Below are 118,359 nucleotides of genomic sequence, written 5' to 3'. Positions count from 1 at the left end.
CCCACCACCCACCATTTCTTTGATACTTCTCAATCCTGAGGGGAATACATGGGTGGAACAAGAAAGGGAACAAAGTTTTGGATAAAGTGATTAGTCATAGACTCAGCAGGGGGAGTCAGTCTCACCCTCATAGCAGCTGCCTAATACCGCCTCACTGAAATAAACTTCTGCATCAGCAGTTCCACGGACACTCTCAGGGACAGAGCCTGCAGTGAGCTATAAAACAGGAAGAGCTGTTTTTCTATCCACTGGAAAATATTTCTAAGACAAAGCCTGGTCCTTTGAAGCATTTTAGCCTGTGCTCCACAACAAGAGAGGCCACGATAGTGAGAGACCCATGCACCACAATGAAGAGTGGCCCCCACTTGCCGCAACTAGAGAAAGCCCTCACACAGAAACGAAGACCCAACACAGCCATAAATAAATAAATAAATAAATTTTTTAAAAAAAAGGTTAAGTCAGATAACAAATTCCAGATCCTGTATGAAGATGGGGAAGGAATTCCTAATATTCCATTATGATTGTTTCAGAGTTTCCAGGCCTGGACTGCGTCAAATTTCCCAACCATTTTATTTGTCTTAAACATGTTCTTTGGGACTTCCCTGGTGGTTCAGTGGTTAAGAATCCGCCTTCCAGTGCAGGGGATGCGGGTTCAATCCCTGGTCAGGGAACTAAGATCCCACCTGCCTTGGGACAACTAAGCCTGTAGACGGCAACTGCTGAGCCCACTCACGGCAATGAAGATCTTGCATACCACAACTAAAGACCAGATGCAGCCAAAAAAATAAATAAATAATATATTTTAAAATGTTCTTTGTTTCTTGTTTTTTTAATTAATTAATTTTTTGGCCACACCACATGGCATGCAAGATACAGGATCTTAGTTCCCCAACCAGGGATCAAACCCATGCCCCCTGCAGAGTCCTAACCACTGGACCTCCAGGGAATTCCCTTAAACATGTTCTTTGAATGCTTACCAAGTCCTCTATACACTTCCTAAAGTTTGGAGTGTCTCATCCTGCTTCCTGTGACAAGATATGTAAAAACCTTCTCTGTAAACACAGAAAAAATGTGTTTGTCTAACACATCCCACATTTGTCCTTTCCATGTTGAGTCATGTGTATGTAAACCATATACAGTGAGTCAAGAGATAGACATAGGAGCAACCAAACAACCATCTTGGTGTTTCCAAAGTCCATCTAAGTGGATCAAACATCCAGCTATCTCCCATCCAATTCTTTCTGAGTCTGAAGTTGCTATTTGAGCCATGTAGATCTCTTTTTTGATTTCCTTAGGAGTCATCCTAAAGAAGTACTCTTCCTCATGTGGTACATATATACAATGGAATACCACTCAGCCATAAAAAAGGATGAAATAATGCCATTTGCAGCAACATGGATGCAACTAGAGATTATCGTACTAAGTGAAGTAAGTCAGAAAGAGACAAATACCATATATCACTTATATGTGGAATCTAAAATATGACACAAATGAACCTATCTACAAAACAGAAATAGACTCACAGACATAGAGAACAAACTTGTGGTTGCCAAGGGGGACAGGGTTGGGGGAGGGACGGAGTGGGAAGTTGGGGTTAGCAGATGTAAGCTATTATATATGGAATTGATAAACAAAAATGTCCTATTGTATAGCACAAAGCACTATATCAGTATCCTATGATAAACCATAATGGAAAAAAGTATTTTAAAAAAGAATGTATATATATGTATAACTGAATCACTTTGCTGTATAGCAGAGATTAACACAACATTGTTAGTCAACCATACTTCAATTAAAAAAAAATGTGAAAGAAGTTTTCTTCCTCAGGGGAGGGCGAAAATCCCACCAAAGGTCTAGAGCCTCAAAATGAAACCTAGGGGCATATTCCAGAAGCTTGGCAACTACTTAAATTTTGGGGGTGGTTGAGAAAGAGGCTGGTAATTTAGCAGATATATCAGGCATGCTGCGGGGAGTTCTCCTAAACTGACTTAGCAGGATTCTTGCTAAAACTAGATTTTGCAAGAAAGAATCCTTGGTGAAGAGAGGGTTCAGGGGAGATGGAGTAAAGTTTGGTCAAGCAAAGAATCTCTGTCAATATATACGTATACATACACACATGTAGATACATACATACACATACACCCTATCTTACTGTATGGTCAGACCACTCAAGATGGCTATTCCCTTGCTCTCTGTACATCCTCTGCCCTACCAGTGTCTGCTTCATCTATACCTTACTCACATGACTGACATTCCTGTGCACTTGCCCCAGGCCCCAGCTAGAGATTATTGTTGTTGTTTTTTTAATTGGGGTATAGTTGTTTTACATAGAGATTGTTCTTACCAAAGGGACAGTGAGGGGCATGCCCCTCTGCTGGTTTCCCTGGTAACTAATGAACCAACCTAATGTCAATTCCCCCCATAACTGGCAATCTTCCCTTCCCCTGGGTGTGAAGACCGCCCACAGGCTGCAGCACACAGTGGGATGTCGCTCCAGGACCTTGCTTCAGAGGTGTAGGATCCCCCATCCATTAAACCATTGATGTCTCTGTTGCTGACTCCAGGCTCTTTCTTTGGTCTTGAAGCTGAGCAAGTGCAGGCCTTGTAGGCCTTCAGAGTATAGCCCAACACTTACTCAAAAAGTAGCATACTGTAATATAGTTCTGGACCCATCTTTTTTTTTTTTTTTTTTTTTTACTGAAATTATCTTGCTGAACACTCTACATCAGTATGTAGAGATATTCCTTTTTTTTAAAAAAATACATTTATTTATTTATTTTTGGCTGCACTGGGTCTTCGTTGCTGCACGCGGGCTTTCTCTAGTTACGGCAAGCGGGAGCTACGCTTCGTTGCAGTGCACGGGCTTCTCATCGTGGTGGCTTTTCTTGTTGAGGAGCACGGGCTCTAGGTGCGCGGGCTTCAGTAGTTGTGGCACCCGGTCTTCAGTAGTTGTGGCTTGTGGGCTCTAGAGCACAGGCTCAGTAGTTATGGCACACGGGCCTAGTTGCTTCCACAGCATGTGGGATCTTCCCAGGGCTCGAATCTGTGTCCCCTGCATTGGCAGGCAGATTCTTAACCACTGTGCCACCAGCGAAGCCCTAGAGATATTCTTTATTCCTTTGTCACCTGCAGAAGACTCCATTGTATGGAGGTGGCATAATCTCTTTGATTTAGGTGGGTCTCCTATATATACCATAGAATTGAGTTAGCTTGTTTTTTAATGTCATAAAACAATTTATAACATTAGAATGTGATTACCAATTCTACACTATCTATGTATGAACTATCTATGAATGGCTGCCATAGAAAATGTTTCCTTCCACTTAAATTAGGCCATTGTTTGGATAAGCAGGACAAAATGCTGGGAAAGCAGTAGTCTTATGTGCTTTGCACGTCATCTTGGACACTGTGGCTTCACAAAAGACGTCTCATGACATGGCCAACAATTTTCAGAGAGGCCCGTTTCCTAAGTCCAGTGAGAATAAACTTAAGATGAGATAAATATACATCGACTGGGCGCTGTCTCTGACATTTTATTTCTCTTTTATAGCTTAACTGAAAAGAGTATGATGCTGAAACAGACTGAGCCAATTAAAAAAGTTCTCCTCAGCATGTGAATTGTGACTTCACTGAGGGTTTTTGGCAATGACCATCTGTCTGAAAGTTTCAAAGTCACCCATTAATCACACTGACCACCACAGGTTAGGGAGACAATCTTTGTAGATGTTTCCACTGTTCAGAAACACACAGAGCCACTGAGTTCATTCCTGTTCTGTGTTGTGATATGCTGGTTGTATGACCAGCAAATAGGAGTAAAGCATCAGGCAGTGATGAGCCAAGCTCTCTGGACCAGGCACAGCTGTGCTTTTCTGAATACACATCCTACCTAGACATTATGACATAATCAGTTCAGAGCTTAGATACAGGGTACAAGGATACGTTTTCCCTCATAGCCCAGAAACACAACATCAGGAGATTACAAATTGTGGCCTGGCATCATCTTTGACTAGAAAGTCACTCCTTTTCTGCTTCCAGACTCAGGAAGTCTATTGACCCTTCTTTATGGCTTATCTTCTCAATCACTCTTGAACTGAAATCCTCTTGAATAATGAATTTATCAGACAAAAAAGATAATGATACATACTGTCAACTGATGAGCTATTAACATAATTGTCCCTGCTTTCTACTCCAAGGACAAGGCAAAGTTTTCTCAAGCTTGATTCCCTTTGGGATAGCCCTATAATGTTAGCCACTACAAACCAAATAATCACTACATGCCAGGGACTGTATCAGGCAAGTCAATTCATGTGCTTTCTTTCTTTTTATTCCATCTTTACAACAACACTGTGAGGTATATTCCCAAAGTTTTTTGTTTGTTTCAAGACAAACTTACCCGGGTTACCTCACACAATGAGACTTTAATATAATTATAATGATTCCTTTTTTTTTTTTTTTTTGGCTGCGCCACATGGCTTGTGGGATTATAGTACCCCCACCAGAGATCGAACCCAGGCCCTTGGCAATGAGAGCGTGGAGTCCTAACCACCGGACCGCCAAGGAATTCCCTATAATGATACCTCGAATGATGAAGTTATTATTATTTTTTTTTTTTTTGCAGTACGCGGGCCTCTCACTGCTGTGGCCTCTCCCGTTGCGGAGCACAGGCTCCAGACGCACAGGGGCAGCGGCCATGGCTCACGGGCCCAGCCGCTTCGCGGCATGTGGGATCTTCCCGGACCGGGGCACGAACCCGTATCCCCTGCATCGGCAGGCGGACTCGCAACCACTGCGCCACCAGGGAAGCCCTATTATTATTTTTTAAGGATTTTAGCATGGTGTTGTGTATGTGAGTTACAATTTGGTTTGGCAAAATATAATAAAATACAATAACAACAAACTCAAAGTAGTAGTGACCCAAACACATAAAGGCTTATATTTTTAATGAACAATAAGTTTGGAGGTGGGAGATTGTAATACAGCCTCAAGAATTTCCAGGCTGAGGTCTCGAGGAGTCTAGGCTTTTTGTAACATCTCTCCTGCACTTTTCCTTCCCTTGTAGTTCCTAAAGAGCTGCTGAATCTTCAGTCATCTGGTCGACCTTCCAAAGCATACCTCCAAAGCAGAGCCAGCTTTTCTTCAAGCCCTAGCCCATGTTTTCTACATAAATCCTAGTGGTCATTCTCAGCATCCGTGGAAGCTGGGAAATGTAGCGTTTTATCTGGATACAACAACAATATTTATTTCCTAAATAAAATTGTGGTTCTGAAGGTAAGAAAGAAGAAAGCAATGGATTTTGAGGAGGCAGTTATGGTCCCTGCCACAAAGTGGATAGGTAATAATAGCACTTCATCAACAGATTGTATAAGTGAAAAGCACTTTGGGCAATTCATAGCAAGTAATAATAATATAAACGTTTATTGAGACCTTACTCTTTATGTGCTTTACTATACTGTCTTATAGAAATCTCACAACACTCTGATGTAGATAATATCATGATCCCCATTCTCCAGATAAGCCTGTGGCACACGGGCTTAGTTGCTGCCACAGCATGTGGGGTCCTCCTGGACCAGAGCTTGAACCTGTGTCCCCTGCACTGGCAGGTGGATTCTTAACCACTGCGCCATCAGGGAAGTCCCAAAAAATAAAATTTACTTAATTATGTATATGTAATTAAAAGTCAGAATAATCGTTGCAGGAAAGGGGGCCAATTCCAGGGCCTGAGATTGGGCTCTTGTCTAACACTTGGAAATAAGTTGTACAAGGAGACACACTTGGTGACAAAGCAAGAGACTTTATTGGGAAGGGGCACCTGGGCGGAGAGCAGGAGGGTAAGGGAGCCCAGGAAAACCGCTCTGCCATGTGGCCTGCAGTCTCAAGTTGTACGGTAATGGGCTTAGTTTCCAGCTAGTCTCTGGCCAGTCATTCTGACTCAGGGTCCATCCTGATGGCACATGCATTGCTCAGCCAAGATGGATTCCAGCGAGAAGGATTCTAGGAGGTCGGTAGGACATATGGACTGACATTTCCTCTGTCCTTTTGACCTTTCCCGAATTCTTCTGGTGGGTGGTAGCTTGTTAGTTCCTCGTTCCTTACCAGGAACTCCTGTCCTAAGATAACTCATGCAAGTGGTTACTATCACGCCTGGCCACGGCAGGCAGTTTCAGTCAGTGGTTCCCTTGACATAATCACAGCAATATTTTTTAGAACTTAAAGATTTTTTTTCAGTTGTTTAGAATTGTTGGCACACAGTGATCACAAAAAGCAGAAGGGCTTTAGTTGGTTTTATTACTGGTTTAAAATTCACTAAAGACAGAGCTCTCTATTATTGTCTGCACGGGGCAGATCTCTTCCATTGCTCTTCCTTTTCACCCACCAGTGTTCCATAGTTAAGCTAGTTGAAGCCGGTTTTGTTGATTTAATCATACTTTATAATGCAGTCAGGTTTTAGAAGGGAAGCACTGGGAATTCATATTTTTTAAGTGACCAAACCTAAAATTCCTTATGCAATAAAAATGATTGCCCAATGACTTACCTTTCTGTGTACGCAATTGTCCTAAACTGAAGAAACTCAAGAGGAAAAGAATCAGAAAGGGACATGAGGGCTGCAAGTGCAGACTCCCAGAAGATCCAGATGAATGTGGTCCATGAGTGAGTGAGTGAGGCAGGGGAGAAAAGTGTCGACATGGAAAGAAACGCCCTGCCGGAAGTGGCCAGGTGGCATGAGGCGCGGCCCCTACTCAGCCTCATCCAAATGTATCCTTGTGGGATGCAGGCCCATGGTTACCCTGATCCGGGAATTTTTTCATGAGGAGCCAACAATCTGATGTCTGTGTAAGATCTTTTGATTTTTAAATGATGGAAATTAATTCAAACTCTAGAAAACACTGTGCACTGCAAACAAAACACATCTGCAGCTGCAGTACGCTCGCAGGCTACCAATTTCCTAATGAAAAACGCAAGCAGTGATTGAACCAGTTACAGAAGCCAAGAAAATACGCTTTATTCTTCGATCCTTTTCCTTTCCCCAAATGTGACATTTTAGAAAAATCCGGATACACTTACATCATATCCATAATCTGCAGCTTAACAAGAAAAGCAGCATAATTAGAGTAAAGAGTCTGAACGTCCAGAGCCCTCCTTTCTCTCGCGTCAGAGCCAAGGATGGTGTCACCCAGATGCCTGTTAACTAAGAGACATACACCAGATTTATTTAACCACTGGCAAACCGCATTTTTTTTCCCCCTAGGGCAATAAGTTAAAAGATTATTTACCTCCCTTGGTTACAAAAAGAGGAAATATTTCTTCCAAGACTCGAGGTAGCTGCGGCCAGTTCTCCCGGAGAAATTATTTTACCACAAAGATTCAGAGCACAGAGCCCGGAAGCCTTTGCCCACCAGCCTCCCTGCCGCTGCACTGCATGGGCACCTTCTGAGAGGTGAGTGTTTTATTAGCCTCCAAAAGTTTCAGGCCCTGAGCATCTGAGATTGATAGTTAAGAACATCATTCTAAATCCCTGTATGTAGATTTCATTTGATTTGGCATTTGGCATATTAAAAGAGAAGGTTTTTTTCAAATGAAAAACAATAGAAGCTGTTACCCGCCCCCCCCTTTTCCACAGGGAATTAAAGCTTTGTGTATCTTAATTAAAAAGCTATTTGCTAAATCCTTTAACAGAATTTCTAAGTATTCTCAAGGTTGGGTTCCTGCAGGGGCCAAACAGAATTTAAAGCAAGAATTTGATGAAGCCTTTGTCCTCTGTGCCCATTAAGAATTCTCTGGTTTAAGTTGCATGGAAGCTGCCCCGTATGGCCAGGTGGGCATGGCTTCTCTATGTGACCTCCCAGAAACACCAGAGTCTGCAACTGTGAGTCCCGAGGAAAAGCTTTGCATGGTCCCAAGCCTTACTGTTAACCCAGTAAAGACCCCAAAGTCTAACCTCTGACTCTGTCTACCACAAAGAAACAGGCCTAAGAAGGGCATTTACACATGAAGGCAGTCATCTCCCTGTATAAGAGGAAAAAAACTCAAAAGAAGTGAAGTCTTTCCCTTTTTCACAAATTAGTTTCTTTTAAAAGAAAATGTCCATCTGTATCATATTATCTCTTTTCTAGTGTTATGTTCTGGGTCAATTTCTTCTTCTTTTTTTCTTTTTGCAAACAACAACAAAAAGGCTACAAATGACCATTAACAAAAACCAATATGACCTGATTATATTCTCCCAAGTGTCTATTTCTGAAATTTCTATCATCAGAGTATTCAGGTGTTTGGGGCAAGTGTGCTATTTTAACATCAAACAAGAAAAGAAAAGAATAAAGATATTCTTGATCATATCGTAAGATGGGAGGCCAAGTTGCTGACCCCAATTTTTTCTGGAGGGGTTGGAGTAGGGAGAGGGGATGATCATCTTAAAATTACCCAGTCCATTCTAACTACTAGAGCTTCACTTGATTAATAGAAAGCCTGTCTTTTAAAATGGAACCTCGGGACTTCCCTGGTGGTGCAGTGGTTAAGAACCCGCCTGCCAATGCAGGGGACATGGGTTTGATCCCTGGTCCGGGAAGATCCCACATGCTGCGGAGCAACTAAGCCCGTGTGCCACAACTACTGAGCCTGCGCTCTAGAGCCCGCAAGCCACAACTACTGAAGCCTGCGCACCTGGAGCCTGTGCTCTGCAACAAGAGAAACCACCGCCATGAGAATCCCATGCACCGCAGCAAAGAGTAGCCCCTGCTTGCCACAACTAGAGAAAGCCTACATGCAGCAACGAAGACCCAATGCAGCCAAAAATTAAATCAATAATAAAATAAAATGGAATTTCTTCAAAAGAACAATTTTCTAACAGTGAAATTTCTAGCATCAGTGGAGAAAAGCTATTTTTAGAGAAAGATCCCATTCCCCAAAACAATATGATAGAGGCACTGTGTATCTTCCCCTCTGAGCCCAGCTGGCCCTATAGACCTGCTTATACACATGTGCCCCTCTGGAAAAACCCCTTGAAACCCTGACCACACGAGGCTTCAGAGAACTTGCAGTGATTTAGAACGTGCTGGAATGGTCCTGAAAGCCTTTCATTTGGCAGAAGTCATTCCTGCCCCTTCCTCCTAGTCTCTCAATTCCGGAAACATCTCCTCTCACAGAGAGCTGCACAGTCTAAGAGTTACGTGTCTTAAGAGCATGGTGTTTGGAGTCAGAATGCTCAGGACTGAACTCCACCTCTGCAATTTACAGGAGAGGTTCCCTTAACAGACCTCGAATGAACAGACTCACCAGCTTAACCAACGCAAGTATGTTATGTCTAGCACACCTGAGCACTTCAGCTTTAACTACTTTTGAATAAAGGATCGACTATAAGGCAAACCTTAGGATGTCAGAGGGAGCTCCTCAGACACATAGCAGACTATAGACTATAGGGCTGATTAGGAGAGAGATTTTATTTAATGTCCTTGATTTGGGGGGACCAATTTCAAAGCTAAATAAACTTCTGTTACAACTCGGTTGTTTTAGGTGGTAGGTAAAACGTAAAAATAAAAAGGCTGACATATTTTCCTGGGTTTCAGGGTGGGCTGTGTTTAAACTATGCTTGGCACACAGTAAATGCTTGTGAAATGTCATTTCTTTTGTCTTCTTTCTCTGTCCTTTGCTGCTCAATGCTTCTCACTCCACTACCGGAAAATAAACCCAAAACCATATAAAGTAACCAAAACTTCCTGAAATTCTCCTCAAAAATGTCTTTTATAGATGAAATTGTGCTTTTGTGTGATTACAGAAGACAGCATATAACTCGGTAAATACTAATATAGCTGATGCCAAGGGGTGGGAACTGGTGACTGGATATCACCTCCAGCAGATGGTTTACTATGACCTCCTTCACCAACTCAGATAACACTGACAAAAGATACGCCCTGTTTATTAATAGTGATTATTTCTGTGGAATCAAGGGACTAGGGGCAAACGTGGGAGAGTATACATCCTTATGGTGCTGAGGGATGTTTGTAATTTGAAAAAGCGTACCCACTCCCTCCCCCAGGGTTATTCCGATCTGCTCCCACCCCACCCTCAGTGGAGATTGCTGCTTTCGATTTTCTAGACTTTGTCTTTTAGAGGAGGAAAAATAATTTTCCTTCTACCTTTCATTGTTCCTGGCTAAGTACCCCACTCCCACCCCGTAAAAAAGACAGAATAATAGAGGGAAAAAAATTTTTTTTAATTAATTAATTTATTTCTGGCTGTGTTGGGTCTTCGTTGCTGCGCGGGGGCTTTCTCTAGTTGTGGCAAGCAAGGGCTACTCTTCGTTTTGTTGCACGGGCTTCTCATTGCAGTGGCTTCTCTTGTTGCGGAGCACGTGCTCTAGGCATGCGGGCTTCAGTAGCTGTGGCACGCAGCCCAGTAGTTGTGGCTTATGGGCTCTAGAGCGCAGGCTCAGTAGTTGTGGTGCACGGGCTCAGTTGCTCTGCGGCATGTGGTATCTTCCCGAACCAGGGCTCGAACCCGTGTCCCCTGCATTGGCAGGCGGATTCTTAACCACTGCACCACCAGGGAAGCCCTAGAGGAAAAATTTTTTAAATTATATACATACAGGAGCCCCACTTAACAGGTGGCCAGAAGATTGAGGATTATATTCCATCCTGAGCTAAGGAAAGGGATGGGGTCTGGGGCTTAAAGGTCCAGGAAGGCAATTCACCAGAAGGTGAAAAGAGGAATGTTCCGTAAACAAAGGCGGCTGGGTCAAGCAGATAAGTCTCTCAGATGAAGAAGTATAATAGCTGTCTTCCTGATACAGACCCCTTTTCTCATGTAAATTTTCTTTACAAATGTAAAATTTCCCTTACAAATGGGTAACTTCTATTCTGTTTTCAGAGCTTCTTCTATGCCTGCAGTTCATTAAAATAAACAGCTCAAAATAATTCTTACTCTCCGAAGAGGCATATTTCGCAGTGGCACATTCTGCTAAGCCCTCAGCATTCACAGCAGACAAATGCAAATTGTGTGTTCTGGCTGCTCAGCTAACAGTGTTCAGTTAGCTTGCTTAACAACGTTTTATGACTCAATAATGTTCAGTTTCTCAAGCTGATGTTAGACGTTATGAAAATCACATTAGCTTTGCAGACGGACAAGTCAGCCGCATCAAGGCTGGCTTCCTGTCAGCCTCCACACATCTCACCCCGTGAGTTTCTGAATTCTGAGTCCTGCTTCAGGTACACAGACATGCCCTCATCTGCCAGGGCCACAGATAAGATGAGAGATAAGAATCAGACCTTTAATTTCCTCAAAGCCTGGAAAAATCTCAACCCACCTAAGTAAAGAAATAAAAATTAAAATACATATTTAACTGGGATGAATTGGGTGATTGGGATTAACATATATACACTAATATGTATAAAATAGATAACTAATAAGAACCTGCTGTCTAAAAAAATTAAATTAAATTAAAAAAAAAAAACATACCTAACTAAGGTGTGATTTTGATTCTTCCCTATCAGAAATACACTGAAACCCAGGAAATAAAATCTCTCTCCTAATGAGCCCTGGCGCATTTGAAGAGCTCTCCTTTGACATTCTAAGGTTCTTTTCATCCCATTGTTGGAATGAAATTTTTTTAAATAAATTTATTTTTTTTATTTATTTTTGGCTGCATTGGGTCTTCGTTGCTGCGCATGGGCTTTCTCTAGTTGCGGCGAGCCGGGGCTACCCTTCTTTGCGGTGCGAGGGCTTCTCATTGCGGTGGTTTCTCTTGTTGTGGAGCACGGGCTCTAGGCACACGGGCTTCAGTAGTTGTGGTACGTGGGCTCAGTAGTTGTGGCTCGTGGGCTCTAGAGCACAGGCTCAGTAGTTGCGGTGCACAGGCTTAGTTGCTCTGCGGCATGTGGGATCTTCCCAGACCAGGGCTCGAACCTGTGTCCTCTGCATTGGCAGGCAGATTCTTAACCACTCTGCCACCAGGGAAGTCTGGAATGAAATTTAAATTGACTTTTCATAAGCAAAAGTCCACCCAAACAAAGGAGGGATTGGTGCCTCCCCCATCACTGGTTTTCAGCCTGCGGCACTGCAGCCAACAGTAATGATTTCTATTCAAAAAACAAACCTCAGTTACACACGTGTACACGCTGAGTAAAAGAATTTGTGCAATGTGTTCATTGCTTACTTTTCTCCTGGAATACATGATGAATTTTTATGGAGGGTAGGATAGGAAGGGAAGAACCACGTTCAAGTGAAACCCAACATCATTCTTCTCTACAGTGTCATGATAAAAGCCAAACGAGGAGGCTGGGAGAAGTGTCCAACGTAGCTGTTCTGAAAACCACCCTCCATTTCATTCTGGAGCAGGGAGGTTACACCACACATCAGAAAAGCTTCTCTCCTCGCAGAAAGTTAACCGGTAAGTGCTTTCTTGTTTTCTTTGAACTGCCGCGTTTGGAACTGACCTGATGAGGATGCCTGCAGATGATTTATTTATAAAGCGGTATTTGGACTAACTACCAGCTGGCAAAAAAGGAAAAGGACTCCTGATAGTTTATGAAAAGCTCTCTGTGCAGATTCATATTTTTGGTCCTGTCAAAAGTGTTTAGGAAGAGTGTAACAGGGTTTACAACGGCTGTGATTAAATCTAAAACACTGAGAGAACAGGAGGAGGTTGGTAGGGTAGGGGTTGGGAGGGCACAATGAACTTTCAGTCATTTCCTCAGCTTTTACCTAGCAAATTACAACTCATAAATGTAGTCTTGACTTGGAAATGTCAAACATCATTAGTGGAAAGCCCACTGTAGTGAAATCCAGTAGGAGGAAATGGTGCTCAAGATGAAAACTGACTTTGCCCTCCTTCAATTACAAGGCAGGAAAAAAGTTCTAAATTGAGTTGTAATGTGGCTTGGTTTTCTCCTGTCTTTTTAAAATGAATAGCTTGTGGCTCTTCAAAACAAACATTTCTTTGTTGTTGCTGCGTTTTTTGAAATCTCCTAATCAACTGCCTGTTAGAATAATTGGTATCTGGGCTCATCTAATGAAGGACAAATGGCTAATTGAAGGCAAGTACTTGGAAGAAAAGGTTCAGCTAACTTGACTGTTCTTTTGGTAGTCAGATAACTGGGAGTACCAATTATTTTTTGTCTGATAGTTTACCCTTCCCTCCAAATGAAAGCTAGTGAAAACCAAATGAAAATTTGATAACGGAACTTTCACCAGCAATTATTCTCTTAAATTGGCCCTTCTCACTTAAAAAAAAAACTCATTCACCCAAGCTTCCACAGACTTGTTGCTAAATTAATCCACTAGTATGTTTTGTTTTGTTTCGTGAAAAATTCAAGGGACTGCTCTTGAATCTCAAATTACCTAGTTCAAATAATTCCTCTTTCTAAATAATTCTCATCATGTTTGCACTTCTTCCGAACACTAAATGATTTTTAAGTTTTTTCACGGCCTTTATTTATGATTTTACCCAAGACTTAAGTCCTTTAGTTTATAAAAGAATGTCATACATTTTCTGTGTTACTTTACCACTGTCATCTCCCCGAGAGATAGCTATTTAACCCAACATTCCCCTTTCAAAGGCTACAGCAGTTGAAGCTAACTCATGGAAGTAATTTTAAAAGAAGAAAAAGTTTTATGCTAAAAGATTTCTTCCAAATTGCTTATAATTTTAAAAAGTCAGAAGCTATCTAAATATCCAACAAATATGCAACAAATAGCTTTCTAGTGCAACCCAAATCTATGGTTGCACCAGAAAGCTAGTTAAGAAACATCTTGTATATTATCTTAATGGAAATATTTAGTAGTCATTAAGTTATAATTTGGAGGGATATGTAGCATCATGGATGAGTACTCATAATACTAACAATAATTATAATTATGTGAAAAAGTAAATGGAGTTGAAAAAAATTGAAGAAAAATATGCAAAATTGAAAATGGTTGTGTTAAGCTGATAGTGAACTGATGGTATATCAGGGAGGAAAAACTTTTACTCTGTCCTCTTAAGTTCCGTTTCTGAAGGCCTGTGAATTAAACTAACGAATGACAGATTAGCAAGAGATAACACAAAATTTAATCATGTATTTTTATGAACATACATAGGGGAGTTCACAGAAAAATGTGACTCAAAGGGAAGGCTAGAATTTGGAGCTTATATACCATCTTAAGGGGGAGGGAAGAGAGAGAAGGATACTTAGAGGAAAACAAGTGACTTCTTAATAAGGGAAGGGGAGGGGGAGAAAGGGGACTTATGGGAAAACAAATGACTTTTTAGAAATATAAATGGGCTTTAGGAGAATAGATAGGCGATGTGATAGTTTTTGTGACATTGTCTGTTTAGATATGATGCGGAGACTTCTCATCTACGGTGATGAGTCAACCTTTTCTTGTTGCTCCTGGGGAGGGGATTTATGACAATTGAGTTCTTTTGGGACCTCAAATGCCTTCTGCTCAAAATAATTTTTATGCCACAGTAGCATGTGCTGGACCCCTTCAGATGATATAGCTCTTCTTTTTTCCCCAAATTTTCTCTAATAGTCCATTACTTGTATAATTTTAAAACTTTAAAATCTTGAAAAGTCCCATCTATTTTTTTCTTCAGGTCTCAATTTTCATATAAACCACAAAAAGTTAAACCCTCAATCTGGTTGGGGGTCTTCAGTTCTAATTCACCTGGTTTCTTTGGTGGTATTTAACTTAGTAAAGGTTCCTGCCTCATAAAACTTCTTTTTTAAAAAGAAAATTTATTGAAGTATAGCTGTCTTACAATGTTGTGTCTAATTTCTTTTTTTTTTCTTTTAAGTTCATTTATTTATTTATTTTTGGCTGCGTTGCTGCACGTGGGCTTTCTCTAGTTGTGGCGAGCAGGGGCTACTCTTCGTTGTGGTGCGTGGGCTTCTTATTGCAGTGGCTTCTCTTGTTGTGGAGCACGTGCTCTAGGTGCGCAGGCTTCAGTAGTTGCGGCATGCGGGCTCAGTAGTTGTGCCTTGCGGGCTCTAGAGCGCACGCTCAGTAGTCGGTGGTTCACAGGCTTAGCTGCTCCGTGGCATGTGGGATCTTCCCAGACCAGGGATCGAACCCATGTCCCCTGCATTGGCAGGCGGATTCTCAACCACTGTACCACCAAGGAAGTCCCCTTGTTTTTAATTTCTACTGTACAGCAAAGTGACTCAGTTATACATGTATATATTCTTTTTCATATTCTTTTCCATTACGGTTTATCACAAGCTATTGAATATAGTTCCCTGTGCTCTACAGTAGGACCTTGTTGTTTATCCATCCTACATATAAAAGTTTGCATCTGCTAATTCCAAACTCCCAATCCATCCCTCCCCCACCCCCACTGCCTCATTAAACTTCTAATGAAAGTAGTAAAAGCCAAGACCACAATAAAAACTGATAGTATAAAAATTTTAAAGATAGAAAAAGCATAAGTAGCTAAATGAAGGTTAGTAACGCATTATCTTAAATTGGACAATTTCCAAACATGCCCCCAATCTGTGGTTCCACAATATCTTTATATTTGCTATTTTGCTTCTGTCTGTCACCCCAGAGTTTAATCCCAACTATGCCTCTATCTTGTTTCATGGCTTGAGGCAGAGAAAACTTCATGGGCCTCAGTTTCCTTTCCTCTTAAATAAACCTGACGGGCAAGGTTCCTTCCAGTACTCCAATCTCACCCCCTTCCCCTTTTTTCAACCTCTGCTTACTAAGTCATTGCTCAGTGTGATATATATAATGGGTTCCTAGCACATACAGTGGGTGCCTAATAATTATTTGGTGAGACAAATCTTTTATTCAGATTCTATGTTTTCATATTCTTCAGTTATCATAGTATGTTCTGATTATTCCAAGATACTCAAATAAGATGAAAAATGCTCTTCATTGTTAAAGAAACTGGTGTCAGTTGGAACAAAGTAAATATAAGTCAGGCACAAACTTTTTGCTAGAAATTATTTGCAAGTCCAACCTTCAGCCTAATGGATATAATGGGCAAGATGATTCATTAGAAGGTAGAAGGGCAGGGGTTAAATAGACGCCGGCTTTGCCTCTGGAAGAGTTTCTCTCTGTGTGAAGCACACTGACCCAGGCAAGAGCCAACCATCCAACCTTAGTCTCATTGGCCCCTTGTTCAGCAAACACAATCAACCAGCCCATGTGAACTCGAGTGTGTGAAACACTGCACACAGCAAGTCTTTGCAGGATGAGCACAAATAAAGAATTTGCTTGTGATAAAGGAATTTATCACAGCAAATAAAGAAGGTATGTTAGGGCTTTCTGAATGATTTAAATTTTGTTTTGTTTTGTTTTGGAAGTTTGTTTTGTTTTGTTTTGGAGGTTTGCTATTTTCCATTTTGGGGGTGGTGAAGGAAGTTGTTTGTTTATCCTTAACTAAGAGAAACCATCTTACATATCACATTCAGTCAAGCAAATATTGAACCATCAGCTGATTTGCTAGGAGAGGACACAAGGATTTTAATGGAAAGTTCTTGCCCTCAGTAAGCTTAGAGTTGGGCTGCCTGGGAGACATAATTAAGTTATTAAACTAAAAAGTTTTAAAACTGGGCTCCCCTGGTGGCACAGTGGTTGAGAGTCCGCCTGCCGATGCAGGGGACGCGGGTTCGTGCCCCGGCCTGGGAAGATCCCACATGCTGTGGAGCGGGTGGGCCCGTGAGCCATGGCCGCTGAGCCTGCGCGTCCAGAGCCTGTGCTCCACAACGGGAGAGGCCACAGCAGTGAGAGGCCCGCGTACCGCAAAAAAAAAAAAAGAAAAATGCAGAGTTGTTTCCACTAAAACATCAGGGCACAAGCAGGCCTATTTTGGGTCTCCTCTAACAAAAAAAAAATCTATATAATGGAAGCGAATTGAGCCCACTGCCCTCACTTCATCCCCAGTCTCTAGCCAGCTTTGACAAGGCGAGTAGCCAGCACTCTGGCAGCACACCTGATGGAGTCGTGGTACCCAAGAGGAGCAAACGTGTCTACAGACACATGTAATGCATCTTCTGGAGGCCCTGGAAATACTTTTCAGTGAACTCTTCTCAAGTATGATCTCTTTATTGGGCAAACATAGTGGATATCACATCAGCCAATGGGGACACCTTAATGAATCCTGAATTAAAATTCTAAATACTACCCCATTTGTGCCCACTGTCAACAGGGGAGATTTTCAGGTTACAATAAAAATATACTTACATAGCACTTTACAGTTTTCACTGTGTTATTTCTGTTCTCTAGGAAATCCATGCCTAATTAAATTCTGCATTGAAGGTTCTCATTGTGTCCTGAAAACCTGTAATACCAGTGTTGCTGATATACATACAGTATTTCAGAATTTAACCAAGCCAGATAATATAGGTGCAACTCAAAGCCAGGCTAACCCAACTAGGACCAAGAAATTCTCAAGTGGACTTTGCTTGGGGTGTAGTTTTTATTTTTTTAATTGTATTTTTTAATTTAAAAAATTATTTATTTATTTGGCTGTGCCGGGTCTTTAGTTGCAGCACATGGGATCTTTATTGAGGCATGCGGGATCTAGTTCCCTGACCAGGGATTGAACCTGGGCCCCCCTCACTGGGGGCCCCTGCATTGGGAGCTCGGAGTCTTTATTTATTTATTTTTATTTATTTTTGGTTGCATTGGGTCTTCGTTGCTGCGCGCAGGCTTTCTCTAGTTGCGGCAAGCCGGGGCTACTCTTCGTTGTGGTGTGCAGGCTTCTCATTGCAGTGGCTTCTCTTGTTGCGGAGCACGGGCTCTAGGTGCGCAGGCTTCAGTAGTTGTGGCACATGGGCTCAGTAGTTGTGGCTCGCAGGCTCTAGAGCCCAGGCTCCGTAGTTGTGGCGCACAGGCTTAGTTGCTCCGCGGCATGTGGGATCTTCCCAGACCAGGGCTTGAACCAGTATCCCCTGCATTGGCAGGTGGATTCTTAACCACTGCGCCGCCAGGGAAGTCCCAGGGTGTAGCTTTTAAACTGAAGACTGAAGTAGAGTAGAAAAAGAATTCAGGCCCACCAGGGGGTTAGATGGACTAAGTTAGAACACCAAAAACATGACACCTTGTTGGTACTGCTGACAAAAATGCAATCACTAGATGCAAAGTTCAAAGCATGGTGAAACCAAGAAAGTAATTTATTTCATAAAATTTAGCATATGAAGAATTCAGTAAGGAGAGGTCATAGTCTTCACTCAGGAATCATGCAGAAGCAAAGGTTCGCTGTGTGCTTTGAAAGCCCTCAAGGGTTACTCTCTGAAGTTCTAATTTTGTGTTTCTTTTTATGCAAGAAACAAAAAAGTTATTTAAGAACAGTCCATGGTCAACCAGCCAGTCACTTAGTATAATAACCAAATCAGTTGGGTATTGTAGGGGTGGAAAACTTTTCCCTTCTTCCCTTCTAATTTCTTTGGCTGGTGTAATAATTAAATTAGCATCAAACTGGTTAACAGGAGAAAAATTTAATGTCATGTGTACGGGAGTCCATATAATAAGAGATTCAAAGAAGTAACCAAGGCAGGCAGATTTCATACCTTTTAGACAAAGAAACAACAAATTTGTGAAGAATTGACAGTACAAAGAAGTTTGGGTTTGGGGTAGTAAATTAGTGAAGAAGTAACATTTGTTTATACTGCCTTCTTGGCCCTAAATTCCCTATTTCTGGTGATAAGGATATCTTCTACCCTCCTGATACTGGGAGGGTACCTTTCACATAGGAACTTTATTTTCTGCTTTCAGGAGGACAAAGGAGGGTCAGAATGTCCTTCTTGTACCAACTGTTTCTCAAGTAATTTTAATTCAAAATATTAATATGCCAAAGTGGCATATTTGGGGGTGGCATATTCTGCTCCCTTTCAGTATAGTTCCTCCATTATAAATGCTTTACACAATCGCGTATAACAGACCCCAGCATTCAACAAAAAGTGATCATTATAAACAGATACAATAATTATAGAAGTGTTTGAGGAACACTAGGGGGTGCATCAGGGCTTGGGATAAAGGCAGAGTTAATACTAAAAAGGGAGAACTTCATGAAGAAGGACTTCTGCAAGGAGGTATGCAACCTGGCAGCTTAGAAAAGAGAGAATCAAAGCCAAGTGTAATATGTGCTGGGTTAATTTTCATTAGGACCTAAGGGCATGAAAAATAATTTGTATATGAAATTAGATCATTAGACCTAGAAGAAAGTGCTTATAGATATGACACCCTTAATTTTTCATAAAACTTTCTCTTTGGCAGTTTATAATGATAAACCTCTGTTTCAGTGGAAAACATCTGGTAATGGAGCATTCTGCTTAATTATGTAGCTAAGAGTTGACATAGGTTTTTTTTTTTATGAAGTTATACCATATAAAAATGCTGTTTTTTGACCTTGACAATGTCGTATGCTTCAACATAAAATATGGATTACTAATTTAACAAAAACAGTAAGATATATTCATATATTATTTGTTTTATTACATAAGTATTTGTTTGATTTGTGTATTTTATTTATTCACATTATATAGTTAACTATGTTTGACACTAAAACTATACTAAACATACTATAGTTTTGAGGATGAGAAAGTACTTCCTGGGGCTTCCCTGGTGGCGCAGTGGTTGAGAGTCCGCCTGCTGATGCAGGGGACACGGGTTTGTGACCCGGTCCGGGAGGATTCCACATGCCTCGGAGCAGCTGGGCCCGTGAGCCATGACCACTGAGCCTGCGTGTCTGGAGCCTGTGCTCCGCAACGGGAGAGGCCACAACAGTGAGAGGCCCGAGTACCGCAAAAAAAAAAACAAAAAAAGAAAGTACTTCCTCTTTCATTCACTAAACTTTTATTGAGCACCTATTATGTTTCCTGCACTCTATTCTGTACTTGAGATACAAGGATGAGTAAAACTTAGACCTTGCCCTTGAGGCTGTCACGTTAAGCAAGGGAGATGAACACATTAACAGATGATTACTACAGAGACGTTGTGTACAAGGATTAAGAAGGAAGTCCCTGAAGTCAGACAGACCCAGAAGTCTTGCCTGGGCTTCACCACTTTTGCTAACTGCCCAACCTCTCTTCGCCTTATAGAAATAATAATAGTACCTCACAGGGTTGTTGTGAAAATGAAATGTGAAAATACATGTAAAGTTGCTTAGCACTGTAGCGTACTTAACAAGTACTCAGGAGATGTTACCGTATTACTGTAATGTGTTAAAAGGTATTATATACTTAGGTGTGCTTGGTATTTGCTTCCTCATGTATTAGGTAAACTGGCCTTAATTATAAGTAATACATTATTAGACAACTGGTTTATAGTGAAGTAATTTGCTCCTGATAATAGTTTAGAGAAAAACTTCATCATCTTTCCCTGTAAGTGGGACCTGTTGTCATTTAAAAGTCCTGGTCTGGGGCTTCCCTGGTGGCGCAGTGGTTGAGAGTCTGCCTGCCGATGCAAGGGACACAGGTTCATGCCCCGGTCTGGGAAGATCCCACATGCCGCGGAGCCACTAAGCCCGTGAGCCATGGCCGCTGAGCCTGTGCGTCCGGAGCCTGTGCTCCGCAATGGGAGAGGCCACAAGAGTGAGAGGCCTGTGTACCGCAAAAAAAAAAAAAAAAAAGTCCTGGTCTAATTAATTGGCCAGACAGATTTAATACATCTCTAAGGAGTGGGATTCAACATTCTTTTAACACCTTTAATAAGACAAGGAACTGAGAACAAGACCTAATGGATTTGATGGTAATTAAGAGCTTAAATTTCCTTCTCAAACTCACCTTGGCCTTCTCAGACAAATATAAATAAATGATAGTTGCTGCGATGCCCGTGAGCATGAATGCCTTTTATCAAAACCCACTGAATAGCTGTTCTTCTAGTCAATAAATATTATTGAGCTCTATTCTCTGCCTGGCACTGTGCTAGGTTCTGGGAGTATAAGGTAAGCAAAACTACATTCTGGTGGAGGAGAGACATTCATCAAATAAGCATTCAAATATATAACTAAAAATTCTGTGTGAAGAGTGTAGAGCAGGGACCCTGAAATAAGTTGGGGGATAGGCTTGTAGAGATCAGGCAAGAATTCATTAGGAAAGTAATATCTAAAAACACAGCTTACCCTTTAGAAGAAATGGTGGTTTTCTCCTTAATACCAAACCATCAGCAAGTTCAGGAAATAAGAGCTTATTCAAATCAATTGTTTGGTTACTTTATGGGAAATACTAAGTGTAAACAAATTGTTTATTCTATTACCCAACTGTATAGATAATACTAAACATGACCCTTCTGTTTGATTGTCATTCTGCCCCATATGGGCTTTCATTTCATTAACTCTATTCAAAATAAAACCATTCACCTCTGGGGTGATTTTATCATTATCAACACACTCACACACACAATGTACTTAATTCAGTTCTTTACATGCACCAACCAAGAAGATGGAAAAACTTAGAAGATAGTAAAATGACTAAATTCTTCCTTCCTTGTCTGGGAGAGATGCCTTGCTCTGGAATGATATTTCATGTATAAGCATAGCGTTTCTCCTTGGTTTGCTTTTTGGTTTTTGAGAGATTGAATAAGGAAGGGGGAACTTCAGCACACACCTAAAACTTTTTATCTCTTAAGAGGAATTATAATATACCAAACACAGTATAAAAGTGGTATTCTCAGATTTCCTCAGAAATGTATTCTATCCCCCAGAACACGGGCAGGCATGGAGATGACTGTGGAGAGTGTCTCTTCATTTTAACGTTTTATTAGATTATTTACAAGAATATTCACTCATTTTATTTCAGTCTTAATTAAACAAAAGCTTGATTTGTTAAAAACTACGTCTATTTTCAAGCCACGTCAAATGCAATCTGCTCAAATTCACTGAGTGCACTTCAATAATTTTCTTGAAAATGACCATTTCAGGACTTCCCTGGTGGCGCAGTATTTAAGAATCCACCTGCCAATGCAGGGGACATAGGTTCGAGCCCTAGTCCAGGAAGATCCCACATACCGCAGAGCAACTAAGCCCATGCGCCACAACTACTGAGCCTGCGCTCTAGAGCCCGCGAGCCACAACTACTGAAGCCCGCGAGCCACAACTACTGAAGCCCGCGTGCCTAGAGCCCGTGCTCCACAACAAGAGAAGCCACCGCAATGAGAAGCCTGTGCACCTCAACGAAGAGTAGCCCCCACTCGCTGCAACTAGAGAAAGCCCGTGCACAGCAGTGAATACCCAAAGCAGCCAAAAACAAATAAGTAAATTTTTTTTTAAAAGGCCATTTCTTCCTTTTTACACTTTCTCAAGCTCAGTAAACAACTCATTCATCAAACTGAAGAGAATGCCCAAACAGAATTTCTTTGGGAAAGCTCGTTTTTTGTGTTTTTTTTTTTCTGAGCCAGACAATTGTTGTATTTTCTAGCTGGATTACAGCAAGTCAGTGAGATTACAGCAAGAAGCTCAGCTACTTCGTTTCCATCTTCATCACAAGAAATGAACTCATCTACATGAATCATTTGATGTAAAATAAAATAAACTCCTTTAAGTAAAACATTATCACAGGGTCAAAATGTCCCCCTTTGGAAAGGAAGGAATGAGCATAATGTAGCTTTACTGTAAGAGTAGGAAACCATTATTTTGTTGCTCAGAGTGGTATCTTTCAGCTAATGTTTTCTTTTAGGATGAAACATAAGTCCAAAATGATATCTAAACTAATTACAAATAATATCATCAAACGAGCTCTCTGATTAGAGCCAGTGATCATTAAACTAGCTGCAAGCCCAAGAATTCCCTACTTTTCAACAAAGCATTATGTTAGTTATGTGAATTATTTCATAATACACCCTAATGAAAGGATTAATAAAGTAAGATATAACACAGTTCCTGAGCTCTTACTAGGAGCCAGGCACTGCGCTAGGCACTTATATACATTATCTTGTTTAATTCTTACAACAGCCTTACAATGGTTTACTGATGGTGTTTCTCCGCAGATCACAGATGAAGAAACTGAAATTGCTTGTAATAAAAAAATACGGTACATGTGACCACTGTCATTGATTTGCTAATGTAGGGGAGGAAAAAAATATCATTTCTTCCTCTTCTAAAGTCTCAGCTGGGGCACTTATAACAAAAGACAGGTTAACAGGGGCAAGGCATACACATTTTTAAATAAAAGTTTTACATGACATGGGAGCTTTCATAAGAAAATAAAGACCCGAGGAAATAGTTAAACCTGAGATTTTTTGGGTTTTTTTGTTTTGTTTTTTGTGGTACGCGGGCCTCTCACTGCCGTGGCCTCTCCCGTCGCGGAGCACAGACTCCAGACGCACAGGCCCAGTGGCCATGGCCCACGGGCCCAGCCGCTCCGCAGCATGTGGGATCCTCCCGGACTGCGGCACGAACCCGTGTCCCCTGCATCGGCAGGCAGACTCTCAACCACTGCACCACCTGAGTATTTTTATGTGTACTAGGTTTCATGAAAAGTGGAGAGTCATCAAGAAATGTGATAGGACAAAAGGGGTATGTGCTAAGGGTGGTAAATTGGGGGAAACTTAGCAAGGCCTGTTCATTCAGATTCCTCTCAGCATCCCTCCTTCTTTGGAGATAAAGATGCTCCTTTCCTAAGGGTATGGAGAGGGCACGTCTCACATGAGGATCTCATGTCCTGACTCAGGGGAAGGTCAGAAATCCTTCCTGTACCTTTTGTTTCTCATATTTCTTCAGTTTAAACTATTCCAGGGCTTCCCTGGTGGCGCAGTGGTTAAGAATCCGCCTGCCAATACAGGGGACACGGGTTCAAGCCCTGGTCCTGGAAGATCCCACATGCCTCGGTGCAACTAAGCCCGTGAGCCACAACTACTGAGGCCATGAGCCACAACTACTGAAGCCCACACACCTAGAGCCCGTGCTCCGCAACAAGAAAAGTCACCACAATGAGAGGCCCGCGCACGCAAAGAAGAGTAGCCCCCGCTCGCCGCAACTAGAGAAAAACCCGCGCACAGCAATGAAAGCCCAGTGCAGCCAAAAATAAATTAAATAAAATAAAAAATGAAAAAAAAAAACTGTTCCATATGCCAAGGTGTCATATTTGGGGATAGCATGTCTTGAACCTCATCAGTATCTATGTTGGACTGAGGGGAAAAATGTGAAGTACTACCTACAAATAAGAAAATAGGAAATTGGGCTTCCCTGGTTGGGAGTCTGCCTGCCGATGCAGGGGGCACGGGTTCGTGCCCCGGTCCGGGGGGATCCCACATGCCGCGGAGCGGCTGGGCCCTGTGCATCCGGAGCTGAGGCCCGCGTACCGCAAAAAAAAAAAAAAAAAGTAAAGAAAATAGGAAATAGAAGTACACTAGAAACAGAGGGAAAATAGGAAATAGGAGACTGGAAACTGAGAAGAAGGTTACAGTCATAACAGATGACTGTGTCCAACACTGAGCTTCACTCCATTGCCTCATTTCCTCTTCACAGCTGCCCGATAAAGTAGATATTATTGTCCCTGTATCATTTTTACAGATGGAAAAACTGATGGTTAGAGCTTTTGACTGACTTCCCAAGGCCACACAGGTAGGTGCTAAGTGGCACTGCAGTTAGAAACCGAGGCCTGTCTGACCCCAGGGCTCTCATTCTTAACCACCATAAAATACTGCCCAGAAAGGTTGGTAATTGTTTCTGGATTACATCGAAGCATGTGGTGAGGAGGGACTGGTAGGGAAGAGGGAAGTTTAACCAAGGGGACAGAAGAGAAAGAAGACAGACCGGGAGGACTGGAGAAGGGAATGTAGAAATAAAAGTCCACTCTGCATAAACACCCTGATGGGTTTTGTTATCCCAAGGGAGAGCTGAGGCAAGGGCAGGAGCCGATCAGATAGTACTGGGACTTCTCTTCATCCCTCTTCGGTGAGGCAGACAGTGTATCCATCCTCAGGCCAAGGAAGGCATTCTGTGTTCTCCAGCTGCAGCGCTGATCAGGCAAAGTGCCATATCTAACCAATTATTTTGGAGTTTGGTGTGGCTAGAACACTGGCTTGACTCCCTTCCTCTGAGTAGCAGCTGAAGGGATTAAGAGGCCTCAGTCTGACTGCAAAAAAAATAAAAGAGAGAGAGAGATAAAAGGAAAGCTGCACATATTTGAATGCTGTGCTAATATCCTGGCTGTGTCAAACAATTGTATTAATCTTCCAGCAGTCATATCAAGGGCCTGGCTTTAACATATGGCCTTAAAGAGAGCAGATAGGAATGAAGGATGCAGGGAAAAGAGGCTGGGATCCCTAAAGAAGGAATTTGCCTCAGCAATACAAATGTGGGGGGGGTATCTGAATTCTCTCTCCTTCAGCCCTTCCCTGCTTGCCTGGTATTGCACTTAAACCAAGCCCCCAGCCCTACCCCACCCCTTTCTCCTAAATGAGTGCTTCCCCCTGTCCCGATGCTCAGTTCCATCACCATCCTAGGAGTGGAAGGTAAATTTAGGTTTTGGAAATTGAGTGGGCCAGAAAAAAACTTCATGTACACTTTTTAAAAAACCTTCACATCCCTACCCACCTCTCCCTACTCATTTGTCCTCCTAAGGTCAGACTAATACTTTTAGACTAAAGGCCTCTTAAAAGACCATTTTTTTCAAAACAGGTAAATCATGACTCACAAATATAAAGTTAACCTGTTTCAAAGGTTTTATTTAACTCTATTAATGATAGAATCAGTTAAGATGTTACAATGGGGGGCTTCCCCGGTGGCGCAGTGGTTGAGAGTCCGCCTGCCGATGCAGGGGACGCGGGTTCGTGCCCCGGTCCGGGAGGATCCCGCGTGCCGCGGAGCGGCTGGGCCCGTGAGCCATGGCCGCTGAGCCTGCGCGTCCTGTGCTCCGCCACGGGAGAGGCCACAGCAGTGAGAGGCCTGTGTAACCGCAAAAAAAAAAAAAAAAAAAAAAAAGAAGATGTTACAATGGGTAAAAAGAATTCACAGTCTCACAAATGTGTAGACCATCAGGAATGTTGAAATGGATTTATAAACAGTTACAAAACTGGCAGAACTGGTCGATATTTACAGGGCAATAACTGATTGCATTCCATTAGACACAATTCCTTTGTATTTCTCTGGATGAGGCTATTGCACGATTGCAAAATAGACGAAGACAATGACAAGCAGAGAGAACCTGAAATAAAACCCAACCATAAACCATATTTTTCGGGATGCCTAAGTATCATAAGTCATGTCTGACAGCGTACCTCTGTATTAAGACCACTGTACTGATTTTACTTCCAATATTCCACCTCAGTGTGTCAAGAAATGGAGGAGTGTGGTCCTTTTTAAGCAGTATGATAAGACGTCACTTTGAAAACATTTCCGATAATTTGCTGATCTGTTAGTTTAAAAGATAATTTTAAATTATTCAATGCAAAATAATTGTAACTTTAAACAAATTATTTTGAATAAAAGTTGCCTAGGGAGAAAACAGCTTTCTAGATTTGCAGATGAGAAGGTGGGCTCTGGATGGGAGGATAAAGATGAAAAATTGCAGGCTCTTGGTGATACTTTGCTCTACTTTCTCTGATTCTGAGCTGGAAGTAGAAACAGTAAGGATAGTAAAGCAGAATATAAAGGGTGCCCTAAAACAACAGCAGTGTGTGCCTCAGAGGGACACTTTAGCCCCAGTTAGCCACAAGCACCGTCAGCCCCAGTGGTTTGTCAGGAGGTCATGATCATGGGAAGGCTCTTGTTGCATGGTTAACACTTCTGCCCAGGCCCATGTGGGGAAACATCCAAACAGGACAAAACTGATGCCTCCAGCTGCTGTGCCCTATTTCCACATCGGTTTAGTTTCCTCTTGGTTCCTGCTCCAGTGCTAATTTCTGCATTCTGATTCCTGGCTACTCTGTCTCCTGCAGCTTTATTCATTTCCAGTCTCACTGAGTGAGTACTGACAATTTGCTAATAAATGGGCTATATTCTCTGACGTGCGGCTTCATAGAGCCTCCTGACTTCAATCCTCCACATGTAGTGGAGCATTGGTTCTCCTGTTTCAAGTCAGCTCAATCCTGTGTGGTGGGTCCTCCCCTCCTAAGCCCTTAGCTACCATTGCACCTCTTTCCTCAAGGTCACCCTGCACCTGAGCACCCTAATGGGTTTGCATTCAAAAGGCTCTCTGCTGCTTCCCCCAGGAACCCACCCAGAAGCACTACTTCAAACTACTTCCCGGCTCAGCTTCACCCTGATTAACTACTTGTTTGCTGAAATAATTACAAAATTCTGATTCTCCCAACTTGTAGTAAGAAAGAGAAAGTAAGCAAAAACAGTAAAACCAAATTTAATTTTGGCCATAATGATAGGAGTTGATTTGGTAGGTAAAAGAGTTGATTTGATAGTTTGGTAGGTAAAATTATTCATCCATACCAAAATCATAGTTATTTTAGATCTTCCTCACTTGTTCCTTTAACAGGTATTTACAGAACATATTCCATGTTCTAGGACTTTATCTAGCAACTAAGGACATAGTAGAGAATAAAAGAAGACAAAGTTTTGGTACTCAGAGTTTATACTGTATATCTAACAGGGTTTCTTAGAGTGAGGAGGTAAATAGTTAATGATTTACAGAGTTCTACTTTATAGAGGGGGAAATTTTAAGAGTCTAATTGGTATGCTAATCTGTGTTCTCTAAGTTAATCACAAATAGAGTGACCAAAAACTCGTGGCAGCAACCTGAAATAAAGGCATAATCTTTATTTTTTTTTTAATTTTTATTTATTTTCTTTATTTTATTTTTGGCTGTGTTGGTTCTTCGTTGTTGCCCACGGGCTTTCTCTAGTTGCGGCGAGCGGGGGCTACTCTTTGTTGAGGTGCACGGACTTCTCATTATGGTGGCTTCTCTTGTTGCAGAGCACGGGCTCTAGGCACTTGGGCTTCAGTAGTTGCAGAGCGCAGGCTCAGTAGTTGTGGTGCACAGGCTTAGTTGCTCCGCGGCATGTGGAATCTTCCCGGACAAGGGCTTGAACCCGTGTCCCCTGCATTGGCAGGCGGATTCTTAACCATGCCACCAGGGAAGCCCTAAAGGTATAATCTTGCAAGCCTTAAAGAGGTAAGCCACAGCAAACATCCTGGCCTGTATTTTCTTTCCAAATTTTCATTATGAAAAATTTTTAACATTCAGAGAAGTCCAAAGAATAGGTCAGAGAACAACTATATACTTATAACATAAATCAATTGTTAACATTTTGCTACAGCTGGTTGATCTATTATTATTTATATTTATATGTACATATATACGTACATATATTTAATTTTTTATTTGAAAATAATTTCAGGCCTACAGAAAAGTTGCAAGAAAAATAAGAAGAATCCTCTCACACCCCCTTTACCTAGATTCACCAATTTTTAAACTCTTGCCCCATTTGCTTTTTTTTTTGGCCAACCTGTGATTGAACCTGGGCCCTGGGCAGTGAGAGTGCGGAGTCCTAACCACTGGACCACCAGGGAATTCCCTGCCCCATTTTCTTTTACTATATTCTATGTATGTGTGTATCTACGTTTTCTGAACCGTTCAAGAGGAAGTTGCATACAATGTGCCCCCTTTCCCCTATATTTTTCAGTGTCTGTTTCCTAAGAACAAGGACATTTTCCTACATAACCACTGTATATTTACCAACTACAGGAAATTTAAAATTGATGCTGTACTTTTTCTTAATTGAAGTATAGTTGAGTTACAAGGTTGTGTTCATTTCTGCTGTAGAGCAAAGTGATTCAGTTATACATATATACACATTTAAAAAAAAATATTTATTTGGTTGTGCTGGGTCTTAGTTGAGGCAAGCAGGCTCCTTAGTTGTGGCATGTGAACTCTTAGTTGCGGCATATACGTGGGATCTAGTTCCCTGGCCAGGGATCAAACCCAGGCCCCCTGCATTGGGAGCATGGAGTCTTAACCACTGTGCCACCAGGGAAGTCCCTATACATTCTTTTTTTAAATATTCTTTTCCATTATAGTTTATCACAGGATATTGAATATAGTTCCCTGTGCTATACACAGGGAAGGAACTTGCTGTTTATCCATTCTATATGTAATAGTTTTGATGCAATACTTTTTTAAATCTCATCTGTAATCCACATTCTAGTTTGTCAATTGATCCAGCAGTGTTCTTTTTGGTCTTTTATTTTCCTCTAGTACAGGATGCAGTCCAACATCACATATCTCATTTAGTTGTCATGCGTTTCTCTAGTCTCTTTTATTTTATTTTATAAATTTATTTATTTTACTTATTTATTTTTGGCTGCATTGGGTCTTCATTGCTGCGCGCGGGCTTTCTCTAGTTGGCGCGAGCGGGGGGCTGCTTCTTCGATGTGGTGTGCGGGCTTCTCGTTGCGGTGGCTTCTCGTCGCAGAGCACGGGCTCTAGGCTCATGGGCTTCAGTAGTTGTGGTTCGAGGGCTCTAGAGCACAGGCTCAGTAGTTTTTGTGCACGGACTTAGTTGCTCCGCAGCATGTGGGATGCTCCCGGACTAGGGATCGCACCCCTGTCCCCCCGACCGGGGACAGGCGGATTCCTAACCACTGTGCCACCAGGGAAGCCCTCTAGCCTCTTTTAATTCAGAACATTTCCACAGCTTTTCTTTGTTTTTGATGACACTGCTATTTTTTAAGAAAACAGAACTTTAAAAAAAAATGTTCATCATTTAGAGGTTGTCTGATATCCATCTTGTGTCGCAGATTCAGTTCTCCTAGAAGAAGACTTTGAGACAGAATTTAAGGGTCAGATATTTACTAGGTTGTGCCCTTAGGATCGATACCTGCATGTGGAATGGGGCGGGGCATTGGGGGAACAACACAACTGGGCAGAGGGAGAAGTTGAGCTGTAAGGTAGGACTGACAGACAGAGCCGACTCCAAATGGACCTCTGAAGCTAAAATGGACCCATCAGGATTATCCCCCATTGGTCCAAAGTGACCAGGCCTTTCTACTTCCACCTCAATCATCACTGACAGTTGGCTATCCTAGAAAGGCATGACCTTGGGCAAAGGGGCTCTGTGTAGTAGCAGCAGTCTCTGAAGGGCTATTAGTTGGATGTGGCCTCTTGACAGCTCTCCCAGGAGTTAGTTTGTCCTTGTAGGGGGATCTGGACAATGCATTTCCATTTACCACATTTCATGATTGAAATCAGATTTTACATTCCCAGCTGGACAACTACTATGTGTGTGTACATATATATATATATTGCTTTTCTTGTCTTTTGATTTACAATGTTGATTTACAATGCTGTGTTAATTTCTGCTGTACAGCAAAGTGACTCAATTATACATATATATACATTCTTTTTTTTACATTATTTTCCATTATGGTTTATCCCAGGACTATATATATATATATTTCTGAATCTTTTGAAAGTTAAGTTGTAGACTTCAGCCCTAAAAACTTCAGCATGCACCTATAATAAAGAAGATTCTCGTACAAAACAATATCATTAACATACCTAAGAAAATGAAAAGATATCTTAATGATATTCAATTCATATTCAAATTATCCCTATTATCCTCAAAATATGTTTTATAGTGTTTTAAAATCAGTATCTACTCAATAGTCATGTTAAATTCCTTTTTTTTTTTTTTTGGTCTTTTCTCTTTTAAACTTGAACAATCCCTCTGTTTTTCCATATCAAAGACTTTCTAAGGAGACTGGGTGTGATGTCTTGAAGAACCTTCCTATTTTTCAGAGTGTTTTTGTTTGTTTTTTTTTCAAATTTGAAAGGCATAAGACATAATGTCACAAGAACTGAGGAAAATACCATTTGCTTTTTCTTAGATGATTTTAAGTATTAATACAGATGAAAGAATTTTTAAAGATGTGGACTATCTTTGTTAGAATAATAATTAAAGGTCTGCTTTTATATCCATTATTAATTAAGGAGAGTCAAAGAGAAGAGACACAACGTTTTGTTTTTTTTATATAAAATGGTTTTCATACCGTTTTCATTACATTTTTATAAAATTGAGTTGTCATTATTTGTGCACGTATGTGTTTGTGTGTGAAAACATAGCCAGATTCTACTTAACGTTCACATCTTCTCTAACAAAATAAAGCAAAATAAAAAGCCACGTAGTTGTTTTTGTAATGTGTTAGTGAGAACAGGAAATGAAAGAATCATATTATCTTATCCCATCATATTATGTTATATCATAATCATATTATATTATATTGTTAGTCCTTTAACTGTAGCGCTCTTATTATAAGCAGCTCTAATCCTCTTAATATATTATGACTCGTTCATTATAACAAATTAAGAAAGACATGAGACACAAGAATCTTTTCAGATTATTTCCAAACAGGCTTCTTTACCTAATATCCTTCAATTGAGTTAGTTATGAGTTTTCTGAAGGAAAATAAGCCTATTTCTGCTAGGTGTTTGTCAAAATACTTGCAAAATTTGTCAGTGGCCACCACCTTGACAACTGACAAGAATATCTTCCTGTCTCCTCCCTCCTTTCTCCTTTCTTCTTTTTTTTAATGGAAAGAATTTACTGTTAAAACTATATTATAGGTTCTTGGTCGCGTTGACTGGCTGTGTGTAACCGCGGGTCACGGGCACTCGCCTCCCGCCACAGCCCAGCCCAACGCTGCCGAGGCCGTCGGCCCCGAGCCTCCGCCATGGACTTCGAGGACGATTACACACACTTTGCTTGCAGAAATACTTATCAGAGCTTTAATGGAATGGATCGTGATTATGGCCCCGGATCTTATGGAGGGATGGATCGTGACCATGGCCATGGATCCTGTGGGGGTCAAAGATCCATAGACTCCTACCTAAACCAGTCATATGGCATGGACAGTCACAGTGGTGGTGGTGGGGGTAGCAGGTAAATTGCTTCATCACTTGGCCAAATACTTAGATGACTGTAAGATTCTGGATATTCTAATTTCCTATTCCTTAGGCATGTGACGCTACTTGAACTTTGCTATTTAGAATCACCTTAAATGTTGAAAGGTGTTAATGGTTCTAAAAATTATCTCAGCATCACTGGCAGACATTAGGAAAATCTCAGGAAAACCTTTATCATTTCATTATAATAGAGTAAGATTTTCTGTCTTTAGCAGTGAGCATTTTTTTTCCTTCTTTTACCTTTAACTGCTTATCAATCAGAATGTCCTGAACAAATGATATAAAAATGTTATTGGAAATATTATTTGTGAAGCTTTTTGTTATGAATCTCCAAAAATCTTTACTACTGTGGGATACTCTATAAAGCAGCAAAGCAGTCTTTGACTAGAATGGGTTTAACTGAACCAGTCTAGCAACATTCAATTTCTAAGAAACATTTAAAATAGTTATTCTTTTAATTTTAGAGTAAGTTACAAGAGCATATTGTAATAATAAAAGTGTTCTTTAAATCATGTCTAGATTATTTATTGGCAGGTACTGCTTATACCAGAAACACTTGTGCTCTAGACTAGGAACATTATATTAAAGCCATGAGTATGATACCTTTGCTTATTTTAATGCAATAGAATTTAGATTGTACTTATGTTTCACTGTCAATGCTGTATAAAGCTTAAACCTAGTTGAACTCCTACAGGCTTTAGGGTTGACATTTCAGGTCAAGGGGGGTCTACTGTTTGAGGCACAAAGATTCCTACTAGATATAAGTAAAACTAGTTAGGAAACATTTGAAAGTATTGTCCTTCTTCATAAATTGAAGGATCTGGATTCCTTAAGGATGGACCGAATGATGCTTACTTTTCTTTTTCCTGCTTCAAGTGTGCCATTATGGTTTATAGTAGAGAAAAATCAAGAAGATAGATACAACAATTTTGTTTACGTGATAGATGTTTTGAAAAATGTAGTTGAAAAGAGGAATCATTTTTATATGGTTACTAGGATTCAGAAGTAAATAGTACCTTCTATTTAGTGATCTGTAAATAATTGAAGTAATGTAACACATTTAAATGTTTTACCATATCTCTTCCTGCCCTATTACATTGTAAATGTAACGTGCATAAACTATGTAGATGTTATCATTTATCTCATGTAATTGTGGGCCTTTATAAAACTATGTTGTAAGTTTAAAAAAAAAAACCAAAAATCTATATTATAGGACTTATTTTTTACCCGAACTAAGATATATATATCCCATAAAAACTAAAGGAAGTGGGAAATCTTCAATATAAAAAGTGTACAATTTTATGTGGGATAAATATAAATCCAAATATTTAATGTTATGAATAGGATAAGATATAATAGAGAACAGGTCAATTTTGCCTATTTTGAGCCAATCCATTTTGCCTCAGCACTATTCCTTGAGTGTCCGTTATGTTTAAGTCCCTGTCCTGGACCCTTTGATGAGTCATGAATTTAACTGATTAATTCATTTATTTATTCATTCACTTTTATAGTCTCTAGGGCTAAATCAAGCTTAAGAAGGAGAAGGAAATGGTGGGAAAATACACATTTTTCCATAGGAATTTAACTATTAAGTAGTCTACATTCCTCCTAGATTTCATAAGCCTAATTTTTTTTTTTTTTTTTTGTGGTATGCGGGCCTCTCACTGTTGTGGCCCCTCCCCGTTGCGGAGCGCAGGCTCAGCGGCCATGACTCATGGGCCTAGCCGCTCCGCGGCATGTGGGATCTTCCCGGACCGGGGCACGAACCCGTGTCCCCTGCATCGGCAGGCGGACTCTCAACCACTGCGCCACCAGGGAAGCCCCATAAGCCTAATTTTTAAAAGAACACCATGCTATTTGGGCCAAGTGGTTTCCAGACACACAGAGTATGCCAGTTCAAACTCCCTATCGAGGTGACATCAGCAAAAATAGTGGAGTAAGGACCTCAGAAAATTCTCTCTTCCACAGAAGTAACAAGAAACTGGCTAATGGTCAGAATCAAATGTTTCAGAACTCTGGAAATTTCCCAAAGGCTTGCAACAATCCAGGGAGTGTTTAAAAAGAAGGAGGAGGAGGAGAAGGAGGGGAAAAAACTGTTCAATCTCAGTAAAAGCAATGAGCTCTGTGGCATTTTTCACTTGCCCTAGTCCCATCTCGGACTCTCCTGCTTTGTGATATCCTTGAAAACCAACAGCCTGCATTCATGGTGAAGACCAGCAGCCCGACAGCCACTGGAAGGAACAGAAAGGGGCTGGAGCTCCTTCAAAGCTTCATCCCCAGAGACTTATTACATGACCTGTTTGTTCCCTGGAAAATCCCACTTGCAAGACTGATTTAACTCAGAACTCATTAAGTGTGAAAAACTTTTTCCCCATAAACATTTGTCGAAAACAATTACAGGCAATTACTTAACCTTGCAGCTGTCTGAGGTGATGGATACCAGTTGGGGGAAAACATTAGACTAACAAAAAATTAAAAACAGAATGAGACATACAGAGGGGCTTTGGGAAGCTTCTGAATCAAGAAGGCCACGTGCATGTATAGGGTGGTGCACATGCCCAGGGCTCTGTGCATTGACAAGAAAGACCCGAAAAGGCCCTAAGCTCTCACCTCTGGATGACCTTGAGATTCCGTGCAAGGAAAGTGGAAGCTAAGGCAGAGTTGAAAATGCACCCCCAATATGCACACAGAGCCTCTCACCAAAAACTGGGTTGCTTATTGGTTCTAGGCATTTAAGGAAATTTCCAGGTCCTACCTTATACCTTCTGAGCTTTGCATGGAGGTAAGAACAAAGGAAAGATCACATGGGTGATAAGACAGCCAAAAACTTTAATGTCTCTCTAGATTCCTGTTCCCATTTCAGTTCAGGCCACTAAGGATTTTCCTTACTTTCTTGCTAGCTCAGCCATACATTTAAAAAGACGATTTTTACATTTAGTATAGTGGCTTTTAGAGATTTTGTAGTGAAAAGATTTAAAAGAATATCTATAATACCATATTGCCAGAAACACAACTCCACCTAGCTTTTGAGATATTATTGTTGTCCTTAGGAAGGTTCTACCTACACTGTCATTTCTTATCTGACTATAGTAAGGAGGAAAAACTTATTATGTTGACTGCTGTGATACATTGTTGGGGAATCCTGCTTGTGTTTTTCTACTGTTCAACCTCAGAGCCAGGCTTGAACCAGCTGCCGGTTTTCTCTTCTTATCCTTGAGGAGCCCCAGAAACTCAGCACTTTCCTCTCTCTCAGTAGCTGACTCTACCTACTTCTCTTGTTACAAATCTCTCCAACTTCCATATTCTTTGCTCCGCAAAAATTTATATTTGTCTTAAGGACTTTACTATTACTCACTAGAGGAGAATAATTAGATAGCAAAAACATGATCAATATGAGAAATTTACAGGCATTTCGTAAGTTTACAAATCATGGTTCTCATTTCCTTTTAGGATGATCTTTGTCTTCCAATTTTATTCTCTTAAAGAGTTGTTCTATAGTTAGATGAAGACCACAGGAACCCTTCCTCCTAAACCACAGATGTAAGGGTTTGTGGATGCTCTCAAGACAATGGGGGACCCTCTCCTCTCCAGAGAATATCTGGCACCTCTGAGAACCACCAGATTGAGTGGTACCCAAATCAGTCATCCTCTGTCCTGATTAGGACTATTATGGACATTATTTTATAATCCTTTATTATTGAATGATCAAAACATCTGAATATAAACTAGATTCTGATTGTGGATACACTTTTTCTTTTGTCTTTATTTTTTTAATTTTTTTTAAAGATCCTTGGCTTTTACTTTCTTTCTTTTTTGTTTATTTATTTAGGTTGTGCCATGCCTTAGTTGCAGCACGTGAGATCTTCCTTGCGGATGCAGACTCTTAGTTGTGGCATGCATATGGGATCTGGTTCCCTGACCAGGGATTGAACCCAGGACCCCTCCGTGGGGAGCACGGAGTCTTACCCACTGGCCCACCAGGGAAGTCCCTGTGCATCCACTTTTAACCACCTGGTTAACACAAGGCTTTATCCCCTTCTGAAACTCTGAGTTGATATATGTTAGATCTTCTTACTCTTTGCTTCTCATTTTCTAGCCTTCCTTTCATACCTTTCATATCATTGTCTCTCTGTGTTACATTTTGGATAACGTCTTCAGATATGTCTTCTAGTTTACATTCTCCCTTCAGCTGGGTCTAAGCTACATCTTATGCATCCATTAAATTAAATTTCAAGATTAACTTTGTAATTTCTGGAAGTTCTATTTGATTCTTTTTTGGCCGTGCCATGCGGTATGTGGGATCTTAGTTCACCAGCCAGGGACTGAACCCGTGCCCCCTCCACTGGGAGGGCAGAATCTTAACCACTGGACCACCAGGGAAGTCCCTCTGTTTGATTCTTCATAAAACTTTCTTTGCCCAAAGTCGATATTCTGCCTAAAATTCTAGTGGTTTTTGGTGCTTCTGTCTTTGTATTCAGGTCTTTTAAAGTGTTCTGCTAAATTTCTGTTTTCTTGTGTATAAAATGAAAGGACTAGAGTAGATTATCTCTACTATCTCATCTTACTTTAAGGACTATGATTCTGTGGTTTTTAGCCACCTGACTCCTTCCTCCTTCAAAGAGATTAAAGAATTGAAACTGGTCTGTAAAGGAAGAGCTCCCATTCCCCAAGCAATAATGGCAAGTTGAAAAAGAATAAAAGTAATAGAAATGACAACCAGATCTTTGGGGGTGAATATGGGACATAAGAAAATTGTTTCCCTTCACTGTACGTCACATATGAAAGAACTTTTATAGTGTTTTCTCTCCATGCCACCCCATCCCTCTTAGCACAAAATAAAATAAAACAAAATAAAATAAAATGAAGCTACACTCAGCAGAGGCAGCACTGCATATATGCATTGACTGATAGAAGACCATGGCTAAGCCACAGAATCAGAACCGTACATCCTGACCCATGGCCAGGAGAGCCATCAAACTGCATCAAGTGTAACATTAGAGTAAACAAAACATAGAGTTTCAGGGTTGGCAGAACTTTAGACATTAAGTCCAGTCACATTCGATGCCAGAAAAACCTTCAATTTATGGTTGTCTCATTAAACATCTCTAAGTATGAGAAATGTGCCATCATCTGACAAAGCTTTGTGCTAGGCTGAAAGCTCCATGGCTTCAGTTCATTGCTATTCATTTCTGTTTCACTGGGGCCTAGAACACATAGGAGATGCTCAGGAAATATGTATTAAATGAATAAATGCCAATTTTTAACAACTATAATCTCTAGAAAGTTTTGCTTTATACTGAGCTAAAATTTCTCTTTCCCTCATATTCTTAGCTTTACTCTCTGGCCAGATAAAACAATTCCCTTCTCTGCATGAAAAACGACATCCTGCTCTTTCTTTTCCAGGATAAATAGCTTCCACCAGTTCATTCAGCACTCCTCCCATGGTGTCATTTTAAGCTTTCTCTTCAACCTGTTCCTTCTCTTCTGGACATGCTCCAGTTTATCCTTGTTCTTCATAAATTTAATTCCAAGGAAAGAACACAGCACCCCCGGGTGCATTCTGACCAGCTTAAGCAGAGTTGGACAAATACTCCCCCAATTCTATGAAAACAGCCAAGGGCAAATTCACTCCCCCTCTTTTTATTTTAGGCTGCCACATCGCTTTCTTGGCTTACTTGAGCTCACGGTCAAGGAGAGAGCTTGTGCTGAGCAGAAATTTAGCATGCCCAAAGGTCAGAAGAGGTCACCAAAGGGCACCAATCTCAGTACCTGGGTGAACGGTGCCCATCTCGTGGAAATGCAGGTGAAAGTGGTTGATTGGGATACCTTCTGGGTACATTACATCGACTCCCTTCTCATGGTTGTTGAAAAGGCACTGAATAAGCCATTAGTTCATATTATCTATCTCTTCAGTGTAGGCTTACCAAATGCATTTTAGGGTAATAATTCAGGGCCTGTAACTGCTGCCTAAGCACGTTACAGCTGGGAAAACCTGTTTGAGAAGATGATTTGCTTTGCACTGTAACTGGCATAAAGTTCAACGCAGGTGTTGCTTAACAAGCTAGTTCCGAAGTGAAAGACAGGTAAATTCTAAAGAACATTCTGGACACTGCCTTTCAGTCAATTTTCCAGGTCGGTATGGTGGAATTAGACTTTTTGGGTTTTTTTGTTTGTGTGTTTGTTTGTTTGTTTTGTGGTACATGGGCCTCGCACTGTTGTGGCCTCTCCCGTTGCGGAGCACAGGCTCCGGATGCGCAGGCTCAGCGGCCCTGGCTCACGGGCCCAGCTGCTCCGCGGCATGTGGGATCTTCCCGGACCGGGTCACGAACCCATGTCCCCTGCATCGGCAAGCGGACGCTCAACCACTGCACCACCAGGGAAGCCCGGAATTAGACTTTTTTAGAAGTAACAGAATGACCATTCTGAATATCTCTTTCCGGAACCTTCAAAACTTTATCTTAAATGCAAGCAAAACTAAAGTGTTTTTGACTCAAGATATCTATGGTTACTATTAACATGACTATTCTTAGGTGGCTTTAAAGTTGAGCTTAGAATTGCCAAGATTTTTCTTTTAATAACTAGTCACATGAGCTATTAAACATAGTTTCAGGGAATCAGACTTTAGGCTTGAAGTGGTTTGTCTGACTTTGTCTTATTAGAGAAAATCTGTGATGGACAGAAAAGATAGAGGAAAGTGTTCTAAAAGTAGAATTTTTAAAAAGAAATTTTATTGTGTCAAGTGATTTGCTACTCAGTGTCTTCCAAGCTCCTTGTCAGGAAATAAACTGCTTGCATTATGTTCCAGTGATGATACATTGTGTTACTTGTATAGGTGCCAGGACATTTCCTGACTGCTTTCTTAGGCTTGAGTGCTTGGAGAAATACTTGGCTTTTGAATTATCCAAAGTACAGACCGTCCCCGACTTACGATGACTCAACTTATTTTTTGACTTTATGATTGTGCGAAAGCAAAGCACATTCAGTAGAAACTGTACTTGGAATTTTGGATTTTGACCTTTTCCCAGCTAGCAATATGCAGTATATGATACACCCTCTGCTGGGGAGCAGCGGCAGACACAGCTCCCAGGCAGCCATGTGATCACGAGGGCAAACAACCAGTCCACTTACAACCATTCAACTGTAGCCCCCTGCAGTGGAAGCGGGGGCTTTTGCTTCCACTGACGTCAATGGGCTCAGGTGTCATGGCAGGGCTGGAACTAGGGTGAGGTAATTAAGGCAAAATTTAACAGGCACCAAAAATCTCAGTAAACAAAATGTATGTAAAAGATCCTTGCTGAACAAACTATCAGAATTTTAAGTGAAGTCAGGATCTGGCTCTGTACTTGCATGACCCAACCTCACTTGCCTCACCCTAATCTTGACCCTATGTCATGCAATCTGAATTTGTGGGTGGACCAATGGGGAAAACCAACAAGAAACTATTCTGGAACTGGGACACCGGGGATAATTGTGAAGGAATCCTGGAATGGATAGAGTAAGATGTCCAGATGTTCAGAGATGGGTCACAAGTATCCACAGTAGTGTACTGAGATAAAATAGCTCTCATTTGTTTTAATAAGGAACATAGATAAGAGGAAAATCTCGAAATGTGACGATGGGTCATGCTAACCTCTAGGGGGCACTGCTCCCATGAAGAACCTGGTTCCTGTTGAGGGCTCTGCTAGGTGAGGACAAAATGGAGTCCTCAGAGCCTCACAGTGGGGTTTGGTTGGAGGGCTTTGATCAGAAATAGAAACTGGGGGGCTTCCCTAGTGGCGCAGGGGTTAAGAATCCGCCTGCCAATGCAGGGACACGGGTTCGAGCTCTGGTCCGGGAAGATCCCACATGCCACGGAGCAACTAAGTCCGTGCACCGCAACTACTGAGCCTGCGCTCTAGAGCCTGCGAGCCACAACTACTGAAGCCCACGTGCCACAACTACTGAAGCCTGCGTGCCTAGAGCCTGTGCTCCGCAGCAAGAGAAGCCACTGCAATGAGAAGCCCGCGCACCACAACGAAGAGTAGCCCCTGCTTGCTGCAACTAGAGAAAGCCCACGCGCAGCAACGAAGACCCAATGCAGCCACAAATAAAAAAATAAAGAAAGAATAAATTAATTAAAAAAAAAAGAACTAGAAACTGGATTAAATTTTTCTCCCTCTTTCTGATTTTCTTCTCTCTCACCTATGTCCTGTGCCTGAAGTGTTAAGCCAAGATGTGGATATGCACCATTGAAAGTACCCTTGCCCATTGTAGGACAAGAAGAAATCACAGTGGGGTCCCGGCAGAAAGAAGAGGCTCTTGGGCAAATGCAGTCCATATATGGCCCAGGTCACCATAAGAGACCACGAGGGGACTTGAGACTTAACCTGCTATGGAGCAGTAAAGAATATGTGTTTGCCTAATGTCCTCAGAATCCAGCTGCCATGGCTGGATAGGAGTCCAGCCATGGTCTGGTAATTTGGTTCCTGGTCTGGTAATTTGGTTCTTCACTTTTCCACATTTGCAGTAACTTTAACAGCAGAGTTAGAACCAGGCCCAGGAATAGAATAGATTCTGGGTAAATATGGGCCTCTGGCACAGCACTACTGTGTAGCCACAACACAAGCTCAAAGATAAAAACCGTTCTCACAAGCTGGGTCCCCTGGGCCTTGGGGGGGGGGGGGGCGGTGAGGAGTGGTGAGAAAGGGTCTAAATAAAAAACAAAGAGGATTTCTTTATCTTATATCATTCTGAGCTTCCTCCTACGTAGTCTTCCTCATTTGCAGGGGAGAGTGGTTTATTTTTGTTTTGCTTTTTTATTCAGCCACAGGTATAGTTCTAGAAAAGGAAAGTAGAATTATTCTCTAAATTCAGTGTCATTCTCAAAAACTATTTCCTTAAACACTCTTGAGAAAGGATTCTTGTACCTTGGGTGCCCAGAGGGTAAGAACTTGGGCACTTACACATTTCGATAAGAATCCAACCATGGCAACTTGCCAACTGAATGGTTTTTGCACTCTCCTCACCTTCAGTTTCCTAAGCAGTAAATAGAGAATAAGGGCTCAAAAGTAATGTCTATTATCATAGACTCTTGTCCTTAATGGATGATGTTAAAGACCCCCTGAGTGCAGATGTCAGTGCCATCTACAGTGTCCCCACCAGCAGCCATTCAAGTGCAATGTATAAATATCTCTTTGGTTTGTTGGTTGGTTTTCTCTTTTTTTTTTTTTGGCCTCGTCTCACAGCATGCGGGATCTTAGTTCCCTGATCAGAGATCAAACCCAGGCCCCCTGCAGTGGAAGCATGGAGCCCTAACCATTGGGCATCCAGGGAATTCCAGTTGGTAGGTTTTGAACAGCTATAAGTTCTTGGTTCCACTAAGCCAAATGTTTTTTTAAATATTTATTTGATTTATTTCTTTTCTTTTTTTTTTTTGGTGTGTTTGTAAATATTTATTTGATTTATTTCTTTTCTTTTTTTTTTTGGCTGCGTTGGGTCTTAGGTGTAGCACTTGGGATCTTCGTTGAGGTATGCGGGATCTTTTGCTTCCGCGCAGGCTCTTTTGCGGCATGCAGGTTTCTCTCTAGTTGTGGCATGAGGGTTTTCTCTCTCTAGTTGTGGTACGCAGGCTCCAGGGTGCACGGGCTCCGTAGTTGTGGCGCACAGGCTCCAGAGTGTGTGGGTTCTGTAGTTTGTGGCACGCAGGCTTTCCCGTTGAGGCGCGCGAGCTCAGTAGTTGTGGCGCGTGGGCTTAGTTGCCCCGCGGCACGTGGGATCTTAGTTCCCTGACCAGGGATCGAACCTGTGTCCCCTGCGTTGGAAGGCGGATTCTTTACCACTGGACCACCAGGGAAATCCCATCCACTAAGTCACAGTTTTCCTAGCTATTATGCCAACTAATTTTTTGCCCTAGCTCCAACTTTGGAATCAACATAAATATCTTACTATTCATGACCTTAAGACAGCATAACTGTCTTACTTTTTCCTCATCTTCAAGTATCTGAAAACAGCTCTCAGACTCCTTTATTTTCTAATTAATTAGTTTATTTATTTTTATTTTATATTGGAACATAGTTGATTAACAGTGTTGTGTTTCAGGTGTACAATAAAGTGATTCAGTTATGCATATACATGTATCTATTCTTTTTCAAATTCTTTTCCCATTTAGGTTATTGCAGAATATTGAGCAGTATTGCCTGTACTATACAGTAGGTCCTTGCTGGTTGTCCATTTTAAATATAGCAGTGTGTACATGTCAATCCCAAACTCCCAATCTATCCCTCCTCCCCTACCCTTCCCCGTCCATAACCATAATTTCATCCTCTAAGTCTGTGAGTCCGTTTCTGTTTTGTAAATAAGTTCATTTTATCATTTTATTTAAAGATTCAGCATATAAGTGATATCATATGATATTTGTCTTTCTCTGTCTGACGTACTTCACTTAGTACGATAATCTCCAGGTCCATCCATGTTGCTGCAAATGGCATTATCTCATTCTTTTTAATGGTTGAGTTGTATTCCATTGCATATATGTACCACATCTTTTTTTAAATCCATTCATGTGTCAATGGACATTTAAGTTGCTTCCATATCTTGGCCACTATAAACAGCGCTGCAATGTCAGACTCCTTTAGTCTTCTTTTCTCACTGATTCCTTCAACCATTCCAACAGATATAATTCAGTCTCTGGAGTCCTTTCTTCTGCACTGCTTCTTTTTCCAGTGGTCTCCTCAACATCTGTTTTTGCAGACCTCTACAAACTACACCTAATATAGACTGACCATGATAAAATGGAATGCTGAGCCTGCTAGCTTTACTTTCACTACTGTCAAATAATTAAAAGTGTACATGAAGGATGTCTCTAAACCATTGCAATAATGATTGTGGAACTCAACTGTTTGTTTACTGTCAATGGGCAAATCTTTCAAATGGTGCTTTATTTTATCTTCCACTACTACATTTGATCCTATACTCCCTCCTATATCTCCTTCTAAGTGAAAAAAAGGCAGAAATATTTTCAGGCATAATCTTGTATGAATGGGAGGAAGTTCTAGAATTGTTGTCCCTCCCACCTCCCCCCACTTTTCTGCTTCTGTCTTGAAAAACATTACCGTTGCTACCAAAACAAGTTTCCCTTCCACCTGCTTTACCAAGTTCACTAACTACCTCACTGGATGATGAATAGTTTTGTGATATGACTGCAACTTCAATACATTTTGCAAATTACTTGAGTGTTGTTCCTTCTTTTTTTTTAGAAAGGAAAGATCTTGATACAAATTGAATAAGCATATAATAGCTGCTAATTCAGTTTCTATCCTCAACTGGGAATTCTTCATAGATTTCTGTCAACGTTATTGACAATATGTGATTAAGGCCAAAACATTTTTAGTGCCAAGTAATGATGAAACAGAAAACAGAGGTATATTACGGTAGCAGCACAAACTTCCACTCGGTGTCCCTGAGTTTTCTGAAGCATATCTTTGCAGAGATTTCAGGCCATGGTTAACGATTTTAGACGCAGACCAACATAGTCACGTACAACCTTTTTTTACTGTCTAAACCATGGGTGGTATCAATCTTTGAGCAGTTTAATAATCTGGTAGGTATACTGTTGTGGCTGCTGCTTCCAAGATCAGTTCTTCAGTAGACATAACATTGCCCAGAAGACCCTAAAAAGGATTAAAGCTCTAGTTTTGACTGCTTATGTGGATGAAAATATCCACGACATAAATCGAACAATTCAGATCTCCAGTAGCTATCTAGTCACATGCCCTACAAAAATAGAGTTACAGAAGTCCTATGGCATCAAGGTTTCCAAATTAAGTGCCTACTTCTTGCCAAAAAAATTATTTGCATACATAGAAATCACTTTTTAAGGAAATTTAGGGATTGCTGTTCTGACCAAGGCTTTGAAACATTACATTGCTAATGGTGGTGATTCTTTCCCAGACTCTAGATAAAATTTGGAGAAAAGTGAGGTAAAGACCTAGACCTTTAACAAAAGATGAAAATAGCTTTTTTAAAAAGTAAGAGAAATATAATGCTTTACAGTGTCTATTTTCTCACCACTCTTGGTCAGATTTGGGGATAATAGTGGCCTTTGGGGGCTCGACATAGGGGTCCCCCAACTGCCTTCAGAAGGTAGGCATCTAACTAGGTGTGATCTCAATACAGATCAATATTTTTCAAAATATAAAACACGCAAAACAAGTTTTAAAATCTGTACTTAAATCTTCTCATTTTTCTCCTGAAGTGATACCAAGAAATCCCATTACCTTTCTACTTTCCCTCTACCCCCCTCCATTGTGTACTGCTTTTAGTCTTCAACTGGTAGTAATCAATAGCTATAATTATTGAGCATGCTCTCTGGGCCGGGCACTGACCTAGTCACTTTCTGAGGATTTCCTTTTGTGATCATCATTAGCAACCCTATGAGTTAGAACTATTACTACTCTCATTTTACAAATGAGGAAACTGAGGCTTCAGGGTAGTAGGTGATTTGTCTAAGATTCCACAGCCAGGAAGAAATAGACTGGGATTTGAAAGCAGGCATTCTGATTCCAGAGGCGATAGACCACGTTATGGCCTGATATTTAAATTTTACCCATGTGTTCATTATCTTAAAGTCTTGCAAAGAAATTAAGCCTGAAAGTTTCTCCCTGACCCAAGGCTAATCATTCACTCTGTTTTCCTCCCCACAATCAACAGAGCCATACAGATTGTACAAATCGGGACACAAACTTCTGGGTGGAGCATTAAATCAACTGTTATGTAAGTAGGCGTTGACCTTTCAAATCTGTGCTGTGTTCTCTTTAACTGTCCTAGTGGGGCCTGAAGGTAGGACATGCAAATCAGCCTGCAAGTGCCTTTTATGAAAAGACCTTGATCTCAGCAGAGTGAAAATAGGTATCATTTCATGTGCACTTGATTCAATTGTATTTTTTTCATAAAGAAAAAATTTTCTCTTCCCCCACCCCATTGCCTTTAAAATGGAATAAAACTTTTGTATGCCTGAAATTAGCTATAGTTTTTCTATCCAGGGTTGATTTTCAATGACAACTCAATAAAAAAAGTTATTGTGAAGGTTATCCTAGCTTAGCTAAGCTTCCTGAAAGCTTCTATTAATCTCCTAAATGAATGTCTTTCAAATAAGTCTCCCTCATCTCCATTCTAACTCTCACTGCCTAAGGCCCTTCCATCTTTGACTTCAATTGCAGCAATATCTCCCAAACTGCTACCAGATGATCTTTACAAAAACAAAAATTCAGCAATGCCACTCCCTGCTAAAAACATTTTTATTTGCTCCCAGCTGACAATACAATAAAATCCAAATGCTTAAGTATGACCTTCAAAGGCCTTCATTACCAAAACACTCCCTTTTTTTGTTGTGTCTTTTCCAGCCAAACCAAAACACTTACATTTATCCTAATAAGCCAAAGAATATTGTCATTTGTCTTAAAGTATGGCATTAAGCAATAAATGACACGGGAGCTACAGATAGGCAAGACGCTTCTCTTATTCAAGGTTAGGCTGTGCCAGGCCTTGGGGTGGGAAGTTGCAATCCAACAATTACCTTTCTACCACCTGCCAACCCCAGGAACCATCAACATCACACTCAACCTTCAATTTCCATTTAAAACTCCCTTGTTTCTCTTGGGTGAATAAACAGGGAATCTTTATAAAATACTACTGTGCCCCAACACCTTCCAAGCAGAGATCGTTTTTCCAAAGGGTAGCAAAATATTCTGCTGGTGCCAAACGTCTTGAGCACAAACTGGGGTGTGGTATACAGTTTGTATGTGATAGTTAGTGGAAAATATTGAGCAATGACCTCAAATAACTCCCCCCACCCACACACACACACACACACACACACACACACACACACACACACACACGCTTTTCAACAAAATCTCTCTTCCCTAAGTAGATGGCTCTTGAAAAGTAAAGTTTGCTGACGATGTATGTTTGCCGGGTAATGGATCTGTGGTTTTCACCAAAGAGTTTCTCTCTCATGTCCATTGATTCTTTCTACTCATTCCTGTCATTCAATCAGAAGCAGAGTACAGGTTCCCTCAAGCACCCCTGTTCTTTTCACGGGAGATGCACTTTACAGGAGATACATTCTTTTCTTTTTTTCTTTTTTTTTTTTTTTTGTGGTAGGCGGGCCTCTCACTGTTGTGGCCTCTCCCGTTGCGGAGCACAGGCTCCGGACGCCCAGGCTCAGCGGCCACGGCTCACGGGCCCAGCTGCTCCGCGGCCTGTGGGATCTTCCCGGACCGGGGCACAAACCCGTGTCCCCTGCATCGGCAGGCGGACTCTCAACCACTGCGCCACCAGGGAAGCCCAGAAGATACATTCTTAAGTTCTTTTTTATCAGGGTGTATGGGGAACTCTACAAAGGCAATCCACGTAGACAACTGTCAGCAACACCAAATCCTTCTCTCTGATCAAAGCAGATAAGAGCCTAAATTTTCTTAAGGTTCTGTTAGGTATACATTTCTGCAATGGTCCGTGAAAACCCATCCAACTCAACGATATGGAACTAAATTGAACCCCTCTGCATTCACCAAATGTTCTGCCACAAAGAATCTTTGTGTTTTGTCAAGGTGGATAAACAAAATGTTTCCCTCTACAGCCAAGCCTCATTTAAAACCACACTTAAAAGTTTAATGATACACATTTCTACCAGACGTCCTTTCCCCAAATCATCTGGATTTTATAGACTATTTATCACTATTCTTTCTGCCCGAACTCTTTGTAGTGAAATCTATTTACTCAGAAAAGAGTTTCAGCTTTACCATCTATTAAATCTGCATAGATAAGAAACCAGTTTGTTTAATTCAATAAACAGTTCTGTGCTCCAGAACTAGATATTTGTCACTTGAGTATCGAAGTAAGTGTAACCCAGGAATGTGATAACTTGGTTCCTCACAGCAGCTGAATCCCTGTAGTAAATATGCCTCTTCACATTCTTTGGAAACCAGACCACAAACTTGAGGGATGCTTCTCTGAACTTTGCTCCACACCAAGCATTTTTCACACATTTCTAATGGACTTGGGTGGACCTGTTTATATTCATGTCCACAATGCAGCTTGGCACTCACTTCAGCGGCTACTCAAAAGATTTAAGATTATATCGATCTTTATTAGTCTTTATTTCAGTCAGAATTATTTATTTGCCTTTCAGCAACACATATGGTTTAAGACAAATACAGTAGCTATTTCCTCTTTTCAGTCAAGTCTGAAGCCTCATCCTGGCGTTGTTATTGTGCTCTTCTAACCTGAGAAAAATATATGACATCTCAATGGAAAGTCACTGCCAGCCAAGACAGTTTGACTCTTCCTATTTAATAAATGACAGTTTCCTTTAAACCTGGATTTAAAGACCTAAGTCTGCCTGCTACCCATCTTCATTTCTGGTTACTGCCTAGCAAGGCTTTTTTCTATTGCCCAGATATCCCTCTAGTTTCACCTCTGCATCTCTGGGAAATTGGGATTGACATATATACACTAATATGTATAAAGTGGACAACTAATAAGAACCTGCTGTATAAAAAAACAAATAAGGGGCTTCCCTGTTGGCGCAGTGGTTGAGAGTCTGCCTGCCGATGCAGGGGACACAGGTTCGTGCCCCGGTCCGGGAGGATCCCACATGCCGCGGAGCTGCTGGGCCCGTGAGCCATGGCCGCTGAGCCTAAGTGTCCTCAGCCATGGATGCCGCGGAGGTGCTCCGCAACGGAAGAGGCCACAACAGTGAGAGGCCCGCGTACCGCAATAAATAAATAAATAAATAAAAATATAAAATAAAATATGAAAAAAAAGTAGTGTGTGTATATATATATACATATATATATATACACATATATGCATATGTATGTACCTGTGTATGTATATATATAGCCACATGGTGAAACTGAGGGCAAATTTCCCCATATTTTCTTTCTGCACCTCTTTTTGCTCTTTCTCTCTTATCTCATTAAGAATAAACAGATCAGTATAACACGTCATGATGGATGATACAGCAGAACATCAGTTTTTAAAAGTTTAAAAGTACATGTTCTTAAAAAAAAAAAATACATGTTCTTAAATGTACGTCCTTAAATTTAAATTGGCAGAAATGCCCAAGGCAGCAACCTTTCTTTGCAGACCACATTTTTACTTTGAGATTGCAGATATTACCTTGAGATTGCATTATCACACACTTCATTTGCACCCTCATATGTGTATAGTTTTATTTTTTTCAATAATTTTATTCCTTTTTTTCTTTAAATTTATTTATTTTTGGCTGTGTTGGGTCTTCGTTGCTGCGCGCGGGCTTTCTCTAGTTGGGACAAGTGGGGGCTACTCTTCTTTGCAGTGCGCAGGCCTCTCATTGCAGTGGCTTCTCTTGTTGCGGAGCACAGGCTCTAGGCATGCAGGCTTCAGTAGTTGTGGCTTGTGGGCTCTAGAGCACAGGCTCAGTAGTTGTGGCGCACGGGCTTAGTTGCTCTGCAGCATGTGGGATCTTCCTGGACCAGGGCTTGAACCTGCATCCCCTGCATTGGCAGGTGGATTCTTAACCACTGCGCCACCAGGGAAGCCCAGTAATTTTATTTCTTACTATGTACAAGGCATAGTGTTAGCAAAGACTTCAAATTCAAGTACTGACAGCATCCTGGAAAGTGTCATAAATGAGTGATTTGGAAGTGGTGGTGACCATGGCAAGTCAGAGTACATACCTTGTCTGGAGAGGAATGCAAATGCTGCTACAGAAAATACAGGCCCATTATTACCAGATGATACAAATTATCAAAAGAAGCTAATATTTTTGTGAAGTCTATTAATGTTTTGTTTTTGTTTGTTTTGTTTTTGCGGTACGTGGGCCTCTCACTGTTGCGGCCTCTCCCATTGCGGAGCACAGGCTCCGGACGCGCAGGCTCAGCGGCCATGGCTCACGGGCCTAGCCGCTCCGCGGCATGTGGGATCTTCCCGGACCAGGGCACAAACCCATGTCCCCTGCATCGGCAGGCGGACTCTCAACCACTGCTCCACCAGGGAAGCCCTCTATTAATGTTTAATATTAGCATCTACACCAAACATCTTTAGCACTTTTTCAACCACAGACACACAGACCAACACACAGACTAACAGTTTGCAACCTCTATAAAACACAGTTGGTTGGTAGCGGGATAGAGCAGATCAGGCCAAGCCAGGACTCCCAAGATGAAGGTGCCCACGGGAAAAGGGCAGATTCAGCAGCAAGAGATAGAAGAAAGGAGTTCAGACTGAGCTCAGTGTGTGTAGATCAGGGTTTCTTAACTTTGGCATCCTTGACTTTTGGGGCAAGATAATTCTTTGTTGTGGGGAGCTGTCTATTACAGGGTGCTTAGCAGCATCCTTGGCCTCTACTCACTAGATACCAGTAGCATTTCCCCCCTCATCCTCCATCCCCTGTTGTGACAATCAACAATGTCTCTAGACATTGTCAAATATTCCCTGGGAGGCAAAATTGTCCCTGGTTGAGTACCGCTGGTACAGATGTTGGTGGTAATAAGGGATGAGAATTAGTGTCAGAGCAATGCCTCCTGGGGTGGTAAGTCAGTAGTCTAACCAATGTAGGAGAGAAGCATGGATCCTCCCAGAGAGCAAAGGAGCAGTGTCACGGAAATGTGGTAACAGAGGTCAGTGTTCTCCAGAGGACCTAAGGTATGGCAATCCAAAACTGGAACCTGGGAGCAAGGACGAGCGACAAGGCAATAACCCAGTTACCCAAATCAGAGAATGAAGTAGAAAGAGAACCATGGATCAGCATGACTGCCAAGTTACACTTTGAACAAGGAACATATTTGAGTTCAAGTTTGGGGCAGAGCAGAGCTTACAGGTAGGAGTTGAAAGGCCCAAGTTGTGGGACTTAGAGCAATGATGAGGCGGGGACATAGGGATCTAATGAGAGGTGGCAGAAGACAGGGTGAGGGTCATTTAGCAGGGAGTTTACTCACCATTCCTCTTGAGAACCAGCTTTGTTACTGCTCCAAGGAATAGCTCTGGTTCTAGGTTATGATCCATTTCTTTGCCTTTCTTGTCATGGTCCTCCATAGTAACTCTAACAGAAAGCCAGTAAGGTTAGGAACTTGTACGTAGCATCTTTCTTCCTGGAGAAAAAAGGAGTTGTCTCAACTCTTATAGTCAATCTCTTATATCAAATTGGAGAAGGTTAAAATGAGGATCTATGGAGAGGCCCCGAGTAGCATAAAATCTTATGGTTGCCTTGCTGGGACAAAGAGGCACGTCATTCTCAGAGGCCAACTCAGAGTTTCTATTTCCATTTTATATTTATTTATTTATTTGTTTGTTTGTTTTTTGAGATTATGGAAGTCAATTTTTATTTTCTCCTTTTATAATTTATACTTTTCTAACTTTTCTACAATGAACCTTTACTATGTTTATACGCAGAAGATAAAAACTATATATGTGTGTGTTGTTTATTCAATTCTTTAATTATAAGACAAGACAGAGATCACTTCTTCCATAAAGTCTTCTCTGAATTTCTTTTTTTCTTTTCCTTTTTTATTGTGGGAAAATACATGTAACATAAAATTTACCATTTTAACCATTGTAAGTGTACGCTTCTGTAGCATTAAATACGTTCACATCATTGTACAAACATCACCATTATCCATCTCCAGAACTTTTTCACCTTCTCCAACTGAAACTCTGTACCCATTAAACAATAAATCCCCATTTCCAGTCTTCCCCTAGTCCCTAGCAACAACCATTCTACTTTTTGTCTCTATGAACCTGAATAGTTATGCATACAAAAACAATCATACGTTTGTCCTTTTGTTCCTGTCTTATTTAATGTATAGCCTCCTCCTATGCTTTTGAAAAGCTCAGAGTCTTCAAAGGGTTTGCCTTCCCCAGAGGTCACAAATTTATAGCTGGGCTGAATACAGCCCACAACTATTTCGTTTTAAAACAGTAGTTTAGGAGTTGGAAACTTTTCACATTAAAAATATAGATATTCAGCCATTTGTCAAAAACTCTGGCAACACTAAGCCCTCATTTCCCACGTGGAAGCAGTTGGCTGGAACTGAGTAGCCGCTCTCCACTGAAAGCAAGTGCACTGCTCTTTGGTTTACCCAAATCCCATTGTCTCCCCAACTTGGACTGTTGCATCCATTAAAGTTCCCTGCCCTTGGGACGTTTAAATTATGAAATAAAGGGCAGAGGTTGTTTAATTCTGCCCAAATAACATAGGTCTATTACAACTCTAGATCTGCCCCTCATTTACTTACAAAGCAGGAGTCTTACCAGCCCACCGTAATCAATTGAATCAACTGCAAAAACTCTCTCACATTCTCTTTTGATGGCTAAAAAGCATGTTCGTTAAATGGCTCCCCGACCATTGCTGGGGTAAAAGAGATCCTCCTTACAAAGCCAGGTTTTCCCTCTTTCTCCTCTCCCTAAGGGAAGCTCCCCTCTCTTTCTTCCGGAAGCCATGACAATTGTTAGGAATAGTTCCCACCTCAAGGGTTTCTTATAACATCTTTCATAGGAGGTGAGCACTGACAAGTCTCCACCACAGTGCTTAAAGTCAAAGCCTAGAGAAGGTATATTAGTTAGGATACAGGTTCAGCTGCTTTAAAAGAATAGTGGGGGAAATATTTTCTCACTTAGTAATCCAGAAGGACGTGGTTCAGAGAAGTAGGGCAGCTCTGCTCCATGAGGTCATCCAGGGACCCAAGCTTCTATCTTGTGAACAATCATGTTTTCCTTATCTGCCTGGTGCATGATGGCTCATCACTGCATCCTCATTCAGCCAATGAGAAGAAGAGAAAGAGGGTAGGGGAAGGCCTGAGACTCTGGCATAGAACGAAGAGGTCAAAATATCTTGTTGCATGTACGAGCCAAGAACTGCCAAAGTTTGCCAACAAACCACTGGAATCTAGACAAGAAGCGTGGAACAAATTCTCACTGATAGCCCTCAGAAGGAAACAACCCTGCCTACACCTTGATTTCAGTTTTCTCCAGACTTTGAAACAATAACTTTGTTATTTTAAGCTATCCACTTTAGAGTACTTTGTTACAGTAGCCCTGGGAAACTAATACAGTTAGTTAGTCTCTAGATATTTGGGTAGGTCTAAGTAAGGTTTGGAAATTCTATCTGGAGGTGCCTATAAACTACAAAGCAATATACAAACAAGGTACAATAATTAAGCAAGAATATGCCCTCAAGGGTTAACTGCCTCTAGCCAAGGGCTTGGTAGGATAGTTGCTGAATTCTGTCTTACTTCTCACTTTTCTTCATCCCACCCCTCCCTCTCACCATCACCAGCACACAAAAACATCTACTCAAGTCCGAGGGGAATTCCTAGCTTACATTTGTTGTGAAGGATTCAGCTAGGCGGTATTCAGCTCCTCTTTTTTTTTATTTTTTATTTTGTATAATGCTGTAAAAAGCTGCATTTATTGCAATTTTTTTTGAATTTTATTTTTTTTATACAGCAGGTTCTTATTAGTTATCCATTTTATACACATCAGTGTATACATGTCAATCCCAATCTCCCAATTCATCCCACCCCCACCCCCACCACCCGCTGCTTTCCCCCTTGGTGTCCATATGTTTGTTCTCTACTTCTGTGTCTCTATTTCTGCCCTGCAAACCAGTTCATCTGTACCATTTTTCTAGATTCCACATATATGTATTAATACATGATATTTGTTTTTCTCTTTCTGACTTACTTCACTCTGTATGACAGTCTCTAAGTCCATCCATGTCTCTACAAATGACCCAACTTTGTTCCTTTTTATGGCTGAGTAATATTCCATTGTATATATGTACCACATCTTCTTTATCCGTTCTTCTGTCGATGGGCATTTAGGTTGCTTCCATGACCTGGCTATTGTAAATAGTGCTGCAGTGAACACTGGGGTGTGTGTGTCTTTTTGAACTGTGGTTTTCTCTGGGTATATGCCCAGTAGTGGGATTGCTGGGTCATATGGTAGTTCTATTTTTAGTTTTTTAAGGAACCTCCTTACTGTTCTCCATAGTGGCTGCATCAATTTACATTCCCACCAACAGTGCAGGAGGGTTCCCTTTTCTCCACACAGTATTCAGCTCCTCTTGAAGATCTTTCTCCAAGCCTGAACTGTTCATTGCATCTAACCTACTCATCTGCTTTCTGGAAGATTAGGAATTTCTCTGGAACAAGGGTTTCTGTTTGAAGGGATTCTGTTCAGAAAAATCAGTCATCCTCAAGGTACCTCCCCCTGCCCCAAGAGAAACGGGATGAGGGGTGGTTGGAATCCTTCAGCAGGCCCTGCGACCATTCTGGCTCAGCACAGTCAGCAATGACTTTGTAAGCTCCTGACTTGCTGAGGATAGTGGTTTTGTGTAATTAGAAGTCCTCCACTGGCTTTTCTGTATTTGGGAAATCAAGTTCCATCTACTCACTGCTTAGGGTTTTGTAAGGTGATTTAGGGCCATTTGACCTCAGAATTGCTCATAGTCTAAAAGAATAGGTCATAGGCACCAGGAAGGTAAGAGTGCCTTAGTATACAGGCAGAAAACCAAGACAGGGAGTTGGAGATTAGGCTGGCAAGGATTTGACATGGAGGGGCTTCAGCTACCAGAAGGAGTGAAGAGGGCAGAGTAAGGTCCCAGACCTGAAAGAAAAGGGTAGCGGGAAAGAAGCCAGTCTTGGACACATGAAGGAAAGGACTCAAAGACAAGGAACAAGTCTAGATCTTGAGGATAGAACTGTGGGTCAAGGCCAGAGAGATTCTGGCAATGAGAGTGACTTAGGGGTGAACTCACGAACTCTCACCTGAGGCTTTAAAATTACATTTGGTTCTGAACAGGCTTTCTAGCAGAGCCAATTATTTACTGAGCACATGTTGAGCACCTGTGAGATGTTAAGACCTGTACTAGGCACTGTGGGTTACAGAGATGACAGTCATTCTCAAGGAGTTCACAGTTTGGTAGGGCAGGAATCAAAGAGAAATCAATGACAGTATAGTGTATTAAGTACAATAAGAGAAGTATGGCAGAAGAGGGGAATGTCGTAGTGGTTAAGAGCCCAGGATCTGGGTTCAACAGATTTGAATTTAGTCTTGACTCTCCAATTATAGGTTGCGTGAAACTGGGAAAGTCACTAAGCTTCTTGAAGCGTCAGTATTTTTTCTTGGAGATGGAAATAACAATAGTACTTATCCACTTTATATGATTCTTTCACGGGTCAAATTAGATCACACATGCCTGGCATCTAGTAAATTCCCAATAGCATTGACTATTGTGTGTAATAATAGTTGTTATTATGTATTATAATTATATGGGGGAAGGTAATGTCAGAAAATGTTTCCAAGAAAAGGTGGCATTTGAGCTGAATGTTGAAAAATAAAGAGAAGTTAGCTGGGTCTGGGGTTGGGAGAATGCTAATGAAGTGCTTTTGTTTTTTACTATGCTCTGCTAGATTCCTCAAATGATTTTAAGTAGGATGATGAATTTAGTGTTAGTCAAATTGAGTCTGAGCTGGCTGTGAGCAACATAAGATGTTTTGACCTCTTTGTTCTAACCCTACTATAATCTCAAATCTTACATATTTGCCCCATTAATGATTAGAGCTCCATGAAATGAATATAACTATTAGTCTTTTTTCTACTTGATTTTGAATACTACAGATAGAAATAACACAAAATAAATTGATGAAGCTATATTTACACCCAGTAAACATTTTTGGTTGAAAAATTGGCATTCAAGTCTTCTTAACGCAGGAAACTGGACTGGATAGCAGGGGAAAAAAACAAAAAGGCCACAAAAGAAAACTTACTTTGCATGAAATTATAATAGATAACATTTGGTATGGATAAAAATAAACAAAATAGGGGTGAGATAGGGAGTGTGGGAGGGAGACGCAAGAGGGAGAAGATATGGGGATATATGTATATGTATAGCTGATTCACTTTGTTATACAGAAGAAACTAACACACCATTGTAAAGCAATTATACTCCAATAAAGATGTTAAAAAAATGAAGGGCTTCCCTGGTGGCGCAGTGGTTGAGAGTCCGCCTGCTGATGCAGGGGACACGGGTTCATGCCCCGGTCCGGGAAGATCCCACATACCGCGGAGCGGCTGGGCCCGTGAGCCATGGCCGCTGAGCCTGCGCGTCCGGAGCCTGTGCTCCGCAAGGGGAGAGGCCACAACAGTGAGAGGGCCGTGTACCACAAAAAATAAAAAAATAAAAATAAACAAAATACAACTGATTAATAAATCAAATCTTTGTTGTAATGTAGAAAAGAATTACTTTGAATTCATTCAAAACAAAGAAATTTCAGGAAAATAAAAAATTTAAATAAAGTTTAACTGCACTCTATAAGAAATTAATATAGAAATTAAGTGGTCATAGTCAAGTTCATTCCAAAATATATCTTGTAGTTGAAAAGCCTTCCATATTGATATAATTCTGATGAACATATTTGAATTTATAAACCTAGAATCAAAACATCCATGGGTGCAAAACAGTGGGTCAAAATCTCCAGTGCTTGCCCGTGACATCCAGGTGGATGAGCCAAAGAAGCAATTGGAACTCTGTCTAGATCTTAAGAAGTCAGGGTACAAATAAGGATTTTGAAGTCATCACCACATAAGTATTCATCTGTTTTCTTCTGCGTCTTCCATAAAATAATAATGCCTGGTAAGAACTTAGTAAATATTTGTTGAATGTTAGATTCTCTCTAGTCAGCCCTACAAGCATTATGAACATAGGAATTGTACCTATAGAGTCAATCATTTTAATTTAGCACTTACTGAATACTTTACAAAAATAAACTCTCACAGCTCTGAGAATAATTATAGCAAAACTTAGGTCCACTGAGACTTGGACATCTGGAGTGTTAATCACAGGTCCTACCAAGAAATATACTATTTCATAAGATGAAATAGTTCATAAGATGAAAAACATTTTTTTAACATACTAGTTCATAAGATGAAAAACATTTTTTTAACATACGATATTTCTTTAATGGTTGTAAGTCTATTCAGGTTTTGTTTCTGCTTGTGTCCATTTTGGAAGAGTACATTTTTTTCTAGGAAACATTTTGCCAAATATTTCAAATAAGTATTTTTTTCATAGCTTCCTCTCATTTAAAAAACCTCTACTTCTGTGGTTACGTCCCCCTTTTGGTCCTAAATTGTTATTAGTGTCTATTAAGATAAAATATTTTTATCCTTATGTTCTGTATCATTCACTAAGCATTTGTTCTTTTAAAAATTGTTTTCTTTCTTTTTAAATTTGCTTCCATAGATTTCTTCATTCTGCATTTAGCAAGGTCATGGAAGATCTAGAGGAAACATTATTTGAAGACTTTGAGAACTACTCCTATGCCCTGGAATATTACTCCCCAGAGACTGATTTGGAGGAGAGAGCACACCTAGGAGTCATTCACTGGGTCTCCCTCGTATTATTCTGTTTGGCATTTGTTCTGGGCATTCCAGGAAATGCCCTTGTCATTTGGTTTACGGGATTCAAGTGGAAGAAGACAGTCACCACTCTCTGGTTCCTCAATCTAGCCATCGCAGATTTCATTTTTCTTCTCTTCTTGCCCCTGTACATCTCCTATGTGGCCATGAATTTCCACTGGCCCTTTGGCATCTGGTTGTGCAAGGCCAATTCCTTCATTGCCCAGTTGAACATGTTTGCCAGTGTTTTCTTCCTGACGGTGATAAGCCTGGACCGCTATATCTACTTGATCCACCCTGTCTTATCTCATGGGTACCGGACCCTAAGGAACTCTCTGATTGTTATTATAGTTGTTTGGCTTTTGGCTTCACTAATGGGTGGTCCCGCCCTGTTTTTCCGGGACACTCTGGAGTTCAATAACCACACTCTTTGCTATAACAACTTCCACGAGCATGATCCTGACCTCACGTGGATGAGGCATCATATTCTGACCTGGGTGAAAGTCATTGTTGGGTACCTCTTCCCTCTTCTAACAATGAGCATTTGCTACTTGTGCCTCATCTTCAAGGTGAAGAAGCGAAGCATCCTGATCTCCAGTAAGCACTTCTGGACCATCCTGGCTGTGGTCATTGCCTTTTTGATTTGCTGGACTCCTTATCACCTGTTTAGCATTTGGGAGCTCACGATTCACCACAATAGCTATTTCTACCAGGTGCTGCAGGCCGGAATCCCCCTCTCCACTGGCTTGGCATTCCTCAATAGTTGCTTGAACCCCATTCTTTATGTCTTAATTAGTAAGAAGTTCCAAGCACGCTTTCGGGCCTCAGTTGCTGAGATACTAAAATATACGCTGTGGGAAGTGAGCTGTTCTGGCACAGTAAGCGAACAGCTCAGGAGCTCTGAAACCAAGAATCTGTGTCTCCCGGAAACAGCCCAGTGAATTCTTACTCTTGCACAGATCATACGGCTTTTGTGTGGGTCCCCTGACAGATGCTTTCGGATTGTTTGGGTCCAAGACATAGAGCTGACTGTATCTTTTTATTGTTTTTCGTCATTTTATTGGCCTCATATTTTTCTATTGATATAAAACATAAGAAGGATCTTCATTTTTTTCCAGCAACTTAAATTATCTGTGTTATTCTTGCTAATTATACTGTAGTGGATTAATTAACACTATTTTTTCAATTTTAATGACTTTTTAAAAGTTCTAAATCTTAATATTAAATATATGACTAATTTCAAAAATATAAAAATATGTGTGCTTAAGCTCACTTTAATTTTGCACAAGTAACCTATTAGACCTAGTCTTAAAATACAACATATGTACTTAATTTCTTTATTTCATGTAATCTGTATTTGCATTTATGAATTAAAGTAATAGTTGGTTAGAGTAGGTTAAAACTGGCCCAAAACCTAGTCGCTTAAAATAGCAATTTATTATTATATCTCACAATTCTGAGGATCAGCAATTTAGACAAGGCACAGAAGGGAGGTTTGCCTCTCTGCTTCGCGATATCCGGAGCCTCAGCTGGACCAGGATGACCCAGCTGGCTGAGGTTTAGAACAGCTGGGGACTGGCTGAGCGGCGCTCCTCCCTTCCCTCCATCCCCTTCCCTTCCTTTTCCTTCCCCTCTCTCTCCTCCCCTTCCCTCCTCCCTTCTTCTCCTCTCCTTTCTTCACACGGGTATTCCAGCATGGCACCTCAGGGTTAGCCAGACTTATATGGCAGTGTAGGGCTCTAGAGACCAGGGTGGAAATTTCTACTCCTCTTAAAGGCTATGCCAGACACTGGCACAGTATCACTTCCACTGTACTCTATTGACCAAAGCAGTCACTGGCCAGCTCAGATTCAAAGGGAGGGGACATATACCCTACCTCTCAATGGGGATATATGCCCATCTTTAATCCCCCATGATATCATTATAAACATTAATGTTGGGCTTCCCTGGTGGCGCAGTGGTTGAGAGTCTGCCTGCCGTTGCAGGGGACACGGGTTCGTGCCCTGGTCTGGGAGGATCCCACATGCCGCGGAGCGGCTGGGCCCATGAGCCATGGCCGCTGAGCCTGCGCGTCCGGAGCCTGTGCTCTGCAACAGGAGAGGCCACAACAGTGAGAGGCCCGCGTACTGCCCCCCCCCAAAAAAATTAATGTTTTTGGAAAATTCTGAGTATGTATATATGCAAATAAGTATAAGATTGCTATAAACATGAAACACTGACATCCAGATAGTAGATAGGCCAGCTCAATATCAGAATGATTTCAGGAAAATAAAGCATGTATGACGTATTGATATATTTCTACTTTCTATTCCTATATTTATAAGACCAATAAAGTATACCTTTAAGTCAGTGACCTCTTCGTGGTGCAAATCTGTTGCACTTAAGACTAATAGTATTTTGACTTCTATTCATTTATGCCTTTAGCAAATAGATGAATAAGAGTTATACAGAGGGCTTCCCTGGTGGCGCAGTGGTTGAGAGTCCGCCTGCCGATGCAGGGGACATGGGTTTGTGCCTAAAAAAAAAAAAAAAAAAAAAAGTTATACAGAACCATGGTAGACAGATACTGTGAGGGATGCCAAGATGCATAAGGTACTTATAGGGGGTGAGATTAAACTTGCATAAAAACAATCCTAAAACAAGGTAGACAGTAGTAAGTGCCGTGAGAGAGCCAAGACAAATGTAGACTGTTCGGAGGAAAGAGATGGCCTCCAGTGTGCAGGTCAAGAAACACTGGAAATCTATGTCCTTGCAGTTGGGGTTTCCTAAAGATCCTGCTCCTTTTTCACGTCTCTGTTTGTACCCTGTCTTTTATGAATACAAACTCTGCTATTTACTGCAATTTAAAAACATTTAATTTTCTATAATTTCTCGGTTTTATTTTGAAAGTCGTGAGGGGAGCTATGTTATTCCTTGCATCGGTATCCTTTTTTTATTTCATCTCATAGTTTTTAAAAACGCTAAGATCAGATCATTTATTGGCTCTGTTCTTTACTGTCAGCCCCATGCAACAATCAGATCTGGTTTGGAAATCATTCCAAGAAAAAAAATGTGTGGCATAGCTCAGCCTATCCCAAATTTCTGTCGTTCCCAAGATTCCTGGCTTCTGCCATACTCAGTATGGGTTAAGGGAAGACAAGGAGAGAAAGGCTCATTGTGAGTTTCCAGCCCTTTGTGCACCCTTGAACCCCGCCCCTGCACCACCAGGGCTTGCGATATTCCACTCTGGTGTCCCCCTCGACCCTCAGTGGACAGGCTCTCAGGATCAGGAGAAAAGCTGGAGGATCCAAGAAAGAAAAGAGCATTCTGTAGGTTCATCCCTAGTTTGGGCAAAGGGAGACACTGACTCTGAAGGCTGGGGGAGAAAGAGGAAGGCTGAGGAGCAGGAAGGAAGGGGATTAAGCAACCAGGGGCAAGAGTACATTACAGAGCTGGTGGTGGTCAGGAAGTTACATTTCAGGGTGGTGCTTCCTAAGCTTTGTGAGTTAGGAACCCGGGCAGAGCTGTTCGTTTTTCCCACGCTACGGGCTACAGGCACAGTATCTAGGGCCTGTGAGCTTTCCAGAGGCCTATGAAAATATTTGAGATCCTGAAAAGTATCATTGGCTCTAGAATAGAAAAAGAAAACTTGAGGGAATTCCCTGGTGGTCCAGTGGCTAGGACTCCGAGCTTTCCGTGCCAGGGGCCTGGGTTCGATCCCTGGTCGGGGAACTAAGATCCAGCAAAGCTCGCAGCATGGCCAATAAATAATAAATAACTTGAAAAGTCAGAATTAATAAATACTCTGAATTCATTTGAAAATCGATTGAAAGTTATGGGTCCTTTCCCCAGAAAAATGCTTTTAAATAAAATTTCAGGGGATCCTTGTACCCTAGGCTAAGAACTCCAGTTTTAGTGGCTTTTTAAATAGCTGAGAGTGGGGCTGTGCCCTACAGGAATCTACTAGTAGAAAGTAGCAACCAGGGCAGGAACTTTCCAGCAGAAACAGGAGTTAATTTTTTATTCTCAGCTTGAGGGAAGATCTAAAGTGTAGCATAGGACCCAAGCTTGGACCCAGCATTGGAGACTCCCCAGCCAGCTTCCTCCCCTGGCAGCTGGAATCTGGATAGTGGGGCTCTCCAGGGGTCTAATGACCCCTAATGGGCAGGATGAGTGACTGAAAGGACAGAGGGGCTGGAGGAGAGGAGGGCACTGGGGCAATTTGAGGAGGAAGCAAGGAAGCTCAATGCCTAGTTGGCAGGAGAATAAAGAATCTCAGGGCTCCCAGGGACTGGGACATAAACCCAACAAGACAGACCTGGCTCCCTCTCGATGGAAGGAAGCTCTTCGAAACAGTGGGCAAGTTTCAGGGACTCCAGAGGCAGGATATCTGGCTTTGCATTATGGCTCCAATATATCCTAGCTCTATGACCTTGGCTAAATTAATCCAAATTTCTAGACCTCAGTTTCCCCCATCTGCAAAATGGGATCACAATAGTAGTAACTGCCACATAGGGTTATTATGAAAATTAAATGAATTGACACAGGTAAAGCACTAAAAGTGGTACTTAGCCCTATAAATACCTATTATTAATATAATATTACCTGGTATTATACTTATTCAGTGAAACTCTTGGCACCTTCTGACATAGTAATTACCTAGTAAATGTTAGATCCCTTCTTCCTCTTGAATGAATGTAAAAATCTCATAGGAAGAATAAGGGAACTTACACAAAGAACTTCAAAATTTATACATTTTATTAAAAAATTCATAAAGTTTATTGGGAATTCCCTGGTGGTCCAGTGGTTAAGCCTCCGTGCTCTCACTGCCTAGGGCCTGGGTTCAATGCCTGGTCAGGGAACTAAGATCCCACAAGCCGCGAGGTGTGGCCAAATAAATTAATTAAATGTTTTCTAAATTTTTTTAAATTTATAGTTTATAAATACTATAAAAGGATATGGGCTGAGAGGCTGCAAGGGGCAGGAAAAAGTAGACTGAAAGACTTCTTGAAAGAGGTAATTTAAGTGCATCTTGAAGAATGACTATAATTTTAACAAGTGCAGGTGAAAAAAGTCTATTTCGGGTAGGTGGCATAGCAAGAGCAAACGTTCAGAGGCTGGAAAACAGGCTATGTTCAGAAAAGAGAGACTAGTCCCATTTTATAGGGACAAAGTGAGGATAGAAGATTCCCAGGTTGGAATCAGGCTTGAATAGTAACTCCTAGTTCTTTAATATTCTCACATATGAGCAGTAGTGTTTGTTTTGTTTTTTTTCCCGCGTTACGCGGGCCTCTCACTGTTGTGGCCTCCTGAGCAGTAGTTCTTTAGGTGATGCATACTTAGAAGTCTACGGACAGTTTCCTTTGATTTTTACTTTACTAAAAGCTATTCAGGCCAATAACATTCCAAATGACAGACTTCCATTTGGGACATTTTCTAAATGCAACTAATATCATCTATACAGGGCATGTATTGAGAGAATATCTGTTTAACTGTCTCAATTTTCATTTTAGCTTTACACTTATGTGATTTTAATGTTCTTACTTTTCCTAATTGAGGGTATGAAGAAAGGGTTACGTGAAACAGAATCAAATTTCTAAAAGCAGGGATGAAGAACTTTCCCCATTATTGCCAATACATTATCTGGCCCATGAAGACCTGGTTTTGAGTTCCTCCTCTCTCACTTACTAGGTGGATAACTGGGGAATCATCTTTCAGAGTTGTCTCCTCACCTGTATGTGCTGATAACAGTGTTTGCCTTTATCTCACAGGCTTATAATGGGGTTCATATTAGACAATGTATGTGAGGCATGCATTTTTTTTCCTTTTTTGTTCTAAGGACACATAACTGCCATTGCCAAATGTATTTGTTTGGAAAAAAATGACACATACATCCCAAAACACTAATGCAACTCTTTTGGTATCTGTGTCTTTGTCCATAAGTTTATCTTTTCATAGTTACAGTCAATGAAAAATCAAGCATTTTTCAATGCTGCTGTAGTCTCCATTTCTTTCTAAATTAAATATATTAAATTTATAAAATGTTTCACATATGCCATAATTTAGCCCTTTCTGTTTAGTAAAACAGTCCTCTTATTTCCCTGATTCTATCCACATCATCTCCAGATTGGAGCTCTGCCTTTTTCTTTTTTTTTTTACTGAAATAGTTGACATTCAATATTATATTAGTTTCAGGCGTACAACATCGTGGTTTGACATCTATAAACATTAAAATTGATCACTACAGTAAGTCTGGTAATCACTTGTCACCATACAAAGTTACTACAATTTTACTGACTATATTCCCTATGCTGTACATCATATCCCCGTGACTTATTTTATAGCTGGAAGTCTGTCCCTCTTAATTCCTCTCATCTATTTCACCACCCTCCACCCCTCCCACCCATTCCCACCTCCACCTCTGCTCTGCTTTTGTCATTCTCTGGCTTGGACACCAGGCTTCCCATTGCCCTCACAGAATGAGCCAGCCTATAATTCAGATGCCTCTAAAACCTGGCCCTATCTAATCCCAAACTGACACTGCAAAATCCAGCCAAACTGGTCTAATTGCCTCCCAAACCTCTGTTCTCATTCTTGCCTTTATCATTCTGCCTTTCACACCATCCTGGATTTTTTTTTTTTTTTAAAACGGATTACTGACTAAGGTCTCTCCAGCTCAAGTCCTAACTCCTCTAAAAAAAACTTTTAATTCTAGCCTTCCCTGACCCTCTGGACTTTTGAATTATTGTCAGCCCTCCTTATCTGCAGGTTCTACACCCACAGATTCAACCAATCACGAATCAAAAATATCTGAAAAAAGTCCAGGAAGTTGCAAAACAACAAAACTTGAACTTGTCGCCTGCTGTCAACTATATACATAGCATTTACATTGTAGTAGATATTATGAGTAGTCTAGAGATGATTTAATGAGGAGGATGTTAGCAGGTTAAGGTTATATGCAAATACTACACCATTTTATATAAGGAACCTGAGCATCTGAGGATTTTGGTATCTGAGGGTTGGGGGGTGGTTCCTGGAACCAATCCCCCCTCGGATACTGAGGAATGACTGTACTTGTTTAATCACAAAATTACTTTTATTCTTAACAGTTTTAAGTATGTTTGAACCACCTCCCTTATGGTTATTTTCTTAATCCTTTTGTATTTTTATAGCATCTAACATAGTGACATTAAATGAATCAGTTTTGAATTCCCACATTGTGCCCAGTCCTTGTGCTAGCTGTGGCTGAATGTGAAAAAGAAACAAGGTTTCAGGGTCATGTAATCACTTATGGAGCATGCAAAAAAACGTGGGTTCTTATTCTAAAGCCAGAAACAGAAAAAAAAAAAATCTCTTCATGTATACCTGTGCCTTCTGAACCCACTGGTTCAAAATCAGTTCATTCAGTATTCTGGCTCACATGAATATGTAAGCACTGCTCATAAGAGCAAAACACTGAAAGCAAACTAAGGATCCAATAACTAGACTGGTTCAGTAAGATATGAGACAATGGACTCTGTAACTGTTAAAATATGAGGAAATCTTTTACGTACCGATACAAGATATCCAAGTCTATTTCTAGGGACAAAACTTAAGATGCAGAAGTTTGTGTCATATGCTACAATTAGCCTACATATATGCTTAGACTAGCTCTGGAAAGACCTAAAAAACTGGTGACATTGGTTGTTTTTATGGAAGTGAATGGGAGACCTGGGGGACAGGGGAGACGTAACTGTAAAACCTCTAGAATTTTGAATGATGTTAATGTATTATCTACCTTTTAAAATGACATTAAAAGATACCGTTAAACACATTTTTTATTCAAGGCCGTGGAGTCAAGATCTTAAAAGTCACATGCTTCATCATTCATTATTTTAAGATTCACAAGACAGCTGTGGTTTGTTGACTATTTAAATTTTTTAACCACATTTTTAATCATTTTTTTAATCAATAATTTGTTTTGTTTTGTTTTTTGCGGTACACAGGCCTCTCACTGTTGTGGCCTCTCCCGTTGCGGAGCACTAGCTCATCAGCCATGGCTCACGGGCCCAGCCACTCTGCAGCATGTGGGATCTTCCTGGACCGGGGCAAGAACCCGTGTCCCCTGCATCGGCAGGCGGACTCTAAAATCACTAATAATTTTTAATACTTAATGTTTTGGCCAAACTATTTGGTACTCAATCAAGCTGTTACTCATGTCACTGACTGTGAATTAGTTTTGGCTATTCACTACTACACCTCTACTTTTCCACAGCATTTCCAGAATCCCCGGGCTCTCCTGTTCTCCAGAAAATGAAGTGCTGCCCTCTGCTGGCTCTCACGATACTGAAAACCTGAAAATTTCCCCAGTGATTTTAGACTGAGTCTGTTGGACTAAATGTTGAAGGTGATTTTATTCATCAGTACATATATGTCCGATTGAGTACATTTTCTTTAGAATTTAAACAATGTCCCACATTCAAGTTGGTTGGCCACATACAAAGAAAATCAGATTGGGAGGGAAGAAAACAGCATCGTCTGGTTCAGCTAGGAAAACCTGGACCTCATTCAATTTCCTTGGCCTACAGAGACTACAGAAGGATTTTTAGAGGTCTACAATTCCCAAGCTCTACTTTTGTGAACACTACTGCTGTAAAAAATATATACTCAAATATTCGATACATCCCAAATTAATTGTTAAGACGCAGAGGTTTCCAATACTGGAGTCTCACCTGACTACAGTAACACCATCCTCTGAGTACACACACCTGCAGCACCACCGTAGTACTGAAGTCTCCACATCCCAACAGGCTCAATCAGACTTACAGTCCCAGGTAAGATGTCCCACCTCCACAACCAAGCCAGGCCTACGAACCGCACCCAAGGGATCAGTCACCCATATGGCCTCCCTCCCAGGACACACTACTACTCAAAACCACATGCTCAACACAACTTCTCCCTGAACAGTACAGGAGGCATCCCTTAAATTTGCAACATCTGCCTCGACAAACTCTGGGAATCCTCCCCTCCCCTGGGTTAGGTGTCCTTTAGTAAATCGCACATGCCAACTCATAACATTAATTTTAGGTGGGATTTGTAAATGTGTGATTTTTTTTTTTAGTCACAAGTAACCCCTAACTTGAAGATGCTAGGTCACAACAAATTACTTTGTCAGCCACTGTAAGTCACTGGTTACTAACTATGAATTAGTCCTGGCATTTAATTCCTTTATCTCCAAATGTTTCATGACCTGGTAAATGACATTATTTGCTGTGTATTGACCTGAGCACTTCCCTGTTTTTGACTCATTTCTCGATTCTTTAAGGTACTCCCAACATTCACATCGAGGGAAGCCAGCTCAGATATTAAGTAACTTTGTAACCCCTTGCAAAGGGCAAGGTCTTGAACCATTATATATGGGACTAATTATCTAAAATCAAAACTCTTGGGAGTTCCCTGGTGGTCCAGTGGTTAGGACTGGCTGCTTTCACTGCCTTGGGCCCGGGGTTCAATCCCTGGTCCGAGAACTAAGGTCCCCCAAGCCGCGTGACGTGGTCAAAAAACAAACAAACAAACAAAAAAACCTCTTACTACAAAATTTTCAGTCAAGTTTACCTCCGCGATTTCTTTTAAAAAACATGGCAAATATAAACACTTGAAATACTGCAGTAAAAGTCATATCATCGCATACTGAGGACATCACTAATGGGTAAAGAAGTTGTACTGAGTCCACTTCTGTTAATTTGTTTATAAAGTCTACTCTACATCTATGCATAGTCACAGTATTTATAACAGGTAGTTCCCTCCTTTTTTGGGCTAAACGTCGAACGACAATGCGGACCCAAATTTATATTATTTATGAATTATCTATCCATTAAATTTCTTCCTTCAAAATGGAAGGAATATAAATAAATACCATCCTCTTATTTAGGAGTCAAGAGCCAAGGGTGTCTTTCAAGCTTTTATTTAAGAGCACTGATCCACGATGGATTTTAGATCTTGTTGAACGCAGCCACGTCCATAGACTGCACATACTCGTCAAAAGCAGTGATCTGCTCCTCCAGCATATCCGTTCCAACTTTATCGTCTTCAACTACACACTGTATTTGAAGTTTTTTAATTCCATACCCCACCGGAACTAGTTTAGCTGAAAAGAGCATCAAGAAAAATCTTAGTTAGATAAGTCCTGTTGATTGACAAAGGTTTAAACTGTATGCAAACTCCAGATGCCAGTGTCAAAAGGCAAAGACTAAACTCACAAGAGCCCCAGACTAAGCCGTCTGCTTGAATGCTTCTGACGCACTCCTCTAGTTTTGCCATATCTGTCTCATCATCCCAAGGTTTCACGTCTAATAAGATGGAAGACTTGGCAACAAGTGCTGGTTCTAAAAAAGAGTACAAGAAACAGCATTATTCAAATAATTATTTTTGCCCTACTTCAAGACACTTAACAAATCTTAATTTGTTTCTAAATGGATCATCTCCTTAGCCATATAAAACTATAGAAAATACACCTTGTGTTTGTCACACATATGCCCACTTTCTATTTTGCTGAGAAAGAGGTGTTTAGTTGTGTAACAGTTTCTTTCCCACAGAGGAATGCCACAACTGCTACCATAAAAACAGCTGCAGACCAGTAGCTGTGGAAGTTTTGAAGCTCCACTTCAACAGAAGATTTTGAAATACTGACATATTCGACGAATGGGGAGGAAAGGAAATTACTTTGGGGATCAGTCTTTGAAAAAGATTATTCAAATTATTATGAAAACAATTAAGTTAAACACAAATTATAAAATGACCTACTTTTGGCTTTCTTTGACTCATACTGTGCAAGGCGTTCTTCTCTTAGCCTCTTGGCTTCTTCACTTTCCTGTAAAGAAAAAATTTAATATACTTCACAAAGCTGGTTGTTCCTCAGCTTAAGGCTGGTGGGTCCTCAGCTTAAAGCAGACCAGCTTTATCAGAAAAAAGCAAATCCACCATGAGCTCAGCCGAAAGATGGCGATTTGATTTTATTCATCATGTAGCCAGTGAGAATTTTTAAAAGGCAGGTAATAAAGTGAAGCCAGGATTCAAACCCAGGCACTTTGGCTACAGAGCCTGTGCTTAAGCACAATGATACGCACAAATGTCAACTTATGCCATACCTCCTCATCATCAGATCCAAAGAGATCAATGTCATCATCATCTTTACTATCTGTAGCTCCACTTTCTGTGGTGTCTTCCACATTAGCAGGGCCATACCTGCCCAAAGCTTTCTTCACTCCTGGCAGGCTTGAAAAAAATTTAATCAGCTAGCTACTATTAGGTCGGTATGATGTCCCTTTTCAAACAATACATGAGAACTTGTTTTCATTACAAGTTATCAATAGACCCCTTTTGTACCAAGAATTTACCCTTCAGCATTCCCAGGTAAATGCTTTTATATGCTTAGCTCCTCACCCAACAAACATCAGTAGCATGTGAAACACTATATTCAATATGCACAGAGATTTACTTTCAAGATGAGTATTTCTGTTTGAGATTTCATTAAGCACGCTCAGTTCCATTCTTAGTGAACTGGAGTCCACCTGCCCAAACTTCCATCCTTGTTAGCAGTTTCAGAAGAATGGCAAAGGACTGAAAGAATGAGCCACCCCTCACCCCTGAGGTGGGTCCCCCAGGCCAGGGTCAGGCACACTGGCAGGCCAGTGTGGGGAAAAGCTGAATTGCTGTTGTTGATGAACTAAAATTCATATTTTGTGGCAAGACAAGAAAAATTTAAACATAAAAATTTTCTTTGCCTGTTTGGGCCACCTCCCTCCTCTATACTGTGTATCGTGCACCTGCATTACCCAGCCCTCCTGAGGAGATACATCCCTTCTGAATCTTGAATCTTGGGCCATGATGACCCATGACCCACTACTCGCTTTGCACCTGTAGATCTGGATTGTACAAACTGTCAATAATACATTAGAGATACATCCCTTCTGAATCTTGAATCTTGGGCCATGATGACCCATGACCCACTACTCGCTTTGCACCTGTAGATCTGGATTGTACAAACTGTCAATAATACATTATTTAATGTGCAACCTTGTCTCAAAAACTTATATGTGAAGTGAGAGAGTGGCATGGACATGTATACACTACCAATGTAAAACAGATAGCTAGTGGGAAGCAGCCGCATAGCATAGGGAGATCAGCTCGGTGCTTTGTGACCACCTAGAGGGGTGGGATAGGGAGGGTGGGAGGGAGATGCAAGAGGGAGGAGGTATGGGGATATATGTATATGTATAGCTGATTCACTTTGTTATAAAGCAGAAACTAACACACCACTGTAAGGCAATTATACTCCAATAAAGATGTTAAAAAAAACAAAACACAACACAAAAACCCAAAACAAAACAAAAACAAAACGAAAACTTATATGGATGGAGACTTCCCTGGTGGTGCAGTGGTTAAGAATCTGCCTGTAAATGCAGGAGACACGGGTTCGAGCCCTGGTCTGGGAAGATCCCACATGCCGCGGAGCAACTAAGCCCATGTGCCACAACTACTGAAGCCACACAGGCCACAACTACTGAGCCCGCGAGCCACAACTACTGAAGCCCACGCGCCTAGAGTCTGTGCTCTGCAACAAGAGAAGCCACGACGATGAGAAGGCTGCGCACTGCAACAAAGACCCCAACACAGCCACAAGTAAATAAATAAATTAAAAAAAAAAAACACTTATATGCACAGAACAGTTTTCAGAGGTTTCTGATGGGCTTTTCAGAGGTTATAATCCTCAGTGTGGCTTCCATAAAATTTTCTATTTCTTAGATTGACTAATTTTTTCTTCAAAATTGTCATGTTCTACCTGTTACATGTTCTACATGAAAAAATGGAGGATTTCAGCCTCTTGGCCTTCTAAAGTCACAGAGAAATTTAGCTTACCATATCCCCACAAAACTAAAGTAGACTGAACCCTAACTTGTCACGTGAAAACCCTGAGTTTAAGCTTAGAAAGCATTCTACTCTTCAGATAAACACAAAGATACTTTTACCTGGCCTTTTCTTTTTCGTAAGATTTGATGTGATTATACCAACGTAGGGCATGACACAAGTCGGCAGGTGGTGGGCCGGAGACTGCTTCAAATACTGCCACATCTGCTTGTGACGGAACATACCTGACAACGATGCAAAAATAATTGCACACACCTTTAAAAGAAAAACCACAAACACCAGCCAACGAACGACAAACGCTAGCTAGCTACAACCGTCAAATTAATTAGTGGCAATTCGCCCTCTTGTTACCGGGCTACCTAAGCAGCTTTAGTTTTCCGTAAAAAATAAATTCCTTAGGATCAGGGATCATTTATTTGGTTCTCCGAGCTATCCTGAGACACAACTACCACTTAGACCTCAGAAATTGCAATCGCTAACGTGGACCTACAGGTTTACATTCGTTAACTGAGCAAAGACGCAGAAAAACCTGGTGGAGTCAAGTAAGCCGAAACAAAGCACATTTTTAACCCTTCTCCCCTCGCAGTCCCCTCCCGCGGGAGAGCCCTGGGGTCGGGCTTCCTTTCCTCCAGCCGCAGCCGAGGCCGCGCCACGTGGCACCACTGCTCCCGGCCCTGCCCAGACCCCGGCCCGTCAACTCACCCTTCGATGTAGCTCTTGTCCGCCAAGTAGTCGTTGAGCACCTGGAGGCCGGCGGGGCTTTTCAGGTCTCCAAAACCCATGGCGACGGCTGATAGGGAACTAGGCAGCAGCGGAGGAAAAGAGGAGCGCAGACGGTCGCTGCCGTGCGCTAACAGGAAAAAAGGCCGCAACGAGGCCGGAAATGCCTTATATAGAGACGGAGGCGTTTCTCTCCGATGCCCCCAACCGCAGGTTAAAAGTAAAGTACGTTAAGATTTCTCAACGTAAAAATCAAGGGCTCTTAATTAACGGCCCACAAATTATCCGCCGAGCTTTCTTTGTGTTTGCAAATCAATTAATAAATCGGCATTGCTTAAATTACTACCTCAAAGGTTTGCAAAGACTACCGGAACCGCCCGTTGAAGCGCCGGAAATGACGGAAGACGCTCGGCCTCGGCCGCCACGATACTTCCGGCGGAACTTCCCGCCCCCGCTTCCTCCCGGCTGCTACGTCCTCCACCCCGCCCTCTGTCAAGCTGACGGAAGTTGCCGAGCTCAATCTAAACGGGAAATTGTCGAATTGTGGTTTCTAGTCCCTCCCGACTTTCCGTTCTTCCAGGCCCGGCTGACTGAGATACCCGAGGCCGCCATATTGAATCAGAAATCCGGCCTCTGAAGGAGTCGGCGGGTTGTAGACAATTCTGCAGGGCAGCCTCGGCGGCTCCAGGGAGAAGGTGAGGTTGTGTTTGGGTGAGAAGGCTGAGGTGCCTTGGTCCCCGGAGTGTGTTTATTGACGAGACTGTTTTCTTTGGCCCAACCGACTCCTTCTCCTCTTGTCCTTGAATGGGCGCCGCGTCCCACCCCGCCTCCTCGGGAACCCCCGAGAGCTGGCAGGTGAGGACTGTTAGCCAACGTCTCTGCTCTGACGGTGCGCAGAGAGGAGGAGGAAATCACGAGGCCCTGGGGAGCACTGGCCCGAGTGCAGCCTTGTGGGTGACCTTCCCTCTGCAGGGGAATGCAGGACAGTCCCCTTCCTGGAGAGGAGGCCGTTTTGTTTCCCGGGAGAGGACCTGTCAAGTGACTTAGGCCTAAAGACTGAGCTTTTTCCCCCAATTACTACATAGCTGGTATAGTGCATCCTTGTTTGGCTGCTGTTGCCTTAGCAACCGTCCATGCCTCTGTTGTTTTGTTTTTTGGTTCCGTCTATAGATTGCGTTGGCTAATACTTCTTATCCTGTTCATTGGTGGGGCAACTGAGGAAAAAAGACATTTGAAAAGTTGGCTCAAGGTCGCACTGCAAATAACAAAGCTACGTTGTTTAAAAATTTTGGGAATCCAATGCATGTACTTGTACTGTAAAAACGTGGATCAGACACAGCTCTGCTCAAAAACGAATTGAGGGTATAGAAAATGTAAACTGTTTCTGATGAATAAACATCAAGTTGGTTTTTTGCGGAACGTCCTTTTTTTCCACTGAATTGTGTGTGCATCTTTAAGCAGGGTGTTGTAAGGCTGCCGTAGCACCTGCACTCTTTAATACCAGGAAAGTGGAAGTGATGGCCAGAGAGTAGAGATAGAATTCATTTAACAAATAGTTGTTGAATACCTATTATAAGCTAGAAGTGGGTCCACAAGGAAGAATTAAATGGGTGATGTGACTGGGGAGTAGTTAGGATATTTTAGTTAGGCTGGTCAAGGAAAATCTCCCTGAGAAAATGCCTTTTAAGCCAAAATTTGGAGGATGAGGAGGGGCCAGAAAGATCTGAGGGAAGAGCATTTCCGTCTGAGGTCACAGCCCCTGGGAAGATGGGAGAGGCTGTGGGAGCAGTGTGGAAGCCAGGAGACCTGTTAGGGGGCTACTGTAACAGTCCAAGCAAGAGATGATGGTGGCTTGGAATAGACAGTACCTAGAGAGAGAAGTGGATGGATGCGGGATACCTGGTGGAGAATGTGGAGTAGTATTGTCCCTGCACCAAAAAGTATCCAGTCTAGTTTTAGAAATGATTATTCATTAGCATTTTCCCATCTTAGAGATGATTATTTCTGTTCTTACATGGTAGCCAAATAAGTGTAAAGTACTTACCAAAGTTTTGCAAATCTGTATTTCTTATGTTGGGGCTATGCAGTCTTCCACTTGACGCTGGGTTTTCAACAGACAGCCTAGTCCTGGTGGATTTCCTAGCTAAAGTGGGCACCACTTTCATATTGTATTGGAGACAAATGTAACATTAAAGTTTTTACATTGTTGTGTGAAATATTGTTGATTTTGATCTGTCTTTAACTTAGCAAGTTCAGTTTTACCTTTATATGAATAGATTTTAATAGGACAGATGCTACTCATTCTGGAACTTGGTGGTAAGACTGCAGTTGACCCTTGAGCAATGAGAGGATTCAGGGTTCCAACCCTTTGTGCAGTCGAAAATCTGTATATAACTTACAGTTGGCCTTCTATATCCATGGTTCTGCATCTGAGGATTCAACCAATCTCATAGTACTGTAGTATTTACTATTGAAAAAAATTCGCCTGTAAGTGGACCTGTGCAGTTTAAACCCATATTGTTTAAGGGTCAACTCTGTTTGATGGTTCATTTTCTTAGGGGCACTGTGCTAGGTCTTCAGAAAAGGGAAGTGACCAAAGTGCACCATTCCTTGTCAAGGAGCTTACAGACTAGAGATACTGAAATTGATTGCTAACTTACAGTTTAGAAGGTGGAATAATAAAGATAGATATATATAGATATATATATATACACACACATACACAGTGTGTGCTGGTAAGAAGGAGCACAAAGGAAGAGCCCTTTAAAACTGATTTTCAGTGGCTAGTACCATCTAAATTGAATTCAGATATAACTGACATTTATTGAGCTCCTACTAGTAACACATAGCCTAAGAGGTATTGTTTTCTTTTATAGATAAAGAAACAGAAACTGTGATTTACCAAAAAGTCACTCACTAGTAGGTGACAGATGTCTGCAGATTCAGTATCACAAATTCTGAATTAATGAATTGTTTGAGTTATTGATGTCTGAATTAATGAAATTTCTGTGAAACATGCTTAAAACTTATGTATATATACTGTTTTCTACTATAAACTTTGAAATTCTGTATGCAATACATTCTGATCACATAATTTGTTGTATTTTTAAGAGTTCCAAATGAAAAATTAGATGCTTATCCCATATAATCAAGTGAGTAGACAGAAAGTTCAGCGCTTCGCCGATATGATCAAGTGGATGGACAAAAAACTCCAAAAGATCAGAAAACTTTTCTCTCTTTTTGCTTATGTATACCTTTAATTGGTGTTAATTTATATAATCTACTTCTGTTTATTTCAGTAATTCAGCAAATCCTTTAGAGAGGGCTTCTCAACTGCAGATCTGTTGACACTTTAGATAATTCTTTATTATGGGAGATTGTCCTGAGCCTTGTAGGATCTTTAGTAGCACGCTGACTTCAACCCACTTGATGCCAATAGCTTTCTCCTAGTCACGACAACAGTTTGTCCAGACATTGCTAAATGTTCCCTGGGAAGCAAAATTATCTCTTACAGAGAACCACTGTTTTAGAGGTTACTGTGTGGCAGCCTTGGGGGTAGGTACTGAGGATAGAAAGATTAAAGAAGTTCATAATACAGGGGGTGTAGAACAGGAACATAAACAGATAATTGCAAATCTGTAAGATAAATGTACTACTGGACACAGAAAATAGCACTTCAGAGTTTTTAAAGGCTTGGGCTTGTGAGCCAGCTCAGAATATCTCAGAAGCATTTAGTAGATAACTGCTCAGAGCGTAGAATGTTAGAATGCATTTTAGCAGGAAATGAAGGCAGAAAGGTAGGCTTTATTTTACATAGCAATTAATGATAAACTCACTGTTAATTCTTGAAATTTATTTTACTATATAGTAGTATATTAAGTTTGATCATTTGTTTATAATTAAAAACAGCAAAACTGCCCTTTATATAGAATTAGAAGATTCAAATTTATGTGCTAGCCGCTCCTTCTCAGCTTCTTAATGATGTACAAATCAGTTAATCTATCTGAGATGGAGTATTCTTATCTCTAGAATTTCAGGAAAAATATCAGGACTTGTGAAATGTTCAATGACATAATGTATATATATATGAAGTGCTTTAAAACCATAAAATATTACCAAAAAGTTTGTGATTGGCATTGTTTTTCCTATGATAATATAACTCTTCTTTGTTTTATTCTTAGCAATATGTTAAGGATACCTGTAAGAAGGGCCTTAGTGAGCCTTTCTAAGTCTCCTAAAGGATGTGGTGAGTGTCTTTTTTTTGAATTTGCGTTTGTGGGTGCTAGACTTTCTGTCTTTGTAAATTCATAGGTTTATGGAATGTTTCTTGAAAGACCCATAATATATTTTAAATAAAAATGGAAACAGTGACCCAAGTTGAATAGAATAATTTTCAAAATACAACTTTAAACATTTTATAGAAATTATCGTGGAATAGAAAGTAGTAGGAATTGCCCATCAGTGCCAAAATGGAAAAAGCAGTCATTCTGCTTTTGAGAAGTAGTCTTCCCAGGAACATATTTTCAGTGGTATTAAAAGTTACAACTTAAACTGCTGTTAAAAGTAGACAGCCATATTCTGTTTGGTATTCAGGACTGGAAAAGCTTTCCTCTAAGTCAATAATTTAGAAGTTTGCATCTAGAGAAATAGAAGGGGATAGTACAAAATGAGGAAAAAATTTAGATGTGAAGGTTAATTAATCCATTATCCTCTGCTGTAATAACTTAAACTCTGTTAATTTCATTTTCACCTCAATATTTTTGATGGTCAGTTCGGACAACTGCCACAGCAGCAAGCAACTTGATTGAAGTATTTGTTGATGGTCAGTCTGTCATGGTGGAACCAGGAACTACCATCCTCCAAGTAGGCATTCATTTTAATTCTTTATTTTTGTGTATGTTCTGATTTAAAAAAAACAAAAATAATTTATTTTCTTTATACTTTTCATTTGCTTCTAAAATTTTCAAGATTCCTTGACAAATGCTCATTAAAGAGCTATATATAGATAGTAAAATTATATGAAAATAAGTTTGATCTGCAATCTTGGCATTTCAGAGTGAGTGAGCTATCGTTTATAAGTTTCTGACTTTCTTTTTTTTTTAAGGGATTTTGCTTGTGGGATCTTCCCAGACCAGGGCTCGAACCCGTGTCCCCTGCATTGGCAGGCAGATTCTCAACCACTGCGCCACCAGGGAAGCCCAGTTTCTGACTTTCTAAGTGAACTGTGGCAGTTCTTTTGTTTCAATTCTGCCTTCAAATAAATTCCCGTTTAGAAGTTTTAAGTTACCTAAAATAAATTATTAGTTAATATAGGTAAGTTTGGGGAAAAGGTGACCTTTGTTGTGAGCCTGCTTGATGCTTTTCACTTTTATGTAACCTTTCTATTTTTAATAATATTTCTAGGAATGTGTCCTACAAAGCAGATAAATGGAGGGTAGTAGGTTTTCGAATTTATGCCCTAAATATTTAATTTCTCCACATTCCTCCAGAACTAACAGAGTTGGTCATGGAGAAGAAGTGCTTCATTCCATCGTAAATTATTGCAGAGCTAAATGCTCTTTATTCATTTTAACAGTAATTTCTAGACTGTCAGGCATACACATGTAAATATATAACAAAATTATGTACAGTGGAGAGTATTTTGGCATGTATAGGTAGAAAGAGATGTCAGGAATATCTCAGGTGACCTCTGAGAAGATTTTAAAGGATGAGTAGGTTTTTATATGTGGACAAGGAAGCTTCAGGTAGTTTGGTATTGATGGAACATAAGGTATGTGTAGAAGAGGAGATAACAGGAAATCAGATTATTCTGGTAGAGAAGGTCTGGTCATTAAAGACAATCTATGCAATGTTGAAGAGCTTATAGTTTGGACCATCAAGAATATTCATGGCTACTAAGCAGTATGACAGTGACTGTAGAGGATGGTGGTTTGGAGAATAATAAGACTGGAATGAGACACAGAAAGAGTATATCTTGCACTAGTGTAGCAGGAAGTGAAAAGGCCCAAAATAGTGGCAATGGGAATGAAAACGAGGGTATATTCAGGGGAGAGTGAAATGTAGATAGACAGGCCTTTAGGAATGATGAAGAGCAGAGGAGTTTTTGTGATTTCTGCCTTTGTTAGCTTACTTGGGGATGTATAGTAGGGGACGAAAATAGATTGAATTTTAACTGTCTGTAGAGTGTACACATGTGAATGCCTACTTACATCTAAACAAGTGGAGGACTATCAGGGCTGCAGACCATCAGGGCCACAGCTGAAGTTTTGAATGTAATCATATGTAAATGAGCTAGTGTGAAGGCTGGGACAGTTGACCCACTGCATCTAGCACACAGGAAGACTCCATACGTTTTTGCTAAGTAATTAAAATATTGAAAATCGATGAGATTGCTTTAGAGTGAGGGCTAAGGATGGAAGAACTAATTCTAGAGGAAGTTTGAGTATATTTGTAGGCTCAGAGAAGGAGCAGGGATAATTGGTAGAGGGAACTAATATCCTTCACTAAGCAAATGGGAACTGGGAAGGGAGTGAGAGTCCTGGGTGGGGTATTTGGAGCCAAAGATAGAACCAGATTATAGTCAGCTGGAAGGTGTAAAGTGGAGTCTAATCTAAATGAGGAGGGCTAGTCAATGAGGAAGTCAAGGTATGAAACCACTGGGACAGAATTTGAAGGAGGAGTCTTTGTAGACAATGGTTCAGAATAGAAATGGGGAGTCAAGCCTTTAGCACAGTCTGAATATGCTTCTTTATCCAGTTTCTTCCACATAAGGTATAGGCACGGTGAGGATCTTTAAAGAGGTAGCTTCAGAGCAGACAGACGGGTTGGAATCAAGAGGAAAGAAAAGGGGGGAAATCTCTTTGAGGATCAAGTTACAGATATTTGTAGGTAGGAGTAATAATATAGGTAGGGGATGGCCTCATGTGTTTTTGTTTGTTTTTACTGTGTTTTAGACAAGACAAGGATGAGGTCAGGTTATTCTAGTGCAAACATTTTTTACTTTGTCTTCTAGGCTTGTGAGAAGGTTGGCATGCAGATCCCTCGATTCTGTTATCATGAAAGGTTGTCTGTTGCTGGAAACTGCAGGATGTGCCTTGTTGAAATTGAGAAAGCTCCTAAGGTACTTGATACCTAAAATTCCACACCATACTGTAGAAGGTAGAAAACTTTAAATCTTGCAGCAGACTTTATTTAGAATCAGTATTGTTGTAGTGGAGAATCTGGTTCTGTTTACTTCTATCTATAAATTTATTTTTTGTGTGATTGATTCTCTTCACTTCAAAACTGGAAACCCATTGAAGAAAGTGCTTTATATAAATGCAAGTGGCATATAATGGTAACATTTAGAAATTAAAGGGGTCTTTTTAGAGCAGTCACTATTTCCAAATGGTGTGTGACACACAAGTAGGATGTGGAGCTGCCAGGCAGCACATTAGAAGTGCTTATGCTGTGCCATTTGCACTAGAGAAAAGGGTTGCAGTGAAGAGGTTCACTTTCAGTTTAATTTCGTTTTGGCTTGTGCAGTTTTAATTCAGTACTGCCTGCTAATCAAAACACAGTTATTTGATGTTCTATTTCAGAGCCTCTTATAAAAAATCTCATTAATTATTAGAATAAAATTAAGATGTCTTGTTTCTAAGAGAAATGTATCGTGCCAGATTATCATATTATAAATATGAAAACTAAACTCAGTCTTCAAAAATACTCTGTTCTTTCCTGGTTTTCAAATGTTAATTTAATATTTTTATATATTGGGTTAACTTATAATTACAAATAAATACAAATACTTAGAGATTTTTGCATTGAAATTCCAGGTTGTAGCTGCTTGTGCCATGCCAGTAATGAAAGGTTGGAATATCCTGACAAACTCAGAGAAAACTAAGAAAGCCAGGTACTTTATTGTTAACTCAGCATAGTGACTTTTATTAGAGCAGAAAATTGCACATTTCAGTATGTAGACCTTCCCATAGACAAGAAATTCAGTATCAAGCTCTGAAGAAGTTGGCGTGCTTGGCTTCTAGGAGCAGTTGGAAGTGAGTACACATAGAGGAGGTGAAGTCAGGTGTTTATGGTTCCGAGCCTACAGCAGAATCAGCATTAAAATCCCTTGTTTAGAACCTTGCTCATCTTGTGGTAACAGTGAGTTTGTTTGGGGCTTATTGAACTGAGATTATTGCAGTGATATTGTACTGTACTGTCCTGGCACTGATTGTGTTTGTTTTTGCTTTACATTCATGTTTTTTTGAATTAATGCCAGTGTTTTCTGAAGACCATTCAGCAACTTTTGGTATTTCTGTATTGTTAAAACTCAATTTTTAGGTTCTCTAATGATGTTTTATTCTGGATTCCTATAAACATTTTTTAGATGATGTATTTAATACTACTCTTATGATAGTTACATTGGCGTTTCTTATAGTAAATGTAAAATCCATGTTAACTATATGAGAGTATACATCTGTGACAGTTATTTAAATAGGCTATATGTAAACCATTTTGAATGTCAGCAATTTATGTAATTATATATATTACAATTTTCTTTACAGGGAAGGTGTGATGGAGTTCCTACTAGCAAATCACCCACTGGATTGTCCTATTTGTGACCAGGGAGGTGAATGTGATCTGCAGGTATGTAGTCTAATTCCTTAAATCTTTTTGTTTTAATTTTGTTAGCAAAATTTGGTTAACTCTTTCATAATCTACTTAAGGACCAGTCCATGATGTTTGGAAGTGATAGGAGCCGGTTTTTAGAGGGGAAACGTGCTGTGGAGGACAAGAACATTGGGCCATTGGTAAAAACCATTATGACTAGATGTATACAGTGTACTCGGTGCATCAGGTAATCTTTTTCTCCTTCTCTCTTCTGCAATATCATTTGTATACTTATTTAATATTCACAAAATTTGGTGGAATAACACCACTGGAACGGATATCAACTTTTATTTGGTGAAAGAAGAGGGATGTTGTATTCAGTGTTTTTTACATAAGCCAGTAAAATGAATAAGTTTTTACTTTTAGTTAATATCAACTTCACTTGGATTTCAAAATCAAAATCTACAAGCATTAACTTTGTGATAACTTGCTGAGCTGTGCATATGATTTGTGCAATTTTCTGTACGTGTGTTACACCTCAAATTAAATGGAAACATTTATTATTTTTATTCAGGGACTACATTTTCCATTGAAAATCTATCTTTCTAGTGTTTTCAAAATCATTACCTTTGTGATAATGAATAGGAAATGAGGTAAGTTTGCTGCGTTTGACCATTTGATGGTACATTTTTATCTTGCAGATTTGCAAGTGAGATTGCAGGAGTAGATGATCTGGGAACAACAGGCAGAGGAAATGATATGCAAGTTGGCACATACATTGAAAAGATGTTCATGTCTGAACTTTCTGGGAATATCATTGACATCTGCCCTGTAGGTGCCCTGACCTCTAAGCCCTATGCCTTTACTGCTCGGCCTTGGGAAACAAGGTATTCATCATGGTATTTTTTGTCCTTTAATTCAGTACTATTCAAAAAAATTTAAGATACATTTTCTTCATGAGTTCTAATTGTTCTGGTCCAAGTTTTTATTTATTTGCTTTAAGTAAAACCCTTTTAATAGAAGATAAGTTGTTAAACTGAAGGATAGGATGAAACTGTGCAAATTAATTGTAGTTTTCTTGGAAATTAATTCCAAAGTACTTAATCACAAAATTATTTTATTCACTTGTTCTTCCAAGGAATAAGATTGTCTTGATTTTAAAAAATTTATAGTTTCCTCTCATTGCACATTAAATTTTCAACCACGTATACATATTATACTTTAATTAGTTCATATTCTTTATAATTACAAATCTATTTTTTAAAATCTATCTATCTATTTATTTACTTATGGCTGTGTTGGGTCTTCATTGCTGTGCATGGGCTTTCTCTAGTTGCTGCAAGTGGGGTCTACTCTTCATTGCGGTGCGCAAACTTCTCATTGCGGTGGCTTTTTCTTGTTGCAGAGCACGGGCTCTAGGCGTGTGGGCTTCAGTAGTTGTGGCACATGGGCTTAGTTGTTCTGTGGCATGTGGGATCTTCCTGGACCAGAGCTTGAACCAGTGTCCCTTACATTGGCAGGTGGATTCTTAACCACTGCACCACCAGGGAAGTCCTACAAATCTAAAATAAACATATTTATAACTTTTCTTATATATCTCTGATTCTTCTGATTAAATTAGGAAATGAAATAGATCGTTGCAATAAATTTGTATACTTTTAAGGTTCTAGAAATATATCATCAAATTGCCTTCTGATTTTAAACTCCTACCAGAGTACCAGAGTATATGGGAGTATCTTAAAATTCCAGGCTTTAAAAAAAAAAAAAAAAATTCCAGACTTTAAACCATGTATTTGTGTATACAAAAGGTTTACGGAGCTGGGGGCAGGGAGGAGACAGTACATAATTGAAATGTCTAAATAGAGAGTGTTTTCTCCTCTCCATAATACATACAAATGCTACACTTAATGTTGTGTCACAGGTCTTTGAGACACTATTCATTTTTCGTAAAACTTTTTTTTTCTTTATTCTTCAGATTGGATGAATTCTGTTGATCTGTTGTCAAGTTCATTCATTCATTCTTTTGTCATCTCAAATCTGCTGTTCAACCCCTATAGTGATTTGTTTTATTACAGTTATATTTTCCAACTCCAGAATTTCTATTTTGTTCTTTTTTGTAATTTCTGTATCCTTACTGGGAATCTTTGTTGATTCAATGTTTCATACTTCCCTTTAATCTTTAAACATGATTTTCCTTATTTCTTTGAACATCTTTTAATATTCTTGTTTTTATTTTTAAGCAAGGCTTCTTAGGAGTTGCTCCTGCGTCTGTATAGCTTAGTAGTCAGATAATGACTGTGCTTAAATTCTTTGAGCCAGTAAAGCTTTCATCCTCTGCCATTGGATCTGTGTGTGGATAGAAGAGCATATTCAGAGATAAGGCTGTTTTCAAGTCTACTCAGCTTGTACTTTACACCAGGTCTTTTGGGTCTCTCTATTGTCCAGGAGAGTATGAATAGCCTGGGGCTCTCTCTGGTCTCAGCTGCACATATGTGCAGCCTCTGCTAGGAATGCTTGCCCTGACTGTGACTACAGCCTCAGGCTAGTACTCTTGACTTTCCTCGGCTCAATGACCTCCAAGATACCACTTCCACAGACAACTTTTGCCATTTCTTCAAAACGAGTGAGCCTTGTCTGTAGGAAAGAAAGAAGCTCCTGTCTTCATAGCTTGTCCCATCTTGGCAGAACTTCCATCCAGTTCAAGGTGGTAGGAAAGGGGATAAGAATAGTCCCAAGTCAGAACACCACTAATTTCCGCTGTTCTTTCTTGAAGTTCAGGAGTTTTTCCCACACATGAAAGCTTTTCATGATATTGTGTGCTTTTGTTAGCTCTCCAAAGAGCTAAATTGGTTGCTTTTGTCAGTTTTTGTCTAGCTTTATTTTTGTTTTTGGGGGGAGGATTTGTCAAGCACCTTAATCAGCCATACCCCAAAATCTTGCCCCTCTTATTATTTATTTTGATACTCTAATTGTCCATATTTCGCTATTTGCAGCTGTTCCAGTTGGTTTCTGTTTTAGATAACAGTTTTAAAGGCTTCATTTTTGCATTACGGTCTGTTCAAATATGAGGGTATATTTATTTTATTTATTTATTTTTATTTATTTAATTTTTTAAATCACAGTTCCTCTGAGTTCCATTAGTTTTAGAAATTCAGAAAGGAAATTTGTAAAATTTTTTGTTTTTGGTAAACCCAGTAACATTTTATTTTCAAAATCAACTAGTAAATATATGTGTTTATTTTCTTAGAAAGACAGAATCCATTGATGTAATGGATGCAGTTGGAAGTAATATTGTGGTCAGCACAAGAACTGGAGAGGTAATGAGGATTTTGCCAAGGATGCATGAGGACATCAATGAAGAGTGGATCTCTGATAAAACCAGGTATGTGCTATATTGTTTCCTTTAACTTTTGGACTTGATTTAAAGGAAATTTTATAATAATTTTAATATTAAGGAACAGTCTTTTATATTTGCAAATTAATGTATATAGACTATTGAAATCTGGACTGTTTTATAGAGAATTAGACAAAACTGACTTTAATAGTCCTAGGTATATCACTGGCTTTCATATTAACTGGCTTTCATATTGAGAAATATGTTTTTTCCTCCCAGATAGAGAAATTGAAGTAAATTAAGATACTTTATCTATTTCAGTTTGCCTCTGTTTCATTGGAGAATAGAAGCTAGATATAAGTTAGATTTGCACAATATAATTTTGATGAAATATCTAAAGATACTTAAGTTTTATAAATGGTTTGGCTTTTTCAGCTACCAGATTTCTTGTGTATTGTAATTTTAAGATTATTCAGGTAGCTGAAAATAAATTATAAGAACTCAAACATTTTAGGTGGTATTTTAGTTTTAGATGATGTTTGTAGAATATTTATTAGTTCATCTCCAAAGAAACCTGGAATAATTATTTTATCCAAGTGTTTGTTCTATTTGACCTTTAACCAGTACTGTATTTTAATAACATTTCTTTTAGATTTTAAACTTGAAAATTATAGTTGCCTTTTTTAACAAGATTCCACAAATGGTATAATTTCTGTTATCTAGATTTGCCTATGATGGGCTAAAACGTCAAAGACTTACCGAGCCGATGGTCAGAAATGAAAAGGGGCTTTTAACATACACCACCTGGGAGGACGCACTCTCTCGTGTAGCTGGAATGGTAAAAAATTGAAGTATAGAATAACTATATTTGTGATTTCCAAGGCACATCTTTCTAATGAAGAGGGGATATGTTTCTCTTCACTTCTTTCATCTTGCCAAGATTATCTTCCATTTAACAAACATTTATTGAGGAAAAAAAGAAAACATGTATTGAGAACTGTACAACATGTCATGCTAGATGTAGGGATATAAAGACCATTAGCACATAGTTCTTAACCTCCCACAGTCTTTTAGGAAAAGATGCGTAATTAAGCAATTATCATATGCTGCTTTGGGTAGTTGTGCAGAAAATGATATATGAGAGAGCACGTTGGAGGGATGCCTAACCAGGTATCGTGTCACATAGGTAAGGTGACTCCTTAGGCAAAGTCTAAGCATGAATACAAGCTTGCCAGAGCAAAAACGGGGAATGGCCTGGTCAGAGAAAAGCAACATACATAAAGGGCTTGAAGGAATGACAGATCCTTCAGATGAAGTTGTATTTAAATATAATTACACAGTCTTCATCTTCCAGACCTCATTTTGAGACCCTTTGTTCCTAATTTAAAAACAAACAGGAACTTCCCTGGCTGTCCAGTGGTTAAGACTCCACACCTCCACTGCAGGGAGCACAGGTTCGATCCCTGGTCAGGGAATCAGATCCCACATGCCACACAGCGCAACCATAAATAAATAAATACATACATACATCTTTATTCCAGGCTGATGTTATTAACCTTGGCCCCACATACGCTTCTGCTTCTCACTTTCAGATTAATAATTAATGTGAGGACGTTTTAGTTAGAAGTTTGTTCCTTTTATTGTACTTGAAAATGACATTATTGTTTTGTTTTCTGAACATTTCATTGTGATCCTTTGCTGAACGAAGGTTTCTTGGTGATAGCCTTTCCATCCATTTTTAGTTGCAGAGTTTTCAAGGCAACGATGTGGCAGCAATCGCAGGTGGCTTGGTGGATGCTGAAGCCCTAGTATCTCTCAAAGATTTACTTAATAGAGTGGACTCTGACACCCTATGCACTGAAGAGGTCTTCCCTACCACAGGAGCTGGGTGAGAAGTTTGAAGCTAGAATCTAGGCTTTTTTTTTTCTTTCTTTTTTTTTTTTTCTGGTTACAAGTTGTGTTTAAACCAACACATCTATGGCATCAATGACTTTTATGTGACAGCTTGGATACTCCAACATACCAACCAGCTTATTATCACATATAGACCAAAGTCAGACCAGGAGCTATTAGAGAATCCAGTTATTAATAAGTATCTGAACCTTTGATGTAATTTAAGAATGCTTCATAGATTCTTTTTTTGTCTGGGAGTGCCATGGGTTTGATGACAGGAGAGTATTTCATGGATTGTCAGTGTGTATTAGTTTTAAAGTAAAACTTGCATTTTATATTTCGTGTTTCTAGCACAGATCTACGTTCCAATTATCTTCTTAATACTACAATTGCCGGTGTGGAAGAGACAGATGTTGTCCTCCTGGTTGGTACAAATCCACGTTTTGAGGCACCACTATTTAATGCTAGAATTCGAAAGAGGTTAGTAATAATATTCAGGGTTTTAAAAACATTTATATGATAATTTCTTTTATATATGAGAAAATGACTATTTTAGCTGATTCCAAATAATGTTAGTGGGAGTGAGACTCCAAAAGATAATTGGAGGGCAATTTCTAACAGCTCCATTCCCCGCTTCTCCCCCTGCTGATCTTTTTATCTTTTTAGTTTGAAATAATTCAAGATACTTGAAATGTTCTTTGTATACCCATTTTTGTGTAATGTTCACCCAATTAGTCGACGTTCATGTTTCATATATTTTTTTATTCTCTCTCCATGTATATATTTGTTTGAATATAACCATCTGAAAGTAGGTTGTAGACATAATGCTCTTTTTATCCCACACTGAGTACTTCTGTGTGGATTTCCTAAGAACAAGGGATATTCTCCATTTAGGATTTTGATTATTTAATCAAGAATTTACTATTGATACAGTATTCTTATCTAATCTATAGTTTGTGTTCAGATTTCACTGATTCTTCCATAATTTCTTTTATAAATTTTTTTTTTCCTGCCCAGGATCCAGTCTGGAGTTACACATTGCAGTCAGTGTCATGACTCTTCAGTCTCCTTTTTTGACATTTTTTTTGAAGAGTACAGGCCAGTTATTTTGTAGAATGACTCTCCATCTTTTTATATCTTAGAGACTTAATAGATCGACCATATAATTGATTGTCTAAACTGGGACACTGTTGAGAGTAGAAAGGGGAGTTGTTAATTACTCCAGGATGACAGGTTAAAACCACCACTGTCTCTGACAAACCAGAGTTACATGGTCACCACATTTATAACTATTTTTGGAGGAGCTGGATCCATACTTCCTTGTCATAGAGAATAAATATGAATGATGTAGTTTGTTTTTTATGAAATTTATTTAAATGGCCTTAATGGATAATTAGGAGGTAACTGACTCTGCTATGTAAGTATGACAAAATAAAAACTACAGATCATTTATTCTAAAATTAAAGTCTTTGTTTATAGCTAGCTTAGAGTTAGCATTCTAACACAGCAAATTAATTCATTGAGTTTCTTTGGTGTGTACGGGCTTACCTCATTTTGTTGCACTTTGCTGTATTGTACTTGCAGATATGGTGTTTTTTTTGCAAATTTAAAGTTTATGGCAGCCCTCATTCAAGTAAGTCTTTTGGTGCCATTTTCCAACAGCATCGGCTCACTTTGTGTCTCTGTCATATTTTGATAATTTTCAAAATATTTCAAACTTTTTCAGTATTATTACATTTTATCATGGTGATCAGTGATCTTTGATGTTAGTGTTGTAATTGTTTTGGGACACCACAAACCATACCCATATAATATGGTGAATTTAATAAATGTTGGTGTGTTTTAATAACCTACAATGGCTTCCAAGTGTCAAAGTGAAAGAAAGAGTTGCACATCTTTTACTTTAAATCAAAAGCTAGAAATGATTAAACTTACTGAAGAAGGCTTGTTGAAAGCCGAGACAGGCCAAAAGATAGACCTCTTGTGCCAGTTAGCCAAGTTGTGAATGCAAAGGAAAAGTTCTTGAGGGAAATTAAAAGTACTACTCCAATGAGCACATGAATGATAAGAAAGCAAAATAGCCTTATTGCTGATAATGGATAAAGTTTGCGTGGTCTGGATAGAAGATCAAACCAGCCATGACATTCCCTTAAGCCAAACCTGATCCAGAGCAAGGCCGTAACTCTCTTCAATTCTGAAGGCTGAAAGAGGTGAGGAAGCTGCAGAAGAAGAGTTGAAGCTAGCAGAGGTTGTTTCATGAGATTTATGGAAAGAAGCTGTCTCCATAACGTAAAAGGGCAAGGTGAAGCAGCAAGTGCTGATGTAGAAGCTGCAGCAAGTTATCCAGGAGATCTAGCTACGATAATTAATGAAGGTGGCTACACTAAACCACAGATTTTTCAGTGTAGATGAAACAGCCTTATATTGGAAAAAGATGCCATTGCTGGAGAAGGACTTTCATAGCTAGAGAAGAAAAGTCAGTGCTTGGCTTCAGAGCTTCAAAGGACAGACTCTGTTAGGGGCTAATGCACCTGGTGACCTGAAGTTGAAGCCAGTGCTCAACTTAACCATTCCAAAAATCCTAGGGCCCTTAAGAATTTTGCTATTCTGCCTGTACTCAGTAAATGGAGCAACAAAACCTGGATAATAGCACATCTGTTTGCAACATGGGTTACTCAATATTTTAAGCCCATTGTTGAGACCTACTGCTCAGAAAAAAAGATTCGTTTCAAAATATTACTGCTAATTGATAATTGCACCTGATCACCCAAAAGCTCTGATGGAGATATACAATGAGATTAATGTTGTTTTGTGCCTGCTAACACAACATCCATTCTGCAGCTCATGGATCAAGGAGTAAGATTTTTGGGTCTTATTATTGAGAAATACATTCATAAGGCTGTAGCTGCCATAGCTAGTGATTCTACTGATGGAAAGTAAATTGAGAACCTGGAAAGGATTCACCATTCTAGATGCCATTAAGAACATTCTTGATGGCTTCCCTGGTGGCGCAGCGGTTGAGAGTCCACCTGCCGATGCAGGGGACGCGGGTTCGTGCCCGGGTCCGGAAAGATCCCACATACCACCTAGTGGCTGGGCCCATGAGCCATGGTGGCTGAGCCTGCGCGTCTGGAGCCTGTGGTCCACAGCGGGAGAGGCCACAACAGTGAGAGGCCCGCAAAAAAAAAAAGAACATTCTTGAGTCATTGGAAGAGGTCAAGATACCAGTGTTAAAAAGGAGTTTGGAAGAAGTTGATTCCAAACCTCCTGGATTACTTCGAGGGGCTCAGGACTTCAGCTGAGGAAGTAACTGCAGATGTGGTGGAAATAGAGAACTAGAATTAGAAGTAGAGTCTGAGGATGTGACTGCATTGCTGCAATCTCATGATAAAACTTTAATGGATGAAGAGTTGCTTCTTATGGATGAGCAAAAAAAGTAGTTTCTTGATATAGGATCTATTCCTGGTGAATTCTGTGAAGAAATTGTTGAAATGACAACAGTGGATTTAGAATATTACATAAATTTAAGTTGATAAAGCAGCAGCCAGATTTGAAAGGATTGACTCCCAATTGTGAAAGAATTTCTACCGTGGGTAAAATGCCATCAAACAGCACTGCACGCTACAGAGAAATTGTTCATGAAAGGAAGAGATCATCGGTGTGGCACACTTCATTACTGTCTTATTCTAAGAAACTGCCACAGCTAGCCCAGCCTTCAGCAACCACCACCCTGATCAAAGTCAGCAGCCATCAGCACGAGGCAAGATTCTCCACCAGCAAAAAGATTTCCATTCACTCAAGGTTCATACGATGTTTAGCATGTTTTTAGCAATAAAGTATTTTTTAATTAAGGTGTGTATATTGTTTTTCTGACATAATGATTTTGTACACTTAATAGACTGCAGTGTAGTGTAAATATAACTTTTATATGCACCAGGAAACCAAAAGATTTGTGTGACTTGCTTTATTGTGATACTTTATTTTGTGGTCTGGGAAGGAACCAACAATATCTCCAAGGTATGCCTGTATTTTTTACAACACTTTATTTTTGAAAGGTATGCAATAATATCTGTTAAAGTTAAATGTTCTGGGAGGGCTTTAGTGCTTTTAACATTTTCTAATTTAAATAGATGTAGCACATAGCATTGAAGAGACCAGTAACTGCTAACTTAGTGATTTAGCTCTAAAAACTCTGTTGTTTTCTTTCAGTTGGCTCCACAATGACTTAAAAGTGGCCCTTATAGGCAGCCCTGTTGATCTCACTTACAGCTACGACCATCTGGGAGATTCTCCCAAAATTCTTCAAGACATTGCTTCGGGCAGCCATCCTTTCAGCCAGGTGCTCTTGAGTTATATGTATCTACTCTTTTTGATTTTTAAGTATTATTTTTAAAATTTATTAGTTTTGGAATAATATGTGATTGCTGTTAAAAACTACGTATATATAGCAACATAAAAAATAATATATAAGAAAGTAAACATTATCCAAAATCCCACTACCCCAAACAAGCATTGATGAAACATCATACAGTCATTTCTCTATTCATATATAGAGCAAGATGGATGGATAGGTAAACAAAAATGAAATCATACTGTACATTTTTATTTATCAGAGTTTAATTTTACTCGAAGTTATCATTAAAAAATGAAGTAAAACTGAAAGAATTAAACTTTAAACTTCAGTGAAATCTTTCTTTACAGCAAGGGTTATTATTCCTAAAGAAATTTCACCAGTTTTTGTTTGTTTTTTATTTATTTATTTTTTTTGTCCACACCACGCGGCATGTGGGATCTTACTTCCCGGACCAGGGATCGAACCCATGCCCCTTGCAGTGGAAGTGTGGGGTCTTAACCACTGGACCACCAGGGAAGTCCCGCACCAGTTTTTTTTACATGACTTTTTCATTACTAAGTTCTTTATTTACATTCATTTAATTGCCATCTGGAGTTTAGAGCTTTTGGGTTTGTTTTTGTTTGTTTGTTTTTGTTTTTGTTTTCAAGAGGAGATGTAAGTGCACCATTCCTTCAGTTCTTTCTTGCTTGAGAATGTTTATTTTATTCCTGAAGAGAGCCTTGACAGGATATAAAGATCTAGGGTTATACTTTTTTTTCCCTCTGAACTTTATAGATACTGCCTTTTGTAACTGTGGAGAAGCCCAGTGTCAGCCATAGTCTCTTCCAATCCTGTCCTATTTTTTGTTGTTGTTGTCTAGATACTTTCTTATTGATACTTCATGCTTGATTTTTTATCTTTGAAATTTAGTAACTTCACTAGAATGAGTCTTACCGATGGTGGTTCTCTACCATTTTTTTTTTAATGGGACATGCAGCTTTCAGTCTGAAGATTCAAGATTCTCTTTCTTTTAGGGGTTGTGTGTGTGTGTGTGTGTGTGTGTGTGTGTGATATGTGGGATGGTGATTGTTAAAAAAATGTAAAAGGTTTCTGTTTCTCACATAACAGTGGTTCTGAAGGTAAGCAGTTTGACAGATGGTGCAGTTGTCCAAGGATGTCATCAAGGCAGGAGCCTACCTTCCTGTGTGAGCCTCTCCTCATGGTTCCAGGATGGTTGCTTTACTGACAGCTTCAGGTGTAGGCAAGAAGAAAGTCAAGTGTGAGGGGACAAAGCAGCCAAACCCAACTTCTTTGTCTGTCGGTTTTGAATAACATCATTATTGTTACTGTGATCAAAAGTATTTTTTTTTAATGTATTGAGAAGAATCCTTCTCTTCTCTCTAGTTCACATCCCCATGCCCCAGAAGGTGATGAGTGTTCGTCAGGAAAGTTTTCTTCTCTAATATATTTAAATGTATTTTCTATTAATTAGTGCTTTTTGTTAAGAACTCTTAACAGTGCAGATATTGGATCTCCTCTTCTATCTTTTCTTGTCATTTTTTCTTTATTTTTTGTTCTTTTTCAGTTTATTTTATATAATTTCATATAAACTCTCTTTCTTGTCCCAGTATTTATAGTCATGTTTAATTCTGTTTTTTATTGTTTCTGGAATGATTTTCATTTCTGCTTTGTTTCTCTTCTAGTTCTTTCTTGAATTCTCTGATGAAAACCTTCCATAATACTCTCTATTATGTAACTTCTCTGAGCTCTGTTTTTAAGTGAGGAATTGTTTTTCATTTTCTTTGAGGCTATTGAAAACTGTTTCTTATTTTTTTGAGGCTACTGAAAGCTCTTCACATTTCCTTGGGAAATTCCTCTTGTGAATGTCCTCCTTTTTGTAGTATCTAGGCATAATTCTCATGCTGATTCATTGATTGGGTCCAGCTATTTATTGAAGAATGACACAGAAGATGGGCAGGAGAGTGAACTGTTATAGTCTACAGCTTTACTTCTAATTTTTCCATCCTCCACTGTATGTACAGTTTCTTTTGCACTTGGGATGCATTTCCTCTCAGTTTTTGGTATTCAAGTAGTTACTGTGGTTTAAAGCAAAGCCCTTAACTTTAAGGTATTCTGCATTGTGATGTAGTGATCATTGCTTTCCCTACCTTCTCCTCCCTGTCTGGGGCATTTAGAGACTAGATGGACTATAGTAGACATGGTACTTCAGCATGGTTTCTCCTGTTACAAAGTATCACCTGAACCTCTGTATGGACATTCCTCAATTTTTTCTGGGACCTATCCATAGTCATTCTGACCAAAGGATGTTTGGCTAGAGTTTTCATTCCCAATGATTCCTTTTTGAAAATCTGTTTTATTTGATACTAGTTTAGCTATTTCACAGTAGCATTGGCAAGAGATTTTTGAGTAAATCTGGTTGTTTGTATATCCATATGTCGACTAGCAAATTAAGACATTCACATTAGAACTAAAACTTGGGACAGCATATTATAGATGCAAATTTGGTTAGATTTAGTTACTTCTAATGTTTGTTTATTTTATTTTTTAAAGCTAATTCTTTTTATTTCTTTTTTTTTTTTTTTTTTTGCGGTACGCGGGCCTCTCACTGTTGTGGCCTCTCCCGTTGCGGAGCCCAGGCTCCAGACGCGCAGGCTCAGCGGCCATGGCTCACGGGCCCAGCCGCTCCGCGGCATGTGGGATCTTCCCGGACCAGGGCACAAACCCGTGTCCCCTGCATCGGCAGGCAGACTCTCAACCACTGCGCCACCAGGGAAGCCCTTTATTTTATTTTTTAATTAATTTTTATTGGAGTTTAGTTGCTTTACAATGTTACGTTAGTTTCTGCTGTACAGCAAAGTGAATCAGTTATACATACACGTTTATTCTCTCTTTTTTAGATTTCCTTCCCACTTCTAATGTTTTTTTAAATGAAAGTTCTTTTTTCTTAAAGGTCCTAAAGGAAGCTAAAAAACCAATGGTGGTTTTAGGCAGTTCTGCACTCCAAAGAAATGATGGGGCAGCAATTCTTGCAGCTGTTTCCAACATTGCTCAAAAGATTCGGATGAGTAGTGGTGTTACTGGTGATTGGAAAGTTATGAATATCCTTCATAGGTAAGTTGAGTAGTTGTTTTTTTTTGTTTTTTTTGCAGTACGCGGGCTTCTCACTGTTGTGGCCTCTCCCGTTGTGGAGCACAGGCTCTGGACGCGTAGGCTCAACGGCCATGGCTCACGGGCCTAGCCACTCCGTGGCATGTGGGATCTTCCCGGACCGGGGCACGAACCCGTGTCCCCTGCGTCGGCAGGCGGACTCTCAACCACTGCGCCACCAGGGAAGCCCGAGTAGTTGTTTTATAATCTATAATTTTGTGTATATTTTGTGTACACTGTCACATTTAGATTTACAAACAACTTAATATTTAGCGACATTTAGTGACATTATCTCAGTAGCAGATGTGAAATAGAAACCTTTATTTTGTGTGAGAAGAAGCCAAGATAGTAAATAATATTAAAAATATCCAAATTGCAGTAAGTGCTAAAAAATCTTAAAAATCTGTATCATATTAATATACTGTGGTTCAAAAATTGCAATAAGTCCTCTGACTTTTAAATGATAAAAATGTAAGCTGGGCTTCCCTGGTGACGCAGTGGTCGAGAGTCTGCCTGCCAATGCAGGGGACGGGGGTTCGGGCCCTGGCCCGGGAAGATCCCACATGCCGCAAAGCAGCTAAGCCTGTGTGCTGCAACTGCTGAGCCTGTGCTCTGGAGCCTGCGAGCCGCGGCTGCTGGGCCCATGTGCCACAACCACTGAAGCCTGCACACCTGGAGCCTGTGCTCTGCAGCGGTGGGGGTGAGGGGGAAGAGGGGGCACCACAGTGGGAGGCCTGCGTGCCATGGTGGGGAGTGGCCCACGCTCGCCGCGGCTGGAGGGAGCCTGCCCGCAGCACCGGGGACCCAACGCAGCCAAAAATAAATAAATTTATTAAAAAAAAAACAAATGTAAGCTAACGTGAGAATTCAAATAAAGTGAGGTTTTTCTCTGACAATATCAGTAGTGCAGATTTATTTAGAAAAGTTGGAAAGAGAAGAAAGAATACAAAAATGGAAGTTATCCATAGTTCACAATCTGTAGATAATTACTGTTGCAGTTTTTGTGTGCTTTGTTCTGGGTTTCTTTGTGTGTGTATATAAATATTTTTTTAGTTATATAGTTGAAGTCATACTGCGTATGCAATTTTGTGTCCTGATTTTGATTGATTTTCATTACCAAACAAGAATTTCCTCATGATTAGAAATTCTTTATAAACATAAACATTAATGGCTGTATAATATGAATATATATAATTTTTTTAACCTTTCCTTCGTCTTAACATGTAATTCATTTTGCATTAGTGAATGAATTTCCAATTTCCCATAATCCTTTCTACCTTAAGTATTATTTTTCAAATCTTCAAATTTGCTTAAGGATTGAGGCTAAACACTTTTAAGTTTGCTAGGCAAACTTTTTTAAATTTAAAAGTGTTCAAATGCATTCTTTTTTTTTTTTTGGTGGTACGCGGGCCTCTCACTGTTGTGGCCTCTCCTGTTGCGGACCACAGGCTCCGGGCGCGACGGCTCAGTGGCCATGGCTCACGGGCCCAGCCGCTCCACGGCATGTGGGATCTTCCTGGACCGGGGCACGAACCCGTGTCCCCTGCATCAGCAGGTGGACTCTCAACCACTGCGCCACCAGGGAAGCCCTCAAATGCATTCTTAAACATTAGTTTCAGTGTTGTATTTCCCCACTTATTGGTTTAATTTGGCATTGTAGTTCATCACGTAAACATTTTTTTTTTTACTTTTTTAAAATTTTTGGCTGTGTTGGGTCTTCGCTGCTGTGCCCGGGCTTTCTCTAGTCGTGGCGAGTGGGGGCTACTCTTTTGTTGAGGTGTGCAGGCATCTCATTGTGGTGGCTTCTCTTGTTGCAGAGCATGGGCTCTAGGCGCGCGGGCTTCAGTAGTTGTGGCACGCGGGCTCAGTGGTTGTGGCTCGTGGGCTCTAGAGCACAGGCTCAGTAGTTGTGGCGCACAGGCTCAGCTGCTCTGAGGCATGTGGGATCCTCCTGGACCAGGGATTGAACCCATGTCCCCTGCATTGGCAGGCGGACTCCTAACCACTGTGCCACTAGGGAAGTCCCAAAAACTTTATATTTTTAAAATAGTTTATTTGCATTGACCACCTCTAGATCCTTTCTAGCCACAATTTTTAGCATTTTAGAATTTTTAGAATAGAAAAGAGACTAGATATTTTTTTATTTTTAATTCACTTTTGAATCCATGTCTTTATTAATTTTTTTTGTTTGTTTTACTGAATGGGTACTTAATAACGTTTTAAGAAAAATTTCTGTGTCTAACAATGTCTTTCTGATTCCTTCTCACAGATGACCACTTGGCTAGATACAAAGATCACAAGTTGTTTCCTTTAATACTCAGTATTTTTTTCACCTTTCTTTCACATTTTAGAGAAGATCTCATCTAATCTGAGTTTTGTCTGTGATTATAACCTGATTTTATATATGTATGTGTTTTTGTCCACTTACTTTTTTGGATTCCTTATTTTCGATGTTAAAATTTTCTACTAGAATATAACTGAGTGACATTCATTTGACATTACCTCTGCCTGGGAATATCATAGAACTCTCCATTTTCAAATTGAAATTTTTGATATGGTTTTTCCTTTTAAGTTCAGAAGAAGCCAGTTGGTTTACTTTTACATTGTTATTTGGTCTCATGCAGAAGCTTCTATTTGTTATGCGTTGGTTGGCCCTTCAGACTTTTATCTCTTATCTTTTTTCTCCTAATTTTTCTCACTTTTTTTCTATGTTTAGGTAGAATTTCTTATACTCTGTCATTTGTGAGTTTTCATTATGGAGCGCACTGACATCTTTGTAATTTTTAATTGATTAACCTTGTTTTTTTATTTCACTTCATTCTTACCTAAGTTTTCCTTTTCATGAAAATTCAATGTACTTTATTAGGACATACCCTTTAATGCTTGTTGAGAACATGAAACAGATATTTTAAAACCTTTTCTTTCTTTCCTTTTTTTTTTTTTGGATATTTGTTATTTATCTATCTATTTATTTATTTATTTATTTTGCTGTGCTGGGTCTTAGTTGCAGTACGCGGTATCTTTATTGTGGCATGCAGGGTCTTTTAGTTGCGGCATGCGGGGTCTTCTAGTTGTGGCACGTGGGATCTTTAGTTGCAGCATGCGAACTCTTAGTTGGGGCATGTGGGATCTATTTCCCTGACCAACAGTCGAACCCAGGCCCACTGCATTGGGAGCTCGGAGTCTTAGCCACTAGACCACCAGGAAAGTCCCTTGTCTTTATTTCTTATAGTAAGTTTATTTCAGAGTAAAGCATATTTTCTAATTCTTGGAGAATCTTTTAATCCTTTTTTTGTTTACTGATCATTCTCACAGAGGCAAACTTAGGTTACTTAGTTTGTTTTCCAAGATGAGGTGGGCTCTGTCATAAGTTAGTGCGTGAGTCTCTGCTCAGATCTTTGAGAGACATCCAGGCTTAGAATGAGAGACATTTAAAAAAAATATTGTGTAGGTGGGGCGGCAGGGGGGAGCTAAGTTTTGAAATTGAACTTGGGAAGTGTGAGTTCTCTAACTTTGTTCATTTTTAAGATAGATTTGATTGGGAACTCCCTGGCAGTCCAGTGGTTGGGACTCCACACATTCACTGACGTGGGCCCAGGTTCAGTCCCTGGTCAGGGAACTAGGATCCTGCCAGCCATGCAGAGTGACAAAAAAAAAAAGATAGATTTTGTTATTTTTGGTCCTTTGCATTCCATGTGAATTTTAGGATCAACTTGTCAGTTTTTGCAAGGGAATTCAGCTGTGATTTTTTGATAGGGATTGCATTAAATCTGTAGATCAATTTGGGAAGTATTGCCATCTTAACAATATTGTCTTCCGATCCATGAACATAGATGTCTTTCCATTTGTTATGGTCTTTAATTTCCTTTGGAGTTGTTTTGTAATTTTCATTATACAAATCTTGCACTTCTTTTGTTAACTTTTTCAAACTATTTTATTCTTTCGATGTCCCATTAGAGAGTTTGACAGAGCAGCAGCATCTGGTGGGAGTTCGTTTGACCTGCCCTCCTCCCTTACCAAATAACGTAAAACCCAACCAGCTTTATTCACTGTAGGTCCCCAAAATGGCTACTATCTCTTATAAGAAAATTAACAATAGCAAACTAGACCAAAGATTCCCAAATTTTCAAAGTATAGTTTGAAACCTTTTCTTTAAAAGATTATTATCTGCTTGTAATAGTAGTATATGTTAATTGAAAAAATTCCATAAGAACATACAACAGTATACTAATTATAGTTTTCTCTGAATTAGTTTTATGAGTGGTGTTTAAATTTTTCCCTTTTGGTTTTCAAAATCATCTAATTTTTCTCTAATGACTGTGCTTGACTTATCAAGTCTTACTGTATTGAATAAAAATCAACTTAAGACGATTGCAGTTGGCATAAAGTTTCCAGAATTAGTCCATTAAGTATTACTTCATGAAGAAACAATGTCCTAAGCATCTTATTTACTTTTTTGCCATTCTTAAAACAGTAAAAGACAGCTGCTTCTGGTTTTGACATCTATTTCAAATGGGTAAAAACGATGAGGGAAGATCTTTGACAGCATTTAATAGAAAAGAGACTAGGTATCATTTCAAGAATCACATTTAAATTTTTATAATGAAAACACAACAAGTATGCTAAAAACTCGTACTTGTTTTACAGGATTGCAAGCCAAGTAGCTGCTTTGGACCTTGGCTATAAACCTGGGGTGGAAGCAATTCGGAAGAACCCTCCCAAAGTGCTGTTTCTCCTGGGAGCAGATGGAGGTTGTATTACTCGACAGGATTTGCCAAAGGATTGTTTCATTATTTATCAAGGTTAGTAGCATCTGTGGCACTAGAAACAGAAGAGAATAGTACATTGTGTATATTAGGAACTGTATGGCAATATATTTAGTGGATTGAATATTTTCCACTTGAGAATTTCCCTACACACACACCAATTTTAAAAACATATTTGTTAATATGTATTTTTATAGATATTTAAATGTTTTAGATTTTATATTTAAAAAAATACGTTTACAAAAAATAGGTTTATTAGTTACATAGTTGCTATTGCTATTAAGAATTATCACCTCATGGTTTTTTTTGTTTTTTTTGTTTTTGCGTTACGCGGGCCTCTCACTGTTGTGGCCTCTTCCGTTGCGGAGCGCAGGCTCCGGACACGCAGGCTCAGTGGACATGGCTCACGGGCCTAGCCGCTCCGCGGCATGTGGGATCTTCCTAGACCGGGGCACGAACCCGTGTCCCCTGCATCGGCAGACGGACTGTCAACCACTGCGCCACCAGGGAAGCCCCACCTCATGTTTTTTAATAACAAATAATTAGAAGAAACCTAAATGCCCCCAGTAATAGTAATTTAAATTATGAAATATTATGTAACATTAAATTCAGTTTTTCACAGAATATTTAGTGTTATTATATAATCAAGGGGAAGCTTTTTTATATATATAAACAGTGTAAAAGTTAGAAGATCACGAGTCCTGTGTCATAAGACACTTAATGAATTATATTTAATAGCACTCCTTTGGTTTTTTGTGTTTGACTCATTTTCTTGAACTCTAACTCATTGCAAATGTAATCAAGCCTCTTTGGAATAAATGGAGTCGAGTATTCCTGGATATTTTATAGAGAAAAGTATTATATAACTTTTCACTTCATTTAACACAAACACCATACACTTATACTAGGCTTTTTATTGCCATGCCACATAAAAAGCATTATGTAATATTTCGTATCTTTAGTTTAATAAAGTTAAACTAAAATGCATAAACTAAAATCCTGTCCTAGTTCTATCCAGAGATAATCATTGATGATGGTCTAGATAGATGCACAGTTCATATGTACTTCTATGCATATGCAAATATGTACATATGCAAACATGTACATTGGCTTTTCTTTCAATTAACTAAAGTTTCTTTTTTCTTCCAACACTTCTGTTAAACTTTTAATGAGTGATAGTCTTTCAGCATACTATTTTCTGTAATCTTCTGTTTATGCTCTTAATCACACTCCTGTATGTCATACTCGTGACACTTTTTGTTCCTCCACCATTTCAGTTTACTTTACCAAATTCCACTAACATACATCTGAGCGTTTCCACTTTATAATGATCAAGAGAAATGATACACCTAGTTGCCCATAATATGTGTGTTTATGCTATTATACGTATTTGTGTATTTGCAAAAATTAATCTGGGAAGACACATACCAAATGCTTTCACAATAGTTTTCTTTGGGAAGGGAGTTTAACTGTGGGCAAAGTGGGCTTTAATTTTTATTCCAAATACTTCAATACTATATTGTTTTAATTTTTAAAACACTTATAATTATAAAAATGTAATTTTAAAAGTATATATACTGTGTTCATGTATAATACCTAATCAGCTTTGTGCTAAAATGTGGTTTGCCATTTTCCATCTTTTCACAGGACATCATGGTGATGTTGGAGCTCCTATAGCGGATGTTATTCTCCCCGGCGCTGCTTACACAGAGAAGTCTGCTACTTATGTCAATACTGAGGGCCGAGCTCAGCAGACTAAAGTAGCAGTGACACCTCCTGGCTTGGCAAGAGAAGACTGGAAAATTATAAGAGCCCTTTCTGAGGTATTTGTCCTTAGTGATGCTGCCAATGGAATGTTTGACATGTTAGCTTGTCAGAATGATTTTCAAAGTCAAGGAAGATGCACGTCTGAAATGCAGAGATGACTTGAATAATCTCTGTAGGAAAAACGTGTTCAGAAAATGGGGATTTGGGGAATTCCTTGGAGGTCCAGTGGTTAGGATGCCACACTTTCACTGCCAAGGGCGCGGGTTTGATCCCTCGTGGGGGAACTACGATCCCACAGGCCACGTGGTGTGGGCGGAAAAAAAAAAAAAAACATGGGGATTTGAAATAGGTGTTTTTACTTTTGACTTGTCTTTTTAACTCTTTGACTATAAAAAGAAGCATCATGAGATTTAAAATAATAATATATAGTTGTCTATCAACTTTATATATGAGCAATAGCAAGTTAGCCAAAGCATTCAAATTTAGCAAAGCATTTATTTCATAATCAGTGTATTTTCTAAAAACAAATTACTAATGTATTGACAGCTGTTTATGAATTAGAAGAATTATTTACAGTAGTATTCCCCACTTAACCACCTGCTTAATATACATACAAATGGACACCAATATATTTTTCATAGTAGTACTGCATTATTTTACCATAGTTGCAATGATGTATTATTTGAAATATTTAAGTATTAATGGTTTATGTCAATTTTTGGAAACTTTTATGTTATAGATTGCAGGTATGACTCTTCCATATGATACTCTGGATCAAGTAAGGAACAGATTGGAAGAAGTCTCTCCTAATCTTGTTCGATATGATGATGTCGAAGGAGCTAATTATTTCCAGCAAGCAAATGAGCTTTCCAAGGTAAAAACACGCCTATACGCAGTTTTCATAATAATGTATCCTCTGGTGTAACAGTACTAATTTTCAATACTATTATTATTGATCTCTTACTCTCTTTTTGCAGCTAGTGAACCAACACCTTCTTGCTGATCCACTTGTTCCACCTCAGCTAACAATAAAAGACTTCTACATGACAGGTACGCAGTTGTCAGCATGACTGCCAAACATGAAAGGTAGAGAGGAGTAAAATCACCTAATTTAGCATTATGATTCCAACGTACTAGTGGAAGTATTTGATGTTTTTAATCTCAGAAGATTTTTCAAATATCAGAACTAATGTAACTTTATATTTTCTGATTTTACTCTAATTTTTCTTTCTGAAATGTAAATAGTGTTTGAAAATCCAAGAATTAACAGATTTTAAATATAAAATTTTACTACTGTATGAAGAGTTACTGTGTAGCAATATAGGGAGAATTTTCTAAGTGACAAACATCTGTGAAGGTTTTTCTGAGAATTACAGTAGAAGAATCAAAACACTAAAATGTGAAACATGCTAAATGGTGCTTCTGATGTAAATTGTTAAGAATGTGCTTAAGGAATGCAGACTAACAAACTTGTTTACTACAGATATTACAACACTTGATATAACATCTAGGTTATGAGATAGTTGATAGACAATTTAAAATAATTTTCTGTCTAAAAGCAGATAGGAGTATATTTTTCAAGTTCTTGGTGCAGTTTGTATCTAAGATTATTATTATTTTTTTAAATTTTTATTTATTTATTTTTGACTGTATTGAGTCTTTGTTGCCGCATGCAGGCTTCCTCTAGTTGCGACGAGCGGGGGCTACTCTTCTTTGAGGTGTGCGGGCTTCTCATTGTGGTGGCTTCTCTTGTTGCAAAGCATGGACTCTAGGTGCACAGGCTTCAGCAGTTGTGTCACGCAGGCTCAGTATTTGCAGCTCACGGGCTCTAGAGCACAGGCTCAGTAGTTGTGGCACACGGGCTTAGTTGTTCCACGGCATGTGGTATCTTCCCGGACCAGGGCTTGAACCTGTGTCCCCTGCATTGGCAAGAGGACTCTCAACCACTGCGCCACCAGGGAAGCCCTCAGATTATTATTTTTTTTTTTTTTTCCTCAGATTATTTTTAATAGGTTTTTTTCAGTTGTATTATAAAAGTTACGTTCATTGTAGAATACATACCTAAGCCCACAAGAGCAAGGAAAAATCACTATGATCCAACTACACAGAAATAACTATGTTTAACATTTTGGCCAGTCATCCAGGGATATACACATATATTAATATATTTAAACTAAAAATGAGATTACTTATTTACTCTGGGAGAGAGGGTTTGGACAGCTTTATTGAAATATTCACATACATGAAATTCACCCGTAAAGTGAATTCATGGATTTTAGTACACTGTTCTGTAACCTTTTTTCAGTAATGGTATATTGCACATTCTTTTCCTATCTTTAATACTTTTCTATAATATTTTTAATGGTTGCATACTGGCCCTTTGTATAGCTGTGTATAATTATTTAATCATTCCTAGGAGTGCTTATTAAAAGCATTTAGCTATTAAGGGGCTTATCTTCTGAAGTTATTGATTTTACAATGTTTATGTATAGTTACATAGAGTCTTCTAGTCTTTTTTGTTGTTGTTGTTCCTGAATATGTGCAACAGGAAAGTTTTACTGTGTGCTTCTTTTGAAGTTGTGTTATCAAAACGCACATTTTCTTGATATCTTTCAGATTCAATTAGCAGAGCCTCACAGACAATGGCTAAATGTGTCAAAGCTGTCACAGAGGGTGCCCATGCAGTAGAGGAACCATCCATATGCTGAAACATCTCCTAGCACCCAGTTAGTTAAAGGACAGTTACGTTGGCATGATCTCTTAGAGGTGTATCTCTCTAAAAAATAATCTAAATAATGTAATATTTAAGGTTATACCATGCTTTATTTGAAAACGATATTGCAATTGTCAAAGAACTTTGAGGTTTCCAAACATTTATGTATTGCGTGTAAACGTTAAATAGTTTAATAAACATGTATAGATGCCCTTTCATGTAAAAGCACTGATAATCTTTGTGACATAAAAAAGAAAATCCTTACAATATGAATTTTTGTTTATCTTCATTGATCACTTATGTTTGTAAAATGGATGAAATAATAGCTCCATTAGGACCTATTTTTTTCTAGTGCTAAAGAAAAGATTTAAGTATTCTGTGAAGCTGGGTAAATAGAAAATATATATAATATAATCATACATCAGATGTATATCTTGGACAGCGCTAATAATAATCATAATAATGAAGGCTAATGATTATTCAGGATTTTCTACATACTAAGCACTCTGGCTTTACATACATTATATTGTTTTGTCCTTTTACATCCCTGTCAGCCAGTATTTCATTTTACAGGTGAAGAAACTAAAGCCCATGGATATTGGGTAGCTTGCCCAAGGCCACAGCAAAAGAGTCGTAGAATCAAGCCTGGTTCTCTGACTTCAAAGCCCATTGTTCTTAACTGCTGCACATAATTTCCTCCCATTAGTACAGATTCCATAGGTTGTTACGTCTAAGAATCAGTATTGAGAAGCTTAATGGATAACACATTTTTCTGTTTTCTCTTGAATCTGTTTATATAATGTCATGGTGATTTATGGGATATTTTTCTTTGTATAATAGGTTGCACACACATACACCCTTGGAATGAGGGAGGTTTCAAGAGACATAATTTAGGTCCTCATTGATGTTCCATATTTATTATATTAACACCGTCTGTAGTATTAAGTCAACTAAATTATTCCAGTAATAAAATACAAAACAGCTCTCATAATTTTCAATTGTCAAAAAAATTAAAAATTTACAATTAATCTAGGAGATAATCTAATGCTATATTAATTTGTTTTCAAAATCTATGTTCAGAATCCTTTGTTTTGTAATCCTTATTCCTTTTTGCTTTCATCAAAGACTTAGCCCAACTATAGGTTGCGATTTTACTGATACAACAGAGGATAAAAATTTTAGACTATAGTATGTCACCAGTACTTTATCTTCAAAAGTTGTACAAAATTTGTCACCTGTAACAGTTTTTTCAGAATTATTTTATTCACTTCAGTCATGAAGTTGTATACTTTGCTTAAAGTACTTTGCTTAAAATTCTCAGTTGCCTGAAATTGTACAAATTGTATAAATTCTTGCTGAAAGTCTTTGAATTTAATACAAACTTCTTATCTCTCTCTACCTTCTTTATCCCTTAGCACTGTTGCTGACCTCAAGGGGGCAAACACTTTCAGTTTTGTGTTTTGCACAGTACTCTTCAGTGAATGAGTGTAGACTTCATAGGATTCTGGGTGAGGGAATATTGCATTCAAATGGAGAAAAGGTGATATATAACTAAGATGGTCCAGGATCCTAGGACTGCCATCTAGGCAGCATGTGTCGAACTTGGAATTCTGTAAAGAATACCTTGTTTGGGCTAAGTAGTACTCAATAAAATTTGTTGGTTTTTACGTAAAGTAAACATGAAAGTCTGTCCCATGGGCGCCTATTAGTCACTTAATGCTAAATATTAAGGTTATTGTGACCATAAACATTGAAGATGGTTGCAAGACTTTCTGAAGAAGAGACCCAGATAGAAGAAAAATACATATAGATGAGAAGAATAACAGCTGATGTAATTTTGATTCTAAGCAACGAGGGAGTCAACAATGAGAAATCTACAAAGGATCAAGGCCAAGTCCTTTTAGGTGAAGACGGAAGACCCTGGAATAATAAATAATACCATTTAGAAAAGATATTCTAATACGTGCCATTAAAGCTTTAAGTACATTGTGTCTAATTTTCACAAAACCCTGCTAACAATCGGTATTAAGACCCAAGAAGTATCAAATAACTTGCCCATTGTTACCCAGTTAAAGACTAAAGGCAAAAATGTTTAATTAGAGATAGTTTTTACTGTCCCATTTTGCCTCAAAAAACCTTGTGGACCACTATAAGAATTGAATAGATATACAGGAAAAATTTTAAAGCCTAAACTTCATACAGAATGCCCCCCAAATTTATTGTGAATTGTATTATAATGAATACATCAATAAAAAGTATTATACCTTGTTAACAATACTCAGTATACAATCATTTATTATTGTTTGGTGCTGAGTTGCTTAAACACTGTTTCTTGCCAGGTCAGACAGATCTTGTTCAACTTTGGAAATATTACTTGGAAAAATTTAACTATTTCTTCATCTGTAAAATGAGGATAAATGTTCTAATAATTGTACCTACCTCCAACCTTATAGGGTTGTTATGAGGAGCAAGTCAGAAAGCCTCTAAAACTTGCTTGGCCTATTTCCTGACACAGTGACTGCTCAATGTGCTTAGGGACTGAGAACGATCATAATAGGAAAATGTGTGTTCAGAACTTTGCGGGATGTTTCAGGAGGTTGCAACTAACCATCCATGGGAGCCCTTGAAGTCCCCCTTCTAAGTGAATTGAGTACAAAACTCAATTCCATTGATTGTGAGGGAAAGTCATGCCTAATATAACCTCTAGCTTCTGTTTTCCTAAAGAAATGTATTTCTTTCCTAAGACTTGAGAATTAAATGACTTGTCCAAGGTCAACCTAAGTAACAGAATACTGCTACTACAAACTGTCCACCAGGATTGTGAAGATTAATTTATTATGCAGAGCTCTGCATATTTTGATGGAATTTTTACTAGTCACAGTAAGATTTACTGAGTCTGTTGGATTTTAACCCTTAAAAGAGTACTTCTGAAAGCAAAAACAAAAAACAATGCAATCAGAAGAGGGAAAACTATATGCTGGTGATAGAAAGGGTACTGAAGGAGGGTAAGAGCTATTGATGTGCATAAAAGGGGACAGGTGAATTCTTTTGCCAACATGAACCTTTGGCTAATATAAACTGTCAGCTTTATTGTTGCCGGAACAAATTATCCCACCACGATTCAAGCTCCCACAGGGAGAAGAACTAAAGCAGCTTAGCAACGAAAGCAGTGGTAAGAGGTGGTTTTTTTTTTAATGTTAACAATGTCATTCATGACCACTGTTAAAATGTCACTAGCAAAGTGATTACAAACCCCTGTTACCAAAGGCCCAGTGTGGCTGGGGAATAGTTCAAGCAGAAATAAATGACACGCATGAGTATGACAATTTTTTAGACATTTTGTAAGGTTAATCCTACCTTAGCATAGCTAGACCTTAGGTTTGTGATTGACCCAACTTTTGGAAACAAGTACATGTGAAAAAAATGAACCTTGATAAAGACATTTTGGAACCAAAAAGGTATGTGTGTATACATATATGGCCACCTTTTATAAAAAGATAAAACAGTAATCCCCAAATAATTTTCTAATAACCAGTATTTTAAAATGTCTTAACAGTTGCACAGTATGTTAGCTTATTTCATTTAGCCCAAGAGACAAGAATGTTGATGAGAAATTTGATTAGACCTCAGATCTAGATTGTAAGAGAACAAAGATCTCAGAGCCAAATACCCTTTTGCTTAAAGTGTTTTATGGTTTTTATTACTGAAAAATTTTAAAGATTAAAGACTTACCTATGACTGATATTCAAACTATGATTGATATTCAAAATCATTGACATCTTAATTTTTTTAAAATAACTTACACTGAAAAGCATATGTTGATATTGAAACATAGGGTAAAATGTACAGTCTAGAACTAGTAATTAGTTTACAATATTTAATTTGAATTGGTATATAAAGAGATCATGAGATGAATAACAATTTCCTTCTTATTTCTTTTTGGCCATGCTGCACGGCATGCAGGATCTCAGTTCCCCGACCAGGGATGGAACCCATGCCCCCTACAGTGGAAGCACGGAGTCTTAACCACTGGACCACCAGGGAAGTCCCTAATTTCCTTCTTAGACGCATATAATTTCGGATCTGAAAAGGACTGTAGAAAAAAATCTAGTATCACACGTACATTTGGTAATTATGGAAATGGAGGCCAAGGAGAATAAGGAGTAAATGAGGGAACAGATCCTGTGATTTGAACCAGCCCTTCCGACTCCCAATTCAGTGACATCTCAAAGCCTGAAACTCAGCTCCAACATTTATTAAAGATTTGCAGAGTATCTGCTGTGTGTGAATACAATATTAAGTATTAGGACTACAAAGATAAATACATATATGAAAAGTATCTCAGCAGATGCAAAAAAAAAAACAATTGTGTTTACCTCTAGGTAGTTCAACTAGTCTGAGGAATAGCATAAAGAAAAGGATTGTATGCCTCTATCATTTGAGCATTTGGGGCTTCCCTGGTGGCGCAGTGGTTGAGAGTTTGCCTGCCGATGCCGGGAACATGGGTTTGTGCCCCGGTCCAGGAAGATCCTACGTGCCGCGGAGCGGCTGGGCCCATGAGCCATGGCCGCTGAGCCTGCGCGTCCGGAGCCTGTGCTCCGCAACAGGAGAGGCCACAGCAGTGAGAGGCGGTGTACTGCAAAAAAAAAACAAAAAAAAAACAAAAACACAACATTTGAGCATTTGAAGGCTTTTACAATAAGAATATATTGCTTCTGTAATTTTTTAAAACATTGTTTAAATGAAAACTAGCAAAACAAGACGTTTAAGTTGATGGAAACTAAAAATAGGATGCAAAATTGTATGCATACTACATGTGGTTGGCAGCCTCTAACATGGCCCCAATGATCCTGCCTCCTGGGATTCACACCCTTTTGTCATCTTCGCTCCTTGCGTGTGGGCTAGACTTCCTGATTCACTTCTAATGAATAGGGATGCCTCTGCTGAGATGAAGTTTTAAACAGTCTGTGGTTTCTGTCTTGGGCTCTCTGGTTCTCTCCCTCTCAGATCACTGCCTGCCATGTTGTGAGGATACTTAGCCTATGGAGAGGCCTCATGTGGTAAGGAAGAGGCCTTCCAGTAACCGAATCAGTGAGCTGAATCCTGGCTGCCAATTGAGTGGAGGTGACTGTAGCCCCAGCCAACAGCCTAATTGCAACCCCATACATTTCTGGATTCCTAACACACAGAAATTATGAGCTAATATTTGTTGTTTTTAACCACGAAATTTTGGGTTATTTTGTTATGCAGTAATAGATAATATACTATGATTACAACCAGGCAAAGGCATACACCAGGGTACCCACATCCAATGACTGACTCACGTGGGAGTATAAAGGCCTGGCCATCTAGACCCAATGGAGGACACTTCTCAAAGGCTGTTTAGCTCTCAAGCGTTCTGTGGGGCTGGCTGAGGCTGTCATTGGACCTGCATTGCAGCCCAACTTTTCCCTCCGCCCACTCCTGCCTTCTTCCTCTCCCTTACAGGTGTTGACCCCCATGGAACTCCTTCATAAATATTTTGCACATTGAATTCTGCTCAGAGTGTGCTACCTGGGGAATCCAAACCGTGACAGCCATGTAGAATATCTATGGATCCTATGTAGGATCCAATATCTGTGAATACGTAGCTGCTCCAATTATCACTATGTCTCAGCCAACAAGAAGAGTGAGCGAGAAGAAGTGGAGGACAAGCACTGATGTTTTATTGACATGACTTGGAAATTGCATCACTTCCATTCACATACCATAGGCAAGACTTATAGCCACTCACCTGCATGAGAGGATGCTGGGAAATGCAGCTTCCAGCTGGACAGCCATCTACTCAACTAAAACAGAAATTCTAAGAGGTGTTCTAGTTGATCTTTTGCTATGTAACAAACCACCCCAAAACTTAGTGGTGTAAAACAACAACCATTTTATTATGCTCATGAGATTCCGTGGATCCAAAATATAGGGCACAGGGAGATGGAGTCACAGCTGGATGACTAGAATATTTGGGGATGACTCAAATAGCTGGGAACTGGAGCAGCTGTGGCTGGAGGACCTTCAGTCCCCAGATGGCATTTTCACTTACATGTTTGGCTCCTGGGCGGGAATGGTGGAAGGACAGAGTCAGATGGGATTGTCTTACAGAGCATCTACCTGTGGCCTATTCAGCATAACAGTCTCAGGACAGTTGTACTCACAGGGTGGTTCAGGGCTCCAAGAGCAAGAGTGTTCCTAGAGACCAAGGAGGAAGCTGCAAGGCTTTATATGACAACCTCAGAAGTTATATAGCATCACTTCACTGTACTTTATTGGTCAAGCCAGTCTCAGAGCCCACCCAGATTCAAGGGGAGGAAGCATACGTCCCACCTCTTGATGGGAGGAGGGTCAAATAATTAAAACCACCACAAAGGGAGAATAGGTATTGGGGGACAATTAGTTCTTGCCATCGGCCCTGTGATACATACTGCAGTAATGAAGAGGGAGATACACAGGAAAAAATGACTATAATCAACTATAAAGTGAAGTTTCTATAATATACCAATTAATCTATAGCTATTTTCTCATTACTTACCACAACTCGACTGCTTATGTATTTAGTATAAAGTTGGTAAGTCCCCTCTCATATATAGGATAGAGTTCAGGCCCTTCTCTTTGGCTCTAATTCTTTAAGCTTTTAAATATAACTCAAGAACCTTGGCACCTATAACCGAAATGCTTTTGGGGGGATGAAGGCTATTTAGAGGAGGAAATGAGCCTTTGTTAGGTTGCCTACAGATTGTCCACCCTGGGTTACTACAGATTGGGTAAGTACTAGGCCAAATGGAGTAATGTTCCTCAAGTAATATATTTAGTATCACAGTTTGAGTACAGTAGTGGAACCCCAAGTGTACTTTTTCAGTATCTTCTATTCCATTTCCACTTCACAGGACTTACCATATTCTTCAGCAGGGTAAGCAACCCCCCTGCCAGACAATGTACTGTATATTATTAATGTAAATTATTTTCTGAATTAAAAAAAGGTGGCAAGTCATGGGCAAACTAGGAGAGGAACTGAGTCTGTTGAGGTCTTTAAACTCTTCCAAGACTTGGGGATTTTCCTTACGTGCCTAGGATTAGGGTGACCTTGTCCCATTGTTCTAGAACAGAAGCATATACCTTGCTGCTGGAAAGCCCTGGGATAATGTTGGAAATCTAAAAGGAGCAGTAAAGCATGACTAAATTTCATTAATCTCAATTTCCCCTGCCAAGAAAAATAAAGGCCAGAATTTTTTTTGCCTGTTTTTGCTTTTTTTCTTTGAAGACTGAAAGCAACCTGGTCTTGATCTGAGATGTGTTGTTATGTGGATAAAGTTAAATCATAATAGAGCCTTCAGATAGCTCCTCAAACCCCAAACTACAATTCCGATAAAGCATAAAGTGGAAATTTATGGTTTGCTTAGTAGCCACAACTAAACAGCTGCACCCCGTCATTGGATGGAGCTTGTTTTGTATCTGCAAACCCAGAGGGAATGAGGAGTGAGGGGCAGCAGCATTCCCTTGGGAATTTGGGGTTGTTCCTCAGTAACTTGCGTATGTCTTTACTCTGTGACCGGTGCCCTCCCCTATGTTTACCCTTCACTTTCTAGTCAAATGCAGGTGTCCATCTCTCTTAAAACCTCTTGTTCCATAAGAGGTGGGATTTGCTCCTCACTTCTTTCACTCTTTATATCTCTAGTGGTTTGTCTCTCATGTTCTTAGCTAATACTTCTCCTCTCACGTCGTTCCCAGTCATATATGAGGCTCATTTTCTACAGGTTCACATTTGTCATTGTCATCTCATGTAATCTGTACCTTTCCTTCATTGTGACTCAGCATACAAAATATATTGCCCTTTGTTTAAACCAGAACGATTCTCAGATTCTCATCCAAAACTGGAATATTAGGATAAATATTTTGTAAGGGAGTGGTTTCAGGAAAGTGTGGTACCCTGTATAAATCTATTGATTGCCAGAAGAGAGATACCTAATCTTTTTAAATAACTTGTTTGATTCTTTGGTAGTCTACATCTTATTCCACTAAGATCTTTTTGATTGGAATTGGTTCTTCCATTTCATGTTTTGTGAGTTAATTCATTAAGTCCCTGTGCAAGAAAAGCAGTTTTCAGAAGGAAAACAGAAACCACCCTAAAAGGGGTCAGAGACATTTCTGCTAGGCAAACTACCAAAGAGATTATTAGGAGCTTCTATGCTACTAATACACCAACCTGCTATTATCTTTAATAGCTTTACAACTAAGCTACTAGGCAAGGACTGTGCCTGCTCAGTTTTTAAATTTGAACATTGTGATGTTAACTCAAATTATAATGCCTAATCCTCAAGCTTGAGTGGAGCAAGTCAACTGCTCACCCCTGGGAATAAGTTAATTTTTCCCAGGCACCAAGGTACTGATTAGGGCGCTGTGCAAGGAATTTTCCTAAATCGGCCCTGCAGCCCAGGAAGTCATTCCTTTTCCCTGGCAAGCACCTCCCAGAGAGCAGTGTTGACTCACTCCTGACTTAGCATGCTTACCACACAATAAACGGTTGAGAAATTATTGTCTCTGCTAGAGTTCTTGTTGCAGTAGAATACATGTATGCATTTAATGGCCAAAAAGACCACCAGATCTCAGTTTCCTATGGGGCCCATAATTCTTTCCCTGGTCCCTTTTCTCCCCTGAACCCACCCACCAAACTAATACATCAAAAGCGTTAGCTGGTCATTTGCAGCAACGTGGATGGACCTAGAGATTATCATACCAAGTGAAGTAAGCGAGACAGAGAAAGACAAATATCATATGATATCACTGATATGTGGAATCTAAAAAATAGTACAAATGAGCTTATTTACAAAACAGAAACAGACTCACAGCCAAAGAAAACAAACTTATAGTTACCAGAGGGGAGTGAGGAGGGAACGGATAAATTGGGAGTAGGGGATTAACAGATGCAGACTACCATATATACAACAAATAAACAGCAAAGACTTACTGTATAGCACAAGGAACTATATTCAATATCTTGTAATAAACTATAATGGAAAAGAATAAAAAAAGAATATAGATATATACATAATATATATGTATAACCAAATCACTTTGTTTTACACCTGAAACTAACAGAATATTGTAAATCAACTATACTTCAAAAAAAACAAAAGCTCAAGAGTGATAACTAGGGGTAATATCCATCCCCAGTTCCTGTAGGTTAATTGAGCAACTATCATGGGTTGAGGACTGTACAGGTGCTGGAGATAGACCCGGTCATCAGTGGCAAAGACAGACAAGTCACTGATGATTGCATCTATGTGCAAGTGCTGTGACAGAACAAGAACAAGCTGCTCTGGGAACAGCAGAGAAGGCACCTTCATGACAGCCCTGACAGGGAGGGTGTTAAGAGCTATCAGGGAAGGCTTTCAAGAGGAAGTGCTTACTGTGAGGAGTCTTGTGGGTTGAGTAGGAGTAAGCCAAGTGGACAGAAGGAGCACAGCAAGCAAGGACGCAGAGATCTGAGAAAGCATGCCCTTTTGGGAAAACAGCGGCTCTGACAAAATGGTGCCGTAAAGGTTTGTAGATGCCAGACAGTGTGGTTTGCTTCATGAAGGAACTTACGCTTTATTTGGAAGCACTGATGGATGTGCCTCCTCACCTAGAGAGGACATTTAAATGAAGAGCATCGAGTTGAGAAAAGTATCTCGAAGTCATGAACTAATACAGGTTTGGAGTTTCACAGATCCTGGTCAAGCCCCATGTGTGACTTAACCAACCCGCTTCACCTCTATGATTTTGTGGTCAACCAGCAAGAACACCCACCCCTTAGGGTTACCCTGAGGACTAAATGGAATTATTTACTCATGTCAAATTGGCAGCAAAGTGTGTATCACCTAACAAACATTTTAATAAACATAAGTTTTCTTTGCTTTAAAAAAAAAAGAAAAGTTGGCTGGTCTTTTCTCTCCTCACCCTCCATGTTGCCGCAAAGCCTCTCACCTTCCTTCTCCCGCAAACCCTCGAAATTTACTCTTTTCCACCAGAGCCCCCCCAATTTACTCTCTGTTCTTCAACATATATGCACCAAATTTAGCCCCTCTCTAGCTACATATTTTGGGGGGCATTGGAGGGAGGGAGACAGAATGAGTCAGCAACAGACTGCCTTCTGGTTAAGTAGTGCATAAAGCTGTCTTTTTTAAAAAGCTGCCTAGTATTCCGTCGTGTGCCTCTACAAAAATGTATCCCAATCCCCTATCAATAATGATAACTAAAATGTATTGAGCATATACTATGGATTAGGCACTGTTCTAAATACTGTCACAACCCAGTGGAGTAAATTTTGTTACTAGCTTCACTTTACAGATGGGTAAGAAAACAGCACAGTGAGATAATTTGTCCACGATCACATAGTAAATTATGGAGATGGGATTTGAATCCAGGTGATCCTTAACCACTATGCTATACTGCTTCCCTATTGATGGGATATTTAGGGCTTTCCTAGATTTTTTTTTCTATTACAGATAATGTAGTAATAAATATCTTTATATGTAAACATTTGCATACTTTTCTAAATACATCCGTTAGGACACATTCCTTGAAATGACATCATGGGATCAAAGAGCCGCACAATTTTATTTGAAGAGAAAACGTTTCTCCTCCAAGTTTATCATTTGTTTGGAGGAGGGAGCATTTTACTAGAGCAGTAAGCCATCCTCTTTATACACTTAAAATTTTGCTTGCAAAAGTACTAGAAAGTCATCTTAGTGCTTTACCATCTAGGTGGTTCTTTTCTCACATCATTTCTGTTATTTAACTAGGAGTAGAGACAGGGAAACTAAAGCAAATAGGCCCTGGGTCATAGCAGTTGTTATTGATTTAAATGACTGGGTCTTTGATATATATTTTTTCATCTGTAAAATGGGGATATTAGGTACCACCTACTTTATCTACCACCTATGGATTTAGAGGCACAAATATGAATGTATACATTTTTCATATGTATCACTGAAAACACATAATGGAGGGTTACCCATCCAGGGACCAGGGAAAGAACTATGGGCCCAATAGGAAATTGAGATCTGGTATCTTTCTGGTCACTAAAAGCATACATGTGCTTTATTGCACCAGAAACTATCAGAGACAATAATTTCTCAACCCCTTATAGTATGTGACCATCTGTATAAGTCCTAGTACAGTTTCCTTAAGTAGGCTCACTGTAAATATTTTATGAATAAATTAATAAAGTTTTCAAGGCCATGCATAAATTTTCCAAAGCTAAAGCTAAGGTCCTCTCTTAAAAAAACAAAACTTTGTCTTACCCCTAAATAATAAATATCTGTATCTTCTTTAGGAGAACCCTGTTCATAATATAGTTTAAGGGTGTTGAAATTTGACCTCAGGCAAACTAATAAATCAGAAGATCCAGAGCAGGCTTCGCTGGTGGCGCAGTGGTTGAGAGCCCACCTGCCGATGCAGGGGACACGGGTTCGTGCCCCGGTCCGGGAGGATCCCACATGCCGCGGAGCTGCTGGGCCCGTGAGCCATGGCTGCTGAGCCTGCGCGTCCGGAGCCTGTGCCCCGCAACGGGAGAGGCCACGACGGTGAGAGGCCCACGTACCGCAAAAAAAAAAAAAAAAAAGATCCAGAGCAAAAAGTCTGAAATTAGCTAGTTTGTCAAATGTTGAGTAACTGCCTCTCTATAAATTTGGAAAATACAGAAATGTAGAAAAATAATCCATTTATTGACTAGTAGCCATTTCTTCATGCTGTGTAATTTTTATTGGTCTTTTAGGACACTATCTTCTATTTCTTTAAAGTTATTGATAGACAATAACTAATAATAAAATAATAATAATAACCAGGGTTCGAGCCCTGGTCTGGGAAGATCCCACATGCCACGGGGCAACTAGGCCCGTGAGCCACAACTACTGAGCCTGTGCGTCTGGAGCCTGTGCCCCGCAACAAGAGAGGCCCGCGCACCGCGATAAAGAGTGGCCCCTGCTTGCCGCAACTAGAGAAGGCCCTCGCCCAGAAACAAAGACCCAACACAGCCAAAAATAAATTAATTAATTAATTTAAAAAAAATAACTAGGTTGGGAAATATCTACAAACTTCAACATGAAAATATTTTTGATTCAGGTGTTCTGGAATGGAAAATTTTACATGTTCCTATGAATGAAATATGTAAGTACTCAAATGTATAAAGTAAACATGAAAAGCATTCTTTCTGACTAGATGTGAACAGAATATATTGTTAAGAATCTATCACAGGGGCTTCCCTGGTAGCACAGTGGTTAAGAGTCCGCCTGCCAATGCAGGGGACACGGGTTTGAGCCCTGGTCCACGACGATCCCACATGCCCCAAAGCAACTAAGCCCGTGTGCCAAAAAAAAAAAAAAAAAAAATCTATCATGAGGCAGCAAAAATTTAAGTTTCCATCCAGGATTTTCCCAAGAACTGGAGAAATAAAACTGTTTTAATCTGTTTGGGCTGCTATTAACAAAATACAACAGACTAGGTAGCTTATAAACAACAGAAATTTATTTCTCACAGTTCCGGAGGCTGGGGTCAAGTTCTGGTGAAAACCCTCTTCCAGGGTCTGCAACAGATGGTAGCAGACTACCATCTCTCACTGTGTCCTCAACATGGAAGGGACTAATCCCATTCATGAAAGTTCCATCCTCATGACTTAAGCACCTCCAAAAGGCGCCACCTCCTAATATCATCACCTTAGGCATTTAGGATTTCAACATATGAATTTTAAAGAGACACAAACATTCAAATCATAGCAAATACCTAAACTGATAGCAGTCCAACTTAAATATGGGAAAGTAACGGCCAATGGCAAAAGATACTAGTGTATAGTTCTACCTTATTCTGAATAACTGTGCTGGGAGCTACGTTCTCCCTGAGTAATGCCATCAAATTAAAGAGATTATTTCAACAGCAGTAATGATGAACTTGGGTCTGAAATGTCCTGGGCTCTAGTTATTGTATGTGCATTCAATAGGACTTAGATTTACTAAGTCTGTGCAGCATTTAGGCTGTTTCTAAAGTTTCTGTTTGTATGTATCACAGTCTATTGAGATTATAGTTTTTCAGCTATATGCCAAAGTTGGGGAAAATGATCCAGTTACGAGCAGGATTTGGAACAATCATTATATCCAGTTTTCTTTTTTTAACTGGGTGGCAACACTATGTGATACTGTACACACTGATCTGTGTGTTAGAGGAGAAAGCTCTGGAATTGGTTCCCTAGATTTAAGTCCTGGTTCTACTGCTTAGCAGCCATGTCATCTCTATTACTGTTACCTATTGATATGGGGGTGATGATGATAGTAACACCTGCCTCATAGAGTTGACTAAATAACATATTATGTGTAAAGCACTGGGCAGGAATAAGTGCTTAATAAGTTGTTGATATTTCATCCTTTAAAAAGAAAGAATGAAAAAGTATACCTAGAAGCCTGTGATTTAGTATGCAACCAATCTATAGTTTAGTAATAGAATAGAAAGCATTAAATGGCTTTCCTTTTTTTGTTGGGTTTTTAAAAAATTAATTAATTTATTTGTTTGTTTTTATTTTGGGCTATGTTGGGTCTTTGTCGCTGCGCGGGTTTTCTCTAGTTGCGGTGAGCAGGGACTACTCTTTGTTGCGGTGCACGGGCTTCTCACTGCGGTGGCTTCTCTTGTTGTGGAGCACGGGCTCTAGGTGCGCGGGCTTCAGTAGTTGTGGCGCATGGGCTCAGTAGTTGTGGCGCATGGGTTTAGTTGCTCCGCGGCATGTGGGATCTTCCCGGGCCAGGGCTCGAACTCGTGTCCCTTGCGTTGGCAGGCGGATTCTTAACCACTGTGCCACCAGGGAAGCCCCTAAATGGCTTTTCACACATAATACTTTACATCAAAAATTGTATTTCTAGTTTGTTGAAAGTAGTAAGAATGGGAAAACTTTGGTTTTAGAAACGAACTCCCAGGCAGAAAATAAGTATATAAGAATTAGATATTTGAATTATTCCCTGAGGTTAAGCTTCTAAAAGCAATATCCCCATATTTTGAACCATGATTTATTACATCTTACTGGTCATCACTAATATCTATCTAGTGTCTTGCACAGTCAGAAATGAATAAAAAGTAAATGCACAGTTACAGGCAGGAGTATGAAGAGAACATTTTTTTTTTTTTTTTTCAGTACGCGGGCCTCTCACTGCTGTGGCCTCTCCCATTGCGGAGCACAGGCTCCGGACGCGCAGGCTCAGCGGCCATGGCTCACGGGCCCAGCCGCTCCGCGGCATGTGGGATCTTCCCGGACCGGGGCACGAACCCGCGTCCCCTGCATCGGCAGGCAGACTCTCAACCACTGCACCACCAGGGAAGCCCAGAACATTTAATTTTTTCCATTTATCTCTGGCAATGTTATTTCCAACCAATAATGTACACACAGGTTATAGAAGCCGAGCTCTTTGGACAGCAGAGTAATGTATCATGGTAAACTATAATAATTGCTTTTACAACTGGGTGCGATCCTGTAAAATCTGTGCTGTTGGTGACAGTGAAGGAGGAGGAGAGACAGATGAACAGGAGTTCTTCACTGCTTCTGGAGGACAAATCAAAACCAATGTCCTACCAATGGAGGATTAATGACATTACTTTTACAAAGGATTTAGACAAATGTGCAAATATATTGCAATTTTTAAAAAAGGGACCTACTGGGCTAAGAAGAAAAAGTAAAAAGGGACCTGTTATTAAAGGGATATTTTCCTTTTGTCTGATTTATGTGGACTGATAGTCCCATTAGTCCAAATATATTTATGTGGTTGGCAGAATAATGGCCCCCAAATATGTCCATGTTCTAATCCCCTAAGCTGTGAATGTTACCTTACATGCAGAAGGGATTTTGTAGATGCGACTGAATTAAGGGTCTTGAGATAGGGAGATTATTCTGGATTATCTGGGTGGGCACAATGTAAGCAGAAAGATCCTAATAAGAGCAAGGCAGGACAAGAGTCAGAGGAGGTTGAAAGACACTATGTTGCTGGCTTTAAAGACATAGGAAGGGGAATTCCCTGGCGGTCCAGTGGTTAGGGCTCCACACTCTTGCTGCCTAGGGCCTGGGTTCAGTCCCTGATAGGGGAACTAAGATCCCAGAAGCCATGAGGTGCAGCCAAAAAATAAATAAATAAAGACGTAAAAAGGAATCAGGAGTCAACGAAAGCAGGTAGAAGCTTCTAGAAGCTGGAAAAGGCAAGGAAACAGATTCTCCCCTAGAGCCTCCAGAAGGAACGTAGCCCTGCTGACACCTTGATATTAGCCCAGTAAAACCATTTCGGACTTCTGACCTGCAGGACTGTAAGATAATAAACCTATGTTGTTTTAAGCCACTAAATTTGTGGTACTTTGTTAGGACAGCAAGTCGAAACGAATACATTCATTAATCTGCATCTAACCTGTGGAGACACCAATTTGTAGCCAGTACAAACTGAAACGTACTTCTAGTTCTCTTGGATTAAAACTGGAGTTATCCGTGGAAAAGTGATTTATTCTGGGGCTGGAGCAGGAAAAAATACAAGGTGAATCTAGAGTGTCTTATGGTGTTAGAAAGTAAAGAAGTGCTGAAAAAGGATGAGAGCATGTGGAAAGGGCACAGGAGCTAACCTGAAAGAGCTCCCAATGGCCAAAGCTGGAACAATTAGAACAACAAAATAATGATAGTGTTGGATTCTAATTCCCCAAATAAAATATATATCCATGCATCCACAATGAAATAAATAAATGGAGGAGAATGGACAGTTCCACTGATGAATATTAAAATTAGTGTAGGAAGGTTTGAGGAGAAATAAAATATTCGCATAGTTCAAAGTATCTCCCTCAAGGTATCTTTTAATTACAAATGGCAAAATAGTAACGTTACAACGGAGAAACCAGAAGACACCAGCCAAACCAAGTAATTGGGCTAATAGCACTAGTGTGGTAGGCATAATTCTAAGATGTCCACTCCCTCCCTTTCCTCCCCACCTTCGACATGCCTTTCATAACCATCCAGGCTGTGAATACGATGCATTTTAATCCGTGACTAGGTTATGTGACACAGTTGACTTTAAAAAAGGGAGTATGGGTTTGGGCCTGACCTAATCATATGAGCCTTTTAAATCTGGGTCTAGAAGTCAGAGATTCAAAGCGTGAGAGGGACTGTAGGGGAGGGAAATTCTCCTGCTGCCCTTGTAAATGGAGAAGCCACCAGTGAGAATTTGAGAATGGCTTCTAGGAACTGAGAGTGATTCCTGCTGCCAACCCGCAAGAAAACAGTCCATCCTGAACTCTGCCAACAACATGAACGAGCTGGAGGACCACAAGCTCCAGCTGAGGACACAGCCCAGCTGACACCTCGATGTTGGCCTTGGGAGACCCTGAGCGGGGAGCCCAGCCGCACTCAGCTTGGCCCTCTAAGCTGCAGAAACTGTGAGATAAGAAGCTGGGTGTTGGGCTTCCCTGGTGGCGCAGTGGTTGAGTCCACCTGCCGATGCAGGGGGGACGCGGGTTCTTGCCCCGGTCCGGGAAGATCCCACATGCCGCGGAGCGGCTGGGCCCGTGAGCCATGGCCGCTGAGCGTGCGCGTCCGGAGCCTGTGCTCCGCAACGGGAGAGGCCACAACCGTGAGAAGCCCGCGTACCACACACACACACACAAAAGCTGGGTGTTGTTCTACGGTGCCAGGTCTGAGGGGACGTGTCACAGCAGCAGCACAAAACTGTACAACCAGTCGTAACACAGGTCAACGTCACGTGCCCCCTGATAGGACGCTCTGAAAAGGACATATGACGTCTGACATTTTCTTGCCAAAAATACATTCCCTCATCTAATCACGAGGAGATATCAGAGAAACCCAGACTGAGAGACATTCTACAAAATAACTGACTGCCACACCATTGTAAAGCAGTTATACTCTAATAAAGATGTTTTAAAAAAAATAATAACTGACTGGTACTGTTCAAAAGGGTGGAGGTCATGAAAGACAAGAACAGACTGAGTACCTGAAGCAGAAAAAGGACATTAGTGCAAAATCAGAATAAAGTCTGTAATTTAGTTAACAACAACAAAAATTACAACAGAACACACCCAAAGTTATTCCTCTATAGAATCAGGCAACTCTATGTAATCTTAAGCAATTCGCCTCTAGAATGTTTTTCCAGTTATTAGGTAACACGAAAAGCATTTGTAGTGTGCTTTAGGATTCTTAGCTGAAATAGTAACAGTTGTGTTGCTTACTGTTTGTCTTTTCTATTTTCCTTTAAGATGGCTAAATTTTGGAAGAGTTATTGTGTTTTGGAAGACTCAGTATGCTTCAACATTGTAATGGCTTTGATGCAACAGTATAGATTAATGAAAACAAATACTATGAATGGATGCAATCCAAAAATGAAAAATTAGACAACTTAGTATATTGTGGACGCTTTTGTGGTTGTTGCTTTGAGATTTGCTTTTTACTATTATTTCAAATTAAGGAGTTGGCATGTAAAACTATAAATACACAAAATCCTTTCAACAACTTAAAAAAAATCAACATTTCAGAAGTTTCCTGAATTCAAGTCAAGACAGAGGGAGGGAAGCAAAAAACACTGTTTGAACAGTTTGATTCAGACAAGATAGAAATGCCCTTCCAGTAGAGAAAAAAAAGTGCAAATGACCTGCATGGAGTATTTACATCAGTTTTCTAAGAATGGTATCGTGCGTCTCCTTTCCCTATAATCTTTTTCTTAGCTTTATTTCAGAGAACTGGACACATCCTGTAGAGATTGAGTGATCATTTATCACCGCATCAGTGATTATTGCATGAAGTACTCTGACTTTGCTGCTCATACATTTTAGGTAACGTAATTCTTCCCTCCTTCCTCCATAGAGAGAAACATAGCGCCTAACATTTAGCTCAAGGCTGGCTTAACGGCCTCCTCTGAGGTTAATGTGAACATCATTCTGGACGGAGCAACAGGAAGCATCTGTGTATCTTACCATAA

The 118,359-nt window shown here is 39.9% G+C and overlaps 4 protein-coding genes and 2 non-coding genes across 8 annotated transcripts; 3 read left to right on the top strand and 3 right to left on the bottom strand.

The window, feature by feature from the left end:
* The first annotated feature begins 7,355 nt into the window (after positions 1-7,355).
* Positions 7,356-57,583, top strand: CMKLR2 (chemerin chemokine-like receptor 2). 3 transcript variants are annotated; one of them, XM_024738360.1, is made up of 3 exons: positions 7,356-7,435; positions 12,238-12,376; positions 56,035-57,583. In XM_024738360.1, exon 3 carries the CDS (start codon positions 56,063-56,065, stop codon positions 57,128-57,130), a length of 1,068 nt encoding a protein of 355 aa, XP_024594128.1. In that variant the 5' UTR covers positions 7,356-7,435; positions 12,238-12,376; positions 56,035-56,062; the 3' UTR covers positions 57,131-57,583. The 3 variants fall into 3 exon arrangements, with proteins under 3 accessions (XP_024594128.1, XP_024594126.1, XP_024594127.1); XM_024738358.1 differs by lacking the exons at positions 7,356-7,435; positions 12,238-12,376 and adding an exon at positions 52,854-52,990 and having other exon boundaries at positions 56,035-57,467; XM_024738359.1 differs by lacking the exons at positions 7,356-7,435; positions 12,238-12,376 and adding an exon at positions 55,265-55,425 and having other exon boundaries at positions 56,035-57,467.
* On the top strand, positions 31,515-32,066 carry LOC112395255 (DBIRD complex subunit ZNF326-like). The gene has a single exon (XM_024738361.1). The coding sequence runs from the start codon at positions 31,538-31,540 to the stop codon at positions 31,748-31,750; it is 213 nt and encodes a 70-aa protein (XP_024594129.1). The 5' UTR covers positions 31,515-31,537; the 3' UTR covers positions 31,751-32,066.
* Positions 57,584-66,095: 8,512 nt separating the features above from the next.
* Positions 66,096-70,217, bottom strand: EEF1B2 (eukaryotic translation elongation factor 1 beta 2). The gene is made up of 6 exons (XM_024738383.1): positions 69,777-70,217; positions 69,176-69,298; positions 67,295-67,421; positions 66,951-67,017; positions 66,407-66,532; positions 66,096-66,294 (listed from the first exon to the last, which is right to left on the bottom strand). The coding sequence occupies exons 1-6, from the start codon at positions 69,854-69,856 to the stop codon at positions 66,140-66,142; spliced, it is 678 nt and encodes a 225-aa protein (XP_024594151.1). The 5' UTR covers positions 69,857-70,217; the 3' UTR covers positions 66,096-66,139.
* LOC112395289 (small nucleolar RNA SNORA41) lies at positions 66,663-66,795 on the bottom strand. Its single transcript, XR_003002338.1, has one exon. It is a non-coding gene; the product is annotated as a small nucleolar RNA SNORA41 (small nucleolar RNA).
* On the bottom strand, positions 67,100-67,178 carry LOC112395288 (small nucleolar RNA SNORD51). The gene has a single exon (XR_003002337.1). It is a non-coding gene; the product is annotated as a small nucleolar RNA SNORD51 (small nucleolar RNA).
* A 111-nt stretch (positions 70,218-70,328) lies between the features above and the next one.
* NDUFS1 (NADH:ubiquinone oxidoreductase core subunit S1) lies at positions 70,329-102,632 on the top strand. Its single transcript, XM_024738326.1, has 19 exons — positions 70,329-70,489; positions 73,976-74,040; positions 74,566-74,657; positions 76,807-76,914; positions 77,609-77,685; positions 78,338-78,419; positions 78,500-78,630; positions 79,085-79,270; positions 81,631-81,765; positions 82,441-82,555; positions 83,460-83,605; positions 83,962-84,090; positions 87,820-87,949; positions 90,915-91,075; positions 95,759-95,913; positions 97,525-97,700; positions 98,384-98,518; positions 98,622-98,694; positions 100,261-102,632. The coding sequence occupies exons 2-19, from the start codon at positions 73,980-73,982 to the stop codon at positions 100,350-100,352; spliced, it is 2,184 nt and encodes a 727-aa protein (XP_024594094.1). The 5' UTR covers positions 70,329-70,489; positions 73,976-73,979; the 3' UTR covers positions 100,353-102,632.
* Positions 102,633-118,359: the final 15,727 nt, after the last annotated feature.

Source organism: Neophocaena asiaeorientalis, unplaced genomic scaffold (assembly GCF_003031525.2).
Source record: "Neophocaena asiaeorientalis asiaeorientalis breed wild unplaced genomic scaffold, Neophocaena_asiaeorientalis_V1.1 scaffold258, whole genome shotgun sequence".
NCBI classification, from domain to species: domain Eukaryota; kingdom Metazoa; phylum Chordata; class Mammalia; order Artiodactyla; family Phocoenidae; genus Neophocaena; species Neophocaena asiaeorientalis.
This window is presented reverse-complemented; position numbering and strand designations above follow the sequence as displayed.

Excerpts from the sequence above, each read along its gene's own strand:
- NDUFS1 (XM_024738326.1), top strand. The coding sequence starts at position 73,980 with ATGTTAAGGATACCTGTAAGAAGGGCCTTAGTGAGCCTTTCTAAGTCT. Across the intron at positions 77,686-78,337 it reads GAGAAAACTAAGAAAGCCAG|GGAAGGTGTGATGGAGTTCC; the intron begins GTACTTTATTGT and ends TTTTCTTTACAG. Across the intron at positions 79,271-81,630 it reads GCTCGGCCTTGGGAAACAAG|AAAGACAGAATCCATTGATG; the intron begins GTATTCATCATG and ends TTATTTTCTTAG.
- LOC112395255 (XM_024738361.1), top strand. The coding sequence starts at position 31,538 with ATGGACTTCGAGGACGATTACACACACTTTGCTTGCAGAAATACTTAT.
- EEF1B2 (XM_024738383.1), bottom strand. The coding sequence starts at position 69,856 with ATGGGTTTTGGAGACCTGAAAAGCCCCGCCGGCCTCCAGGTGCTCAAC. Across the intron at positions 69,299-69,776 it reads GACAAGAGCTACATCGAAGG|GTATGTTCCGTCACAAGCAG; the intron begins GTGAGTTGACGG and ends CATCGTTGTCAG. Across the intron at positions 67,018-67,294 it reads TTGGATCTGATGATGAGGAG|GAAAGTGAAGAAGCCAAGAG; the intron begins GTATGGCATAAG and ends TTTTCTTTACAG.
- CMKLR2 (XM_024738360.1), top strand. The coding sequence starts at position 56,063 with ATGGAAGATCTAGAGGAAACATTATTTGAAGACTTTGAGAACTACTCC.